Below are 144,179 nucleotides of genomic sequence, written 5' to 3' on the forward strand. Positions count from 1 at the left end.
AATCTATCTACCCCTGCCTCCTTCCCCAATTATTCTCTCTCTCCCTTACCCCTCCCCCCCAACATACACACATACAGATACCTGATGAGTGATGATGCTAGTATTCTAACATGGGTTGTTGGACAGTAGAGTTGGGGCTCTTTGTGCTTATTTGTCAGCTTTGACCTTCAGTCCTTTCTAGGATGTGCTTTTCCATATCCAGCTTTCCTTGTTCCTAAACACTAGATAACTCTTCTAAGATGTTCTTTTGTTTGGGAGCTACCCAAATGCTGACATATTCTGGCTTTCTTTCTCAATATACCTGCTGAAACATCTCTGCATAAATACCAAATATCACCTTTTCAGAAGAACTTTCCAGACTCTGCAAGTGGTAGTAACATCCTTCTTCTGTCGTTTTTTTATCCTCCTTACTGTGTATTATATTTCTTCATAGTAATTATCATCACTTGCCATGTATTTGCTTATTTTATAATTTTCTTTCTTCCTTCCCACCCATAAAATTAAACAAAGATTCTTTTTACTATTGTATTCCAGAACCTAGAGAACATGATGGGTGTTATACTTGGTATTATGTCCTAAGAGTTTATGCAAAAGAGAATATGTCATGGTTTTGCTTGCTTTTTGGAGGTGCATATGTATCATTATAAGAATGATGCTATACAAATGAGTGCTTAAGTGCCATCACTGTGCTTCCTAGTTGATCTACCTCCAAGAGATATAACAACTGCATAAGAGTCACCACGTAATAGGAAGATAAAAGAGCATTGCAGATACTTTTGAGCATGTTAAAGTTGTAATACTTTGAATAAATTTACATTTTAGGAATGAAGGAGCTAGTCCTACAAAAATAAATCTAGTCCCCATTTTGAAGAACAATACATGTTATATGAGGCAGGTAGGGGCTTCATCTCAAGGGAAATTGAGAGCCCTAAAATATTTTGAGCAGCTCTATGTTTGAAAATGATAATGTTAAAGGCACTGAGGAGGTTGGATTGGATGCTCAGAGCTGGCAATGATAGGCCATCACAGAGGAATTTAAAAATTAATTCAGATACTAATCTATTGCCTCCCACTGAGGCCATCTATTCTCTGTGACCTTCCTCTCTCTTCCCTAGATGATATAGTTTAAAGTCCAATTTCTTATAAAAACTGCTTTTCAATTTCTGAAAATTATAGTCAGCAACCCTGTGGTGTGGTCAAACATCTGATCAATCATTTGACACATTTCCTACCCGTCTCATGCATTGTCATTGGAATACATCTAGCTTTGACTCACTTCAGGGAAAATCTCTCAGAATTTGTACCAGAAAGCCAAATTTTACAGTCAATGTCACTTAGGTCCTTGTCTCAGGCATCTATCAAGAGATTCTCAATTTTACCGAGGCTAAAAGTCACTTATAATTGCAATTCTGTTATCTGAATATGTCTTCCTTATCTTTTACTACTCCATGCTTTATTCTTGGCTGGACTATCATGAATACCATTATTTTTTTGGTAAGCTTTGGTCCTGTACCCCTGAGCTCAAAATGATTAACTACTGCTCTTCTCCAATAGATAAAGAACATGACTAGTATTCAGATTTCTCAGATAAAGCTTCTATACTGACACTTATGTCTCCCAGTGTCTCGGGAACAGTTCCTCCAGTGTAGTTCAGAGTGATCAGACTCAGTGTCACAAAATCTAATAAATGATTGCTCTCTTTTCTAGCTAATTAACAGGTCTAGGCAAGCTCATAGAGCTGAAAATAATTTTATCAATTACAAGTACTATTTTTAGGCCATAGAAATAGTAAGAAGATGTATATAGCTATTATACCTCTATTATTCATTTCCTTATTAATGAGCACAGGTTTGAAACTTAGTCCACCTAGAAATTATGGAATGGTCAAGTCTTGTGTGGTTTGAGTCCTAATTTCTCCTGTTAAAATTGAGTATGTATTTCCTTAGGCTGTTCTGAGGATTTGTGAGGTAACATATATAAAACAACTTGTCTACTTTCTAATCCATAATACATGATCAATAAATGACCATTTCTATCTGTTCAGCAAACATGCATTTTGTACTTTTAGATGACAATTGTTGTGATACAAAGGTAAGTAATATATGGGCAACTATTTAAAAGATATTGTAGCTTAACAAGGACTACTAACATGTAAACAGATAAATACAATTCTCTGACATGTACAAAAATACAAATGGAGCACCACATACAGTGAAGATGGGCAGAATTAGTCATTAGCTCTACCTGGAGAAGTTTTTCTAGAGTGTGGGTGGTGGGGAGTCTGGGACTTAATTTTTACTATTAGTGTTCCCATTTTTGTAGATGATAAACATGAGGTAAGATCACTTATTAAATTCTATTAAACATGGGAGATGCCCTTCAAAACCAAATAACTCCTATTTGAAAATAATTAGGCCTCTTGAAGTCACAATTTTAGAATAACATAAACTCAGGAATCATTCTTTTCCATGTCCCTCTTCCACCACAAATATGCAGAGTTGATGTTTAGTTGGACAGTAGGTGCTTAATGTACGAAAGTTGTTATTGTGCTTTGGTTGTTTCCCTTTTGTTTATTTTTATACCTCTTGACTCTGCCTTCCTCTTTGTTGGCTCTTTTTCAAAGGGTTTCCCCTTAAGTTTTCTAGCTAGCTATAACCTACATTTTTCTGAATCCAACTCTAGAAGAAAGGGGTGAATGCTTTTTCTCTGTCACTCAAGGAGAGTCATCAGGATCAATTCTGATTGGTTCATTTGGCTCAAGTCCCATACCTATCCCCAGGGTCAGAGTAATAGATTTGGTCCTATGATCTGCCTCGGATCCTGGAGTAAGAGGCTTCATCTGAATCACATGCTCAGGTGATGGAGAGTCAGATTCTTGGTAGTAAAAGCAACCAATATCTTCTATATTCTGGGTATGAAAGCTTTGAATGAAATGAATCATGATGACTTTCAAGCTTCTGCAGTCTAGAGATAGGTGGAGAAGTATCAAATTTTCTTTCTTTCTATTTGAATACAACCCAAGAAAGTGTGGGGCAAGTGCCAAGTTGCTTCAACATTCTAGTCATCTTTTTTCCTCTTTCATGCCTCCTTGAGATAATCATTCTAAAAACATCTTTTATGGCTTGAAGACAACTTTCCATTCATTTCAAGATCATTCTTTTCAATTTCCAGTGCCGGTGAGAGTATATCAAACTTTAAAATAGAGCTGAAGCTACTCATTTCTTTTTATGGTTAATCAAGCCACTCTTACAAAATAGAATTTATGCAAAGTAAGAAATCTAATTCTGGGTGTAGAATCATTTTCTTCAGTGGACCAAGATCAAATTTCTTTTTTACAACTTGTGATTTTGAAAATAGACCAATAAAGAATTAAACTCTAGTATGTGAGCACAGAATAACCAGGAAATTTAGTGAAATATGAGTTTCAATGGCATTTATTCTGTTTCTGAGGACATTTCATAGAAATGTTATCAATTGCATTATTAAAAAGCAACAGGAAATGTCTAAGCCTAGATTTTTCTAGGACCTTGGAGAGTGGTCAATCTTATTAAATTTACCCATCATAAAAGTCACATTAAGACATTCAAATAATGGACCAGCAAATTTAGAAGGGGCTTAATATTCCTTCTAATATAATATATGGGTATATGTGTTACCCATGATATTGTGTCATATTCATCAGTCATTCTGGGAGAATATGATGTAAACTATGAACTAAATGAGCTAGACATGCACCATTCAGTTTGTAGGCGCTATCTAGTTTATATTGGGATTATGGCGGAAAGATCCAGGGTCAAGAGATTTGTGCTTGACAATCCAACAATTTAGTCCCTTAAAATATTTGTGACTTGGACAAGTTACCCAATTTTCATTATTTTCATCTTCAAAACAGGTTAATGATGATAATTATATTATTGTCACAGAATATATGTGCATGAAGTGCTAGAAACTTAAAGTTGCATTTTGACATTTTTCAGTGTTAAAACAGTTGCTTACTTTATGTTTCAAATTTTAGTGTGATTCTGTAGTTTAGCTGTTCATCCCACAAATATGCTGGGCTATCATCCTGTTCTGATTTATTACATTATTGGTACAGGTCCTACCATCCTCAGTGGTTACATTGTATGTACAGGTGTCCTGTCTTCATTTTCTCATCAGTGGTATACTTTTTCATTCACTTCCATGGTAACAAGGTCATAATTTAGGCCTTGCTTTCACTGGAATTCCTTACTAAAGATATCTCCATTCCATTGACACTTCTACCTTCACCAAACCATAAAATCTTTATTAATTTTTCTCATTAAGTATTGATTACATGTTGTAGTTATCTCAATAACACTTTGAGAATAACCTAAATTTCCTTGTTCTGCTGTATTTTATGGCAAGTCTATGACAGAACATCAACCTTGAGTGAACCGAACAAACCCAAACATTTATTTTCCACAATGCTTACATCTGAGCAGCTAGTGTTTCTACAAAAAATTCCCACTAGAGACATTTATTTCTCTATAAATTAAGTCTTTGCAGTCTTACCAAATGAATACTTGATATTCCAGGGTCATCATGTTATATTTTTTTGTTCCACTCATTCTTCTATTGTCCATAATTGCTGTTTTAAACAGACCTTTCTTGCCTCAATTTTCTGTCTATAATCCTTTTCTCCCTATATTCTTTGCAGATGACCATAGCTGTCATCTATAATAGAAAAGATTCAAATTATCTGATAGGACCTGTCTTATTTGTCAATACTAAGTACAGACCTTCAAATACCTGCAACTATCCCATCCTTCTTCCTTTATTTTTCCATAGAGAAACTCACAGTACTCCTAGTTTAAGCTAATCGTTCTCTCTGTGCTTTGTGTTCTGTCTCTTCTTTATGTCAAAACCTTGTTATAATTTCTTCTTGTATTCCACTTCACTCTCTGAACCAGTTTATTTCCATAACATGGTAACAATAACAAACACTTATGTATTTTTGCTGCATGCATGTCAGACACTGTCTCAGGTCATTTACATGTATTAACTCATTGTATACAAATATTCTATGATGTATATTAAATTATTATTTACATTATACAGATAAAGATTGAGATATAAGGGTTAATTGCTGTGTGAGACCCATGGTCACAAAACTGCTAGATTGTGAATCAGGGATTTGATATCTGGCATTTTGGCTTCAGACTTAATTCTTAGTTATCAGAGTATACTCAACTTCAAATATTCACAAATACATCCTCATTATCATTGATCTTCTAGTTTCTTTCAGTTTTTCCTTCTCTCTCTTCATTTCTTTCCTTCTGCACCTCATTTCTCATCCTTCTCTTTTTCTCCCTTTTCTTCTTTCCTTTATCTTCTTCCTCCTACCTTATATCAGTGGACCCTATTTACTTATCTCATACTACCTCCTTAAAACACTCCAATTTGGTTCTGACTTTATTGTTTTACTGAAATAGCTCTTACTAATCACCAAAATAACCTGAAATTGGTCTTTGCCAATCTTCATCTTAACTTCTCAGAAGGCTCAAAAGCTTGTATAGATATCTGAGTTATGGAATTCAACACCAAGACTGAGTTACCTGGTCAGTCTATTAGGTATGCTTTTGATAACTAAAGTCCTTTTTGATCACACTAGGCTCATCTTAGAGAAGCTTTATGCATTGGCTTCTTTCCCTTTATGGTATGAGCTACTATTAAAATTCCAAAATGTTGCAAAGGAAGTCTTATGAGAAATATAATTCATCCTGTAGCTCCTCCACAAGACTGCAGACTTATTTCATTCACCATTTCCAATTTACCTAGTAGTCTCCATAAATGATATTGATGATACTTGGTGTGGCTGGACAATAAGAAAGGTTCTCTGAGCTCTCCAGGTAGACAATGACTTTTGGAAGAAAGACTAATGAAGAAATGGGTAAGTTTGACAAACTCATTCTAAAACAGACTTTCTCTGCTTACATTAGAGAGACTCGAAGTGTTGCTGTTCTCTTGGCTGGCTGGCTACTTTTAGGTACCTAAAAAAAAAAAATAAAATGTGTTTTTCAATTCTGATGGACAGGTGACTTTCATTTTCATGTATGACTGAAGATGAAGTATTGGTCTTCAATACTCCAAGAAGAGTATTGGTCTCTTCTTGTACTGGCAAGATATTCAGCAGTGGTCTGCTAAGAATTGTTGGAATAGCACCTCCCACTTGGCTGCTAGTGCACATCCAGACAGACAATTGGAATCTCCCAAACTTTGCTATCACAGCCTGACCATTGCCATCTGAGGCTTATATTTTGGTCAATTGTTGTTTATACCATTTTTATTTATATTGGTTTCTCTTACATTCTTTCTTAGTGCTAGATTCATTTTCAGTTGTAAATTGGGTATAAGTAGGCTAACTATGACTTAGACTTTTAGGTAAAATGTTTTGAGAATGGTTGGTTTAAGCTTCATATTTTACCTTTGTATACAAGGCAAAATATGAGGCTATTTCTCCTACTTTTCACATATTCTTCAACATGCTTTTTGGGACTTTTTTTATCTAGTTTTTTTTTTTTTTTTGGTACTGGGGTTTGAACTCAAGGCCTACACCTCGAGCCACTCCACCAGTTATTTTTTGCAATTTTGTTTTTGAGATAGTCTCTCTTGAACCATTTGCCTTGGCTGGCTTTGAATGAGATCCTCCTGATCTCTGCCTCCTGAGTAGCTAGGATTATAGGCATGAGCCGAGTTTTGGAAACTAGGGTGAAGTAATAAAGAAAACTATATGAATTGAACTTTTTAAGGGTTTCTTAGAATACACTGAGTATTCATTTTTCATGCCAGAGGCAGTTCTGTATTCAGTAGTTTATCATATCTTTGTTTGGATTTTCTTATTCTGTCTTCTATCCTAGAACTCACACTGTATGAGGTATGACACATTATGAAAATTCAGCAAAATTTGTTGAAGATGTCTTAAAGACATTTTTGTTTCAAAATGTATTTATTGAATAATAACTATAGTTCCTTCATTTTTACTAACAATCAATATAATAAAGCATGCATTAAAATCACTAAATTACTCCTTAGTCAGATAAAGCTTTTGGTCAGTTTAATAGAATTAGTATCACTGAGAAGAAATGGTATTCCTGGATTAATGCTACAAAGTGCTTCTGTTCTCACGGGTAATTCTGGCATCTAAAGAAACCATTAAGCCAAGTCAGCAGGTGAGAGTGGCTTACTCACAATTAAAACCAAGAAGACCAGACAGTGAGCATCACAATATATTTAGGATCATTGAGGAACAGAGCTACAGAAAGAACATGTCCTATGGGGATCACCAAGACAAGGAAAGCCTGAGCTGTGAAGGCCTTAAAAATAGCGGTGTCCTTTCGATAGATCCTTGGTTTTCTTACTGGAAAGAAAATTTGCATGTATATCACACCATTCTTCAGATCCTAGAGGGCGTTACAGAAGAAATGTCAGATAATAAATCTTGAATTATGGTAGAAATGTGTCAGTTAAGGAAGGACAAATAAAGGGCCAGGAACCAGTTCATACAGTGTATTCAGCCTACAGAGGTGGGAGGAGCATGGGCAAAGGGAGGTGCAAGAGAAGGTGTGCAGAGGTAGAAGTGGCTTAGACCAGTGCAGAAAGTATGGTGATTCTTCAACTAGTGTTGCTCACTGGAACTTCTATTGTATTCTGGACAGCTTTCTAAGACTGACTATATTAGCTCTCTGCCATGAATCTAAAGATTGTGTTTTTGACTTTTGAATAATCAGACTGTCACTTTTGATGAAGTAGATAAGTTTTCTTAAGTTCTAGCTTTAAACAATGTAATAAACTTTACCATAAACAAGTTTATTTTATTAGTATATATTATTAGTATATAGTATATAATACATACTATAAGCATATAGTATATAATATTAATATATTAGTATATATTATTACTTTATGATTGTAGAAATAAAACATTACTTGCATACAATATGGAAAAAGATATAAAAATACTTATCCATAATCCCATCAAATACCAACAGTGAGTCCCTCACTTTTTCCTGATTATGTGATACACATTTGTTGAAAAACTGTCTTCCTTATAGTCTTATTGTATTAGTCACTTTTTCTTGTTGTAACTAAATACCTGAGGAAAAAACATAGGAATGAAATGTTTATTTAGGTTCATGGTTTCAGATGTTTCAGTCCACCATGGTGGAATGGTGTGACAGAACAAAGTTGCATACCTCATGGTGGCTAGGAAGCAGAGAGCAACAATGGACCTGGGATAAGACTGACTCCCTCAAAGGCACATCCCAGTGACCCACTTTTTCCAAGTAGGCCTCACCTCCTAAGAGTCCCTTGAACTACAATTCATCCATGAAGTTTGCTCTCTCATAATCTAACCATTTCTCCCCACCAGGTGGGGACCAAGCCTTCAACACATTACTATTTTTAAAATTTTTTATTATTATACATTAATTATACAAAGGGGTTTTATTATGCATTTCTATATATGCATAGAATGTACTTTGGACATATTTTTTCCTCTATGACTATTTCATGTTCTCCTTTTCTCTCCTCCTTTTCCCTTCCCATTTCACATCCCTAGTAGCCCCTGCTCCCTTTTATTTTCACATCCTTTTTTTTCACCCCTAGACTCTATATATGAGAGAAAAACATGTCATATTTGTATTTGTGGGACTGGCTTATTTCAATTAGCATAACACTCCAGTTCCATTCACTTTCCTGCAAATTACATAATTTCATTTCTTTTTATGGATGAGTGAAACTCCGTTGTGTACATTTACCACATCTTCTTTATCCTTCAGCTGTTGATAGCACTTAGGCTGATTCTGTACTTTGGTTTTTGTGAATAGTGCCTCAATAAACATGGGTTGCTGGTATCTGCACAGTAAGTTAGCTTTGATTCTTTTTGGGTATACATCCAGAAGTGGTATGGTTGGATCATATGGAAGGTCTGTTTTAATTTTTGAGGAAACTCCATACTAATTTCCATAGTGGCCACGAGACTGGCTTGAGTTAGGGAAAGTTCAGGACACAAAGAATTGGGAAGTCTTCTGATCATAGACTGCACTGTTGCCATTAGCATTTGGTGAAGCCCAGTCCCAGGGTCTAGGATTGCCCCGAGGCTACACGTGGGCTTGAGCCCAGGGAGCACATGACCCAAGGGGCAGGGCACCTTAACACCACGATGCACTTCTGTCTTCTCCTTCTCCCATCTTGTGCCAGGCATGCAACGCCTGTGCGCTGGCACCCTCGGTCTCTGGCCCCCACCCCTCAGCACCAGCCCGGGAGCCCGCCCAGCTGAGTGGGCAGTGGAGTTGGCTCAGTGCCTGGCAGGCTTGTGGCACCCAGGCCGGTGGGATCTGCCCTGAGCAGCAGCCTCTGCCTGGTGGCTGGAGGAGGGAGCGATGCAGACAAAGAACATTGCCAACCGAACCTGGTGGGGAGGGCAGTCTAGGCCGCCAGGGCTACAAGCGCATGGAGAAGCTAGGAAAGGGACCACCTCTGGTGGCTGTGGCCCTGGGCCTCAGGCCAGACCTCTCTTTCCTGCAGCTGCCATGTGTCCACATCTTTCTTCCTTTTCCTCCCTTGTCCCACATCATTGCTCATTTTCCTACTTTGCCTCTGCCCTGGAAACCTCATCCTATCACTTATGCTGTCCTTGTTCCCATGGCCTGCAGGGGTCACAGAAATGCTAACCCCAAGGTCACATTCCCCTGTCCCAGGGACACATGTCCTAGCCAACCAATAAGCGGCTGGCACCCTTCACTGATGGAGCTAATGGGATTAGTTACCAGATTCTGAGGATAGTCTCTAGGTCTGATTTCTTCAAGGAAGCTAACAAAGACTGGTAGAGTGACTCAAAGGATAGAACACCTACCTAGCAAGTGTGGAGCTATGAGTTCAAATCCCACCTTAGTTTGCTTTGATTATTTAGTCTCTTCATTAGGATAATAATTGCGTTAACATTTAGAATCAGCATTACATTAAGGAACCCTAATGCAGGGGTGGAAACATGGCCCTTAGGAGAATTGTTGACTGCAAGTCAGGGGCTCTTATACTTGCTCCCTCCAGAGACATCTGGTGGAACCAGGTTGGATGAACCTGTATTGGAGACTTTCTAGATTTAAAGAAGGGACCCTCACAGATCCTTAAAGATCTTTGCTCTGTCCTAAAGGGCAAATTTCCCCTCTTCCTTTCCCTCTTGCTCTTTACCAGCCAGCATAGGGGTAGCCAGCATATTCACCACTTGGCTGCCTCCTTAAACACTGGGAGTGCTTTGATTTTGCCAACACCTTTTTAGTGCCTTAATCCCCACAGTACTAGCTCATGTGGGCAGTAACACCTGTCTCTCAGGGAGAGCTGCCTTTTATTCCTATAATAGATTGCTGTTTTGAGTTTGTATGTTACACGTAACATGTCCTTGTGTTCCATTTGAGAGACCCTTTGGAGAGGCCATGTGGTTTCAGGAAATGCTGTCATCATAATGAAGCCATAACGTATTCAGCACCATCTTGCCATTCCCTAGGGATGGGACACTCGTGGGTGATGCCATCTTGTCATTCTCTAGGAAAATTATATCTATAGTCTTTATACATGAATCTAGCTGACTAACTTACTAAAAATAATGACTAAGAAATGATTTTTTTAAGCGCACACTCTAAACCAATGTGATTATTTTTTGTGTCATTTTGTGCTTTCTGTGTATGTCTCAGTCTGTCTTCTACAAATTGTGGCCACTGAACTTTTACTTTTTTGAGCTCATACGTGCATGCTTAAATTGAATTTTTTTGGCATGCCAAGGTCAAAATGTCTATGTAATGAGTGTAATTTACATTTAACTCTATTATAATTAGGTTTATTAACCCTTGTGATCTTGTAGATTTCTAATGTAAAAAAGGATAGTTTAAATTACTTTTCTTACTAAGTGTTTTAAAGTATAAGGCTGCTAAGAGTTTTAATTACAAACAGTTTTATAAAGGTTGTTTCAAGGTACAAATTAAGGTGTTAACGCTTACAAGTTTGTTTGTTTGTGATTGAGTTGGTTATAGTTTGCCAAAAAAATTTCGAAGGTCAAAATTTATGGTACTAATGTATGTCTAAAAATGGGTTTTTTTTTAGCTCTTTTATCTAAGGTACATTCTTTCTAATAAGATCTTTGACATTTCTGGTGTTTATGATAAATGCTGAAAGTTCTACCATTTAGGCCAGATATTATTTGTTACGTAAACATTGCCTTATCTGACATATGTATATGTATATTGCTTTATCTGACACTTATATATAATGCAATTGAGCATTAAAACAGGGACTGTTTGGGACTATTGACGCTCACTTCCCCTAACTAATGGAATATTAAGTGTTTTTAATTGTCAACATTGTATTGTCAGTACTGACAACCACTAACCTGTTACTTTACTTCATCAAAATTCAAGCTTTAAACTGTGATGTTATTACTGGCTCCTTTATCTGTTAGATGTCTTTATGTTCTTTGTATATAAGCCTTCTAAAATAGAGTTGTAAAACGATACTGTGCCAAGTTGGTGCTTAGTCTCTTTTCCAATCATAATAAGAAATTTACTAATATTATATGCAATTAAAAGTAATTAGATTATGTTAATTGTTAAACTAATTACTAATATTATATGCAATTAAAAGTAATTAGATTGTTATGTTAATTGTTAAACTGTTAACCATGGCTACTCTAAGTTTTCTCATTAAAGATCTGATCCTTCTGAAACATTTATAGGCAAACTCATGGAAAATGACCCTGACAGGCACTTATCTGGCAACCAAGACAGACACTCTTAAGTATTGTGATTGTTTTATATTTTCCTTGTAAAGTTTTATAACTGTTTTCTGTTGATACTTCACAACAATTTAAAGGTGTCAGTACCTCCCCTATGGTATAGACAATTAGACTTAATTAAGCCAAGGGTAAGAGCCATTTTTTATAAATCTCTTCATTGCTTAATTTGGCCAAAAAAGGTCGCATCGGCACTGACTTCTGATCTGTTTGAGGTGTTACTCCCTTTCTTCTATGGGACAAATCTGACTCTCTGGGAGAAGCTACTCCTGGCTCTGAGGGACAAAACTGCCAAATTGACAAAATCTTCAAAGGCAACTGTTCAGAGAAACAGTTTAAGAAGACTACAGTTCAAAAGGACTATACAAATAAGGGGATTTTCTAGCTCTAGATGAAGTCAATTATGCCAGACCTCTAAAAGTAACTTAAGCCAAGAGATTTTAAAAAGGGGCTCTTATGCATATGCTGTAATATTTAAGCCTTCTAGGCTTCTGACAAAAGGCAGAATCATGTCTTTGGCCAAGGCCAAAGCAATATGGCCATTTCTATGAGCTCCAGATCTGACCTTTTATTAATACTTAGAGTTGTTTATACTCTACTTTCAATTGTATTTAACTTCTGTTTAGAGACATTGTGAGTCTTCTGATTAGGACTGACTCATTGATGTTTACCCTCTAACTGTACTGGGACCTGACCCCTAATGTAGACATTGCCCCAAATAATCAGTCCTTAACTGCTCACTATAGTGGTGGTTCAAACAGAGGGCCATATAAGTGTCAGGATAGCTACAGGTATAGACACCTATAGGAAAAATAACCAATAGATTCTGTCTCTTTTCCAAATAAAATGTTAGATTCTTTATCCTTCCTGCTACACCTGGCAGGGCCCCCTTCTGATGCTCTTATCAATGTTCATGTTTGGGTCATGACTTCTAAGCCAAATTTATCTCTTCCAGAATAAAAATCTTTAGGACACAAATCATGAGGCAACAGGGCTATCAGTCTCTGCAGGTGAATGAGATCTCCATGAGGAACCTTGATTGTGCTGGACAATAATTCAGACACCCTGTGTCCAAATGAGCTCTAAGGGAAAAATGTAGGAGAGACAATTTCCTCTTGCAGGTAGTGTCTGCTGCTCCTTGTCAGGTTGAAGCAGATTCAGAAAAAGAGAACTCCAGCACCTTAGCAACCACAAAAAGATTTTTTCAGATCTTGTCTCTCAGTGGTAGTTGAGGCAGGCTTGAGTTAGGGAAAGTTCAGGACACAAAGAATTTGGAAGTTTTCTGATCATAGACTGCACTGTTGCCATTAGCAACTATACTACTTTATGTTCTCACTAACAGTGTGTTTTCATTTTCCCTCTATATCCTTACCAAAAGCATTTTTTTTTTTTGTGGTATTGGAGTTCGAACTGCAGGCCTTATGCTTGTGAGGTAAGTTTCCTTCCACTTGAGTCACACCCCCATCTCTTTTTACTTAGTTTATTTTTTATGTAGGGTCTTATTTTTGCCTAGAGCCAGCCTTGTACCATGATCCTCCTGCCTCCTGTCTCTACTCCCCATGTCACTGCCTGGATTTTTTTTTTTTTTATTGGTTCTTACTTACTTTTTTTGGCCTGGGATTGCAAGTGTGAGCCACCATGCCTTGCCTCAATGTAGTTTTGATTTGCATTTTCTGGATGGCTGAGGCTGTTCAACATTTTTTATGTACTTATTGGCCATTTTTACTTCCTCATTTGATAAGTGTCTATTCAGTGCCACTGTCCATGTATTGATTAGATTATTTGCTATTTTTGTTGCTTATATTTTTTTATTTCTCTATATATTCTAGATATTAATCCTACTGGGTGACTCTCTGGTAAAGATTTCCTTCCATTGTGTAGACTGTCTCTTCATTCTACTAATTGTTCCTTTTGCATGCAGAAGCTTTTTAATCTGATACAATCACATTTGTCAATTCTTTCTCTCATTTCCAGTGCTATTAGAGTCATATTCAGAGTCATTGCCTATGCTTAGATTTTGAAGTACTTTCTTGTAGCTTCAAAGTTTCAGGTCTCATATTAAGGTCTTTGATTCATTTTGAGTTGATTTTTGTGCATGGTGACAGATATGGATCTAATTTTAGTCTTCTATGTATGGATATCTAGTTTTCCCTGCACAGAAAAGAGACTGTCTTTTCTTCAGAGTATATTTTTAGCATGTGTGTCAAGAATTAGATGGTTAAAGCTGCATAGGCTTATTTCTGAATTTTCTATTCTATTACATTGAACTATGTGTTTGTGTTTGTGTCAGTTCATGAGACTTTTTGGTGAACATTCATGTCTAAACCATAACATTTATTCTTGAAAACACATTGCATCGATTCTTTCTGTGAAATCTCTGATCACTTAAGGGATAGTTAACCTGCATATCCACTATAACATACGTATATCATCTATTCATGTAGATCATTTAGTATCATCCAGTATTATAACTCTGTCTTTAACAATAAACTGTGCTTTTCCAAAGCAATTACCTTAATATGTTTATGTTTCCTGCATGTTGATCCAGTGCCACCCAGTATGTTAAGCTCTTAATAAATGCACATGAATGAATGAATGCTTCTTAATTTATAAAGCACATTATTAATCTCATAGAAGTCAGAGAAATGGGTTTGCATAGCTTTTATTCATTCATTCTATAATATATTAGATTACATTGAAATCAGATATAAATATGTTTTATTGTCTGAAATAAATGAAACAATTGAGTTAAGATTTATATTTATAGGAGAATTGATACCTTTGAATTTTTAAAAATGCAAGAAATCAATATTGCTGACTACTTAAAATGCTATGTCTATAGGCCTTGGTTCATGCATTTCTATTTTTAAATTTTACTTAGCATTACCAGTGTTTGAACTCAGAACCTCATGCTTGACAAGCAGGTGCGCTACCTCTTGAGCCATATCCTCCAACCCATTTTACTTTTAGTCATTTTTCTAGTAGGGTCTGGCCTGGCCCACAATCCTCCTATTTGTGCCTTTTGCCTAGCTGGAAAGGCAGGCATGCACCATGATACCCACCTTACTGGTTGAGATGGGTGTCACTAACTTTTGCCTATGCTGGCCTCAAACTTCAGTCCTCCAGGTCTCTGCCTCTTGAGTAGCTGGGATTATAGATGTGAATCACCATGCTGGCCTTAGATATTTCAATTGTTACTTTCACTGTTGTCTGTTTCTTTGTTTTGATTATATTATCAAGGTTATTAATATGGTTGATGTTCAATAAATGTTATAACCCAGATTTTTTAAGAAGTAATTTTTAAGAAAAAATCTTTTAAAGTACTTTTAAGACAAGATTCTTTATCATTTAAATAAATAATTATGGGTCTTTTATTTAGCTCAGCTAAAACTCATGACATTAAATTTTAAGCTTTGTTAGTACATACATTATTGGAGATAGGGAAGGCATAACAACATTTTAGAATAAGTTGCTCACTAAACATGAGGGGGAAAATTCAGAAATACTAAATAACCTTCCTATAAAGTCTTAGTGAATTTTGATGCAAGAGCTAGGTTTAGGACACAAGTGCCAGAGATTTAATTAACTTATGGACATAGTAGTTAGGGGGTCAGCTAAGAGTTGTCAAGTAATAAGGATGCATAAGTAGGCTCACTTATCCATTGGGCCTGTAGCTACTGTGTGTCCATTGATAGCCGTGATGTTCTGCTCTGTCCTCTTCTATCGTATGTAATCCCATCCTTATTTATCATGTGTTATTATTTATCTCCATATTTATCTATCTACTTATAAATACCTATCTATGTATATCTCATTGATTGCAGTGCTATGAAGTGACTAGTATGTTATTTCATTGAAATCTGCTTTAAAATCCTTTGAGAAAGTACTGTTGCTTCTACAGTTGAGAATTTCAAGGTTCAGAGAAGATAATTATCATGTTGATCCTGTCTTGCCCACAAGTGGCAGAGCCACCTGGCAGTAAGGTCATGCTCTCTCTGACTCTTTGATCTAGCAGGTTATTCCAACTTGGGGCAGGTCAAGAGACTAGCAACTATCTTCTTCAGTTTATTTGAGTCCTTGCTCAAGTATTACTTTCAAATTGTGACCTTCCTTAAAGACCCTGTTTGCAAATGAATTGTCTTTGCTCACTGACATTCCTGCTTTAGTTTTTTTTCCTCTTCAGCACCTATCACTTTATATCATCATTCATGTGGTTTGTTATCTGGTATACTTCACATAATATAAGCTCCATGAGATAATTTTCTCGCACTGACTTTTGCTATCCCTTGCATCTAGAATAATGCCAGACACATAAAAGTATTCAATAACTTATTGTTAAATGAGTCAGCGCTCCCCCAGAAGTGATCCCTGAGTAATATAAAGTTCAAATTCTTAGAATCAGAGGTAAATCTTGAGCCCCAACGGTGGTTCAGTGGGAAAAGGATCAGAACAAGAGCACAATAAGTGTGAAGAGAGGGCCCAGATTTATTGCAATGGGAAGAATATTTTGACTTGCCTTCATTGGTTCTTAGAAACATGGTAGATAAATTTCTCTTAAGGGACTGAGACAGTATGGAAGGATGACAAAGTATAGTTGTTTGGCAGAGTGTTGGCTTTGCAGCATCCAAACCTTTCTCATTGAAGGCCCCAAGAGCACCTGTTAGGTCACAGTGATATTCATCTTGGGAGAAGCAATCTGAGTCACAAGGTCCTGAAAAATATTGTCTGTTGAGGGTGAAAGAATCTTAAAGTTGGTGCAATTATTAGAAAGAATTATTTTTGCCCTGTGCATGCTCACTGTTTAGAGCAGCAGAACTACAGAAAGACCATGAAAAAACAGAAACAATCTTGCAGATTCTGGTGGCTGTTCTTCAGCTTATTAGATCAGGGATGGATTTTTTTTAACTGCAGCTGATGTGGAAGCTGTTAGGTCAAATGATGAGGGTCTGAGCACTAGCATTGCAGGTTGTGGCTGATCACACATTTTCTATTCCACTGACATGTTCATTAAAAGCATTATTCCAGCTGACAGAACAGTACTTGTACAGAGCTGCCAGATTTGATGCTGTAAAGGAAACACACCACTTTGGAAATAAATTACACTTTGTATTAACTGAATGACATATTAATCTTTTCTGTCATTGAAGCAGGGGAGAGAATGAGCAGTGAATGTTAACACAGAAGTATATGGCTACCCATTTGCTGCTCATACTTCTTCAACATGCAGGACCTGGAATTCAGAAACTTTTTTGAAAGAAAGTTTAACTTCTTGCATGATTTAAAACAGAATTCCTTTCATGATCTGTTTAGTTACAACAACTTACAAAGTTTTAAAACTCAAGATTCTCTGATTCACTGAAGGTTCAAGATTTCCAATATTTAGGAAGTTCTTCCAATAAAAGTAATCCTTGGATCTGGCTTCTTTCTAAACATTTTGATGTATATAAAATAATTCCAACTGAAGAGCAGTCACAGTTCCTTCTAGAGTGGGGAATTGGGACTAATAGAGGATTTCAGATCAATAAAACTGATCAGTAGTGAGACAAATGGGCAGGTTGTAGAACATCATAAACTTTATTTCTGTTATTTGTAAAATGAGACTGCCACTTCTATTTTGCAGATTTGCTATGAGGAAAAATGATGAAAATACTTACTCATACAAAAGTATTTAATATTGTGCATATAATAAATTGATTTTTAGTACTCCTCTTCCTTCTTTTAGGAGAAGAAAGAGGGAAAGTCTCTAAACTAATCACACTGTTTCTGAATCCTCTTCCCAACAAGGGTTAAAAACATAAAATTATTTTTAAAAGAACAAGGGTGTTCTAATAAAGAAACAAAGTTGATGGAGTCTATCTTTGGTTTCTTTATCCCAGTTAGTGTCAGCCTCTGAGGACTAAGCAATTTGCTGTTATGTTATGACCATTATTAACTTTACTGCAAATGGGGTTTATAAACATCTCTGTAGTGTTGGCATTTTGGTTTGGGACCCGGATGTTAAATTATGGTCTTGTGACCACTCCATTCCAAAGACTTCTCCCAGCCCACACTTCTAATCTTCTAATTTACTTCTTTGTTTTTGAGAGCATGTTTGCATCTTCTACCAGGGTGAAACTCCTTTGTGATAGAACACCTCTATCATATTTCCAATATCTAGCCCAGATCTTGGCAGTTGGTAAGAGGTTAATGTATGACTATTAAATAAAAAATAAGGAGAGAGGAAGCACAGGATGGAGGGGGTAAGAATTCTTCCCCCTCTTCATCATCCAAGTTGGTGGAAATTAAGGGAAAAATGGCATTAATATGCATGTTGCAATACCTCCAGCTGCATTTATTAAGCACCTATTGTTATGTGGAAGACATTATGCTAAAAATTTCACTAATTGTCTAATTTATACCCATAACAGTATTATGAAATAACTACTTTTATTCCCAGTCCATAGGTGAAGAAATGAGGATCAGAGAGGTGTGACACATTTCCCCAAATTTCATGGCTACTAAGTGGCCCCAAATTTCACAGCTAGTAAGTGGCAAAGCCAGGACTCAAAAGGCCTCTTTTAAGACTATTTTAAATGTAGAGTTTAGTAGTGTTAAGTATATTCACATTGTTGTGCAATAAACATCCACACTTTTTTATTTTTCAGAACTGAAACTTTAAACTCATTAAAAAATTCTCATTGCCTTCCTCTCAGCCCCGGGTAACCACCATTCTACTTTCTGTTTCTATGAATTTGATTGCATAGGTAGGTCATATAAGTTTATTAATACAGTGTTTATCTTTTGATGATTGGCTTATTTCACTAACATGATATCTACAAAGTTCATCTGTGTTGTAGAATTGGTAGAATTTCCTATAATATTCCTTTGTATGCATATTACACATTTTCCATCCACTCATCTGTCAGTTGACACATGAGTTGCTTCTAACCCTTATCTATTGTAGTAGCAAGGGCTAAAAACATGGATGTTCAAATATCTCTTTAGTATCTTGCTATCAATACTTTTAGCTATATGCTCAGAAACAGAATTTCTGGATCACATGGTCATACTAGTTTTTCTAAATTATTGGATGATGTTACAATTCAACAACATTGCACAAAAGTTCCAATTTCTCCTCATCCTTAGCACCACCTGTAATTTTTTCTTTTCTGTTCTTTTTGATAGGAGGTGTCCTGATGGTTATGGTTTTGATTTGCATTTTTCAAAGATTAGTGATGGGGCTTAGAGGATTTTAGTAGTTGGAGTTAGTCATGGAGTAGTTTCAGGATATAAGTTGACAAGTATGTTCTGGGCAAATTACAGTTTGTAAATGAGGTGAGTTTCTGGGAGAGTTAGGGGTCTTACCTTTGGAGTACATTAGTATGTGGGGTTTCATTGTCAAACACTATGTGGTCTTATTTTGGAACATAATCTGAATGAGTTGCTATTAAAATAAGTTTGAGTTTAGGAAGCTTGTGTTACACATCATGGGTTGGTTTGCAAATTGTGGTTTCTTCATTCTTTGTCAAGCTCACTTTCTCATGTTTCACCTGGTAACCTGTACTGTAATCAGAAGTGGGTGTCTATCTTTCAAGGCTACTGTAATAATTAATAGAACACAAATATAGTTCTTGATGCAGTTCCTGCCACATCATAAGCATTGACTCAGTGGAAGTAACTGAGTAATAGTGGTAGTAACAGTGTTGTTTTAATAGCACCAAGTGTGTAAAATAATAGGGATGTGATGGTGATTGTAGTAATAGCTATTTTGTCTGAATTCCATACTTACAACTAATCCCATTACCACTACCCTGGTATGGGAATTGATCATCTTTCTTAGGCCTCCTTCTCTACCCTTTCCAACTATAACAGCACTGACAGAATGACCTACCTATGGCTTAAGTCTGCACCAGTCAATCTCTTCATCCTTATCCCCAGTGGCTGTCGGAGAATGTGGGCTCCTTAACAACGTTCTGCATGAAGCCTTTCTAGATTCCTTTCTTAAAAGTCTCTAATAATAAATAGTTCTTGTTCTTCAGAGCTCTCGAATAGGTTAGTGACTTGAATACTACATGCAGTATTATTTACCTTAAAATGTTATTTGAATAAACTAAATAAAAAACTTACTTAGTGAATAAAAGCTATCATACCACTCACACCTTTTACTTTTAGTTCAAACATTTTGCCCTTTCTTGTTCTCCATTTTCTCTTTACCCATTTTATTTCTCTCTACCTCACTTTCATCTACTGCTGTAATAACATCATATTATACCTTAGGAAGTATTCATTAGGACTTTTTTCATTCTCAAATAATTTTATGTAAGCACACATGTATATATTTATATATTTGCATGTCTACTCTTATTTGTACATATTACTGGATAACTTGACTCTCTAATGGAGCTTCTGTGCAACTTAACTCTTAAGCATCTCTTGCCATTGGTCTTTGGGGAGAAATAGAACTAAAACGTAATTGTTTTTCTAAGTCACCTCTTTTTCCTGGCTCAGTACTGCACTGAAGGACCCAGCATCTTTGAGAGCTTGATGTTTTTAATTTGGAAGTCCCATTGTCATTTCTGTCACTTTAGATAGGAGTGTTAAGAAGAGGTCATTGGCAAATTACTGACTCTAGATGAACAATTTGCTCTTAATTAAAAAGGCTGATGAAACTCTCTCTGGGAAATGAACTCATTCAAATGGAAGATAATTTAAGCTCATCCACTCAGGACATTTTCTCTCTATTTTACCTTCACCCAGTGCATAAAATTTTTATTTAGTCTTGTGATATAAATTGAATTTGACAGGAGCAAAAATTTTTTTCATTCAAATCATAAAATTATTACGTTGTATGAGTTAACATTGTGTTTTCCCTTCAGAAAGATAATGACCATTTTCCCTAGAATGATTGTCTGGTTTTAAAGGAAAATGTAGCAAAATGTCTCCTTTCTGGGGATTCAGAAATGGAAAGGAAATGCTACACCTCTGGATACCTAGGGCTCTAAGTCAGAAGACCACAGTTACAGCCCAGTTCTGTCATTTAACAGCTGAGTGACCTTAGAAAATATTTGAAACTTGGTTTCCTCATCTGTGAAAAGAATAAACACTGGCTCTGTTGTTGGCTGTTCTAAGGCTCAAATGACACAATGGTTGTGAAAATGGAATGACTATAAAATACATTGTCAATATGGGCAGTTGCTTTCTGCAGTTCATGCACTGTGAGATATCATTTCTTACCTAAGAGTCTTCCAGACAGAAGATCCACCAACCAATGAAAATGTCACTAGGCAGAATGTCAGTAGCATGGGAAATTAAGATCTACTTCTCCCTTTACATTTCAGGTGAAGTGAACTGACCAGAGTCACAGAGCTATTTAGGTTAATCATAGCGCTAGATAATTCATTCACTATTCTTTTCAAAACAACTCCTTTTCTCATCTTATTAAATAAATAATACCTCTTTGCCTTGGTTTGAGCAGTTAGAAAAAGAGAAGTGGCAGATGAGAAGTTTGTTTCACCGCCCCCTCCCCATTTACCTCAGAGGTTTGCTTTCACCTGCTCTTTGAGGTGATGCAAAGGAAAGCCTTGAGTGAACTGAAATGAAATATCAAGTTATCAGACTCAGTCAAGCTACCTTCACACCCTGCACTGTGCCCTGATCCACACTGGGGATTGAGCCGATAGGTCAGTAATTACACAGCATATTAACAGTGTTTCTCAAACTACTCCATGGAGCATTTGTTCTAGGTAATCTGCTAAAAATAACTTGGCTGCTTGCTGCTTTGATATTTGACATTTGTGAAGAGTCACAATGCATACCATCATTTTAATGCTCCTAAGCACTAAAGAAACTTTAATTTTGTTTAAAAGTTAAGCATACATCTTTTTGTTCAGAAATGTCTTTTCACATTTGAATAGTTCTTCCTCTTCCACTAAAGAAGAAAGAAGTATCACTAGATGACACTGTCTGTCTCCATGAAGGGGCTTTGTATACTGCTGCCCTTGTCACCCCAGCCCCACCTTGTGCAGCTCTGGAAAAAGCAGACATAGACTGCTATGATTTGCTAGGCCTGAGAGAGCTTTCATTCAGGTGAGGGGAAGAGCTCAATGTCATGGTGGACTTTATGACTAATGACCAGATGCAAATGCAGATAACTCTGTAGATGTCAGAGTGAGCAGATAATGACACTGGCAAAGCAGACTAGATGATCACATCTCAATGAGCGTCCATGTGGGCAGAAACTGTTTATTGTCCTGATATATGGAAATGCGGCACTCATTCCTTCCACGACATGGATGCAACACAGAACAAATTGAGTAGGTGAAAGCTCACACTGACACAAATCCTAAATTCACTAGGCAGCAGAAAAATAACAAGAACTGGGCCAAAAGAGACACCTTACCCTCAGTCAGATGGACACAAGATAAAAATGAAGCTCTAGAATAGAAAAAAAAAAAACAACCTTTCACATTCCTGAATTTGTAGCTTATGAAAATATTTTGTCTGCTATACATTTCACATTAGGATCTTTCATTTCCACTATGCCCACTCTCATAGTTCTAGAAAACTGGCCATTTAATTAAATAATACATTTAAACACTGTTGATAATCTGTTTGAACATTATTCTACTTATATAAAAAGAGTAAGGCATAATACTTCTTTCCAAGTTATTTCTGTACCAGTAACACAAATAAATATATTGTAATAGATAATTAATTGGCAAGAGAAATTTAGAAGTTGATTGATCAGTGAGGAAATTCAGAGAATAAATCACTTTTGTAGGAGGATGGAAGGGCATTAAAATTCTAGCAGAATTAAAACTAATTGAATAAGTTCAGAAAAAAAGAGAACAGGATCACAAGACTTAGTAGAAAGCCCGACAAAGCCTAACTAAAACAAAGCTGGCAGGTTATCTTGGATTCTTTCAATTATATGAATGAAGATAACATCAATTAAAATTATGATTCTCATAATTCCTGTAATGATATGCCATTCCTGATTGCCCTGGCCCTTGGCCCTTCAATTTATAATAATAATATTATTATAATGAGACAAATGAGGTACAAATGAAACAGAATCGTGCTCTGGAGCTATTGTGGGTTTGCTTCCAGACCACCAGAATAAAGTGAATCATGCAATTTTTTTGTTCTCCAGTGCACATAAAAGTTGTATTTATATAATACTGTGATCTACTAGGTGTGAAATAGCATAGAGTATAAAAAGGCAATGTACATATCTTAGTTCAAAAACTTTATTGCTAAAATATGCTAACTCTAATTTGAGGCTTCAGCAAGTTGCAATCCTTTGGCTGGCAGGTCTCATGTCAATCTCAATGGCCCCATTTCTCATTTCAACAATATTCATAGCATCTTTGCCAGGAGTAGATCCTAGCTCAAGAAACCACTTTTTCCAGGTGCCTGTAATCCTAGCTACTTGGGAAGGTGAGTTCAGGAGGATCATGGTTCCAGGCCAGCTCAAGCAAAAAAGTTTGTGAGATCCTGTTTCAACAGAAAAGAAAGTACTTGGTGTGGTAGCACATAGCTGTCATCTCAGCAATGACAGAAAGCCTAAAATAAGATCATTGTTCATGTTGGTGTGGGCAAAAAGCAAGGCCCTAATAACCAGAGATAAAAAGGCTCAAGTATGAAGACCTGAATTCAATCCTCAGTACTGCTGAGAGACAGAGAGACAGAGAAGAGGAGGAGGGGGAGGGGAAGGGTGAAGGGAAGGAGGAGGAGGAGGGGGAGAAAGAAAGAAAGAAGAAGAAGAAGAAAGGAAAAAAAAGTTTCTCTGCTTACCTATACAAAGTAATTCCTCACCTGTTAAAATTTTATGAGATTGCAGCAATTTGGTCACATGTGCAGGTTCCACTTCAAATTCTAGTTCTGCTTCAATTTTCACCACAACTGCAGTACTTCCTCCACTGAAGACTAGAACCCCTCAAAATCATTCATGAGGGTGACAAGTAACTTCTTCCAAACTCCTGTGCATGCTGTAATTTTGACCTGTGATTAACAAATCGCAGATGTTGTTAATGGAATGCACAATAGTGAACACTTTCCAGAAGGTTTTAAATCAACTTTGTCCAGATCCATCAGGGGAATCACTGTCTGTGGCAACTATAGCCTTAAGAAATGTTCTTAAATAAGACTTGAAAGTTAAAATCACTTCTTTTTAAAATATTTTTTATTAGGATATATTCATTATACAGGGGGAGATTCTTAGTGACAATTCCAATTAGGTTTATATTATACATTGGACAGATCACCCCCATTGTCTCTCCCCCTCAACCCCTCCCTGCCCACTTAAAGCAATTGCAAGACTTTCCTTTGTTCTATTTCATATAAGTATATGAAATCCATCAACCATTCACTCTCCTCCCTCCTACTATTATGTCCCCCTACACTGTACCTATTTTCCAGTCTTGTTTTTTGTTAATATTTAAGTTGATGTTCAAAGGGGTGTGTCTCAATGTATGCCCACTGTGGGTGTGCTTTACTATAATCCATTCACCCCCTCCCATTACTCTCCCTTACCCTTTTACTTCGGACCCCCTCATTTTCAACAGTTTTCAATACACATCCTTATATGCTCTACCTTCAGATTTTTATGTTATGCTATATTATTGATGCTCTATCCTTCTCTTTTCCTTTCTTCCTTTCCTCAAGTTCCATCGAGTAGTTCCAATATTACAAACACATTCTATATCCAAGTTTGTACTTGGTCACGTTTGCTTTTGTGTATATGTTGATCTTTGGATTGATCTTCTACATGTGAGAGAAAACATGCAGCTTTTGTGTTTCTGAGCCTGGCTTACTTTACTTAGCATGATGTCCTCCAGTTGCATCCATTTACCTCAACCCACATGTCATTATTCCTTATGGCTAAGTAATACTCCACTGTGTACATACCACATTTTCTTGATCCATTTATCAGTTGCAGACTACCTGGGTTATTTCCAAAGCTTTTCTATTGTTAATCAGTGTGTAGGTGCCTCTATTGTATCCTGTCTTATTATGTTCTTTTGAGTAGCTGTTCAGTAGTGGTATCACTGGATCATATGGCAGTTCTAGCTTTAGCTTTTTGAAGATTCTCCATACTACTTTCCATAATGGTTGTACTAATTTACATTCTCACCAACAAAGTATAAGGTTCCTGTTTCACCACATCTTTGCCAGCATTTGTTGTTATTGACCTTTACTATGGCCATTCTAACTGGGGTGAGATGAAATCTAAGTGTTGTTTTGATTTGCATCTCTTTTATAACCAGGAAAGTTGAACACCATGCATTTACTGGCCATTTGTACCTCTTCCTTTGAGAATTCTCTGTTTAATTCATGTGCCCATTTCTTCATTGGGGCATTGATTCATTGGGGATTAAGTTTTCTGAGTTCCCTATAGATTGTGAATATTAGTTCTTTATTGGATGAGTAGCTGGTAAAGATTTTTTTTTCCCATTCTGTGCACTGCCTCTTGAGTCTGGTGACTGTTTCCTTTGCTGTGCAGAAGCTCTTTAGTTTGATGCAGTCCTATTTGTTCATTCTTTCTCTTAGATGCTGAGCCATTTGAGTTCTGCTTAGGAAGTCATTCTCTATACCTCTCTGTTCCAGTATATTTCCTACTGCTTCTTGGAGTTGTTCCAAAGTTTCAGGCCTTATGTTAAAGTCTTTGATCCACTTTGAGTTGATTTTGGTATAGGGTGAAAGACAGGGATCTAGTTTCAGTCTTGTACATGTGGCTATCCAGTTTTCCTAGCAGTATTTATTGAAGAGGCTGTCTTTTCTCCACTGTGTTTTGGGCTCCTTTGTCAAAGATCAGCTGACTACAGATGTATGGCGTTATATCTGGATCTTTTACTCTGATCCATGGTCTTTCTGTCTATTTTTGTGCCAATGCCATGCTGTTTTTATTGTTATGGCTCTGTAGTATAGTGTGAAGTCAGGTATTGTGATGCCTGCAGCATTGGACTTTTTGCTCAGAATTTTTGTTATTCGAGGTCTTTTGTGTTTCCATACATGTTTCAGGATTGATGTTTCTCTTTCTGTGCAGAATGTTATTGATATTTTGATAGGGACTGCATTGAAAATGTAGATTGCTTTTGGTAGTATGGCCATTTTCACAATGTTGATTCTACCAGTCCATGAGCATGGATTGTCTTTCTATATTCTGACGTCTTCTTCAATTTCTCTCTTCATTGGTTTAAAATTTTCATCAAAAAGTTCTTTGGCTTATTTCATTAAATTACTCCAAGGTACTTTATTATTTTTGAGGCTACTGTAAATGAGATTTGCTTCCCTGATTTCAATCTTTTCATTGTTGGTATATAGAAAAGCTACTGATTTCTGTATCCTATTTTGTATCCTGCTACTTTGCTGAAAGAATTTATGATTTCTAATAGTTTTTTGATAGAGTTTTTGGGATCTCTTAAGTATAAGATCATGTCATCTGCAAATAAGGATAGTTTGACTTCTTTCTTCCCCATTTGAATGCCTTTTATTTCTTGCTCTTGTTTTATTGCTCTGGCTAGGAATTCCAAATCTATATTGAACTGGAGTGAAGAAAGTGGACAGCTCAGTCTCATTCCTGACTTTAATGGGAATGATTTCAGTGTTCTCAATTTAGTATGATGTTGGCTCTAGGTTTGTTGAATATAGCCTTTATTGTGTTGAGGAATATTCCTTCTATTCCTAGTTTCTCCAGAGCTTTTATTATGAAAGGGTGTTGGATTTTGTCAAGGCCTTTTCTGCATCTCTTTGGAGGATCCTGTGGTTTTTGTCCTTGGTTCTGCTTATACACAGAAATGTAGTACATTTATGGATTTACATATTTTGTACCATCCTTGCATCCCTGGAATGAAAATGACTTGGTCATGGTGTATGATTTTTTTGATGTGTTGTTGAATTCCATTTTCTAATATTTTGTTAAGATTCTTTGCATCTATATTCATTAAAGACATTGGTCTATAATTCTCTTTTCTGGTTGTGACTTCATTGAGAGACAAGACTCTCCTGCAGGGAGGCACAGTGTGAAGTGGTGGGCCCCTGTGCACCTTGGGGAAGCAGGCCTTCTGGTGCTGCCTACAGAGTAGCAGGTTACAGCTTTCCTCCCCTCAGTGGGGAATATGGCATTCTTGCTCTTTGACAGGGGATTAGCACATCAGGAATCAGGCTTCTTGTACTACACCAAATATCAAATTATCGTTTCCTACCCCTCAATAGGAAATCTGGCATTTTCACTCCTCAATGGAGAAGCTGGGGCTCTCCCCTGATCAGACACATTGGGAAGCACTGTGCCTTTTTGCGCCTTAGGGAAGCAGGTCTCCTGGCACCCACAGAATGGCAAATTACTACTCAGTGGAGGAGCTGGGCTCCTGCTCTTTGACAGTGCATCAGGGGCTCTCCCATGGAGGGCTTGGTGGTGAACACTGGGTCTCCATCCTCTGTAGGGAGGGAAGCCTTCTGGCATCAGCACTGTAGCAAAGCGTAGAGCCTGGGGTTCACTTGCATGTGTGGGTCTTTGACCCATAACACTAAAATGTTTTGCATATCAGCAGTACGGCTCTTTTGCTTTCCTTTTAGTTATGTGTTAGCTGGAGTACCATTTTTAATTTCCTTCCAGAACTTTCTCTTTGTGTTCACAGCTTGGCTAACCATTTGGTCCAAGAAGCTTAGATTTTAGCCACCCGGCTTTGGCTCACTAAGCTAAACATATCTAGTTTTTTTTTAATTTAAAGCAATAAACATATGACTATTCATCTTACTTGGGCACTTAGAGGACATAATAAGGTTATTAACTGCCCTAATTTTAAATCAGAATATACTCAACTTTTATTAAGTTTAGTATCTTTTATGGAGGTGGTTAGTAGTATCACAAAACTGCAATAGTAATATGAAAGATCACTGATCACCATAGCAGTTAGAATAATAATGAAAAAGTAAGAAGTATTGTGAGAATTACCTAAATGTGACATAGAAAAGTGAAATGAGTGCATAGTGTTGAAAGAATTTAAGCAGTAGACATGCTCAGTGAAGAATTGTCACAAGCATTCTGTTTGTTAAAAAATGAAATATCTGAGAAGTACAATAAACTGAAGCACAATAAAGGAGGTATGTCTGTATACAAGAAAGTAGAGACATATGTGTTAAAAGTAGCATTCCCTAGGAGGATATGTGAAGATTTAGCAGACACTTAAATTGTGAATTATTGACAGAAAAATTTGAATTATACATTAAAGGTTATATTTTTGCTTTACTGAATGAAAGTTATATTTTTGTTTTACTGAAAAGGTTTTTGTGAATGGTGCCTCCTTGATAGTCACCTGCTAGTTTGGTTACATGAAGTGTCATACACATATATGGTGTTCCTTACTGTTACCTCCATTGGGGATATGACTTGGAATAAAATTTGTGACACAACAGTCTGATGAGTTCAACTGGGCATTATGACACATCCTCTTAATCACAGTACTCAGGAGGCTAAGAAAGGAGGATCCTGAGTTTGGGGCCAGTTTGGGCTACAAAAGGCTACAGAAAGAGACCCTATCTCAAAAAAAAAAAGGCTGAAAAATTCTTGCATGTTATTCCTCTATAATTTTAGCACCTGTTGTTTATATTACTCACTTTGTCACTTACTTTGATTTTAGAAAGCTGGAACCATCTCTATGAGGTTATTTGACTAGAACCTGGAATACATGATTTGGTCTTTGATGGCAAAGCAGGCCAATCATTGTGCAGAGCCTGTTATCCAAGCTTTACTAACCTGATCTTCATCAGATGCAATGGAAATGAATACAGAATGAACCCCTCTGGAAGTCTGTTTGATTTAACACGCACCCTGTTTAGACATGGGGGTAGCTTTTTATGTTCATAATGAAATCTGCAAGGATTTAGTCCAATGGATAAATTGGGATTATATTTGAGCAGTGGAGAACAAGTCTTTTCTGCATGGATGGGGGCAGTGGGTGGCAGCAAAGTAATATGAAGTATCTTTAAAGTTTGGACAAGATAATAACTGGTATAACTCAAAAACCACTGCAAGACAAGAAAAACAGAGCTGACTTACAAAGATGTAAGTTCAGTAACCACATAGCTAGTTTCAAACAGTTCTTGTGCTGAATCTAAAAGAAAGCTGAGTAGGACCTCCTGAGAAAGGAATATCACAGAGCTGGGAGTATAGCTCAAGTGGAGATCCTGAGTTCAAACCTAGTGTTAGAAAGGAGCATCACATTTGGAAAAAATGGCCACAAGTTTTATGGAGAATATATCAGAAAGAATATTTCCCTGTTAGTATGACTAGACATCTTCTAAAGTGTGCAATTTGTGGTGCAAAATCAAGTAGGACAGTGGTACAGGCAGTGTCTATAAGAACAGTAAGGTATTTTATAAGCCTTGAGACCTACTTTCCAGTCTCAAGACTACAGGTCCTCATGGAAGAGGAGGTTAGAAAGGAGGAAGAGTCTATTAGGGTCAGGGGCAGAGAGAGCCAGCCTCACCACTAAACTCTAAAATGACCCAAAAGATTTTCCCTTCTAACACTTAAGTTTAGGGAAAGAACTTGGGTAATTATTATTCTGAATATATTTTGTTCTTGTCCACTCTAATCTCCAGCAGCTCTATTTCAGCAAAATTGTCATTTGTAATACAAATGTGTGCTTGAAACACAAATATATTGTGAAACTTAATAGAGCTTCATATAAGATAGTATTCTTTTTGTATTTTTTATCACTGCTTTGCTGGGAGTATATTGTGACATTTATAAAAATTCTTACAAAATATCAAATACATTATAGTTGAATTCACCCTCTCCATCATTCTTCTTTATCCCCTCCCCCTATTCCTGGAATAGTCTCGTTTTTCTATTTACATACATGCATACACAGTATTTGCACCATATTCACCTTCCTATACCCTTTTCTCTTATTCTCCCCCCTCCCATTGGTACCAACCCCTCAGACAGGACCCATTCTGCCCTCCTGTTTTTTTCTTTCTTTCCTTCTTTCTTTTTGTGGTACTGGGGCTTGAACTCAAGGCCTACACCTCAAGCCACTCCACCAGCCCTATTTTGTGATTTTTATCGAGATAGGGTCTCATGATCTATTTGCCTGGGCTGGCTTCGAACAGCAATCCTCCTGATCTCTGCCTCCTGAGTACCTAGGATTATAGGCATGAGCCACAGGTGCCTGGCCTATTCTCTGACTTTGTAAAAAAAATGACATTTTAATTTATGATGTATTCTTATTATATTAAGATGATTTAAATTCAATATTTTAAATTCTCATACATGCAATCACCTGTACAGGCTACATTCATACATACATGTCGTATGAAATTCATTTAGATGCTATGTAAGAAGTTATCAGTGAAAATGCTCTATTCTTATTTACGTCAACTCTAAAATCACTAAAAAATTTTAATCCAGCAGGTCCCCAGTTTTGTCCAAATGAAAATTGCAAAACTCCTTGTTGACTTCAAGAAGAAAGACTTGATACAGACACATTTTGAAAACAAAATGTTAACAGCTAAAAGTCTTGACTTCCAACTAGACTTAAAAAAAATTACCTTTTGTGAAGCTGTCCATGAAGTCAGAGCCTTCCTAAATCTACCACTAATTCTAAATTGTTAATGTTTTTCTTAATTTCCTAGTTTTATAATTCCAATTTGACTGACAATGCACTTTCCATAAGGAAAATTATAATTTTGTGACATTGTGAATACAATATTGTGGTTCAGTACCTCTAAATGTTGGGAAGCAATGTTAAAAATGACTATATAAAAGAGTGAAATGATGTAATATGTTAGATAGCATATAACATAATAAAACATATTAAGGTAACATTAAAAGAGATATAGGAGATATTTAAATCAAATCTGAAAATAGAGTGTTTACTGCTATTCCTTATGGAGTGCACAGCGGCATTATTTGTGGTGCTAAATGATCCATATGCTTTTATTTACCTGGTCTTTCCCTAGGAAGAATTGTCCTGGAGTAGGAGTTCTCCCTGTTTTCAGACAGTTTATCCTGAGTGCCATACTTTGCAAGAAGGTGAAAATAAAAGGAAACAGAACTTCTTGTTTTTATTTTCATTAGCATATATTCTTTGTGTGGGGGCGGATTTGTTGTGGTAGTTCTGAATAACCTTACATTGTACATTGGTTAGGTTGCCCTGCCCATCTCCCCTCTACCACCCCTCCCCCATCCCGCTTAAAGCAATTGCAGGGGAGAAACAGAAATTTTGAACCCTGTAATTTTACTTGATGATCCTCTGTGGCTGTGTTGTTCAATGCAGTAACCACTAACCACAGGTGGCTAGTGAAATTTAAACTTAAATTAAGATTACATGAAATTTAAAACTCACTTTGTCATTTGCACCAGCCACATTTCACATGCTCAGTAATTACGTGGAATTAGAGGCTGCTGACTTTGTGACATTATTTTATATTATACAACGTTTCCATCATCACAGAAAGCTTTTTTTGAATAGCACTGTTCCCTAGAACAGAACACCTATGCTAGAGGTAAAGGGGACTTATAAAAGGATACAACAGATTTTACACAGTCATTTTTGAGTCAAGTAAAAAGAAACAGAATTCAGTTTGAAATACCAATATAAAGTTATGAACTTCCACTCCATTTTTAATGAATCTGACTTCTGTAAGAAAGAGGTTTTTTCAGCTGCCAGTAACCATGTGGAATAATGACATATGCAGCTCTGGCCTGGGTTTTGGCCAGAAATACCATTTTCTATTGAAAAGAACGATGTCTCCTTGGAGATGAATTAATTGCATATCTTGAAATAGAATGTATCAAGATGAGTATAAGTCATCTTGTTTTTGAAAAAGAACTCAATCAACCTGAAAAGAGGACTCCTGGTTGCTAAGTAATAATAACTTGAGAATTAAAAACAATGATTACAGTCAGTAGAATTAAATTGAATCTTTTGGGATAGTAAGACAGGATGGGTTAAAGCTGATTATAATACAAAGAAGAATTTCCAATATCATGCATAAAAATTCTATATGTGGATCAACCCAAATCCTATGAGTCCTATACTGAACTTCAGGCCAAGAATCAGGCTAACAACCACAAGTTAGGGGCATAAGAAAAATTAGAGATGTGGTGATCAGATTGTAAAGATATGGAAGATATTGAAGTAGACTTTCTGTTAAATGCAGGTGAAAATATTAGAAAGATGTGTACAAAAGCTAGAAGAATTTTGCATGTAAGAATTTTGCATCAGAGCAGGAATCCAGTGTGGAAATTATTTTCCAGGAAGAAAAGGCAGCTTTCAATGTTACTTAGCAGGAATAAAATGAATTGTTAGTTACCTTTTGGAGAAAGATACCAAACAGGGATATGTACTAGCAAAACAGCAGAATCCATAAGTGAAGCACTGGAACCTTCATATTCATTATTCAGTGCATTTTTCTATAAAAGCATATATGCACATGTACCAGTCTGGCAGGTTACAACCTTTTTAGACTGCATTCTGTGCCTCTTCCTATTGGCTAATAGTATTGAGATAATCTATTGAATGGAGTCAACAATGTATGCAGGGTACACAGGGACTTCAAAATGCCTCATTCAGTTGATGTTATTTCCTATTTGGGCTTTAAAGAATAATCAGGTATTTCCTGATCTACTAATGCGGGGTTGATGACAAGAGAGAGGATATTTTAAGGAGAAAGCAGAATATTTCCAAAGACAAAGAAGCAAGGGATGCAGAGTACATTTATGGAGTTGCAGCAGTTAGGAAACTCCAGGATATAGCATGCCAAACAGAGAAAGATAAGGAATGTTTCAGATGATTGCATCTCTTGAATGCTGGTATAAAGCAGCTGGCACTAACAAAACAAGCAATCCATTCAGGAAAAGGTGAATTAACTCACTTTGAATATTTGTACATGCAAAGCATATTTTAACCTTAAACCATAGATCCCAAATTCACCATCTGGATTTTTCATTACAAAGAGATGAAAGAACAATATTTGTCTCAGGTTTAAAAAACCTGGAAAGTACATAAAGAGATGCCTTTAAATTTAAAGATCAATATGAGCTATTCTATTGATATAGACAATTTATATTAAGATCAAGCTAAGGCAAATGTGATCAATTATGTAACACAGGTTAACTTGACAGAACATCCCTTTCTGTCTTTTAGTGACATGGGACCCATCAGGACTCCCACTCAGTGCTTTATTGCCAGTTAGGACCATTCTTCCTGCCCTGAGAAATCTGCTTGATCACGCAGAGTATGTGATCTCTGAAGGCCCTCATCAACATTGCTTTGCTTTCCTTCTTGAGCTTTTTGTTTTGAACCATATTCCACAATGGCAAGCTATTGGCTTACTGTTGGTGCCATTACAAATTTACAAGCTTGAAACTACACAAAGATATTCTCTTCCAGTTCTGGAATCAGTGTCACTGGATTAAAAGTCAAAGGAAGCAAAGATGTCTTCCTTCTGCCTTCTTCTGGAGGCTCTGAGGGGAGAGTTGTGTCTTTGCTTCTTTTGGCATTGTGTGGCTGCACTTTTTCTTTGGTTTGTGGCTCTCCCTCCATTTTCCAGGCACATCATTTTAACATCTATTATGTCACCACTTCTCTCTTCTTATTTATGTAGTCAAGTCTCCCTCCTTCTGCCTGTTAGAAAGGACATTTATGATTAGGTTTATAGCCCATCCTGATAATCCATGTTGGTCTTTCCATATCAAGATGCTCATTTCTATAAAATCCTTCTTGCCATGCAACTAACATTAACAGATTCTAGGGATTAGGACCTGGATATTCTTGGGGAACATAATTTAACCTAGCATAGGTAGTGACTCAAAATCAACATGTTTTGAATTGGAAGTTGGCTGAAAGATAGTAACTACCACCATGGCGAAAGACCATAATATAGGCCATGAACTCAATGAATATTTCCTTGTTTGCACTGTGTATTTCTGATATTATGACATCAGGAACTCATCCTGATTGCTTTTTATTCTTGAAAACTGTCCTCTCAGTGCAATCTTGATAATAATTGAGCTCTTTCCTTATTCATTTGTATGAATAGAAATAGCACTGTCCAAAACCAAATGAAAACAAACTCAAAATGAACAAAAATACCTGAGGTTTTCTTATTTTAATTTATATAGGGAAATAATGAATGTTGAATATAAACCAACTACTGATTTCTTCTTTAATGCTTACGGAAACCCAATGGGATGCATATTATTTTTACCATTTTGCAAATGAGAAAACCAAAGCAAGGTAATTATGTACCCAAGGCTACACAAGAAGTGACAGGTCTGCCAAACTCAGAAGCACATTGTCTTCACTGTACTGTGCTGTTGAATACTGGAGGAAGACAGTTATTCTAGAATTTCGCATATAGGTAGTTATGACAGTTCTAGAGATATTATTCAGTTCTTGGGGTTCTCATGCTTGAGTTATACTTTCTCAATCTCTTTTCTAGAGTCACCATAGACAATTGCTGTCCTACTGCTTTCTTCTATTCCTGAGGATAGTACCATTGCCTCATTTTAAAAGGGAGGAAATAGAGGTACAAGAGAGGTTTAGTCTAATTTACCCAGGTTCATGAAGAAACTGCCGGAAATTACATTCAGTTTTTAAAATTTGACTATTTTACAAATAGTCAACATCCACAGTTAGGGATCAAGGCATGAATTTTCACTACCATTGTGATCTAAAAATTGAAAGGAATAATATCTTGTTTTGATGAAGACATTTCAACTGGATGCTCCTAATCTATGGGGAAATTTGAAGTCTAGAGGAAGATTTCTCTTTAGGGGATTTAACACTGTGTGTAAAACATGAATCTAGGAGGGAAGAAAAGTATATAAAAAATAATTTAATACAAAATTCATTTCATGCCAACATTAGTAGGCATATATGATGTGCCAACTAGACTCTGTGCTCCATACTTGATGTTAGTTCTAAATCTCAATGTCACCTAAGGAACAAATGCATACTTCTTTTTTTTTCTTTATTCATATGTGCATACAAGGCTTGGGTCATTTCTCCCCCCTGCCCCCACCCCCTCAATTACCACCCACTCTGCCCCCTCCTTCTCCCCCCTACCTCCTCAATACCCAGCAGAAACTATTTTGCCCTTATCTCTAATTTTGTTGTAGAGAGAGTATAAGCCACAATAGGAAGGAACAAGGGTTTTTGCTGGTTGAGATAAGGATAGCTATACAGGGAGTTGACTCACATTAATTTCCTGTTCATGTGTGTTACCTTCTAGGTTAATTCTTTTTTTTTCTTTTATTATTCATATGTGCATACAAGGCTTGGGTCATTTCTCCCCCCTGACCCCACCTCCCTCCCTTACCACCCATTCTGCCCCCTCCCTCTCCCCCCCACCCCCTCAATACCCAGCAGAAACTATTTTGCCCTTATTTCTAATTTTGTTGTAGCGAGAGTATAAGCCATAATAGGAAGGAACAAGGGGTTTTGCTGGTTGAGATAAGGATAGCTATACAGGGCAAGGACTCACATTGATTTCCTGTGCGTGGGTGTTTCCTTCTAGGTTAATTCTTTTTGAACTAACCTTTTCTCTATTCCTGGTCCCCTTTTCCTATTGGCCTCAGTTGCTTTTAAGGTATCTGCTTTAGTTTCTCTGTGTTAAGGGCAACAAATGCTAGCTAATTTTTTAGGCGTCTTACCTATCCTCACCCCTCCCTTGTGTGCTCTCGCTTTTATCATGTGCTCAAAGTCCAATCCCCTTGTTGTGTTTGCCCTTGATCTAATGTCCACATATGAGGGAGAACATATGATTTTTGGTTTTTTGGGCCAGGCTAACCTCACTCAGAATGATGTTCTCCAATTCCATACATTTACCAGCGAATGATAATATTTCGTTCTTCTTCATGGCTGCATAAAATTCCATTGTGTATAGATACCACGTTGTCTTAATCCATTCGTCAGTGGTGGGGCATCTTGGCTGTTTCCATAACTTGACTATCGTGAATAGTGCCGCAATAAACATGGGTGTGCAGGTGCCTCTGGAGTAACCTGTGTCACTGTCTTTTGGGTATATGCCCAAGAGTGGTATTGCTGGATCAAATGGTAGATCAATGGCTAGCTTTTTAAGTAGCCTCCAAATTTTTTTCCAGAGTGGTTGTACTAGTTTACATTCCCACCAACAGTGTAAGAGGGTTCCTTTTTCCCCGCATCCTTGCCAACACCTGTTGTTGGTGGTGTTGCTAATGATGGCTATTCTAACAGGGGTGAGGTGGAATCTTAGAGTGGTTTTAATTTGCATTTCCTTTATTGCTAGAGATGGTGAGCATTTTTTCATGTGTTTTTTGGCCATTTGAATTTCTTCTTTTGAGAAAGTTCTGTTTAGTTCACATGCCCATTTCTTTATTGGTTCATTAGTTTTGGGAGAATTTAGTTTTTTAAGTTCCCTATATATTCTGGTTATCAGTCCTTTGTCTGATGTATAGTTGGCAAATATTTTCTCCCACTCTGTGGATGTTCTCTACAGTTTAGAGACCATTTCTTTTGATGAACAGAAGCTTTTTAGTTTTATGAAGTCCCATTTATCTATGCTATCTCTTAGTTGCTGTGCTGCTGGGGTTTCATTGAGAAAGTTCTTACCTATACCTACCAACTCCAGAGTATTTCCTACTCTTTCCTGTATCAACTTTAGAGTTTGTGGTGTGATATTAAGATCCTTGATCCATTTTGATCCATTTTAATCTTGGTATAGGGTGATATACATGGATCTAGTTTCAGTTTTTTGCAGACTGCTAACCAGTTTTCCCAGCAGTTTTTGTTGAAGACGCTGCTATTTCTCCAGCATATATTTTAGCTCCTTTGTCAAAGACAAGTTGGTTATAGTTTTGTGGCTTCATATCTGGGTCCTCTATTCTGTTCCACTGGTCTTCATGTCTGTTTTTGTGCCAGTACCATGCTGTTTTTATTGCTGCTGCTTTGTAATATAGTTTGAAGTCAGATATTGTGATGCCTCCTGCATTGTTCTTTTGACTGAGTATTGCCTTGGCTGTTCGTGGCTTCCTGTGTTTCCATATAAATATCACGGTAGATTTTTCGATCTCTTTAATGAATGTCATTGGAATTTTGATGGGAATTGCATTAAACATCTAGATTACTTTTGGGAGTATCAACATTTTTACTATATTGATTCTACCAATCCATGAGCATGGGAGATCTCTCCACTTTCTATAGTCTTCCTCAATCTCTTTCTTCAGAAGTGTATAGTTTTCCTTGTAGAGGTCTTTCACATCTTTTGTTAGGTTTACACCTAGGTATTTGATTTTTTTGAGGCTATTGTAGATGGAATTGTTTTCATACATTCTTTTTCCGTTTGCTCATTGTTAGTGTATAGAAATGCTAATGATTTTTCTATGTTGATTTTATATCCTGCTACCTTGCTATAGCTATTGATGATGTCTAGAAGCTTCTGAGTAGAGTTTTTTGGGTCTTTAAGGTATAGGATCATGTCGTCTGCAAATAGGGATATTTTGACAGTTTCTTTACCTATTTGTATTCCTTTTATTCCTTCTTCTTGCCTAATTGCTCTGGCTGGGAATTCCAGTACTATGTTGAATAGGAGTGGGGATAGTGGGCATCCTTGTCTGGTTCCTGATTTTAGAGGGAATGGTTTCAGTTTTTCTCCGTTAAGTATAATGTTGGCTGTAGGTTTGTCAAATATGGCTTTTATAATGTTGAGGAACTTTCCTTCTATTCCTAGTTTTCTTAGAGCTTTTATCATGAAATGGTGTTGGATCTTATCAAAGGCTTTTTCTGCATCTATTGAGATGATCAAGTGGTTTTTGTCTTTGCTTCTGTTAATGTGGTTTATTATGTTTATTGATTTTTGTATGTTGAACCTCCCCTGCATCCCTGGGATGAAGCCTACTTGGTCATGGTGAATAATCTTTTTGATGCGTTGTTGAATTCAGTCTGCCATTATTTTGTTGAGGATTTTTGCATCAATGTTCATTAAGGAGATTGGCCTATAGTTCTCCTTTTTGGAGCTGTCTTTGCCTGGTTTTGGGATAAGTGTAATCCTGGCTTCATAAAATGTGTTTGGCAGTTTTCCTTCCCTTTCTATTTCGTGGAACAGTTTAAGGAGGGTTGGTATCAGTTCTTCTTTAAAGGTCTGATAGAATTCAGCAGAGAATCCATCAGGTCCTGGACTTTTCTTTTTGGGGAGACTCTTGATTGCTGCTTCAATTTCATTTTGTGTTATAGATCTATTCAGGTGATTAATTTCCTCTTGGTTCAGTTTTGGATGGTCATATGTATCTAGAAATCTGTCCATTTATTTAAGATTTTCAAATTTCTTTGAATATAGATTATCAAAATAGTCTCTGATGATTTCCTGGGCTTCCATGGTGTTTGTTGTTATCTCCCCTTTTGCATTCCTGATTCTACTAATTTGGGTTTTTTCTCTCCTCATTTTAGTCAGGTTTGCCAGGGGTCTATCGATCTTGTTTATTTTTTCAAAGAACCAACTTTTTGTTTCATTAATTCTTTGTATGGTTTTTTTGGTTTCTATTTCATTGATTTCAGCTCTTATTTTTATTATTTCTCTCCTTCTGTTTGTTTTGAGATTTGCTTGTTCTTGTTTTTCTAGGAGTTTGAGATGTATCATTAGGTCATTGATTTGGGATCTTTCAATCTTTTTAATATATGCACTCATGGCTATAAACTTTCCTCTCAGGACTGCCTTAGCTGTGTCCCATAGGTTCCGGTAGGTTGTGTTTTCATTTTCATTGACTTCCAGGAACTTTTTAATTTCCTTTTTATTTCATCGATGATCCATTCTTCATTAAGTAATGAGTTATTTAGTTTCCAGCTGTTTGCATGTTTTTTGTCTTTACTTTTGTTGTTGAGTTCTACTTTTACTGCATTGTGATCAGATAGTATGCATGGTATAATTTCTATTTTCTTATGTTTGTTGAGGCTTGCTTTGTGCCCTAGGATATGATCTATTTTGGAGAAGGTTCCATGGGCTGCTGAGAAGAATGTATATTGTGTAGAAGTTGGATGAAATGTTCTGTAGACATCAAGTAGGTCCATTTGATCTATTGCATATTTTAGATGTTGGATTTCTTTATTGATTTTTTGTTTGGATGACCTATCTATTGATGATAATGGGGTGTTAAAGTCTCCCACAACCACTGTGTTGGTGTTTATATATGCTTTTAGGTCTTTCAGGGTATGTTTTATGAAATTGGTGCATTGACATTGGGTGCATACAGGTTGATAATTATGATTTCCTTTTGGTCTATTTCCCCTTTTATTAGTATGGAATGTCCTTCTTTATCTCGTTTGATCAATGTAGGTTGAAGTCTACTTGTCAGAGATAAGTATTGCTACTCCTGCCTGTTTTTGGGGGCCATTGGCTTGGTAAATCTTCTTCCAGCCTTTCATCCTTAGCCTATGCTTATTTCTGTCTGTGAGATGGGTCTCCTGTAAGCAACAAATAGTTGGATCTTCCTTTTTAATCCATTTCATCAAGTGGTGCCTTTTGATGGGTGAATTAAGTCCATTAACATTAAGCATTAGTACTGATAGGTATGTGGTGATTCCTGTCGTTTAGTTGTCTTAGTTGTTTGAAGGTTTGATTGTGTGTACCTAAGTTGAGGTTACTCTCTACTGTCTTGCTTTTTCTTTTCCTGTGGTTTGGTGCTGCCTGTCTTTTCATGGTTAAGTTGGTTTTCACTTTCTGTGTGCAGAATCCCTTGCAGAATCTTTTGTAGTGGTGGCTTGGTGGTCACATATTGTTTCAGTTTCTGCTTATCTGGAAGACTTTTATTGCTCCATCTATTTTGAATGATAGCTTTGCTGGGTAGAGTATCCTGGGGTTGAAGTTATTTTCATTCAGTGCCTGGAAGATCTCACCCCACGCTCTTCTTGCTTTTAATGTTTCTGTTGAGAAGTCTGCTGTGATTTTGATGTGTTTACCTTTGTATGTTACTTGTTTTTTCTCTCTTACAGCCTTCAATATTCTTTCCTTAGTTTCTGAACTTGTTGTTTTAATGATGATATGTCATGGGGTAGTTCTATTTTGATCTGATCTGTTTGGTGTCCTGGAGGCCTCTTGCATCTGTATGGGAATATCTTTCTCTAGATTTGGGAAATTTTCTGTTATTATTTTGTTAAATATATTACGCATTCCCTTTGCTTGCACCTCTTCTCTTTCGATGCCCATGATTCTCAAGTTTGGTCTTTTGATATAGTCAGGAGTTCTTGCATTTTCTTTTCACAGGTCTTGAGTTGTTTAATTAATAGTTCTTTGGTTTTTCCTTTAATTACCATTTCATCTTCAAGTTCTGAGATTCTGTCTTCTGTTTGTTCTATTCTGCTGGATTGGCCTTCCATTTTGTTTTGCAGTTCTGTTTTGTTCTTTTTTCTGAGGTTTTCCATATCCTGGCTGGTTTTCTCTTTAATGTTGTCTATTTTGTCCTGAGTTCATTTATCTGTTTATTCATTGTGTTCTCTCTTTCACTTTTGTGTTTATACAGTGCTTCTATGGTTTCCTTTATTTCTTCTTTTGCTTTTTCAAATTCTCTATTTTTGTTTTCTTGGAATTTCTTGAGTGTCTCCTGTACATTTTGGTTGACCCTGTCCGGTATCATCTCTATAAAATTCTCATTGAGTATCTGTAGTATGTCTTCTTTTAAATTATTCTTGTGGTCTTCATTGGGTCCTTTGGCATAGTTTATCTTCATTTTGTTGGAGTCTGGATCTGAGTTTCTGTTTTCTTCATTCCCCTTTGGTTCCTGTACTAATTTTTTGCTGTGGGGAAACTGGTTTCTCTGTTGTATCTGTCTTCCCATCATTGTCTTTGGTGTTGTTACTGTCCCTGTACTGTGTGCAATTAAGTATTTTCTAGCTTGTAATAATAACAATGGTAATATTTAGAATGGAAGGGTCAGCTGAGGTGGAAAGCAAGTAGTTAAAGAAATGGGAAAAACAAATAAACAGACTGGAAGGAGAAAACAACAAGGTATCAGACAAGAAGGTTTCAAAGGTATAAACTTGGAGCTTTAGTTTACTAATTGACAGTAAGCTGAACAGACATTAGAGAGACAGAGAGAGTATTGAAAATCAAAAAAAAAAGATAAGAATAAAAATAAAAAATAAGTAAATGAAAGAAAAATCTATATATAAAAATGTATTAAAAGAAAGTGAAAAAAATAGAAAATTTAAAAAAACCAAAAAACCCAAAAAACCTCCAAGTTCAAATGCAATGAAGTTTCAGTCTTAATAATTTGGGTGTCTGCCTCAGTCTCCAATCCTGGAGATGGTGTCTCAGATGTTCAAAGGGGACGCATAAAGTAGAACAAAACTACACACATATGCACAAAAAAACCCCCACCAAGTGTCCCAAGTTCAAATGCAATGCAGTTTCAGTAAGTTTTTCAGCTTGCAGGTGTAATTCGGTTGTTCTCTCATCAAAGGTAGGGAGACAAAGAAAAAGAAGGAGTCTGGAGACAGTTCTGAGAATGGTATCTGCAGCTGTGGCTTGCCTGGCCACTGCTGTCAGCCTGCCTTTGCTGGCGGCATTATTTATGCAGATCTCTGGGGTGAGCTTAGCACTCACCTGGCCCTGCAGGCATTGTTTGCTCAGAGTTCTCCTGTGTGGGAACCTCTGCTACAAGCTTTCCCCTTTCCAAGCACACTGGGAAAGGTGACACTGCCCCTGTGTTGTCAGGCCTGTGTGTTTATTTACAGTTCATGTGGGAGGTGGGTCTTCCCCCCTCTCCTATGGAGTTTTCCTCCCACTGCCACTTTCACAAGCTTTCCTGCTCCTGATTACTGTGTGGTGCTGCTGCTTCTGCCAGCTGCCATGTTTGTTTACAGTTCATGTGGGAAGTGAGTCTTTCCCTCCTCTCCTGTGGAGTTTTCCTCCCTCCACCATTCTAACCAGCTTTCCCGCTCCTGGTTGCTGGGTGCGCCCCTGCTCCCGCCAGATCCTCTCCTGCCTGCCTGGCGCCCCACCCTCTTTCCCACGTGTCTTTATTGCTCTTATTGATTATTACTCAGTTTCTTTTTTTTCCCTGGGTGGAGGTTGGTCTGTCCAGGGGGCTATGCTGCTCTGGCTCAGTCTTGTCTGTGGGAGTACTGCGGTACTGTGAAGCTCACCTGGTCCGCGTCTTCCCAAGCCATCTGGGCACTGGTGACTGGCAGCCCGGGGGCCCTCCTGGTTTCTCCATTTAATGTGAAGTGGAGATTCTCTGTGCTGGCTGGAGGTGTGGAAGGGTCAAAGTTATGCCTCTTCTCAGTGATTATGCCTGCAAAGTGTGTCTCCAGCGTCTCTCCAAGATTTCACTATAGGAGGCTCGCTTTCTTTTTCCTCCCTCTAGCCACCATCTTGGAATCTCAAAATGCATACTTCTTCATTGTAGTATTTGACAATAATTTAAAAATATTAGCCTTTTATCTCTTAACCTCACTATAATTGTTTGCTAGTTCCAAGAGGATATGTTGTTTTTTCATTTGATTTTTTTTACATAGACAATCTTATCAACTGTGAGCAAAGAAAGTTTTAGTTCTTCTTGCCAATCAAAATACCTTTCTTTCTTTTCCTTGTTTAATTGCATTAACTAGGCCTTTTCAGTACAATGGTAGAAAACGGTGACAAGGGGTGTCTCTGTCTTCTTCCTGATTTTAGTGGAAAAGATTTGAGACTCTTTCATAATATAGCAATGGGATTTGTGCAGATGTTCTCTATAAGTTTTGAAGTTCCATTTATTTTTAGTTTCCTAAGAGTTTTTTTAGTAATCATTAATGGATGATGGATTTTATCAAATGCTGTTTCTCCATCTTTTGAGAAAATCGTGTGTTTTCTCCTTTATGAATGCTAATGTAATGGATTACATAAATTGAATTTGGAATGTTAATCCTATCCTGCATATGTGGCATAAATCCCCTTTATAATGGTATGTAATTATTTTTATATACTGTTGGATTTTATTTTCTATGACTTTGTTGAGGATTTTTACATGTATGCTTATGAAAGATATTGGTCTGTAGTTTTATTGTAATGCCTTGGTTTTGATATTAGGGTAATGCTAAACCACTCAGGATGAATTCAGAAGTAGTCGCCATTTCTGGTTTTCTGAAAGAGATTATAGAGAGCTGATACAATTTCATCATTAAATGTTTTGGATGATTTACCATTTGGACCTAATGTTTTCTCTATTGGAAGGTTAGTAATTAATTAAGTTTCTTTAATAGATACAAATTCAGATTGCTTGTTTCTTCTTGTGTGAGCTTTGACAGATTGTATCTTTCAAAGAATCAGTCCATCTCATCTAGGTTATCAGATTTATAGCCATAGAGTTGTCTGTAGTATTCATTTATATATCTTTTTAACTTTCACGGGATCTGAAATGATATTTTCTCTTTAATTTATAATCTTAGTAAGCTATGTCCTTTCTTTTTTTACTTAGTTAGCTTGTCTAGAGGGTTATCAATTTTATTGATATCTTGGTTTGAATGTGTGGCTCAAGTGTAGAGCATTTGCCAGGCAGGCCCAAAGCCCTGAGTTCAAAGCTCAGTACTGAAAAAAATTAATATCTTTACAGAATCAGTTTTTGGTTTTGTTGATTTTGTCAATTGCATTCTTGTTACCAAATTCACTGATTTCGGCTTTCATATTTATTATTTACTTTTTTCTGCTTACTTTGGATTTAATTTTCTCTCTTTTTTTTACTTCCTTAAGTGAAAGCTTAGATTATTCATTTTAGATATTTTTCCCAATATAGGCATTCAGTGTTATAAATGTTTCCCCTCTATGCACTGCATTTGTTTTGTCCTACAATTTTGACAAGTTGTGTTTTCATTTGCACATTTTGTTCATGAATTTTTAATTTCTCTTGAGACTTTTTTTCTTTGACTCAGATATTATTTAGAAGTATGTTGCTCAGTCTCAAAGTAATTCAGGATTTTTTTCCAGCTACCTTTCTGGTTCTTAGTTTAATAATGTTGTAATTTGGGAACAGATCTTATATGATATCTGGTCTTTTAAACATGTTGAGTTGAGATATATTTTGTGGTCTAGAATGGAGTCTGTCTTTCTGAATGTTTCATGTGAACTTGAAGAGAGTGCATTTTGACACTTTTATTAAGGACATACATGTCAAAGGTTGTTAGGCCTTCTGGGAGAATTGATCCCTTCATCATTATATAATGACCCTTTCTATCCCTGGAAACTTCCCTTGCTATGAAGTTTTCTGTCTGAATTAATTTAGCCACTTCAGCTTTCCTTTGTTTAGTGTTAATATGGTATACCTTTCTACATCATTTTACTTTACCAAGATGTGTCTTTATATTTAAATTTGAATTCTTATAAGCAACATAAATTAGCTCTTTTTTGATCCATGTGGATAATTTATTTACTTGCTGTAATCAGAACATTGATGTTTAAAGTGATTATTAATCAAGTTGGATTAAGAGCTACCACTGCCGTTTCACCTATGCTTTCTTTATATTGTCTCTAAGAAGAAGTTGGATGAGATCTTTTTCTTTGCTTCTTTATAGTTATGATGTTTTTCTTTTCATAGAATTTTTTCTCTCATTCTATAGGCTGTCTCTTGAGTCTGGTGACTGTTTCCTTTGCTGTACAGAAGCTCTTTAGTTTGATGCAGTCCTGTTTGTTCATTATTTCTCTTAGATGCTGGGTATTCTGAGTTCTATTTAGGAAGTCATTCCCTATACCTATATGTTCCAGTGTATTTCCTACTACTTCTTGGAGTCTTTTCAGTTTCAGGCCTTATATCCTAATATACTCTTTGATCCACTTTGAGTTGATTTTGGTACAGGGTGAAAGACAGAGATCTAGTTTAGTCTTCTACATGTGGATATCCAGTTTTCCCAGCATGTTTATATTCAGGACAAAAGTCTGATGATCACCTCTATAGAGGAAAAGAATTAAACTCCTTTATATGAGAAAAATATTTATACAACATTCCCAGTATAATCTTTAACTTTGTATGATCACTGATTATTACTTTTCATATTGTTGCTTTCACAATATTCATTGGTTTACTGCAAAGACAGACAATAATGAAGAGTAAGGTAAGTCATTGCTTGGACTTAAGGTTTAAAATATCCCTAGTCAGAAAATAGACTGAAATAGGCTGAAGGTTTTGGGATTTTTTTGTTTATTTATTTGTGTGTTTTATTTTCTTTTAAGAATCCAACTTTGTTGATTTGAACAAAAAGTTTCTTCCTCTTTTCCAATTTTCCCATATTGAGATTTATATATGAAAAGCCAAGCTAGGAATTCTGGAGCATAGGTTTCTTTTCTTTTCTTTTTTTTTTTTTTTGAGACAGGGTCTTGGTAGGTAGCCCAAGCTGGCTCAAAAGTTCTAGGATTACAGACCAGAATCACCCCCATCTCGCATCTTTTTTCTTTTTAACAACTCAATTATAGATTTAAAAAGGGAAAGGTTTGTCATAGTGCAAGTTTCTATCCCATAGGAAGGAAAATTTTTTCTGGTGTGTAGAGAAAGGTTGAGCTTGAGACAGAGGGGGATGAAGAAGGCACAATAAAGGGGATTTACACTCAGCCTTAAAACCCTGGCAAAGTGTTGGGCATGATGGGTAAAAATTCTCAAGTGGGTTTGTAGGGAAACTGACCCATAGGTGTTGACATCCCATTTCCTTGAATATATACATGAGAAGACTGAAAGTGTCTTGGGAAAATCTCAAGTTAGGCAAGATCTGGATTCAGGATGGTATAGAAGGCTTGAGTTACAATGTTAGGTAAATGTATTCATGTATGAAACTGAGAAGAACAAAGTCTCACACCCTCCACTGAGAGTGAGACTTCCTCACTTCCCAAGAAGTAGCCCTGAAAAGCTGGGGTGATCTAGAACAGGCCTGAGAGTTGGGTAAGGAAGTTTAGAATATGAGACTCCCAGTTTCCCTGAAGAAAGGGTTTATGTTGAATTATCAACAATGGGGTCAACTTACTTAGACAGGCCCTGGCCATGTGAGGGAGATGAGGGATTTTGCAGCAATGCTGATGTCTAGGAATTCACTGCCTCTGCAGTGAGTTCATTAATGTGTTTGTTCTCTTGCATTTGTTGTAGGTTGTTCTCTTAATATTTCAGCTTTAGTATTTTTCTAAGGTGTTCTTAATTATTTGTATTTTGACCTATTTCCAAGTATTATCTTCAATGTGTCTTACTTATTTTGTCTATAAATGGAAATCATACTTTATGTGTGATCAGCACAAAACACAGTGGAATTGTTACATTTTATATTTGGATACTAGGCTTTGAATGCTATAGTCTGAAATTAGGGAAATTAGGTAGTTCAATGTCACATTATCGGCTCATATTGACCTTACTGTCAGGTTTTGTCTAGGACTTTTGTACATAAATTGCAATTATTTAGCATCTTAATCATCATGTACCTGTGCGTTTGATTTTTAGAGTTTCAGTGAGTTGTTTATATTTATCTCTATTAAATTCCATTATGAAATTTGCCTTGTCTTACAAGACTGCAGAGAAGTTCGATTCTGTTGTCCTTAGTGTCATTCCTCAAATGTGATTTGATAATCTTATCTTCTGATTTTACCCCCAGTGGTTGATTAACTGCGTGCACACACACACATACATACACACACACACTGACTAGCAAAGGGTCAAATAAACATATTCATAACCCACTTAAGAATTAACACATTAAATAAAACACTAAATGTGGTTTATTTATCTATTCATTTTCCCACATTATCATATTAAGCATATAGCTTTAGAGGCAAAGCAGAGATCTGGTAAAATATTGGTTAATGCTACTCCTTGTTTCCTATGCTTCTGGTACTTTCAAATTAAGCATTATTTTAAGTAGCCCTTTTTTCTCGTGAACATAGGAACTGCCATTTAAAAATAATATTTAAAAACTACAAGTAACTACTAACTTCTTTTTCTTCTGTCTTTTTTATGCAAGTTTATCTTTGTGTGCAGAGATGCTCTATGCTGTATTAGTTCTCAGTTCTGTATCTTGGAAAATTAGATCACTTAATCTGTGAATCTCTACCTGTCAAGTAAAAAGCATATACGTGTATATATATAAATTCAATACCATGAAGATGAAGACTTATGGAAGAGAGCAGAAGTATTTCGAGTTTGAATTTACAGCAGTGGATTTTTGGTTGTTCTCATCCATCAGCTCGTTACACTCACACTTACATCCAATTACAAAAAGTGTCCCTTCTACCCTGATAATTTGTCCTTACCCTGACACACCCATTATGTAAATTATTGTCACAATTGTACAAATTGAATCTTTAGTAGCAGTGTCAGTGGATGAATGCATCATGGTTTACATGTGGTTCCTTTCAAGCTTGCTCTCTATATAAACTACCTTACTCTCTCCAATTTACCAATGCAGGAGAATTTGAGAGGGCCAAATGTGGTTTAATATTGTTTTTAGTAAGTTGTTTGTCATTTTTCCAGACAATGTTTCATGAAATAAGACATGTACCTCTTTAATTTTTTATTAGTATTAACTTATTATTAAAATATCATTGTGATATTTTCAAAATGCATATAATATACTTTGATCAAAGACACACCATCTATATTATGCTTTCTTAATCACTCTGTCCTCCTTTTTAACAGTTTTTAGTGAGTTTCATTATCCTATTTTCATACATATATAATACTTTATTATATTCATCCCCTGTTACCCTCTCCTTCATCCTTCTGCTCTTCATGGTTCTCTTCCCAAGCAGTCCTCCTTGTATAATAATTGCATTTTGTTATTATTTTTCCTTAGGTTTAGATTCCAAATATGAGGGAAAACATGAGGCTATATGACTTGGATTCAAATTGCGGCTCTGAATCTACTAGCTGATTGACCATGACCAAATTATTTATCTTTGTTGAGTTTTTACTGATAATAATGCTAATAGGAGAGCTTTGTGATGATAAAGTGAAATAATGTATGTGAAGGGCTACCGAGTTGGAGCACATACCAGGAACCATAGTTAGTTAGCTTTCTTTTTTCTTCCATAGCAATTTCATAACTCTGGACTATCTTTTCTAATTAACACATCAGTGTAAGTTCAATTACAGGTTTACTAATATTAGTTACTCCTCATGATTGCCATTGTGCTTTATAAACAGCAATAATGAAACTCTTATAAATTTGTATCAACAATCACTATCCCAATTTCCCACATAAATCTACCACTATCACTGTCATGGTTTGGTCCCAAATAGTTCACATAGATTGATGTTCATCAGTCAAGTTCAAAAGGAAGGCTGCTGAGTGGGGAAGGGGGGAGAGGGTGGGGGAGGGAAGGCAGGGGGGAGAAATGACCCAAATAATGTATGCACATGTGAATCAAATAATAATAACAATAATAATAAAAACAAAAGGAAGACTGTACTAAAAATGATTACCGTATGATCCTGCTGTACCATCTGTGCTTATGAAGGAATGTAAGTCCATTTACAATATAGATACATGCTCACCCATGTAAGTAGCCAAGCTTTGGAATCAGCCTAGGTGCCCAATGACTGAAGAATGGATAAGGAAAATGTGGTACATATACACAATGGACTATTATCCAGCCATAAATAAGAATGAAATTATGTTGTTTGCAGGAAAATTGGTGGAACTAATAATTACCACATAAGGTAAAATAAGCTAGACTGAGAAAGTCAAATATCATATGTTCTGTCTCATATGTGGAATCAAAACCTTAAAAAGTGACAAGTTGCAAAATGGGGGAACTCTTTGAGGGTAGAAACCAGCAGGAGGAGGGTAAGGAAGGGGGTGGGATTTGATTTAAGTATTTCACATTCATGTATGAAAATAGAAGAATGAAACTATTAAAGTCTTTTTTAAAAGGGAGATAAGAAAGAATGATAAATGGAGTGTAATTTTTAAAAAGTGTAAAGTGGGCAAGTTTATTGAGATAGAAGAGTGTAAAGTGGGAGTGTAGAACTCCCAGAGTCACAGGGGTTTCCAAGAGAGGGTTCCAAGGGGGTGTGTTTGATCAAAGTACATTGCATGCATGTATGGAAATATCCCAAGGAAACCCATTTGTACAATTAACATATGCTAATAAAAAAGACAGGAAAGAAAAGAATACAACAAAAGGAGGCCTATATTTCTTCTCAGTTGCTAGGACTGGGCCCTGAGTTCTTAGTCTATCTTGTAGTTCCTAGGGAGGAGTGAGAATGGTGGATAAAACTTCTTCCCCTTTCTGCCCATCCTCTGGTAAAATTTTTTATTTCATATCCTCCCATATAAACTTTCTCTTTTCTCATTGATTTAATAACATAATTAATTTTAACTCAGTGTTAAGTAGTTATCATTATTACATTTATGTATCCATAAAACTCCCATCATAATTTTCATAATGAATATATAAGTAAGGCACCTAAATTGGTACTCAATATTTGATGAGTTGAAATTCAAATTGTACAAATAGCATAACCCCAAAAGCATGTTTATTAATTGCTTTTTATAGAAAAACACTTATTCCACAATAGAGGATGAAAGTTACAAAGGTAGATTACAAGTGAATCTTGCGGCATCCTGGATGCACCATATTAATGAGCTGGAATTTTATTTTCCAAATAATGGAGTACAATCAAAGCTTTGTGCAAAGTTTTGTGGCATGCATAAAAGTCTTTTGGGAATATTGAATCCTTACTTGAATATAGGTAAAAAAAATCAGGTCAGTTATGCTTGAAAATTTTATTGAAGCGGTAGGAGATTGTTGAATATGAATGTTGTTTCAAAAAGGAATTTCACTTATGCATTTATTTATGCCCCTCTTATAAACCTGACACTGTGATTAATGTTGAAGAATGAATGAATGTTGAGGAAAACATGTCAATGAATACGACATGTTTCTTGCCTTGCTTTGGAATAGAGATAATATGATGTAACTGAATTAATAGTGTTTTTACAAGAGGGTGCTGTTATGGCAACAGATGGAGGGATCAGCTAAACCTTCAGTAGTGCTCACAGTTTGGTCTAAATATTTTTTTTGTCAAAATTTTGTTTGAACTATAAATTTCAGACTATTTTGATTTCCAGAATTATGAGACAATTTGAGTACATACTCTTTTTATATATCAATGCGTTTGTATCGCCAGATTTGAAATGAAAATAGAATCCAGCAGATACCATTTTAAAAGTACATAACCACCTCTCACTATGTGAATATTGTTCTGAATATGTGTGTGGGTGAGGCTTCATTTTATTTCAATATCTCCAGTGTCTAGCAGAATATCTGACATGTAGTAAATGCTCAAGGAAGGCCTACTGAAGTGTAATCATTTGATCCATTCACCAATTGTCTCTTGTCTTCCTTTGCTTTTCTTCTCTCCACGTGGTTAATGGTATGTTTAAAAAGAAACTTTCATGATTTAAACATCTGTGAGCTACTCTACTGCCTTATTTAAGTTTGCCCACCTTGGACAAGGTTCAGGCCTTGAAAAACAAACCAGGACATTTTATATTTTCTCATATTTTTCTGTGTATCTCAGATGGAAAATATTGGTCCCTGGCTAGCATGCATGTGACAGCTTCCCATATGAATGTTAAACAGGCAACGACACTCTATAATTACAGTGCTTGAAATGATTGGAAATAAATTGGCACTCCAATTATAGATGCATGAAAGAGGCGCCCGTATATCACAGTCAGTCCATTAATTTCTAAAGTGGTTCGGGCCGTCTCACTATTTCAGTGACATTCCTTAGTCACAGCTGCAATGAATCACTCTGAATTGTGGTGCCTCAAAATTAACAAGCTGAAGGGCATTTTCTTTTTTACCTAAATATCCCAGGTTATTTTCTCCTAAGGGTGAAAAAGAACAGAGAGGGAGACTTTAAATTAAATTCTGTAATTCTGTGTATAGGGTTTGGAACAACTGTAACAATGAAGTTTTGATATGTTTTCTTTTCATTCTGTTTAAAGAAAGAATGAAAATTTTGCCCTTAATATAATTGAACTTGAATGTTAAAATTCTCCAAATCTGGCAAAGTTAATTTAGGGAAGTAGTATTCTTACGTGTTTAATTTCCACTAAAGAGTAGGGATGAGATAGACTTCAAATACTGTCTTTCACCTGAAAGTATTGTAAAAGCATCCAAAATGTTTCCAAAGTGTCTCTGTAATTGTCATCCATTGACCAATCACACACTTTTAGAAGTTTTTGTAGACATCAGTTGACCTTATACATGGCTTTCACTAAAATTTATTTGATAACTAAATTTATTAATTTATCAAATAACATTTATTTGATAACTAAACCCTATAAATACCATTTTTCAGGTTATATATGTAAGAATCCAGTGTCACACTAAACCTAGCATTAAAATAAGTAATCTATAGGTGACCAATAGACATGAGGTCCTTTCACTGCATGACGCATTCCTTAAGGGTAAGAGCTATTCTTTATTTATGCACTGTGTGTATTCTTATCATGTTGAAAAGATATTTAATGAGTTAATATTAATTTATGTGACACATAAAAACAAATTACATGTTATCGAGAGGTCCCACCTGATATTTGATACATTTGTATATTGTATTTGGTTCATATCAGAGAATTATGTTCAGTTCCTCACATTTATCATTTCTTTATGACAAAATTATTCCAAATCTTTTCTACTAGCTTTTTGAAATATATTGTACACTATCCTTACCTATAGTCACTTTACTGCACAGTAGTACATTGTTAGAACACTCCAATTTAAGTCTAACTTTGTATCTATTGATCTAACTCTACCTATCCCTGCCTCTTTCCTACTCTCCCTTGTGTATATTTGCTTTGGTTTCTTGTGTTTTGTGGGTGTTGTTTAAAAAAATTCTTGCTTGTTCCAATGTCATGAAGCATTTTCTGTATGGTTTCTTCAATTAGATTTATATAGTTCCAGGCCTTATATTCAAGGCTATAATCCATTTAATTTTAATTTGGTGACTGGAGAGATAAGGGTATGGTGTCATTCTTCTGCATGTATATATACAATTTTATCAACACCATTTATTGGAAAGATGGTCTTTTCTTTAATGTGTTACTAACACCACTGTTGAATGGTGCATGGGTGTAGATGCATGGGTTTATCCCAAGGTTCTTTTTTCTCTTCTATGTGTCTTTTTCTTGATACTGTTGGGTTTAGTGTGGCTATTTTCCTGGGATTTACTATGTCTGGTATTCACCTTGGTTTTGTCACCCAGAGCTAGCTTTCTGCTAGCTCTGCAGCACTGCAGCCATCTGCTAGCCTTGCAAAGTTTCTGGAAACTATAACTACATACTAAAAAGGAGGGTAGTAAGGGGGGATAAAGGGAAAACTCTATAAGTATTTAATCAAGCCCCTGACACAGATCAGGGCTCAGGCTTTGAGAAATTGTCTCCACCTAGTCCGCTAGTGTAATAAACTCCTTGCTTCCTGAAAAATGGTCTCGGTGACTTTGTTTCCCTCATTGTTCTCATTACATTTCTGGTGCATTGGCCAGGAATGGGAGAGACCAAAGTTGGCATTTTTGCCTCCCTGGCTGTCAGGCCTGTGACCCAGCTCCCCGGGACATGACCCTGCCAAGGTGTGCCTCTGGACAATTAGTCCAAATGACTAGGGAAGCTTCCCACAGAGTCTGAGACCTCTGGTCCATACATGCCAACAGAACCTGGGTAGAGACCTCAGGAACCAGGAAAATTTGGAGCAGTGTCTGTCTGAAACAGGTAGGACCAATCCAGGGTCCATCAGAATAGGCCCATCCATGAGAGGATGGAAGAAGGGCTTGATCACCCCCTAGGTACTCCTGAATTTCTTTTGTAGTTGTTGTTGTTATTCACGAGGAAGCTGCAATACCATCCAGACTAGGTTTGTTGGGTTGGATGAATTTGTGTTGTGTAACTGACAGCTTGAATAAAGCTAAGAGTTGTCTGAAATATCTCTGTGAGGAGAATGGCTAGGGACAGACAAAGTGAAAGTTGTCTGTCTCCCCTTCTTGTTGGAAAGTGAGGGCCCCCCAACTCATTTGTAAGCTCTCTGATCCTCTTGAGCTTTGTCTCAATATGGGTGGGAACCAGAGTAAACTGACTCCTTTACAAAATACCAGAGTAAACTGACTCCTTTACATTGTATGCTTAACAACTTTAAAAAAAAGATAGGGATATATACTTGTGTTGTGTGCTAAACATCAAAAGTGTTGTTAATTCAATTCCTCTTTTACATGCTACCTTGCCCTATGGTGAGAAGTGCTAATTTAAACTTTATTAAATAGTAGTTTTATGTTTTCTTATAGCCTGAGTATATATTCTTCACAGTTCAGATCTGCATATGGTCTAATTTTTAAAACACATTTATAAAATTATATAAACATAAAAAAGGATATACAGGTGATTATGGGGTGAAGCTCATCCCCAAAGACCTTTAAAAATTCTGTCAGATAAGTTGGGTGTCCTTTAAAGTGGAATGGTCTTCTGAGCAATCTCTAGATCAAGAAATCATTCATAGGGTTTATCAGTTAGTGACAGGATCACCAGTATCAGCTAGTGACAGGATCACCAGATAATCCCGACCAGTTCCCCTACATAGACATATGGCAGTCATTGGCAGCTCTTCCTCTTCCCTGCCTAACAAGTGCTTTGAGAACAACTGTAAGATTCTGATGGATAAAACAATGACAACTAGAACTGTTTAAAGAAAGAAAAAAAGAGGCTCTTAAACTACAGAATCTTAAGACCTTAACAATCTGCTTGGAATACCTCCTTAGTGCCAGTCCAGAAGCCAGGCACCAATGACTACCATCCAGTGCAAGATTCCTGAACAGTCAATCAAGGAAAAGTAACTCTACACCCGGTGGTTCCAAATCTGTACACTTTGTTGGCCCTGATACTGGCAGAAACAACCTGCTTCTCATGTTTAGACTTAAAAGATGCATTCTTCTGCATCTAGTTGGCACCTGTGAGCCAATCCAGCTTTGCTTTCCAATGGGAAGACCTCCAGTCAGGGGGCAACAGCAGTTAACTTAGACCCATCTCCCAAGGGCTTCAAAACTTCCCACCCATCTTTAAAACTGCCCTGGCATCTGATTTGCGAGCATACCTGACAGAGGAAGCTGGCTGCACCCTCTTATAATATGTAGATAACCTCCTTCTTGCAGCAACTACCTGCTGGCACTGTCTTAAAGGGACTTCTACTCCATCTCCTTAGGGAGGCTGAGTACAGAGTATCCCAGAAAAAGGCTCAAATTTGCCAGCACCAAGTTCATTGCTGGCAAAACCTTTGTATAAAGCCCAAAAGAGGGGCAAACGGGAGCCCTTGACTTGGGAGTTCAAACAACAACAGGCTTTCTGTGCCATCAAGGAAGCACTACTCAGTGATTCTGCCCTGGGACTTCCAGATGTGAAGAAGCCTTTCTTTCCTATATGCAAAAGAGAAGTGGCATGACACTTTGAGTACTGACCCAATACCTGGGCTCATGACATTGGCTGATGGCTTATCTTTCCAAGCAATTGGACTCAGTGGCAAAAGGATGACCTCCCTGCCTGAAGTTCTTGCAGCCACAGCCTTGCTTGCATCAGAGACAAAAAAAAAAAATGCTGGGAGGGGAAATAACTGTCTGGGTCCCACGTTCTGTTGTGACATGAATGGAATACAAGGGACAATATTGGCTAATAAATACCAGGGTGGTCAGATAACAGAGTATACTTTGTAAAAGCCACTACTAAAGTTAAAAGCTGTCCAGACTTTAAGACTGGTGACCCTCCTTTCATGGGCTGTGGGGCCCCCAGACCATAATTGTGCTGAGGTGATTAATGAGGTCCTCTCAAGCCTCCCTGACCTCTGTGACCAACCCCTAGCTCAGCCTGACCACAAACATTTCACAGATGGGAACAGTTTCCTCAAGGAGGAAACAAGATACACTGGCTATGCAGTAGTGACTTTGGACTCAGTTTTAGAAGCTTAGGCACTGGCTCTGGAAGAAATTGGCACAAAAGGTAGAGCTCATTGCACTGACATGCACCCTACAACTGGCAACTAAAAGGACTGTTAATATATACACAGACTCTAAATATGCTTTTACCACTCTTCATGTACATGGGGCTACATATATAAAAAAAGGAGATGATTATTTCAGAAGGAAAAGGCAAATACCTTCTTGTGATTATGTGTACCTTTTCTGGGTAGGTAGAGGCTTTACCCACTCAAAGAGAAAAGGCCCAAAAAGTGGACCATGTCTTATTAAAGAAAATGATTCCCACATGTGGGATCTCCATCTCCATTGGATCAGACAGTGGACCAGGTTTTGTGGTGAACTTTGTAAAACAACTGACAAAGGGACTAAAAATAACAAAATCTTCATACAGCATACCAGCATCAGAGTTCAGGTGAGGTTAAAAAGATGAATCGGACATTAAATCGTTCACTCAGATGAGTAAACTCTGTCAGAAGACTCACCTAACTTGGAAACAGATCTTGCTATTAGCTTTACTTAGGATCAGGTGCAGCCCCACCAAACAAACTGGGTTCTTGTCCTATGAGATTCTCTTTGGAAGGCCACCCCCACTAGTAAAAGACATTAAGAGAGATTTAAAAAAATAGATGTGCAGCTTGGGAGAATACTCAATGACCTACACCGCCATGTTTGAGAAAAACTCCCTATCAGCTTAACCACTGATGTGCAATCCTTTAGGCCATGTGACCAGGTTTAGATAAAAGAGTAAAATCTCCAGCCTCTCTAGCCTTAGTGGAGGGGACTCTACTTGGTGATCCTGATTACTCCCATGTTAATCAAAGTGGCAAAAATCACCCTGTGGATCCATCACACCTGAATAAAGAAAGCAGCTCCTGAGTGGAAGAGTCAACTGGTCTCAATCTGCTCAAACTGACCCTGAGGAGGGGCTCTCAGCCTTTCTCCAGTCACAAACTGGAAGCTGACTAGTCAATACACAGTGGAAGCTTAAGGAATCATGTAAACAGACAATTAATAGACTATTGTTTCTCATAGCTAGTGTTCTGTAATGATACTTAAGTTCTGCCATCCCTTGCCTATCTCTGTTCTTGGTATTGTAACCTTGTTTTGGTCAGTAGGCGTAACATTAACTGCCCCAACAGGATAAAGCCAGATCAAAAGGCTTTTCTGGCAGTTTTCTTTTTTTCTAGTACTAACAGGATGTGGTATTGTTTTTGGTTGGTTCTATTCTGGGTTCCTTTTGTAAGCCTGAACCCCTTGTCCTATGAATTGTGCTTATGTACTACTCAGACTAAAAATGTCATTGTATGGGAAAGATACTCATGTTCCAGTGCAGACTTTAAAAGGGTAAAATACTGATGATTTGCTTGGAGGATGGTTCTCTGCAATAGGAGGGTTTAAGACAATGTTTGGGGCTATAGTAATTATGGTGCTGGGCTGTCTTATACTCCCAAGCTTGCTGCTACTGGTCATGTAGTCCATATCGACCCTGATAAAAGCCATAGTGAAACAAAAAATGGCCACACAATTATAACTATTTACAAGGTTACCAAAGAGTAAATCCCATCCCTAAAAAGAAAGAAATGATGCATTTTGGCAAATAAAATGTCAAAGCATCAAAGTGGGTAGGGGGGATGTTGGGGCCAGCTTGGCTATTTTACCAGGATTTGCTGTGTCTGGTATTCACCTTGGTTTCCCCACTCTGAGTCTACAAGCAGGTTTCTGTTAGCTTGGCAATGCTGCAGCCACCTGCTAGCCTTGCAAAGTTTCTGGCAACCATAACCACATACTAAAATGGGGGGTAGTAAGGGGAAATAAAGGGCAAACTCTGTAAGTATTTAACCAAGCCCCCTACACAGATCAGGGCTCAGGGCTTTGAGAAATTATTCCTACTGAGTCCTCTAGAGTAATAAACTCCTGCTTCCTGAAAAACGGTCTCATGGCTTTGTTTCCCTCATCATTTCCTCAACAATACCAGTACCATGCTACTCTGTTTACTACAGCTTTGTAGTACATTTTGAAGTCACATAGTGTAATGCCTCCTGTTCTGCTACTTTTGCCCAAGATAGTTTTGACTTTTTTTATGCTATACAAATTTTAGGATTGCTTTCTCTAAGTCAGTGAAGAATGCCATTGGAATTTTGACAGGGATTGCATTGAATCTGTAGATTATTTTGAATATAGTGAGAACAGTTTAACAATATGGATACTTCCAGTCCTTGAACAAGGGATATCTTTCTATTTGTACCTTTTCAAATGCTTTCATCAATGTAATATAGTTTTAATTGTAGAGGTCTTTTGCCTCTTGGGTTATATTGATTTCTAGACATTTTATTATTATTGTAGCTGTTGTAAATGGGGTTGGTTTCTTGATTTCATGTAATTCACTATTGGCATACAGCATCACTGCTGATTTTTTTATGTTGATTTTGTATCCTGCAACTTTGCTGAATTTGTTTATTATTTCTCATAGGTTTTGTTTCAGTAATGCCTTTTGTGTTTTTACATATAGTATCATCTATGAATGATGACTATCTGACTTTCTCTTCTCCAGTTTGGATGTTTTTCATTTCTTTCTTTTGCTTGATTGCTGTGGGTAGGATCTCCAATAAAAGGGATAGAAGTGGATGTTTTGTGTTGTGCCTTGTTCCAGATGTTAGAAAGTTTTCAGCAGTCCCCCATTCAGTATGAGATTAGCTATTAAATATGACCTTTATCATTTGAGGCATGATCCTTTTTTCAGCGTTTTTTGTCATGAAAGATACTGAATTTTATCAAAGGCCTTTGATGCATCTACTGAGATGATCATATATGCTTTTGTCCTTCATGTGGTATATCATGTTTGTTGATTTATGTATGTTGAGTCATCCTTGCATCCTAGGATGAATCTTAATTATGGTGAATAATCATTTAAATGCTATTTTGATTCAATTTGCTAGTATTTTGTTGAGGATTTTTGCATCTATTTTCATGAAAGGTATAGCCTACAGCTTTCTTTTCCTGTTGTGTGCTTGTCTGGTTTTGGTATCAGTGTAATGCTTGCCTCAGAATGTACTTTGAAAAGTTCTCTTCTTTTTTAATTTTTGGAATAATTTTAAAAGAATTGTTTTTAATTTTTTCTTTGAATATTTGATAGAATCCAGCAGGGAATGTGTCTGTTCTAGACTTTTTCTTGATGGGAGAATTATTGTTGATTAAATCTTATTTCTAATTTTTGGTTTTCTTTTTCTTCATGATTCAAACTTGGCAAGGTATATGTGTCCAGAAATTGTCCATTTCTTCTAGGTTATCAATTTTCATGTCTAGTTATTTGGAATAATTTCTAGTGATCCTTTGTCACTCAGTGGTGCCAGTTGTAATGACTCTTTTATCATCTAGGATTTTATTTGAGTCTTCTTTTTCATTTGCTTAGTTAGTCTCTCAATTATGTTTATCTTTTCAATGGACCAGTTTTTTATTTCATTGATCTTTGTATTTTTTAACTTCTGTTCTGAATTGATCTTTATTTCTTTCTCTTATTTCGGGATTTGGTTTGTTCATGCTTTTCCAGAACTGTGAGGTATAGAAATAGGTTGCTTATTTTAGATCTTTGTGCTTTTTTAAGGTATCATTAATTGCTAGAAAACTTCCATCTTAGTATTACTTTTGCTCTATACTATGGGTATATATGGGTATTGTCATATTTCCATCTTCATTTGTTTCAAGAAATTTTAAAATTTCCTTCCTGATTTCTTATTTGATCTATTCATGTTCCACCAATAATTTGTTTTTTCCATATATTTATATCATTTCCAAATTTTATTTTTTTGTGTTATTGATATCTAGTATTATTACATTGTGATAGGAAAAGATAATTGATATGCTATGTCTTTTACAAATATATGTTTTGTGTGGAACTGGAGATTGAATCTAGAGTCTCCTCCATGCTGGTAAGTCCTTTAACACTTAAGCCATGTCCCCAGCCCTGTTTTATATTTTGTTTTTGAGATAGGGTCTCCCAACTTTGCTGAGGCTGGCCTGGTACTTGTGATTCTTCTGCCTCTACCTCCTGAGTAATTAGAATTATAGGCATGCACAACCACACCAATCTGGTATATTTTCAAAATTCATAAAAATCATTGGAATGTATTTTGTTATTAATCATTTCATCTATTCCTGGAGAATGTTCCATTTGTTATTGAAAACAATGTCAATGATATAGCTGTTTGGGGGAATGTTCTATAGATGACTGTTAGATTCATCTGGTATAAGGTGCAAATTAACTCTGCTCTTTCTTCATTAACTTTCTTTCTGGATGATATGTCCATTGCTGAAAGTGAAGAGCTAAGGTTTCCAACTACTGTTGTATTTGAGTCTATCTCTCCCTTTAGGTCTATTAACATTTGTTTTATATATTTGAGCACTCCAAAACTGAGTGCAAATATATTTAGATTTTTTTCCTGTTGCTGAATTAATCTTTTTATTGTTACTTCCTTTTCTCTTTTTTATTTAAAGTATTTTGTATAATACAAATATGACTACTCTTGCTTTCATGTGGATTCTGTTTTCATGGGATATCTTAATCTGTCCTTTTATTTTCAGTCTGTGTGTGTTCATAGAGATGAAGTGAGTTTCTTGCAGCAGTATGCAGTTGGGTCTTGGTTGTTTATTTTTTAATCCATCCACTCACTGTCTTTTAATTAGACAATTTAATCCATTTATAGTTAAGGTAGTTGTTTATATGTGAAGTCATATTATAGCTCTTTTGTAACTTATTTTCTGTTCTTATTGTTTTTCCTTTCTTTTTCTCTCACTTCTATAGCTTTCCTTTCTGCTTAATTGATTTACTCTAGTTCTCTGTTTTGATTCCTTGCTTTTAATTTTTGTTTTGCCTAGCATAGATTTTTGATTTTTGATTATCAGGATGCTTGCAAAAACTGTATTTCAATTTCTTTTCTTTGAGACAGGGTCTTGCTACATAAGCCCAGCATGCTTTAAATTTTTTGTTGTCATTCCTCAGCCTCCTGATTGCTAGGGTTGTAGGTGTGCACTCCTACGCTAGTCTGAAAAAACATATTTTTATTATAACAAACTATTTTGGAATAATATCAACTTTACTTGATCATAAAGAAAAGAAACAAAAAGAAAGTATACTAATAAAATGATGTATGTATATAAAACTATATATATTCTGTTATTCCTCACATTGTAAATTTTGATGTCCAATTTTATAACTTTCTATGTTAATATAGTTATTGTTATCTCTAAATATTTTGTTTTTCATCTTCAGTCTGAATAAATGAATGATTTATGTACTATGTTTTCTATCAGTAAGTTTCATACCTTCTGGTGCTTTCTTCTTACTAACATCTCTTTCTTAGAGTCTGAAGAATTCACTATACCATTTATTTTAGAATAGATCTGGGAGGGATGTATTCTCTCTGCTTTTGTTTGTCTTAAAATGCCTTTATCTCTCCATTTCTAAGGGACAACTTTGCAAAGTGTAGCACTTTTTGTTGGCCTTTTTTTTTCTTTTAGTACTTTGAAAATGTCATGTCATGACTCCTAGTCTGTAAGGTTTCTGCAGAAATCCTGCTTCAGGTAAATTGGGAAGCACATAGTATTATTTGTTTCTTTTTGCTTGTTCTCTTAAGAATCTTCTTCTTATCTTTACCCTTTGTGATAATGTCTTTGACTATAGTTGTCTTTTTAAAATATATATATAACTAGGTGACCTTTATTCTTCCTATATTTGAGTATTTGTATCCTTTGGATTAGGAGAGTTTTTTGTTATTATCTCTTTGAATAATCTTTTTATCTCTTTAGTATTCTCAAGTCCCTCTTTAGCTTCAATAACCCAAATATTTTCTCTTTTAATGCTAGCCCAAAGTTCCAATATATTTTCTTTTCTCTCTTCATTATTTTCCCCTTCCAAATGCATATTTCCAGTTATCCTGGGTACCTGCTCACAAATTATTTATTCTCTTGGCCTATTCTGCTACTGATACCTTCAGTCACAAATTTTACTGAGTATATTTTTCATTTCAAAGGTTTCTGTTTGATTCTTTGAATTGCTTTCATCTCTCTGCTAAGCTTCTGTGTTCAATTGTTTCACAAACTCTTTTAGTTTCCTTATGATAGCTGTTTAAAAACTTCATTAGCAAGTTCACCTTGGTGACTATATCACGAGTTTCTGACATTTTATTCATTATTTTGTTTTTGAAATATGGCCTCGGTATGTGTAGCCCAAGCTAATACTGAACGTCCTCGTGCCTCAGTCTCCAAAAGGCTAGAATTACAGGAATGTGGCATCACATATGGCTTGGCATTTTATTTTGACTGCCAGGTATGATCGAGTTCTTGATGCTTGTTGCTGTGTGATATTATCTGTGCATAACATTATTTGCTGTTTATCCCAGTCTTCCTAATCTGGCATGGTGACTGTTTTTCCAGAAATTCTAAGCAGATTACTTGTTTTCTCTGAGTATAGCACTTCTGCTATTTCAGTACTAGACAGCACCCTAAGTACAGGTTTGCTAAGTCAACTGTTAATATGTTGTTTTTGTTTTGGCACTAGAGGGCAATCCAAGCTTAGATTTGTCTCAATTCTGCATTTGGTCTATTACTCAGTACAAGTATGAATAGGGCAGCACCTAAATAAGGTTTAGTTCAACCCCATAATCCTCTTTCTGCAGCCAAAGTGGGTCCAGTCACTCTGTCCGTAGTCACCAACCTGTTGTTAGGCACAATGAAGAGACTGGCCTTAGGCGCCTATGCCACAATTTGGTGCTCACCTCCCTTTTCTTCCCCAGTTGTTTCCTCATGTTGAACTTCCTAGGTTTGGGGCAAAATGGGATAGGCACGCTTATGGTCACAAATCCTATATTGTTGTGTCATACACTAAGCCCACATTCTACCAAGGCAATTACTGAATTATAATAGAATCAAGACCCATATTACTATGGACTGCCCACTGCTGAGGTAGATTCAGAGCTCAAAGACTGTTGCAACAAACCACAGGTGATGCTGTCTGGAATAGAAGTCTGATAGAGTAGGGTTGTGTGTCTCTACTTGGTGCCAAGGTTGATCCAGGGCCTGAAGATGAGGTTTGCTAGAATCTGACAAGCATTAGGTTTCACCAGCTTGGCCACTGTGTACCAAGGCCAAGGCCTCTGTGTACTCTGTTTTACCTCTAATGAATGGAGAATGGCTCCACAGGGTAGACAAAGTCAGTCTCCTAGCCATAAAGGCTGATAATAAGTTGAATAAAGCCTAATAGGTGGAAGGAACTGCATAGTCTCAGGGGTGCACCCAAACCTATGCCTTGAGGGTGCAGGTCAATGCCTGGTATGAGAGCATATCTATAGACTCCAAGAAGAGATGATACTGGGTTAAGTTCTGAATGACAGCAGGATATAATGAAATGGGGAGAAAACAGTAGTGACTGAGGAAACAACATTGTGAAGATTCTGAATAATGGCATAGCATAGGAGGGTGAAAACAAATACTTATTAGAGATATTTAGAGTGTGACCAAAAGGGAACATATTCATATTCATTTCTTTGTGATGCAATCTAGCTAGTGTGGCTGGGATGTAAATATTTTTAGCTGAGAAGTACAATATATGAAGAATACATTTCTAGGGGCAATAGAGATTTTAGTGTTCATCCTGTTGAGGCTGAGGTGTCTCTAGGATATCCAAGAGCAGTGATGAGTAGGTGGGGGGGGAAAATGCATGAAGAATGTGGGAAGAGGCATAAGTTGATGGTACAGGTAGGGACTAGGGGCATCATATTTGTGGTAGTTTAAACCACCAAAAATAAATTGGCCTGCCTAGAAGAAAGTTGTACTGTGAAAATGGTAATTATTTTGAGCCTAAGAAATGGTAATCTTGCATTGTTTCAGCAGGTAGTTTATACATTGTGCCAATGTATGTAAACTACTGTAAAGTTCTCCTTATAAGTAGAAGCAGATATCTAGAGAAAATAGAAATAAGGCACCTAAAACTGCTGTGTGTTCAGAAAAGAGTAAGAAAACAGTAAGCTAGCCATCTAAGAAATAAAACATTGGCTCTTTCTTTACCATAGAGAAGAGAACATTGCCAGGGATATAAAAATGACCTTCAAGTATTTGGGGACTGTCCCAAGGAGAAGGGACTTTATTTATTTGTGTTTCTCCTGAGTGCATGATTAGAAATGGAATTAGATTCTTACCTCAATTAAAGGAAACATTTTCAGAACATTTGTGCACTCAGAAACTGGAATGAACTTCCCTCAGGAGGGAGGGAAAGGGTATTTTTTTCTGTTTATTTGAAAATAAGCTACAGTAATACTGCAGAAGGAACTGACACTTTAGGGAAGGGGTGAGGACAAGAGGCTAGACTGTCTAATAAAATTCTGTGACTTTTCTGTTAGGAGATGTTCTTTGCTTAATAAATTTCATATTCTGATATAATACAATGGCTTTTTCACTCTGGGATTTAACTTTTAAAAAGTTTTATTGGAATTTGATTCAATTTGAGACTCCTACTTCAGAATATTTTTCCCTCTCAATAAATATTAGTTATCTTTTCTTACTTTGTTTGAACTTTAACCATAATGATTCTATCAACAATATTTAAAAAGTATTGAGAAGTGACAATTTTATTTGCTAGACGCTGGAAATTCTGATTGACAAAAATGACAGGCAGCATTCATGTAGTCTACAGAGTAGCAGAATATTATTCTAATAGCTCGGTGGAATCTCCATTTCAGAATAAGTTCATCAACAAGTGTATTGAATGAGCTGATATGGCAAGGTACACATACAAAGTGACTGCTATTTGGTACCATTGTCACTGTGGACTTTTTGCCTTCTTCCTCATCCCTGCATAACATTTTATGCAGATCATTTGGTTTTCCACTTATGATTAGACACTATGAAACTCAGAATCATAGAATTCCAATGGCTTATTTAATCACAGCTTCTGTTCTCCCTTTACTTATTCTTGGTCTAGGCCTGTAGTAAATGAAGAATGATATTCTTGCACTGCACCCTGTAGTGAGGGCAGGGAGGCTGTGGTTTCTTTATTTTATCAACCTTCTCTGTTTCTCCTCCTTTCACCTCTCAGAGGACAGATCTGGCTCCTCTAGAGTTAGAGGTGTTAGGAAGGTGAAAGGTAAGGGACAGAAGGTCTCAACTGATTTCTATAACTATAGAGCTGCACATGTGATTATAGCAGTTTGGGTTTAGTTGGGAGACAGGAACTGCACAGTAGGTTAAATGGCAGGAATGATTCAGTCCGCTGGAGAGCAGAGAGGTTCCCTCATTTGGTCAGTATTGGGCTGGTGGAAGTTAATGGCAGGTACTAGGAAACCTTCTAGAGTAATGTGCTGGGTGGCACATTAGCTGCCAGAGGTGTGGACTTTCACAGGAGTCTGGTGTGGACATGGACAAGAGGTCTTCCAAGAATGTGGGAAGCATGGGGTTCTGGTTTCTAGATTAAGAGGACCATGAAAAATTATTCCCAGGTGAGGTGACAAAGTGATAGAAGGACTGCATGCTGGCCCAATGGCTGGGTAGTACTCCATCAGATAACTTCATACTCACACTGATCCTTTGTAGAAACTATAGGACAGACTCATCATCCTCCAGCACCCTATACTGAGAAAGTTTAACATTATGTTCACCTGAAAGAAGAAATGCTTAATCTGTGTTATCAGTGCATATATTGAAGTGTGCATTCAAATGTGAGAAGCAATAAGTTTATAACTGACACAGTGACCATAAAATGTGGAAATTACTCAATATTGATTTTTTTTCTCATAATGTTTTGTGTGTTCTTTGGAGAATTCCACCTGTTATCTTCCTCTCCATGTTGAGTCTGTAACTTTCAATAGTCATCATTCTGCTGTGTCATGTCTCCCCAGTAGCTTCAGTGGGGTAGCTCACACTTGACTCACATCTATCATCTTTGTCTTACCTTCAGAGGAAATGAAGCCTTTCAGTGAAACCTTCTTTTATCCATCATGTTCCGACTTCTCCAGCCTGAGTTAGATACCAATTCTTATTTCTCTCAAATTCTAGGAATAACTATCAAACCTTCTGACAGAAAATCCCCATTATTTGGGAGAAGCATCCTCACTTCCATCCTTATAAGGATGTCCCTGAGCCCCAACACACATGCGCGCGCACACACACACACACACGCACGCACGCGCGCACACACGTGCACACACACTGACAACTTTCCAATCATGTACTTACTGCCTTTCTTTCTCTTCAAGGCTTCCAATAGTGCAGCTTGGATGTGGTTGATGGGTGTACCCGCAGACTGGTTTCATGATGTCAGGGCATGTCCCACATATGGGGTCTACAGTCTCTCTAAATGGTGCATGAAGGTATTTGACATTCATAAATTTTTCCTACCTTTGGGCTCTCAAGCAAGAATGGGATAAAAAAAATCACTTTTTAGCAACTTGATAAAACAAAATTGTGTCTATAAGCTTTCCTCCTAACTGTTCTCACCTTCACATTTCTGTGGTTGAAAGTCTAAATTTTATTTTGTCCTTACACATCTTCAGATGAGGCCCATTCCCTTATCAACTCAAATACTTCCACATCTCTTTTGCATTTCTAGGACCAATCTTTATGATACCCTAAATTCAGTTTTTTCCTTCAACTCTTCCTTTGAAGAAATCAACCACCCCACCACCTATTTGGCTCTTTCAGTGGTTAGTGACTACAAATACATCAGTAAACATGATCAATGACGAGTTAGGGTACATTCTGACAACTGGCTATAGCAACATCCCTGTCTTGCCCAGCCACTATTTGGGAAAATGCCTAAAGTACAGATTACTTTAAAAAATGTCTGAAACAATTTCCTTAGCTTTCCCTCCTGTTTCCTCTATTTTCATGGGGGGCAAGTGAATCTTTCAGAGTGTCCTACACCTTATTTAGGGTGTAGGTTGCGTGGCATTCTTAATTTTCCTGATTTCCAAGTGGTTTAAGCAATTCTCATTTGTTTTCATAGTGATCAAATAATGACTACTGATTTGGAAAATTTTAAGAGCAAAAATTTTTATATTACATTCATGAAGAGCTAGATGACCATATTGCTAAGTGGGCTGCAATACATTTGAATCACAAAGAACACTCCAGTGGTCGTGGAGGCAGTGATTTACATTTTATGTTTAGCACATGGCTGGTCAGTGGACAGTACTGGAGCTGTCATGCCATCTGTGGCTTGAGTCAAGGACCCATTTGGAGGCTTATGTTGCAGATCCTGAACCGCCTACACAGTAGGGCCTTGCTGCAGTTGCCATATTTGTGCCAGGGATTTAATTAAATATGTACATGGGGAACTAGCACATGATGATCATTGCAAGCAGAAAAACAAAAGCTTTATTGAGTGTGTGATTAGAACTCCTTGTATCACTTCCCCATTCAATGCATTACTCGCCTAGAACAACATTTCATTGGCTCTGAGAAAGATATAATGCTTCCTAGTTACCATAGAGGAAAGAGGACAAACTCTTTATATTCTTACATGGGAACTCTGAGTAGCCACAACTAGCATGAATGAAGATCCAAAAATGAGATGAAAATACAGAAACAGAGAAGAAAAGATGATTGAGCCTTACAATTTAGATATGGGTTGATCATAAATGAGAGATACATGTTCAAAATATCTCTTGTCCATAAAAAACATGTTGGAAAGAAAGCTTCTGGACCTCGAGAAGGAATAACGGTACCTTACAGTTCCTGGTGTATAGTAGGTGCTCAAATAACTGAATAATGAAAGGATTTCCACATAATGAAGTCAATTCTGAATACTGAATATTTTGAAAGGAAGTTATAGATGGCTTAATTTCTTTTTCTGTAGCTTTTGTGGTTTCGTTAACTCAACAGTTGGCTCTGACTGCTGTCGAGCTTGTTGAAGCAGGGAGATTTCATAACACGGCTGTGTACACAGAGCACAGATGCTCCTCATTGTTTTTTTTTTAGCCCACTCCCTTCCTTTCAAGGCTATAGACTTTTTCGAAGTTAGAAGAAAGCCAACAAAACAGGAGGCAAGGCATGTATCCACTCCGTAGAAGCTTCCCTGATTCATGTGGTCCACCAAAAATAAATGTTTTGGGTATTTTCTGTTTATCAGGAAATGAGCAAAAAGTCTACCTGAATGGATAATGTGATGGGACTTTGCCGTCAATAAGGAAACAAAGATGGAATGGGGAAAGCTAAGGTAGTGATACTTGCTTATGAGGCGACTTAGGGGGTGAATTTTTAGATTGGTTTAGATACTACTGTGGTTAGATACTACTGTGAGCTGAAGCGTAAGTAAAGCAAGTTGTCATTTCTCTTCCACTGCCTTAATTTGGATCCTTTTCCTCTCTGCCAAGACTTATCCTTCTGTCTCTGCACTCTTGCACACAGGAACAAGGACTATATTGCTACTTGATGAAAACCTCCATTGACTTTTCCCACTGATTACCTTAGCATGGCTTACACTTCTTTGGCTTCATCTCTGTGACTTTCTGCCTTCTATAGTATGTGATGACTTTATCCCTATTTGTTTATAAGACCTTATGTACAGAAATGAAATCTCATTTATGCTCTTCTCTTTAGATTCTAGTGTAATGCTTTGCATATAATAGAAGCTCAGTAAATGCAAACATATTGACTTATTAAGATCGGGGACCATGCCTGATATATTTTTCCTTTAGCTCAGTTTCACACAGATTCTTGACCTACATAAACAGATATTTTTAAAGGTGTGTTGTTTTAAGCCATCAACTTTTGTGGCAATTTGTTATGCATCAATGGTTAACTAATATTCTGTTTGATGTGATTTTCATCTCTTTGCATCTAAGTAGTCATTGAGGAAATGTGTGTCTTCCAGCGAGCTTTGCAGTCTGATGTGCTGGACCACTACAGGTGTAAGAAAGAAGAGCAAAATGAGAGCTAAATCATGTAAATACATCTAAAAGATGATCAAAAGAAATTACTGTAAAGTAATTATAGTCATATTTGATCGATGAAAATAATTGACAAATTTAAAAATAAGGAGAAGTAAAATTAAAGTGTTCTAAGATCCGATGTTGAATTTTATTCCATGACGTATCATTATTTTATATAGTCAATCACATTTTACTTACCAGCTTTTCTTCGATCTCAGATTTTCCAATTGAAATCACATCAATATAATTTCCTTTTTTGAGAGTGACATGGTGCCCAACTTTTAAAACATGCGTTTTTTGGGAAATGTCTTTAATTGTCTGCATTCTTTGAAGGTATTTTTGTTAAGTAGAGAATTTCATCATACTGAAGATCCCATAACATTGACTTCCACTTTCCTATGTGATTGTTGCTAGATCAGCTATCAGTCTAATCAATTCATCTCTGAGGGTCATTTTTCTCCCCACTGCCAAGATGTTGTTAGTATCTTTTTTATCATTCCTGTTTAAATTTCAATATTATCTATATATGAATGGATTTTTTACTTATGTTCTTTGCTACTCTCTTGTATTTCTTGAGGTTCATGAATCTGAGATAATGTCAATATTCCATTTTATCTGTATTTTCATTATGCAATTTGGAATAGATACAGTGGACTTTGACTCCATCTCCATGTTTTAACACATGTCCATATTTTCCATCATTTCTTTAACATTCTTAGTGCCTCCTGGATGATTTCTTTTTAGCTATTCCCTGTTCTATTTTCAGTTCTGTCTAATATGTTATGAAGCCAATACATCGAGGTTTTTTATTTGACACTATTGTACATTTCTATTCTAGAACATAATTCATCATCTTTTCATCCCTGAAGTAATTATAAATCTTTCTCTTATGGTTAACATATGTTTAAAATAATTCATACCTGATAATGGAAAATTGATAATTTTTTCCAGTTTGTATGAATTTTTTTCTGATGCTTAATTTTTATTCAGATTTTGAAAGATTCTCTTTTAGAGTGATTTGTTCCTTTCTGAGCTAATTTTTGAGTGTGAAACATGTAGTGTTCATAAAACATTACTTCTAGGATTCTTTGAGGCTTTAACTGAGTTGTTTTTACCCCTAGAACAGTGTAAAATGTTGTGTTTTGTACTTCAGTGCCTGGGCTGGCCTCGAACTGTGATCCTGTTCCTGATTCCTGAGTAGCTGGGATTACAGGTGTGAGCTTATGTACCTCACCAATTTGTGGAATTTTTAAATATCACACACATTCATCTTCCTTATCAGAGCCAAGGCAGCTTTCCTTCCATTTGCCCAGGATTGGAAGAGTGTTAGGTGGGTTTATACACATCATTTATAAGTAAATTGCCCTTTGAGACATAGACCTTATTGCTCTTGAGCTTTCACGCTCTACCTTAAGCCTCAGGAAACTGGCAAAATATAAGCTTTTGTTAAGTTTGATAAAATCCCTGAGAACTAAAATGTTTCAGTATTCTGCTCATATCCTTGGATTTCTGCCTTTGCTCAGATTTTGGTACAGTGATACTTAAGTCTCTGTCATTTCTACTGTATTTTTGAAAGACACTTAAAATATTTTAAACTGACTTTTACATCATTTATTGCCATAATTTTGATATAAACACCTGGCCTGTCAAATAAATAGAAAGGGGAAATATCATTTATGTCCTTAAACTTTTCTTTTATAGTTTCTTTTTCTTGCTTTTTCTATGGTTCAGCTTGTGTAATTTCCTCTGATCTAGTTCCCTATTCTCTACTTTATGTTGGACACATTCAATCAGGTTTTCAGTCTTATTGTTGATTTTGAGGAGAAGCATATCAGTGCCTTACCATGTAACCCAATGATAATTGTATGGCTTGGTGGATTTTGACAGATGTATACAATTGTGTAATAATCACCCCAATTAACATCCAAAATGTTTAGATTCTCCAGCATATTCTAAATTCTGGTGTATCTCTTTTCTTTCATTTTTCCTCTCATCAGAACACATTGCTGTAATATCTGTATTGCAGGGAGTATATTTTTGCTTTCTGTTTGCTTTCACTTAGCATCATACATTTCAGATTTCTGCAAGGTGCTAGTTTCTCAGTACTTAATTGCTTTGCATTTTGGGTAGCATTCAATTGTTTTAATATGCCATAATGTGTTAATCCATTTACCTGGTACTGGACCCCTGTGCTATTTCTATATCTTGACTATTTTAATGCTTATTGTATAATTTTAGAGCTATATTTAATATCATATGAGTTATTATCTAAGATTAGAATCACTAGAACAATCTAGAAGACTGCTTGGTAATTGTTTAAAAAAATTTGATTTAAAAAACAGTAAGAAACATGATACCAGAAAAATCAGTGCAAAAAACAAAGTAAAAAAAAATCATAATGAAACTATTTAAAAATCAAAAATAAATGATATATTTTAAAAGTAACCAGGAGAAGGGAAGTAGCAAGAGGAAAAACATAAATTTTACATACAAGAGAACAGCATTCTGAATACAAACTAATTTCTCTTAAAAATGAAGGCAAGAAAGCAATAGAATGACATCATTATGACACAGAGAGGTAACAAAACGTCAGGTAAAAATTCTATATCCAGTGAAAATACTTTTGAAAATGAAGGGCAAATATAGATATTTTAAAATATACAGAAGTTGAAAGAATTTGTTAACAGGATACTTGCACTACAATAGATGCTAAAGACACTGGGCTTGCTGCAGCCTCTGCAGTGATACCTGTCCCTTTTTCCTTGCCACCACTGCCACCTGGTTAGTGGCATCAGCCATGGATACACCACTGCCTCTATGTGCTTCTCCTTGCCTGCCTGCTTCTTGGCCTTCTCGGATCGTCTCTTGCTGCACCTCTGTCCTTGAACAAGTTTAGTTATGCCTTCCAGGTTTTTAATATTATTTTAAGATTTATTTCTGTAAATCTTAAATACACACTCTTTACACTGCTAAATTTTATATCTGAGATCTTTGACCATCTAAAGCATATCTACTACTTGTTATTTCTGATAAATCATCTTGTGGTTTGTTTCCTTGTGTGTTTGTTAATGAAGCAATAAAGCTTCATTTTAATCTGTGGACAATCCAAGGGTATAAATTGAAGATGCTTTCCTTCAGAGAGTTTCATTTGCTCTTGTTGGATATTGATGAGTAATGCTATTTTAGTATACCTAGGGTAACTCCATATTCTCTTAAAGCCCACTGGTCTCAGATGTTGTTACAGCTCTTTGTTTTGGCTGTTAGGAATCCTTTCTTCCTTTATCTCCATACTCCCCATATTTCTCTTACTTCCTTATATGTTTGCAATTTGTTTTAAATTATATTGCCATACATCCAATATTAGTTATACTGTCATGGGCAGTTTCTTCTACACTGCTCTAGTGTAAAAAGAAGTCAGGACTTGTCTCTAGGTTAGGAGAGTATGTGCACCTCAGTTAGTCTCAGTTGGTTTTCCCTGAGTGAAAGACAGGCACTAATAAGGCTACCTACCTCAAGATGAGGTTGAAGATTATTGAGGTATGTTGTAAAGTCACTTTGCACCATTGGTTACACAGCAGTTTGCACACAGAAGATGTTCAATTATTCCTTGTCAAATGAAACAGGAGATGAACATAAAGCTGTGCCTCCTATGGACCCAGAGAGAAAAATTGGAGCACGTTCAGCAGTTTTCCTCTCTGAAGCTAAAGAAAGTCTTAGCAATACTTCCCCTACCCTGTGAAGGCATGCTGGGAGCAAACTAGAAATAAGAGGAAAATGTGAAGGGAATGTTGTATGTGTGTGCATGAGATCTACTACTCAAGAAGGGTAGATGGAAGAGGATGTGAGAAATGTGTTGACATGAAAAAAACACAAGCAAGATGGTTAGTGAACTTGGGAACAACTGGGAAAGGAATTAAGTTCAGAACAGTAACAATCATAAAATAGCCAGAAGGAGAAAATTCTGACATAGTTATACATTGTTTTCATCTCAAGCTCCCATTGTCTGAGAAGCTGCTGGATGTGGTGTGCATACTCTATTTGCTTTACTCTTTCCTCATTATTAAATCTCCAACTATTGTATTCTTAGATGCGGTTTGTATAATTTGATTTCACTGATTTTTGGTCTTAAACACCATTACTACTAGTCTCTTTTAAATACATTATTTTAATTAATGCTTAAATCAGCACAGAGAAGTGGACATTTAAAAAAATTCCTCTTTGCCCAGTTAATAAAACTGAAGTGAATTTCTTGTAATTCCAACCTTTGGTTGGCAAGTCAATGCTCAATCTTTCCATTGATATTATCTCCTTAGATTGTCTCTCCTTGGCCTGCAGCTCAGATTTCTCAATAATAGCCATGGATTAAAACAGGTTATGCTTTGTGTGCTTGGATTCTGTGGTGAATTTCTGTATCCTGAATGTATCAAGAGAGATCAGCAGGCCATTAGTAGTTGGAGGTTCTGTTAATTGGCCAGGTTGTATTTATTGACTGTAAGTCTTTTTCTTGATTGATAAATTGTTTTAAGAATAAGTTTTTTACTGTAGTTTTATTATTCCTATTTGCATTAATAAATCAATGCTAATACAAGGGACTTTAATGTATATGAAGAAAATGGAGAAGTATATATGAATGCCATGAATTTCAAAGCTCTGAGTTTTATGGGCATAACCCAGGAGAGGGAAAAATGATCCTTTATGTTATTCAATGTCCATAGGGTAAAAACACATTGTTTGCAAGTATCTCACATATTACTGAAATTTCTCTTGTTATCCTCATAGAAAAGATATTGCATAAGATGGTAAACAACTCACTCAAAACATCTCTCCAGAAAATGCAGTTTGACTTGTTGAGGCTACTTTTTACTGTTCCTTTGGGAGTTTTATGACAAAGCAGAAAAATGCAGAATGATCTACATAAAAGTATAACACAATTCAATGAAAACAATCCTACAAGGGCAAAATTGTGCAGCTCTCACACAATTGATGAACATACATATATATCTGTGTATATGAATTCTTAAATACATGAAATTTTTGGGCATATGTTTTGTTTAAAATAAACTTCATGGAAGTATAATTTACATAAAATTAAAACAACTATTTACATTGTATACACTGATGAGTTTTAACAACTTTATATATCCATATACCTATATATTCACCACCATAAACATTTCTGTCACCTCCAAAATCATGTGCCTCATTCTAGTAAGATTCCCTGACATTCCCTAAGTCACCATTGGTCTGATTTCTATCACAAAAATCTAGATTTATTCTTTTCTACAGCTTTGTGGACTAGATTCACAAATATGTATTATTTTATGTATGACTCCTTTTTCTCTGTGTACTACTTTGATTGTCATTCATGTTGTTGCATGTATCTCCAATTTTTAATTTTTTGCTGAGCACTCTATTGCATAAAAGATCATGTTTTAGGCTGGCCATGGTGGCACTCATCTGTAATACTAGTCACTCAGGAGGCAGAGATCAGAAAGATTTCAGTTCAAGGACAGGCTGGGCCAAAATGTCAGCAAGACCCATCTCAACAAATAAGCTGGGAGTGATGATGAACCCAAGCTATGTGAGAAACATAAATAGGAGGATGACCACCCAATGATACCCCTGGCAAAAAAAAATGCAAGACCCTATTCAAAAGGTAACCAAAGTAAAAAAGGGCTGGGAGCAATGCTCATGTTGTAGAGTGACTAGCAAATGCAAGGCAAACCCCAGTACTGCCAAAACAAACAAAAAAGATCACGTTTTAAAGGATAGAAGTTATTTTGGTTTTTTTCCCCTAGAAAGTCATCGTCCTGATCAGATTTAGTTTAACCTTTTTTGTAGAGTTTAAATAGATTAATCCCCCATAGGCTTTGATTATACACTGCATTCTATGATAAACTAATAGGATGTAAAAATGAGAACTTTCCTGTCATTTGCCAAACCTCAAGAAAACAAATGAAATGGAGAAAATACACTTACATTCCAAAATGTCAGATCTACTTGGATGGCACTTACAAAACAGGCAGTAAGGAACTATGTTTTGAACTTTTACTTTACCTCTGACTTCAGGTATCCAGAGACATTGAGAAGGACAAAAGAGTTGTTGGAAATCAAAAACTGCATTTTTAAAGGAACATTATTAGTTTGTGCTATAGATTGGATGTTTAAAATTCCCAAAGGGTAATGCTACTGGGAGGTGATGGAACCCTTGGGAACTGGCACTTAGGTCATTGAGGGCAGTCCCTCGAAGGGGATTGTTAGACCCCAGACCCCTCCTCTCTCTCTTTTGCTTCCTGACTTGACTTGTGATATAGGTAGGTTTACTCAGCCAAGTGCTCCTGCAATGGTGTGTTGCGTTACCATAGGCCCTCCCAAAATATAACCAATTGATCACAGATTGGAACCTTCAAAGCTGTGAGTTACCATAAACTTTTTCTCTTTACTTGTTTGTTATCTCAATCTCAAGTGTTTCATTATAGTGAAGGAAATCTGACCAATTGTGTGCTATGAATCCTACTGACTCAGAGTAGGGGTGTTTCTAATTTTTCTTCCTCTTCATGGCACATGAGATGGGCTTCCAGTAAGCTACCTGGAGAACTTCACTTTGTACCCCAGAGTCTCTCAATTGGAGAGAGAGAGAGAGAGAGAGAGAGAGAGAGAGAGAGAGAGAGAGAGAGAGAGAGACTTGAGACCATGTTTAAGGCACTTTGTTGAAAGGGGTGTGTGGAGAGATGCTGAGACCTAAACAATAATAGCAGAAAATTTATATTGGAATTTCCACATACAACCAGCTATCGAAAGGGGCATATATTATTCATGTTAGGGCACTGTAGGAAGAGACTGTAGCAATGTATTGAGGGAGAGACTTCTCCAAAGAATCTTTCTATGAGAAAGAACTTAACTATCTCCTAAGCCCAGAGAGCCCACACATGACCTTGTGGTGTGCCAGTGCCTCATTTCTGCCTTTCAGGCTGTTTCTGCCTCCAAAACTCTTCTATTTCTGTGGAGATATCAGAAGCAACATAGATAGGAAAAGGAGAATAAAAGTACAGAAGAAATGATAATAAATCAAACACATACCTCTGGGGATGTCTAATCAAGAGAAGATCAGAAATTTTGAATCTGAATGAAGTCCAGTTTATACTTGTTTTATTCTACTTAGTTGGACATATAGATACTAAGTAATGGTTGTTTTGTAATTTAGGAACAAAATTAAAGAATATTTATGAAATAGATCTGCAGAGCATGTCAATTCAGACATGCAGTAGAGAAGAAAAAGATATTCTTTTTCATGATTGTGTTAATTAAGTCAGTTTGTTCAAAATTGATATCTGTGTATACTTGCATGATTACAATTTATTTTCTGAAACAGATTTTATGGGCCACAACATAAAAGGACTCACAAGTACCATGATATGAATGTTATCAGTGTGAAAGCACTTCAGTGATCTGTTATGAAACACCCCACTGGACTCATATAATAGATATAGACCAACGTGCTATCAGAGATGGATTATTCACAACAGCCCAATGAATCAAACTGTCTTCAGATACCATAAACTATAGGAAATAGTGCCTTAATACTTGAAAGGCTTAATTTCTCAAAAGAAAAAAGACTTCTTTTAGAATGTCTGGTTTAAATTATTCTTACGACTGGTTTCCTAGTTATCCACTCTTGTATCTAGAATCAGACATAGAGTGATTCAAATGGCAACAGGTAGGCTTAGGCAAACAGCTGGGATTCTTAGATCTAAGGTCAGGGAAAAATTGTGGTTTTATGATTCACTTGACTCAAAACAGTTGACTTTATGTTGTGGGAAGAAAAAGGTAACAAGAGACAAAGTAACTATCAGATTTCTAATCAGGATGAATAGCTTGAGTAACAGTCTTGGAGTCAGGAGAAAGCTTTTGGTGGTGGTATCCAAGACAGACATGCAGATGATTTCTGTCCATTACACAAAAGCTGGATGCCAGAAGTAAGGTAATAAAATGAATGAATTGCAGAAGCCACCTGTCATATGTAGGAAATTAACTTTCATCTATACCACTTCACCAAAATTACTTTTGTCACTCATAATCTTTAGGTGGGAAAACCCATCGGCAGACTCTCAGTCCTCATCTTACTTGTCTCTTGGGACACTTTGACACTTTGATCGTTCCTTCCATCTTGAAACTTTGAGTTCACTGCAGACACATACTTCTGGAGTCTTCTCTTTTCTCCCTTGTTACTCTTTCTCCGTCTCCTTTATTCTAGCATTTTTTAAATATTGGAGCGACCTAGATTTCAACTTGTGTAATAATTTTATTCTCTATCTGAATTCTAGGCAATATCAACTCTCCCCTATTTCAAATACTGCTTAGTTTCTGGCAAACACCAGCATCTGTTTCTATCCTGTTCTTTCCATGAATTTCAGTATTATATTCAACTGCCAACATGACACCTGAATGATTTTTGCCTCCAAACTTGCTATTCCCCCTAGTTTTCCTTTTCAGAAAGTGACAATTCCAATCTACTTTAGTGCTTAGGACAGAAAAAAATTAATGTCATTGTGATGTCCTTTCTTCCTCTGACATTCTTCATCTGTTATTGGATGAATAGAGTCCTCTCAAAATTCCTATATTAAATCTCTAGCTCCAGGTTAGAATGTGACTTTAGAAAGGTTATTGAGGTCAAATGAAGTCATGTGGGTGGGCCCTAATTTAATTTTATAAGAATAGATTAGTATGCACAGAAGGATGGCACATGAATACACAGCAATAAGGTAGCCATCTCATCTGTAACCCAAAGAGAGGCCTCAGAAGAAATCAAATGTACAGACACCTTGATTTGGACTTTAATATTCAGAACTGGAAGATGATACATTTCTTTTGTTTAATTTATCTTGTCTGTGATAATTTTGTTATGGTGTCCCTGAGAAACTAAGACAACATCCAATTTCTCAGCAAATTCTCTTTTAAGTTTCAAATCTGACCATTTTCTATTACCTCTTGTGTTTCTTTCATGATCTAAGTTACCTTGAGCTCCTGTAAAGTATTCTCAATTGCAATACATATTTCTATTATTTAATATTTTCAGTCATTTGTATGCATGGCTTGCAGTTCTCTTATGCTCATGAACTTTTCACAGCTCCCCAGAAAACAAACAGCCCAGTTCTTGTTCTGGATTATAAACTTTTACATGATTTGTTTCCTTTCTCTGATTATCTTTTACCATCCTCTCTTTAACTCACTCCTTTCTCTTTCCTATTCTTATGAGTACACCAAGCATCCTCCCATTTCCAGGGCTGTGCATTACTACTCCCTATCTGAGACACACAGAGCTTTCTCGCTGCCTGCAAGTCAATGTCCAAATGTTGTCTCTCTAGAGGGAAGTTCTCGGCTGCCCCATGTAAAATGGCATTCCCATCATCCTAGCTATTCCCAATCCTCTTGCCTGCTTTATTTTTCTTTGTAGCACTTATCAAATTAAATATTTATTATTTATTTATTAAATAAATTAAGTATTTATTATTTATAGTATATAAACTTCAACATCAGCAGGAACTTTGTTATTTTAGCTTTGTTATTTCTTGACAAAGTTGGTTTTATTCCCAGCACCTATCACATTACCTGGGCATTTTCAGTACTCAATAAATACTTATTGATAAATGAATTAGTGTCCACCCATGTACTCACTGTCTTGGCCAAGACTGCTCTAGGAATAGCGAATAGTCTTCATACTGAGTACATTAGTGCTTGTACTTGGGAAGAACTACAAAAACCTGAGAATGGCATTGAAATGCAGGCTCAGATATAAGAGGTTAAATAAGTCTTTGAAACTGAGCAAAGTAGAAAGCAGAATAATCATAGTCTTTTATCAATATCTGTGCTTTTAGTCCTGAGTAGAACACAAACCAATCAAAGCAGTGGCAGTAGTTGATAACCCTGAACAAAAATGATGGCTATGACACTGATGCTAATGATTTCAAAGTTTATTGCTTAGCGAATAAGAGTAAAGTCTTTTGAAATCAGACAGAAGCTATTCCTGGCATGGCCTATGGCATGGCCCTGCCGGTTGCCAGTATTGTGAGAAATTTCAAGTTACTTAATTCCTATAACCTTCGATTCTTTATTTCCGAAGGGAGGATAACAACAGTGCACCTGATAATTTACTCCATAGAGTTGTGCTGAACATTTATTATGAGAAAAAAGGCAAAGCATTGAGCATAGAACCTAATTATAGAAAGTGTTCGATATACTTAGCACAGGCAATACAAATTATAGCAAGAGTGATGACTAAATAAATATAATAATAATTACTGTATGCTTGCCATCATTGTCCTTATAGAGACAGATATGAATGGGGGAGTCTGTAAGTTTATTTTGCAGATGGACCTGCTCACCTGGCCTATGAGAATGTATCAGCCTCAGCAGGCATTTTGTCCTTAATTCAGACCCTAGTTTCATCTGCCATGCAAATTACAGGATAACACCAGGTGAGAAGAGTCCTAGTATAATAAACTGGGAGATCTGCACAGCCTGCTGGGGTGGCTTTCTGTCCTCATTACAGGAGAAGAAAATGTATTCAGCATCATCCAGGTCTTTTTGTGTCTACATTTCCATATTGATTAAACCTCACCATTCTTGTCTGCTTTAAATTGGTCTCTCATGCCTCATCTCCTTGTTGCTGTGCCATCTGTTTAATGTGTCTCTTGTTGGCCTGATGAACTAGGCTTCATTTTTCTTAGCAGGTTTTTTGAAATCAATCAAGTAAAAATAAAGATGATAAATGAGCATCTATTGAGTGCTTACTATATTTCTGATACTTTTCATAATGTGATCTCATTCATGGTAACCCTATCAAATGAATATTATAGCTTTTTTTATTGGGCAAATGAGAAAATATTCCCATAACCATAAAACTACCAAGAGGAGGAGCTAGGACATGAACTCTATATCCACTGCTCTTACCAGTGATTACAGACAATACCAAGTGTAAGATCATGCTGAGAAAGCTGAGCTGAGTAAGGCAAGGCTTCTGCCCACAAAAGCTTGAAATTTAGATGAGGATTGAAAAAGACATAGGCCTATACAATGCTAGTAAGGAATAGAAGCAAAAGCAATTGTCCATTAAAATGTAATTGTGGGTGATTTTAAATAAGAGAAATAAGAGAAATTGGAGAATGCATTTCTCTTTTAATAAGGACAGTTACTTCTCAATTCTTTTTAGCCAAGGGGGATCATTCCCATTATTGTCCTCTAAGATTTTAAGGAAAATTGAAGGCCTAGATTTTTGTGCTTTATGTTCTTTCACAAAGCTATTGGAAACTAATATAAAGTAAAAGAAAACAATCACAATAACAATGTTTGGAACTATAGAAAACTCAGTAGAGGAGGTTCTTTTTGTTTTTCAGAGGCGTCAGAAAGATTACTTTTCTGGCTATGCAGCAGTGAATGCTGAAATGTTCTTGTATTGGGCCTGATACAGGATGGCATGTGTGAAGCAGTTGTATAAGAGCCTGTTGTATAAGAGCTGTTGTATAAAAGCCTATATGTCAAATAGCTCATGCTTATATTATGAATTGTAGAGCATTGCAGTTGATAGATGTTCTCGGCCAAGATGAAGTGGTCCTTGGCACATGTACAGACTTGCTTAAGTGCAGAAAGGTGGATGTCACACTTCCAATGGTCCTGGTCTGATTCTTGCTCATACAGATGTTTTCATCTGTAACTGCAAGTCTTTGTACTTCTATGTTTTAATTTATTTTTGTGGGACTGGGGTTTGATCACAGGGCTTCATGCTTACAAAGCAGATGCTGTGCTGCTTGAGCTATTCCACCAGCCCTGCCTTTGTACTTCTGAACCTTGGAAACCCTGTCTAATTTATCTGCTAGATTTCCTAACTGTGATGATTTTATTTTATATAGTTCAGATTAGTAAATCCTCTTTTGTTTACCTTGGTTATTTTATTCTGTGTCAGGTATTTTCACCAGTTATTGCCTGTTATTAGCATTTATCAATTGCGTGGTTTTGCAGTGTTAAAAAAATACAACTATAGTCTTAGACCTCTGGCCCAGACCCTAACATAATACGTACCCATTAGACTTGGAAGCTCACAATCCAGAGGTGTATACATATATACATCCAAAAAGAAGAGATAAAAACAGCATCAGGTATTTTGCAGGAAGATTGATTACTGTGAACTTAAAAGGAGCAAAACAAGAGGTGGACCTTGAGTTGTGGAAGAATAATGAAGGGTAGAACATAGAGATACATTTCAGCTATAGAGGAAACAATGAGAATGAATGTTGAAAGGTAGAAAATAATTAACAAAATGTGCTCAAGGAAATATAAACAAAAGTACTTTGAAAACATTAAGTTTCCAAGAAGGGATAATTAAGTGATAAGGCCTAGAACTTTACACTATACTCAGTAGGAGAAGGGAGAACATTAATGGCTTTCTAGAAATCTTTATTTCTGTGCGCCTAGAAGTAAGTTTCAAGTTCTAGGTCTATTATAGAAACCCACTTCCTGTTCTCAAGATGTTTGCAGTGTAGTAAATAAGATAGCTATGGACCAAACATTCAAATAAATACATAATTTAAAAACATATTAAATGTGAGATCATGTATTTGTAATCTTGTCTTATTGCATTAGTCAGGACATCCAATACAATGTTGAATAGTAGTGGTGAGAGAGAATATAACCTTGTCTTATTCCCATGCTTTGCGTAAAAGCGTCCAGTTTCTTGTTATTAAAAATAATGTTAGCACATAATTTTGTAATTAAAATGTTTGTTTATTCATTTATTTCATTTTTTATTATTGTGTAGGGAATACATTATGGCATTTACAAAACTCTTATAATATAGCAAATATATCATACTTTCATTCACCCCTTTCATCATTCTCCTATGTCTGCTCCCTCATTGCTGGAATAGTTTCAACAGGTCTCATTATTCTATTTATATATATGTGCACACAGTATTTGCAACATATTCACCCTCCTACACCCTTTTCCTATCTCCTCCCCTCCCCCCCCCACCCCCGCCACTGGTACCAACCCTCCAGACAGGACCTGTTCTGCACTCCTGTTCTCTGATTTTGTAAAAGAAAAATAATGACATTTTTGTTTATTTAAGATAGATATATAGGGAGTTTCCTTGTGACATTTTCATGTATAAGGTAGAAATAAGAAAAATAGTGCACTGCTTTTTTTTTTTACAATAAGTGTTCTTTATTGAGTAAATAAATTCCCTTTTATTACTAGTTTAAGAGATTTTTGGCCTGAAATGTGACTCAAGTGGTACAGCACCTGCCTAGCATGTGTGAATCTCTGAATTCAAATCCAGTGCTGAAAAAATACAGTTTTGTCAACAATAGGTGCTGGATATTGTCAAATAATTTTTTCTGCAGTAACAAATACAATTATATATTTTTTTCTTTAGTCTATTGATGGAGTGGGTTATAGTTGATCAGTATTTGAATACTGAATTGGCCTTGTGTACATGACACAATTACCACTATCCATAATATATAATTGCTTTTATACATTTTCGTAATTTATTTTCTAATATTGTATTGAGGGTTTTTGCATCTATGTTTATGAGAGATTTTTGTTTACAATTTTTCTTTCTTCAATTTGGTTTTGATTTTAGGGAATTCTTTTGGGGGAGTCAGCGTAAGAATACTACTGGCTTCATAGAATGAATTAGAGATTATTTTTTCTGCCTTTAACTTATAGAAGATATTGTGGAAATTGATATCATTACTTCACTAAATGCTTGGTAGAATCCACCAGTGAAACCATTCAGGGCTAGTGCTTTCACTTGAGTTAATTGCTTCAATTTATTATATACAGATAATTCAGATTATTTATTTCTTCCTGTGTGATTCTATTACTATATGTATTTTAAGGAATTGGTACATTTTATCCAAGTTATCAAATCCATTACCATATATTTTTCATAGTGTTCCACAGGAAGATTAGTGATGATTCTTTTCAATTTCTTGCATTGGTAATTAGCATTCTATTTCTTCTTCCCTCGCTGGACTGGTAAGAGGATTTTTAATTTTGTGTGTATCTTTGCAAAGAACTAACCTTTGCTTTGGTTAATTTTCTTTCTTGTTTTCCTATTTTCAAGTACAATTATCAGGGATAAAAGACATTTATAGTGATGAACTGGTCAAAACTCTTAAGAATATACAACAAACTTTAATGTGGATGTGCCACAAATTAGCACCAATATATATGAAATGAAAACTAATTCAATTTTTAAGAGAAATAGATGAATCTGTTATTATATTTAGAGATTTTTTTACCCCCACTGTCAGAAATGGACTAGATTCAGCAGACTGAAAGTCAGTAAGGAACTGATTCTTTAGTAGTACCGTCAATCATCCACATATAATTACTACATCATTCAACAATAGCAAGTTGCACAATATTCTGAAGCTCATGTGGAATATTCACCAAAATAGGTAGATTTTGTGCCATTAAATACACGTTAACAAATTTAAAAGAATAGAAAGCATACATGTGTGTGCTCAGATCATTGTGGAATTAAACAGATAGTCAGTAATAAAAAGAAGGTAGAAAATCCCCAAATACTTGGAGATTGACCAAAAAAGTTCAAAATAAGGCAAAAGTAAAAGAAAAAATTTCATGAGAAATTAAAAAAAACATTGAATAAAAATAAAATTATAATAAAAAACAAGCTTATAAAATTTGTGAAAAGTTACAAATGCAGTGCTTACCAGGAAACCTATAGCATTAAACACTTATGTTAAAAGAAAATAAATATCTTAAAATCAATATTCTTAGCTTCCATTAAAAAAAATCAAAAACATTTGGGTGCAGTGGCTCACACATGTAATCCTGGCTACTTAGGTGGTGGAGATCAGGCCAGAAGTTGGTAAGACTCCCATGTCAGAAAACAAGCTGGGCATAGTGGTACATACCTATAATTGCAGTTATACATTAAAAGCAAAAAAGGGCTGGGGCTATGGCTCAAAGGGTAGAGTGTCTGCCTCACCAACTTGAAGCCCTGAGTTCAAAACATAGTACCAAAAATAGAAAACAGAAAAAAGGAAAGAAAATGAATCCAAAGTTAGCAGAGGAAAATAAACAATAAATATTAAAGTGGAAATCAATGAATAAATTAGAAAACAGAAAATCAATAAAGAAAATTGACAAAACAAAAACCTAATTCTTTAAAAACTAATGATAAATTGATATGCCTCTTGCTAAGCTAGAATGTTACAAAACAAAGGATACTGAAATCTGCAAAAGAAAAGCACAAACTTATATACAAATGTAAACACCTAAGAATCACCTCAGCACAAATCCTAAAATCCAGGAATGCATAGAAAAATGTAATTGAATCTTTGAGATAGAATAACTGTCAACAAAGAATACTCTATCTAGCTATGCTGTCCTTCAGTCTCAGTGGAGAAATAATGACCTTCCAAGTTAAGAGTAAGGTAAAAAATGGTTCATATCCACCAAGCTTGAATTATAGAAGACATACAAGGAAATATTTCACACAGAAGAAGAAGAAAACCAATCACAAATGTGAGGTCAGGAAAGAATAAAACTCAAAATGGGAGGTGATGAACCCATGAGCACTAAGAAATAATCAAACACAATCAACTCAATAGGCCAGCAAATCTGAATAAGAACAGTGCTAGGAGTAAAAATTAGCAGGAGACTCAACCTGGAGTAAAGGCAATAGAAGCATAGGAATCAGTAAATAAGATTCCTCTTTATCATACCTGTAAATGTAAATGGATGTAACTCTCCAAACAAAATATACAAGTTGATTGCATCAAAATGCAAGATTCAACAATCTGTTGTCTACAAGAAACACACCTCACAATCAAAGGCACACAAAAATTAAAAGTGAAATATTAGAAAAAGTTACACCAAGCACAGGAAAATTGAAAGCAAACAGAATTAGCTACTCTCTTATCAGACAAAGCAACTTTTACATGAAAACCAGTCTGAAGAAATAAAGAAGGTCACGATATACTGTATGCTGTTTACTGGGGGAACCTTGGTGACCGAAGCCCTAAAAGATGAAGGGACTACTGAGTCCTGCTCAATAGCCACTTTAATGAAGCATACTACTGATTTTATAAACTCCTTTTACACAGAGAGCATTTGGTCAGAAAAAGCATGTACATGTCAAAGTTACATTAGTACAGACAAGCACAGTTAAAATTAACTCTTTGTTATGTCTTCTTTAAAATGGGAACAGAGAAGCAGGAGAAGCACACTGTCAGTATAGCTTTCTTATTTACATCTGAAGGACATGAAGCCATCTGGGAACCTTGAATACTGTTTTTCTGGACGTCTGGCTTTCTCACAAGGCCAGATACCAACTCACACAGGCAAGGTCTGGTCTGAGACTTTTGCCACAGTTCCTTGGAGCTTTCTCACAAGGCCAGATGCCAACTCACACAGGCAAAGTCCCACTGCTGGCTCTGACATTAGACTACTAAAGAAAATCCAGGAAGAAGATATGACAATTCTAAATATATATGCAGTGAGCTTCAATTCCCTCAAGTTCATTAAACCAATACTTCTGAGCGTAAAGTAACTGATATGTCCAGATACAATAGTAGTGGGAAATTTCAACATCCCAATCTCAATAATAGACAGAACACTCAAAATAAAAATTAACAAAGATACCGTAGAGCTAAATAATACAATGTATGAAATGGACTTAGCAGACATTTATAGAGCATATCATCCTACAGCAGCAGATTACACATTCTTCTCAGTAGCTCATGGAACCCTAACCAAAATAGATTACATCCTAGGTCATAAAGCAAATCTCAACAAACACAAAAAAATCAAAATAATTCTCTGTACCTAACAGGCTACAATGGAATAAAATTAGAAGTCAATGGCAATGGAAACTCCAGAAACCATTCAAACACATGGAGATTGAACAATACATTTTTGAATTATCAATGGGTCATTGAAGAAATTAGAAAAGAAATTAAAACATTCTAGAATCAAATAAAAATGAGGACACAACATACCAGAACCCATTGTACATAACAAAGGAAGTCTTAAGATAGAAATTTATAGACATAAATGCCCACATCAAAAAATTGGTGAGATCCAATAACCAAGTTATGAAAATAGCCAAAATGCCCCACTACTGATGAATGGGTTAAGAAAATGTGGTATTTATACACAATGGAGTTTTACTCAGCCATGGAGAACATCATTCTGAGCAAGATTAGCTGGGCTCAGAAGACCAAAAATCATATGTTCTCCCTCATATGTGGACTTTAGATCTAGGGCAAATACAGCAATGTGGTTCGACTTGGGTCACATGATAAGGAGAGAGCACATATGGGAGGTATGGAGATAGGAAAGAAACCCAAAACATGAAAGTATTTGATGTCCCCACTGTAGAGGAACTAATACAGAAACCTCAAAGTGACAGAGTCCAATATGAGAAGTGTATCAGGAACTAGTGAAAAGATCAGTTAGAGATGAATCAACTTGTGTTGTAACACATTTAATGGGGGCTGAGGGCAGGGGGAAGACATGGTCCAAACAATGTATGCACGTGTGAATAAATGAATAAAAATAAAATAAAATAAAAATTGGTGAGATCTAATCTGATCATGCACCAGATTCTGGAATTAATAATGAAAGACAGGACTGTAAAATAGGTCCAGGGTGTGGAGGGGTACTTGTGGGAGGGGTGATGGTGAATGGAGGGGGAAAAAGGTGAGGGAATATGGTTGATGGGATCATATACATATGTGAAATAGAATGATGAAACCTCTTGCAATTGCTTTAAGTGGGGTGAGTGGGTGTTGCAGGAGGGAGATGGTGGAGGTAATCTAACCAATGAACATTGTAGGCTATTTGAAATTGTCTCAATGAATCCTCCCTCTGCAATGGATATATCTTAATAAAAATGAAAAACAACAACAACAAAAAAAAAGAGAACAACCAATTACTAAAGTAGTAGACATAAAGAAATTATAAAAATTGGGACAAAAATTAACCAATTGAAGACCAAAAGAATGACAAGTTAATCAATAAAACAAATAGCTGCTTCTTTGACAAAATGAACAAGATTGACAAAGTTTTAGCCAAATTAAAAGAAGAAAGGATAAGGCTCAAAATAATAAAATCAGATGTAAAAAGAGAGATTTTACAATAGACACCAATGGAATTCAGATCATATGGGAATATTTTGAAAAACCTATATCTAGCAAATTGACAAATCATGAAGAAATAGACAAATTTTTGATGCATAAGACCCACCAAAATTGAATCAAGGGTACACAAATAACTTAAACAGATCTATAACAAGTACTGAGATTAAGATAGTTATAAAGAACCTCTCAACAAAGAAAATCCCAGGTCTGGAAGGACTCATTGCTGAAATCTACCAGACTTTCAATGAAGAACTAAAACCAGTGGTCCTCAAACTATTCCAAATAATAGAAAGGGAAGGACTCATTCTATAAAACCAGTATTACCCTAATACAAAAACCAGGTAAAGACATACCAATAAAAGAAAGTTGTAGGCCAATATCCCTAATGAACATAGACACAAAAACTCTCAATAAAACACTTCCTAACTGAATCCAACATGTTAAAAAGATCATATACCATGATCAAGTAGGTTTCATATCAGGGATACAAGGATGGTACATTTGCAAATAAATAAACATGATACAGCACATAAACAGAATCAAGGACAAAAAATATATCATATCAATAGATGCAGAAAAAGCCTTCAACAACAAAATTTAACATCTTTTCATAATCATAGCTCTGAAGAATCTATTAATACAAGGAACATGCCTCAACATTGTAAAGTCTATATATGACAAACCTATAGCCAAAATCATGCTACACAGGGAAAATCTGAAACCATTTCCTCTAAAATCAGGAAAGAAACAAGGTTGTCCACTGTTCTTACTTTTATTCAATGTAGTACTAGAATTCCTAGCCAGAGCAATAAGACAAGAGAAAGAAATAAAAGGGATTCAAATAGGAAAGGAAGAAGTCAAATTTTTATCTATTTGCAGATGATATGCTCTTATACCTAAAAGAATATAAAAACTCTATCAAAAAACGTTAGAGTTCATAAGCATGTTTAATGAAGTAGTAGAATACAAAATTAATACACAAAAAAAATGTAGCATTTCTATATACCAACAATGAACTAAGTAAGAAATCATGAAAACAATATCATTCATGACAGTATCAAAAAAATTAAAATACCTAGTAATAAGTTTAATGAAGGAAGCAAAAGACTTATACAAGGAAAACTAGATATCATTGAAGAAATAAATTAAAGAAGACATTAAAAGTTGGAAGACATCCCATGCTCATGGCTCAGCAGAGTCAATATTTGAAAATGGCTATTCTACCAAAAGCAATCTATATTTTCAATGCAATCCCCATCAAAATTCCAAAGACAATCTTCACAGAGATTGAAAAATCAACCCTCCATTTCATGTGGAAACACAAAAGACCTTGAATAGCCATGGCAATACTGAGAAAAAAGAGCAATGCTGGTGGTATCACAATAGCTGATTTCAAATTATACTACAGAGCCATAACAATAAAAACAGCATAGTACTGGCACAAAAACAGAAACGAAGACCAATAGAGTAGAATAAAAGACCCTGACACAAACCTACCCATGTAGGTATAACTATTTGACTTTTGACAAAAGAGACCCAAATACAAGCTGGGGAAAAGATAGCCTCTTCAGCAAATGCTGCTAGGGACATTGCATATTCACCTGTAGAAGATTAAAAACAAGATCCCAGTATCTCAATAGTATTAATATCAATTCCAAGTGAGGAGAGAGCAAGATGGCAGCTAGAGGTAGGAAGCAGAAAGTGACCCTCCTATAGTGAAATCTTGGAGAGACGCTGGAGACACACTTTGCAGGCATAATCACTGAGAAAAGGCATAACTTTGACCCCTCCACATCTCCAGCCGGTGCAGAGAATCTCCACTTCACGTTAAACGGAGAAACAAGGAGGGCCCCTGGGGCCGCCAGTGGCCGGCGCCCATACGGCTTGGGAAGACGCGGACCAGGTGAGCTTTGTGGTACTGCGGTACCCCCTCAGACAAGCCTGGACCAGAGCAGCATAGCCCCCTGGACAGACTGACCTCCACCCGGGAAAAAAAAAAAAAGAGAAACTGAGTACTAAGCAATAAGAACAGTTAAGACAGGCTGGAAAGAGGGTGGGGCGCCCTGAGCGCTGAAGATTGGGGGAAGGGAATCCTTCCCGGGACTGTAAATAAACAAGCCGGGCAGGCCGGAGAGCCTCTGGTGGGAGTGGGGCGCGCACCCAGCAACCAGGAGCGGGAAAGCATGGCAGAGTGGAGGAGGGAGGAAAACTCCACAGGAGAGCAGGGAAGACCCACTTCCCACGTGAACTGTAAACAAACATGGTGGCCGGCAGGAGCAGCAGCACTGCCCAGTAAGCAGGAGCAGGAAAGCTTCTGAAAGTGGCAGTGGGAGGAAAACTTCAGAGGAGAGGGGGGAAGACCCACCTCCCACATGAACCGTAAATAAACACGCAGGCCTGACAACGCGGGGGCAGTGTCACCTTTCCCAGTGCTTGGAAACAAAAAGTTGGTTCTTTGAAAAAATAAACAAGATTGATAGACCCCTGGCAAACCTGACTAAAATGAGGAGAGAAAAAACCCAAATTAGTAGAATCAGGAAGTCATGGAAGTCCAGGAAATCATCAGAGACTACTTTGAGAACCTATATTCAAATAAATTTGAAAACCTAAAAGAAATGGACAGATTTCTAGATACATATGATCATCCAAAACTGAACCAAGAGGACATGAATCACCTGAATAGACCTATAACACAAAATGAAATTGAAGCAGCAATCAAGAGTCTCCCCAAAAAGAAAAGTCCAGGATCTGATGGATTCTCTGCTGAATTCTACCAGACCTTTAAAGAAGAACTGATACCAACCCTCCTTAAACTGTTCCATGAAATAGAAAGGGAAGGAAAACTGCCAAACACATTTTATGAAGCCAGTATTACACTTATCCCAAAACCAGGCAAAGACACCTCCAAAAAGGAGAACTATAGGCCAATCTCCTTAATGAACATTGATGCAAAAATCCTCAACAAAATAATGGCAAATCGAATTCAGCAACACATCAAAAAGATTATTCACCACGACCAGGTCGGCTTCATCCCAGGGATGCAGGGGTGGTTCAACATACGAAAATCAATAAACGTAATAAACCACATTAACAGAAGCAAAGACAAAAACCACTTGATCATCTCAATAGATGCAGAAAAAGCCTTTGATAAGATCCAACACCATTTCATGATAAAAGCTCTAAGAAAACTAGGAATAGAAGGAAAGTACCTCAACATTATAAAAGCTATATATGACAAACCTACAGCCAGCATTATACTTAACGGAGAAAAACTGAAACCATTCCCTCTAAAATCAGGAACCAGACAAGGATGCCCACTATCTCCACTCCTATTCAACATAGTACTGGAATTCCTAGCCAGAGCAATTAGGCAAGAAGAAGGAATAAAAGGAATACAAATAGGTAAAGAAACTGTCAAAATATCCCTATTTGCAGATGACATGATCCTATACCTTAAAGACCCAAAAAACTCTACTCAGAACCTTCTAGACATCATCAATAGCTATAGCAGGGTAGCAGGATATAAAATCAACATAGAAAAATCATTAGCATTTCTATACACTAACAATTAGCAAACTGAAAACGAATGTATGAAAAGAATTCCATTTACAATAGCCTCAAAAAAAATCAAATACCTAGGTGTAAACCTAACAAAAGATGTGAAAGACCTCTACAAGGAAAACTATACACTTCTGAAGAAAGAGATTGAGGAAGACTATAGAAAGTGGAGAGATCTCCCATGCTCATGGATTGGTAGAATCAACATAGTAAAAATGTCGATACTCCCAAAAGTAATCTAGATGTTTAATGCAATTCCCATCAAAATTCCAATGACATTCATTAAAGAGATTGAAAAGTCTACTGTGAAATTTATATGGAAACACAAGAGGCCACGAATAGCCAAGGCAATACTCAGTAAAAAGAACAATGCAGGAGGTATCACGATACCTGACTCCAAACTATATTACAAAGCAATAACAATAAAACAGCATGGTACTGGCACAAAAACAGACATGAAGACCAGTGGAACAGAATAGAGGATCCAGATATGAAGCCACACAACTATAAGCAACTTATCTTTGACAAAGGAGCTAAAAATATACGATGGAGAAATAGCAGCCTCTTCAACAAAAACTGCTGGGAAAACTGGTTAGCAGTCTGCAAAAAACTGAAACTAGATCCATGTATATCACCCTACACCAAGATTAACTCAAAATGGATCAAGGATCTTAATATCAGACCACAAACTCTTAAGTTGATACAGGAATGTGTAGGAAATACTCTGGAGTTAGTAGGTATAGGTAAGAACTTTCTCAATGAAACCCGAGCAGCACAGCAACTAAGAGATAGCATAGATAAATGGGACCTCATAAAGCTAAAAAGCTTCTGTTCATCAAAAAAAATGGTCTCTAAACTGAAGAGAACACCCACAGAGTGGGAGAAAATATTTGGCAACTATACATCAGACAAAGGACTGATAACCAGAATATACAGGGAAGTTAAAAAACTAAATTCTCCCAAAACTAATGAACCAATAAAGAAATGGGCAAGTGAACTAAACAGAACTTTCTCAAAAGAAGAAATTCAAATGGCCAGAAAACACATGAAAAAATGCTCACCATCTCTAGCAATAAAGGAAATGCAAATTAAAACCATGCTAAGATTCCACCTCACCCCTGTTAGAATAGCCATCATCAGCAACACCACCAACAACAGGTGTTGGCGAGGATGCGGGGAAAAAGGAACCCTCTTACACTGTTGGTTGGAATGTGGACTAGTACAACCACTCTGGAAAAAGATTTGGAGGCTACTTAAAAAGCTGGACATCGATCTACCATTTGATCCAGCAATACCACTCTTGGGGACATACCCAAAAGACTGTTACTCCAGAGGCACCTGCACACCCATGTTTATTGTGGCACTATTCACAATAGCCAAGTAATGGAAACACCCAAGATGCCCCAGCACTGACGAATGGATTAAGAAAATGTGGTATCTATACACAATGGAATTTTATGCAGCCATGAAGAAGAACGAAATGTTATCATTCGCTGGTAAATGGATGGAATTGGAGAACATCATTCTGAGTGAGGTTAGCCTGGCCCAAAAGACCAAAAATCGTATGTTCTCCTTTATATGCAGACATTAGATCAAGGGCAAACACAACAAGGGGATTGGACTATGAGCACATGATAAAAGCAAGAGCACACAAGGAAGGGGTGAGGATAGGTAAGACACCTAAAAAATTAGCTAGCATTAGTTGCCCTTAACGCAGAGAAACTAAAGCAGATACCTTAAAGCAACTGAGGCCAATAGGAAAAGGGGAACAGGTACTAGAGAAAAGGTTAGATCAAAAAGAATTAACCTAGAAGGTAACACCCACGCACAGGAAATCAATGTGAGTCAATGCCCTGTATAGCTATCCTTATCTCAACCAGCAAAAACCCTTGTTCCTTCCTATTATTGCTTATACTCTCTCTACAACAAAATTAGAAATAAGGGCAAAATAGTTTCTGCTGGGTATTGAGGGGGGGGAGAGGGAGGGGGAGGAGTGGGTGGTAAGGGAGGGAGTGGGAGCAGGGGGGAGAAATGAACCAAGCCTTGTATGTACATATGAATAATAAAAGAAAAATGAAAAATAAATAAATAAATAAAAATAACGAGATCCTCAAACCAATAAAAAAAAAAAAAGAAAAGAGAAGAAAAAGTAAGAGGAAGCACTGCAAGAGAATAAGTGATGTGCTCCTGCCTGGTGGCATAGAAACATTAATCTCTTTGTTTAAAGACCAGTTTATAAATTGTAAGTTAGGAAAAAATCTGGGCAGTCCTTAGGGAGGGGGTGGGGTGGCTGGCAGGTTTTATTAACACAGCCTTGTCACATAACATGGGGTATTCTGTGCATTTGCTTATGCCAATTTCCAGGCCTTTAGTTGTATGTATGAAATGTGACCAGTATTCATAAGGTCTTAAGTAGAGGACTTTTCCTGAGAGGTCAAATTGGAGGCAGGCCTCCCAAAGGACGCTCAGAAGCATCCTTTTGGACACCGTCTTGCAAAGTTATTTGTCACTGCCAAATGAGTATCTACAAAAAAAAAAAAAAATTCAAAGTGAAACAAAGATATTAAAGTAAGTTCTGAAACTACTAAAATACTAGAGGAAAGAATAAGGAAAACACTGGAACATATACACATAGGCAATAACTTCTTTTTTTTAATTCATTTATTCATATGTGCATATATTGTTTGGGCCATTTCTCCCCCCTATCCTGTGCCCCCTCCCTCTCCGTCCCCGAACTCCCTCACTTCCAGGAAGAAACTTTTCTGCCCTTATCTTTAATTTTGTTGGACAGAAAGCATAAGCAATAATAAGAAAGACAAATCATTTTTTCTAGTTGAGATAAGGATAGCTATACAGAGAGATTCCTAGCATTGCTTCCATGTACAAATATGTTACAACACAAGTTGATTCATCTCTGACCTTTTCACTAGTTCCTGATACACTTCTCCTATTGGACTCTGTCACTTTGAGGTTTCTGTATTAGTTCCTCTGCAGTGGGGACATCAAATACTTTCATGTTTTGGGTTTCTTTCCTATCTCCATACCTCCCATATGTGCTCTCTCCTTATCATGTGACCCAAGTTCAACCACATTGCTATATTTGCCCTAGATCTAAAGTCCACATATGAGGGAGAACATATGAATTTTGGTCTTCTGAGCCTGGCTAACCTCACTCAGAATGACATTCTCCAGTTCCATCCATTTACTTGCAAAAGATAAGATTTCATTCTTCTTCGTGGCTGAGTAAAATTCCATTGTGTATAAATACCACATTTTCTTAATCCATTCATCAGTAGTGGGGTATCTTGGCTGTTTCCATAACTTGGCTATTGTGAATAGCGCTGCAATAAACATGGGTGTGCAAGTGCCTCTGGAGTAACCTGTGGCACATTATTTGAGTATATCCCCAGGAGTGGGATTGCTGGATCATATGGCAGATCTATGTTTAGATTTTTAAGAAGCCTCCAAATTTTTTTCCAGAGTGGTTGCACTAGCTTGCATTCCCCTTTTCCCCCACATCCTCACCAACACTTGTTGTTAGTGGTGCTTTTAATGATGGCTATTCTAACAGGGGAGAGGTGGAATCTTAGTGTGGTTTTGATTTGCATTTCCTTTATGGCCAGAGAGGGTGAGCATTTTTTCATGTGTTTTTTGACCATTTGAATTTCTTCTTTTGAGAAAGTTCTGTTTAGTTCAGTTGTCCATTTCTTTATTGGCTTATTGATTTTGGGAGAGTTCAGTTTTTTGAGTTCCCTGTATATTCTGGTTATCAGTTCTTTGTCTGATGTATAGCTGGCCAATATTTTCTTCCACTCTGTGGGTAGTCTCTTCAGTGCATAGGCTTTTTAGTTTTGTGAAGTCCTATTTGTCCATCCTTTCTCTCAGTTGCTGAGCTGCTGGGGTTCTATTGAGGAAGTCCTTGCCTATACCTGTTACTTCCAGAGTGTTTCCTGCTCTTTCCTGTATCAACTTCAGAATTTGGGGTCTGATATTAGGGTCCTTGATCCATTTTGAGTTGATACTAGTACAGGGTGATAAACATGGATCTAGTTTCAGTATTTTGCAGATGGATAACCACTTTTCCCAGCAACATTTGTTGAAGAGGGTGTCTTTTCTCCATCATATATTTTTAGCACCTTTGTCAAAAATAAGGTGAGTATAGTTGAGTGGGTTCATATCTGGGTCCTCTATTCTGATCCACTGGTCTTCATGTCTGTTTTTGTGCCAGTACCATGCTGTTTTTATTGCTATTGCCTTGTAATATAGTTTGAAGTCAGGTATTGTGATACCTCCAGCATTACTCTTTTTTGCTAAGTATTGCCTTGGCTATTCGCAGTCTCTTGTGTTTCCAAATGAATTTTGGGGTAGATTTTTCAATCTCTGTGATGAATGTCATTGGGATTTTGATGGGAATTGCATTAAACATGCAGATTGCTTTTGTTAGTATAGCCATTTCTATGTAGATTCTACTAATACATGAGCATGGGAGATCTCTCCACCTTCTGTAGTCTTCCTTGATCTCTTTCTTTAGGGGTTTGTAGTTCTCCTTGTAGAGGTCATTCACATCCTTTGTTAAGTTTACTTCTAGGTATTTGATTTTTTTTTAAGGCGACTGTAAATGGAATTGTTTCCATATATTCTTTCTTAGTTTGTTTGTTATTGGTGTATAGAAAAGCTAATGATTTTTGTAAGTTGATTTTGTATCCTTCCACCTTGCTGTAGCTGTTTATGGTGTCTAGGAGTTTTTGAGTAGAGTTTTTTGGGTCTTTAAGGTATTGGATCAAAAATAACTTCTTGAATTGAGCTCTAATAGGTCAGGGACTAAGAGAAAGGAATAACAACTGGGATTTCATGAAATTAAAAAGTCACTGGACTGAAAAGAAAACCTGCAGAATGAGAGAAAATCTTTGCCAGCTGTACATCTAATAAGATGTTACTAACCAGAGCATTTAAGGAGTTCACAAAACTAACTCCACAAATAATCAACAACAAATCGAATAAATGGTCAAATGAACTGAACAGACAATTTTAAAAAGAAGAATTACAATGGCCAATATATTCATGAAGAAATGGCCAACATCTTTGGCCATAAAGGAATTGCAAATCAAAACAACATTGATTCACTCATTCCAGTCTGCATGGCTATCTATCATCAGTAACAAACAACAAAAAATGCTGGCCAATGTACCTGGAAAAAAAGAATCCTAGCCACTGTTTGTTGGAGTATAAATTAGTGCAATTACTATGGAAAGCAGTGTGGAAGTTCCTTAAAATCTAAAAATAAGCTTAACACAAGAAACAGGGATATGACTCCTGGGCATATGCACAGAGAAATATAAGCAAGGATTCCATAGAGCCACTTTCACAGCTGTGCCTCTTGAAGCATTATTCACAATAGCCAAGCACTGGAAACAGTTCATAAGCCCTACAATTGAGGAAAAGATTAAGAAAATGTGCTGCATGTATACAATGGAGTATTACTCAGCCATTAAGATGAGTGAAATTATGTAGTTTGCAGGTAAGTAGATGGAACTAGAGATCATCAGGTTTTAGTGAAATAGTGAAGTAACCTGGGGGTGACAGACGGAGGAAGGAAGAGGGAGAGAGCGAGGGAAGTGGGTCTGTCTGAGGGAACTGCCATATGATCCAGCCATTCTACTCCCAAGGAATGTGAGGCAGGTTACGACAAAGACACTGCATACCCATGTTTATTGCAGCATTATTCATAATAGCTAAGCTATTTGAATACTGCTTACTGATGAATTGATTAAGAAAATGTGGTTTTTGTGTGTAATAGAAGTTTATTCAGCCACAAAGAAGAATGACATTTTGTCATTTTCAGGTAAAGGGATGGAACTGGAGAACATCATCTAAGTGAAGTTACCTAGGTTCAGAAGGTCAAAAGCCATATGTTTTCTGTCATATGTGGAATACAGACCTAATACAAATACAGTCATATTGTAAAAAACAGGTCCCGCTAAGCGGAGGTCACATATGAAAGGAGGAGGGTAAAAGAAGGAAGTTAAGAAGGTGAATATGGTTGATGTACTCTCAATATAAGAATAAATACAGAATTTTTAACCTGTTGAAACCACTGTAAGAAAGGGACTAAGGTAGAAAGAAGAAAAGTAGAGGAGTTGAACCAATTTGGGCTATCTTAAACAAGCAAAAATGTCAATTTTTTCTTTTACAAAATCACAGGACAGGAGGGTGGAACAGGTCCTGCCTGTTGGGGGGTGGAGGTGATTGGTACCTGGGGTGGTTGGTACCAGCGGTAGGGGCAAGGAGGTGGAGAAAGCATGTGGGAGGGTGAATATAGTGCAAATACTGTGTGCACATATATGAAAATGAAAAAACAGATACCTGTTGAAACTATTCAGGAATGATGGTAGTGGAGGACAAAGCAGAATGGTGGAGGGAGTGAATTCAAGTATGATATATTTGATATATTGTAACTTTTGTAAATGCCATAATGTACCCCTCACTCAGCACAGCAATTGAAAAAAGAAAGAAAAAAAGGTATCTTCAAGACTCCCATTTTAGCAGGCCTTGAAATATAAACTACAATTTGATTTTGATTATCTCAGATTTACTGTTCATCTGTAGTATTATGAGCTACTCTTTCTCATCTTTAATTATAATCATAACTTTATAAGCTCTTGGAGACTTTCTCTCTCTCTCTCTCTCAGTATTTGATACATAAACATATATTTGGTAAAGGTCCCTTGGGAGATAATTGGGAAGTAAGTGAGAATTTTCAAAGAGTCTGGGACTCTTTAGGATCATATCCAACATGTTGACACAAGTGTTGACATTACTTTTTTTTATTTCTCTCTGCATTAATAAAGTTCCTTATATATGATGGATTTGCTCCATGGTACTCAGAATTCTCCTTGAAAGGAATTTTATTATTTTTATTTAGCCCATTTATTCCCTTTAACAACATCAACTCTCTGATAAGCTTAAAAACAAATGCACATGTTTGATCATATTCAGTGTTTTCCTATTATTTTGACATGAGAAAGGCCTTCATGTGCTTTTACATCCTAAGCAAAAATGGAAGGCTCCTTCTTCTGTTTTATTTTTTCTCATTTAATTGTAGACCTGAAAATTCATTATAGACAAGTATTTGTCTTTTGCCTGGTGATTAGAAATGACGGTTCTAAAACATTAAGCAAATTTATGGTACTATTATTTTTGTTTATATTTTGCATTTTTAAATTAAGAGACAATAATTTACCCATTACTTTGAAGGATATAAGCAGAAAGATGGAGTCAGTGCATCAACCATGTTGAATAACTTATCCAAGAAATACTGCTGACTATAAATAATTTAAATGAGTTGTCCAGAGGATTGGGTATATTCCAGAATATAGATCGTACTTAAGCATAATCAACTCAGTTCTAACTACCAAAATCCAGAGGAAGCGTTCATTTTCACTCTGTAGTTATAAGAAAGAATTTTAGTATTCATCTAATTCCTTTTATAGACATTAGTTAGGCAAGATTTTAAAGAGGTATGAGAAAGGTCCTGAAACAATACTATTGAAGTTTGAAGAAAGAATATGTCAGGGATATGTTAAAGATAGGGATTTGGTACCTGAACTCTATGCTTCCTGTTTCTTTCCACTTTGGGATTCCTGCCAAAGGAGGCATATGTCAGAAAAACAAGAGCCAAATAGAGAGCAAAGTTTGACTTTATTAATGTCTTGGTAAACATAAGCCCAATTCGGGATACTCTGGAGAATTTTACTAGAGAAGATATCTATGACTGGAAGAATAAGCAAGGCTTCTTCCTCTTGCTTTTTAAAAAAAATTCTGATTTGTGAGGTTGTATGTTAAGAACACACCTGAACTGACTGAGTGACAGACTGAAATTTAAAACAAGAGAACAAATATTGAAGATTCTGGTGAGTTACTACCCATATATGCTTACCCTATGGAGGCAAGAAACAGAAATTGCAGCTTGCATTTTTATTAGCTAATTTTTAAGGTGCACAGTAACCTTAATATGGCCAAGTGATTAGATTCTACTCAGTAATATTATCAATGTTCCTGGAGACTACTGGATGTAAGGATAATATACTTTTGATTAACATTATTATTTTGTCATGATGGTTAGAATATTGAAGTTAATTGTATTCTTAAGAGAAGGACAGATACACACGTCTTTGGAGGACAAAGTCTGAGAGTAGTGTCTAATACATATGTACATGGAAATGTCACAAGGAATCTCCCTGTATTACTATCTTAAGCAAACAAAATATTTATTTACAAAATCAGAGAACAGGAGGGAAGAACAGTTCCTGTCAGAGGGGTGGTGGTACCAGTAGGAGGGGGAAGGAGGTGCGAAAAGGGTGTAGGAGGGTGAATATAGTGTAAATACTGTGTACATGTGTTGTAAATGGAAAAATGAGATCTGTTGAAACTATTCCAGGAATGGGTGAGGGATAAAGGAGAATGATGGAGAGGGTGAATTTGAATATATTTGATATATTGTGAGAACTTTTGTAAATGCCACAATGTACCCCCAGCAAAACAATAAAAGCAATTTTTTAAAAAAAGAGGCGAAAACAACCCCAGTGGCTCCTGGTTCTGTTTTAAGCTGCTGTCACTATGAACAATCACTAAATCAAAGAAAAATGTTGTAAGAGGCTTCACAGGAGTGAGAAAACCTAACAAATTCCATCCTTTTGAAGTTTTTAATAATAAACTTATTAGTTATGAGGTGTGTTTTAGGAATCATTGTGAAGTAGCACATTGTTAATAGGCTTACAGTGTTTTATCCAGTGCTTCCCATTGTAAGATTCTCAATACCATGTTGTGCTTGGTTCCTTGATGCTTACGTTTCTGAGTGTGGCTATGGCAGCTGCATTCTAGGCATGCTGTCTTTTCCTTGATAATCCCAAAGAGGGTTCCCACTTAGTTCCAGTTCTTGAGTTTGAAAGTAACTGGCATCTTCTCTTGCCATCTGATCATCTCAGGTCTGAAAACTCCTTATCAAAAGTGAAGGTGTGGGGGTACAAATAATGAAGACTTACTGAGATTCCTTTAGTTTTGAGATTAATCAATCATCAATGATAGGGATAAATATAATTGCTAATAAATTATGTAATTTATACTTAGGTTATTAGACCTTTTATTTGGCCCTTTCCTGATTCATCTTTTAGGTTTATATTTAACTACCTAGTTTTTCATTTCCTTGGAGTTTGTAGGAGGACCAACTTGATAGTTTGGTAAACATGTTGCTATTAATTATTCCACATATGGTCATTAATGACTAACAGGTAAACTAAGCAGGGGTAATATAATTTTGCTTGGGAAATGTTTTTTTCCAAATAAAAAATTGAAGTGATATATTTTACTTAGCCTCATAGAAAGATATTATTCTGAGTGATTTGGTCCACAAATGAAAAGATCAAGGGTCAGAAAGGGGTACATAACATCTTCATGATGACATGTGATAAGCAAAAAGTCAGGAGAATTGTCTCGAATCTCAATGCACTGATATTTGTACCAAAACAATGGTGCATTGGTCTTCCATATGTGCATCTTGTCAGAAATGCAGAGACAGTTTTTAATAAGTCATATATATATATATATATATATATATATATACACACACATAAACAATAGTGTTACTAAATAGAAGACTTGGTGCCTATGCTCATTAAGGCAAGATCATAAATATATTTTCCAGGTAGGATGTTCACCTCTGCCAAACAGATCTCACTTTCTTTCTCATTCCACTGTTTTTTGCATCCCATGACATGATTTAAAAGCAAATGCTTACATTCACTGTCTAAGCTGAGGAAAAGAGAACAAATGCTCTATTAAACTGAACCAAACATAACGTTGCTAAAACTCCCCCAAAGAAATATTGTCAATATTTACATATCAAACATATTAAGACTTACACACATCTGGGCTGAAATGTGGCTAAGTCTACCAAGCAACTTTGAAAATCCCTGCCACAATAATTAACATGCTAACAAATGTGAGAACACACTGGTTTTATGGAAAGTGATCTGATTAATTGACTGTTTTTAACTGTGATTTATTTCTTCCATCTCTAAATGCCCTATTTACTGTTTGTTTTGTGTTTCTAGTTGGTGGAAACATGACATAGATAGTGAAAGAGAACTGGTGTTAATGTCTTTTATCCACACAGAATCTGCATTATTTGGATATGGTTAGCTATGATAATACTAATAGCAATAATATGATAATAATTGATATTTGGTAACAATCATTTTTATAACTTTGATCAAGTGATTATCAAATTCAAGTCATTTTTGTTACATGATTTAATTTTGATTCTTTATATGATTCTACAAATCAGGAAAGCTCAGTAATTTGCTCAATATCAAAAACTATATGTAAGGGACAGAACTGAGTTTTGAATACAGGTCTCTGTTAATCAAAAATTAATGCTTTTTTAATATCCACTATATTTTAACCTTTCCATAATCTCGAGTTGTAATTGGGACAAGCATTATCATTTTCAAGGTCCTCCAGAGAATGAGAACCAATAGAATGCATATGTCTGTCTGTCTGTCTAACTATGTATGCATGTATGTATATATGTATGTATCTATCAAATATCTATCCAAGAGAGAGAAAGAGGGAAAGGACAAGGGAGGAAGAAAGGTGAGAGAGAGAGGGAGAGAGGGAGGGAGAGAGAGAGAGGACTTATTTTAATGAATTGGCTAATAGAATTGTAGGAGCTATCAAGACTAGAATATACAGTGTAAGTAAGCTGGCCAGCTGGAGAAGCAGGTAAGATGTTAGAATCTTGAGTGCCAAGACTGGAAACTCAGGCAGAATTTCTATGCTGCATTCTGGGGACAGAATTCCTTTTAATCTTTGCTGTTAAGGCCTTCAACTGATGAGACTCACTCACATTATTGAGGGGTTCTTGCTTGACTTAAAGTCAACTGATTACAAATGATTAAAACTGATTAAAAATAACTTAACCCAAACTAATGTGTGAACAAACAACTGGTCAACATAGCTTAGTGAACTTCATACTTAAACTGATCATTTCTGTACGAGAATTTCAAACCTCTGACTAGGAAGTTGTTGTAGCCTGTCTCTAATATAGTCTCAGTAATTCTTGAATTTGTTATTTGTCTCTTGTTTAATCCCCTCCCCTCGAGTGTGGACTGGGCTTAGTAAATCACTTCTAGCCAACAGAATACTATAATGGGATGAGATTCCACTTCAGGCATTTGGTTACAAAAGGACTGTGGCTTCCATGCTGAGTGTTTAATCTTCCCCTCTTGTACATTTGCTCTGAGGGTAGCCAACTGCCATGTTGTGAGCTTCCCAGTTGAAAAGTTTTTATGGCAAGGGAATGATGTCTTTAGCCAATAGTATTGAAGATATGATGCCTGCCAATACTCAGGTGAATGAACTCGGGAGCATGTTCTCCCCTAGTCAGTGGTTGGGATGCCTTCAGCCCTGGAAACAACTTGACTGCAACATTGGGAGAGACCTTAAGGCACTCATCTAAGCCACATTTGGATCCCTGAGCCACAATGAGATAGTGCTTATTTGTTTTTCTTGTGGTGGTGCGGGGAATTGAACCCAGGGCCTTACAATGCTAGCCAAGTGAATAACCTTTTATCTATATTATCTGCTCTTGTTATTATAGATTTCTAATTTGGGTAGGGTAATTTTTCATTTAATATAAGAACCATCATCTTGCCTCTAAATTAGACACATATTCGAGATGGATTTCTCTTTTGTTCCATTGAATTTTTTAAAAATTTATTCTTGTATTATTGTAGTAGTGGGGAACCTAGTGACATTTACAAAAGTTTCTACAATAGTAGTTGAATTTTCCCCTCCATCATTCTCTTTTATCTCCCTCTCCCCATTCCTGGAATAGTTTCAACAAGCCTCATTTTTTCCATTTGTGTACACTAGTACATAATATTTCTACCATATTCATCCTCCTTCACCTTTTCCTTATACTCTCCCTCTTCCCACTGGTACCAACACCCAGACAGGAACTGTTTTGCCTCCTGTCCTCCATTTTTGAAAAAAATGACATTTTTGTTTGTTTTATATAGCTATACAGGGAATTTCATTGTGGCATTTCATGTGTACATATATTATAACCGAAATTGTTTCTTCCCCTCCATTTTTCTCCTTTCTATCTCAGTTCCCTAGTCGCCCCTTTTTATGGTGATTTCAAGAGGTTTAAAAATTCTATAGTCATTCATATATAGAAAGTACATCAACTATATTCTTCTTTTGCTCTTCCTCTCCTGTTAGTGACTGTCCCTTTTTGTGACCTGGTTTTCTTATTATTGCTTGTTGCATATTTGTTGCTGGATGTAGAGATACCACTGAGAGATACAGGACAAAGAATGTCTTACCTCATCTTGTTGGGAGTTATCCAAACATTTGATATGTAATCATGAGCATTGTTTAAACATACTCATACTTAAAAGTTAGAAATAAGAACCAGCCAGAGTTGGTAAGTATCGAGAAGGCTTGTCACCAACTTTTCTAAATATATGTTTACAATTTTTGCTCACTTTGTTCATGTTCCTGCTAAAGCAATTTGAGTGATAAAAATGCAGAGATCAAAATTAATTCCTATTAAAATATAGCTTTCAGCCATATACTAAGAAATTTCTCCCATGGATACTATAATTTAACTGGAGAATATTCCATTAGATCACTTTTTATAATCAAATGATTTGTTCAAGGGTTGATCATGCCAGCTGAGACTCAGGAGTACATTGAGTTCATTTATATGTGTAAAATTAATTTGTAAATTTATATACATTTTTATTGGCCCTGATGTTGGTAATCAGTTGGTATAATTTTTATGCACAAAACTATAGCAGTAGCTTTCAGCAATGGCCCACAGATGGAGCTACTGGATTTGGAAAATCAAATTGGGCTTGATAGAATATGTTTTACTTACATTATTTTCTTATGGAAAGTTTTTAAGTGATCCAACTTCCAGATTATCTCTGCTTTCCTTACACTGGGAAACTAGTTTATGAAGATTCCTAGTATGAAATCTGCAAGGAAGGCAGCATCTAAGCAATATATAGCCTCAACTTTTTTGAGCAAACCCAAAGAGCTCTGTGAAATATCATTCTCTCTGTATCAGGAGAAGGCCTAAAAATGGTTAACGATATCAAGAAAGCTCATGACTCTTGACAGTGTTGTAGACACGAGGTCACCAAAAGGTAGTGTTCTGGTACAAAAGTGTGTTAGTCATTTGTCTCCTGTGTATTAGGACTACATTTGTCCTTTCTCAGAATTACATATTAACTAATCTACACACAACTTACCTGTCTCAAAATAAATTATTTAGTATAATGTTGTATGTTTTCCTATAATGATGGTATATTTTTCTATGCCCATTAGAGATGAAAAGAAATACTTCAGAGTTGAATTTGAGAATTAGATAGACTTCTTGGACTATGAGCTCCCATAGTTGTTCTATCAGTATATAACATGTTTATTATCATATTAATTTACTTATTTGATAGATAATTATTGAGTACCTGGAATAACTTGCATATTATTCTTGGTGCTGGAGATACAACAATGAACAGGGCAAATAAGGTCTTTGATTCTTACAAAGCTTAATTTCTGGTAGAAGGAATCTGACACTGAACAAATGGTAAACAAAACAATTTCAGTTATTTATGTGATTTACTTTCCTGTTGGTGCTGTAATGAATTACCACAAACTTTTGACTCACCAATCTATTCATGGATTTGGTTGATTTGCACTTAACCTTGGGGCTTTGTTCCCTAAATAGTTGAGTAGTTTCCTCAGTCAGTTTCATGGCTGTAAAATTTTGGAAGTTCAACTTTATTTTATTTTAGCCTTTCTTTGTGCTTCACAGTACAAGATGATTGTTCTTTGGGGATATGATGTCTCAAAAACGTGTAAGTCTCCCATGCTGTCTTAGGGATTCCCTCTATTAGATATGAAGCTCCTGGATAATCTTTCCTGGATAATCCTAGGCATATTCCTAGTTTATGATTAGGTGGTTTAGAGGATGCATGAGTGTCATGATTAATCTCTTCTGTGTGATTGAATACCGTCATCTGATCCTTGCAAGGTATTAGCCATAGGTTATCTAGTCATATTCTTAGCTTTTCTCCCAGAGGATGCTTCCTTGACAGTAAGTCAGCAAATTTTAGCTTTTTTTGCAATCTGGATAGACTGAGAATTTCCTATTTCATCAGGTACTGATTCTTCTGTGCACAATATTTCTCCCTTTAATTTATGTTTTCCTTGTCACATTTTACTATAAGGACCAAGAAAAAAACAAGCTGCCATTCCAGGTGGCATCTCCAACGCCTCTTAAAACCCTCCCAACATCTTCCAATTGCTCAATTCAAGTCACTTACAAATTGTTAGATTTTTGCTACAGCAACACTCCATTTCCAGTTGTTCAAGTAACAGTGCTTTTGCTATATAGACCTAGTAACTTAAGTCCACCTACCTTTATTATCTAATAGTTCTGAAATCAGAAGTCCTAAAATCAAAGTGTTAGCAGGGCTCCATTCCTTCTGGAGACTCTTTGGTGAAATTTCATTCTTTGCCTTTTCTAGCTTCTATAGATCCCTTATAATATTTGGCTCATAGACCAATTATCCATCTTCAAAATTAGAAGCATGGCTTCTTCCAATATCTTCCTTTGATTCTTGCCCTCTTGCTTCTGTCTTATAAGGACTCATGTGATTCTACTGGAGATACCCAGATAATCCAGGATAATCTTCCCATCTCAAAATCTTTAACTTACTAATATCTTCATTGTCTTTTTTGCCATTTAAGGTGACATATCCACAGGTTTTGAGAAATAATGTGTTCATATCTTTATGATATCATTATTCAGCCTGCCATAAATATGTTATACAATGGCAGTGAAACCCAGTGTAGAAATATGCAGTTACTTTAGATTCAGTGGTCAGAAGAAAAGTTATTTGAGGAAAGAAGTGTGAATGGTGTGAGGAAGTTGTCCATATAAAAAATGAGTTGGAAAATTCTAGCAAACAGAACATCAAGTGAAATAATGTAACATAAGAGCTCCAAGAATACACTAAATTGTTTGAAACTAAAATTACAATATTTCTGAGTAAATTTTAAGCACTCTTACCATAACACAATAAGTATGTAAGAAAAAAATGCACATTATTTAGCTTTATTTAGTCATTCTAAATGTGTACATATTCTGAAACAAGACAAACATGACACACACAATTTTATCTGTCCATTAGATAATAAATACATTAAAAACAACTAAGCAGATCAATCTGATTAGATAGTTTTAAGCAAGGAAATGACCTAATCTGATGTACATTTCTATAAAGCTCATTCTTCTTATTCAATAGAGATGAATTTCTTTGTGGGAAGAAGTCAGGGAGGTAAAATGAAGTTGTAATAAGGGCAATAGTTTTGGTAAGAGATCATGCTAGCTTAAAACCTAAATAGAAACAGTAGAGACAGGCAGATTTTTTGTATTCATTTTGGAGGTAGAATTAACAGGATTTGCTAATACTGGGTAGAGCAAGTGAGAAAAAGACTTCTGGTTTGTCTTGAGTAACTGTGTGAATTTTGCTGAAAAAGTAATTAATGAAAGAAAACAGAGTTCAGGGTACTGGAAACCAAGTGTGTTATTTCTATTAGATAATCAAGGGCTGATGCCAATTATCAGGTTGGCCATTTGATACAGAAGTAAACGTCAATAAACAGATCAGAGTGAGTCTTCCAAAATGTTACATCAGGACACTCCTTGGTGAGAACTTCAAAAGGCTTTCATGTCACAATTCATAAGACTTCCATTTTTATCATGGTCCACAAAGCTCTCATAATCTAATCACCAATTACCTGCCTGATTTCATTTTATGTCATAATTCTTTTACTTCCTCTGACCAGAGTGCCTTTCCTTATCAAATCATCTAAGTCACTGGTCAAATGTTCCTTTATCTGGAGGCCCAGTCTGCTAAATTTGCTCCCTTCTCCAATTCTCTATTCTTTAACCTTGGTTCATTGCATTTATCTCTTTCTGACGGTATGTGTATATATACATATATATATTGTATCTTCACCTATCTAGATTTTAGAAGGTAAAATCTATTTGAGTGAAATGTGTTTATTTTGTTCTAGAATGTAGACATAAATCCTAGAATAGTGCTTGGATGACCATTAAATTTTTTTGAAATGAATTAGTGTTTAAAGAGGTAGGGTTTGAAGGGATAATTGAACACAAAGATCATGAGTAAGAGTTTGGGCTTACGTGATTTATTAACAGGAACACTGACACGAATACTAGAAGTGAAGATTTAAAGGAAAAGTGATAAATTTCTTCTTATCCATGGGTTTAAGAAACTCTTTAAATATCTAAGGAGGTAAATGAAAGAATGTGGATCTCAAGGTGGAGCAGGGGTATATGGAAGAGATAAAGATCAGCCAGTATGATTTGGGTAATAGTTGCACCCAGGAAAATGGTTGATCCAAGATAGGTTTTTAAAATATGTTAATTGAATTGTTGGTATCTTTTGTTTCAAAATGATTTAAGATAGAGATAAATATCAGCTTTTGCTTCTTATAACTTTTCTTTTGTTATAATAAAGACCACAGGAGAAATTCTGTCTAGAACAACAGCACACAGTAATAACTCATTGCCATGAAGTACCCACATTGTACCAAGTCTTGTGCTTTCATATTTTTCATTTATCCCTTAACACTCAAATAAGCTATTAATTACTGTATCTACTTTACACATAAAGAGAATGAGATGTGTTAAGATATCCTATAAATTACACATTTCAATGAAAAAGTAAGGTTTTTCATGAATTGGACATCTCTGCTTTAACTTGGTCTCTCTGTGGGTCTTGTCTTTTCTGTTATTCCAACTCTCCAAACTAACATTTACTAGAGTTTATTTACATATGATAAGTATTAAGTACTTTTTTATTAAATAAAGTAGAAAATGGTATGGATATTATATAGAGAAAACCTATATGCTCAATAAGTGTGTAGTCTACTGCAATAGATGTAATGACTATTGTTATTAAATAATCATAGTAAATCATGCAACATTTTATAATGGAAATTTGTACATGCGAATACAATACAAAGATAAAATGCCTAATACAGACTGTAGGGCTAGAGAAACTTTGGGAAGATTTCTTAGATGACCTTATTTGAATCTTAAATGATGAATAGATTCAATTAAGTAAAGAAGATACATGAATAAAATAAAACATTTGCAGCATAAATAAAATATTGGAGACATGAAACTAGAGTTATGTCAAAAAGCTCTAAGAAATCCTATTCCTTTATTTTGAGTATTTCAGGCACTCTACATCCTTTTTCTTGCTATGAAGCTGGAGTGTCCCAGGTAAGGGCACTAGAGTAGTTGATCTAGTCAAATATATTGGTGCCATCCAAGAGAGGAAAGAGGGAGTCAAGCCTGCATGTAGCTGGGGAAATTATGCTGAGTACAAGGTAAGCAAATTCAAAGCCTGGAAAAGGAGAATAGGATCAAGTGATTGGTACAATTCTGATCAAGTTGCTTAGAAGTGAGGCAGTGATGTGGTACCTGTCATGATTGCCTGGCACAAGGTTGGTGAAGGGCCAAAAAAGAAACTAGCTTTGTATCTTATCTCAAGTGAAATTTTCTTCCCTGAAATACTAATGTTTTGCATATAAATCTATTTTATAAACTTTAAAAAAATCAGGTAGAGGAAGGGTAATTCTGATTCTGTCCTTGAATTCTTCCAAAGGAAACAAGGAAATGATTTAGAAATCAAAATTAGTCTGACATCAATTAATATATCATATGTTAAGGAATTCTCCTGGTAGATAAACACCAAGATGTTTCAAAGAGTGACTTTGGATAATAAGATACAGGTAATGACAGGAACATACGTCTTCCCAGATGCAAATGATATTAATCAGGGATCAGGAGAGACTAAGCATGCTTGTCTTTGTTTTTCTGTCTTTAGGAACTATCAAGAGGGTATCTTGCTAAATTTCATGCTAAATTTCATATAGTTAAACATCTTGTCTGCTTAGCTGCAAATGCACACTCTTCACACGATACTAAACTATCCATCAGAATTACAGAATTTAATTAAAATAATGTGAGGGAGATGAGAGGATAATACATATTGAGAGTTGGGAAGGTAGGTATAAGAATGTAAAAGTGCCTATAAAGTGTTAAAACTGCATTTTGTCTTGGTTCTGTCGTTGACCCAAGATGTTAGTAACAAATTATTCTGCCTTCTCTAGACCTCAGTTAAAGCAATCGTTTTGGATAAGAAAAGTTTCCAATACTTCTTTTCACTGAGAGAGTTTTGGCTTTGATGGAATTTTCTTAAGTTGGTAAAAATGTTAAAATTTCCTGTAAGAGATATTGTCTTCCATCCTATGAGACTCCTGAGCTGTTCTTCTCTATGCCTATCTTCAGAATCTCTGAACTCACTGTTGTTCCCATTTTTTCAACCCTACTGCCCACTTACTGTAACATGTTGTGTCTTCATCCTTCATTGTAGATTATAATAAAAATTACTTCATTGAGTTTTTGTGATTAAATAAGTTGATGTATATAAAGTACCTATACTAAGTTATGGTGTATACAAACAGTTTAATAAATGTTATATTATGGTTATTATTAGGATTATTACTCTTACCATACCTCCACTCATTCACAACAGTTTCTCATCTTAGATCAAAGCTTGTCCATTTTACACACTTCAGTCTAGGTGGCCCTACTGTTACCAGCTAGTTAGTGTAAAATATTAATCACTAACAATAACAACAGATTGCAATACCACCTTTGGTAGGGAATATTCATATTCTGATTAGATAGTCTAATGCTTGGACACAGAGAGATCAATGGATAGGGTCTCAGCTTAGACAAAGAGATTAGGGCTGACTATGAATTAAGGCTTCAACGATGAAATGAGCATCCTTTGATTCTTGCTTTTACTTCTCAGCACAAAAACGGCTTTTGAATTGGCAGACTAGAAAGGCTACTTCAGTCCAGAAACAGGTCCAGGTTTTCATTTAGAAGCCCTCAAGATTTTTAATAGGTCCTTATCCAACAGAGGCAGGAGCTATTTCTGATGGGCTGTAGAGCAACTTTAATTGCTTTATGTATGCAATCCTTGATTCATTTGAGCAAATAAAATAGTGCTTTGTTTGTTTATTTTTCAACTCTTCTTTGAAGTATAAGATGATAGGTTCATTCTCTGTTCTACAGTCCCAGGCATAATCTATGCATCCCCTGGAGTAAAGCCAGAAGGAGGCCTGGATATTTAAGATAGGAAAGAAGGAGTCTTGAGGGAACTCAAACAGATGTTGCTCCATGTAATCAGGAGAGAAATGACTCTGAGGTTATCTTAGAAAAACACAATATAAAATGGTGATTGCTACCATTTTGGAGCCTATTTAAAAATCAGCATCAGGCTGGGTGGACATGGGGAACTCAGAATCTGTGCAATTACTTCTGTTACTGAGCTGAAGCAAGTGTCATGTGTTTGCAGGAGTAGATCTGTGCTCAGGGTTATAGTGAAGGATGTAGAACATTGAAACCTCCAATTTCTTTTGACAATTTTGTGGAGTTTCTCTCACTTTATTAGGCACCACCAGGCTCTTTAAAAAATAAATGCTTCATTAATAGTCATCAAAAGAATTGTGTAATAAATAGTTTATAAAGTGCTCAGACTGTCTCAGGGTCAAAGGACTATAATATTAATTTTTGTTGGAATTGATTTTGATCATCTGTGCAATCAGAGACAATGAACCTAGTGGAAAGTGGTGTATACAGAGACGAAAGCCAAGAAAGCATGATTCAGAGGAGGATTTCACTTTAACAGGAGACATGTACAATTAACTAAAAAAAGAAAGATAAGGACAGTAGACATAGAAACCGTGTAAATAGTTTACATGATTAAAACAAAATTAAATGAGGAAAAACATTAAAGCAATACCCACAAGGTTGGATTTAGTTCTCAGGCAGGAAATGTGTACAATAAGCCTGGAATTTCTTATACCAGAAGAAAGGAAACTCTCAGAAAATCCCAGGGACCTTTGGAAAAGAACCAGAATTTCCTTGAAGGGGTTCACACTAACTAAATATAGGATAATTGGAATCTGAAAGAGATAGTTACATAATTATAGAGTAAAACAAAAGGTTGTGATCCTAAATAACGTTCTCCACTGCCCCGCTGTGGTGCTTGGAAGACTAATCCAATTAACTCAGTAAGAAATAGGAGTCTGGAATCATCTAACACAGCAGACCACGGGATATTCTCCAAGGTCTAGAAAGAATTCTCCTGGTCCTAATTCAGCTGAATTTGGCCATGGCATGTTCTACACTTTGGTTTTTATTGCTGGAATGTTTTACAATCACCTGGTTACTATGTTATCTCTGAATTTAAAATCTGAGTCTTACGTTGGTACAATGTCTATTGTACAGAACTACTATTTTCTGAGACTGATATCTGTAATACTCTTGGAAGAGTACCAGACACTTTTGGGTACTTAGTGAACAGGGACTGTAGTGTCATTACTACTGTCACCACTCACCTGCTTCCTGACAAGAATGTTGTGGCATTACTATGTAGTTCTTCCCAGTGCTTTCACTTAGCCACAGTTTCTAATTTCTGCTTTTATTTTACACAAAAAGCAGTGGTATAATTTATTCAACAAATAGAACTATCTACATTTTCACCACATATATATACTGAGACTTATATAAAATTTTTAATTATAATACAGAAATACAGTTTACCCTACGGAGGAGGTACTTATCTATATATGAAGAAAAATCAAAAGCATCCTTTTGATTTTTCAAAGGAAAAATCAAAGAGGATGGGAATAAGCACAATTATGTAAGTCACTTGCTCTAAAACATTGGTTGAGCATGGATGTGATTCAAATTCATAACCTGGTAAAATAAAAAATACAAATGGATTATAAGAGTTGTTTCATATCAGCCTTAAAACTGTGATGTTAATTATGAACTATAAGGGCTATGTCATCATTTTTATTTATCCACAGTAAGATATATCTCTATCTCTACCTATGCATCATATATATTTATATGAAAGAAATAAGCAATGTGAATTTAGAATTTTAAATTCTCCAGAATTCTAGAATGGAATTGATTGGTTGTTTTGTTGTTTGGCTGACTTGAAACCTTTTTTTAAATATTTGTGCTTTTGTCCATAAAAATTCAAAATATCTACTGGCATGATATTTTAAGATATTCAGAGGTCATCTTAATAAAATGAACCTTAAAAACTATTTAGCTCAATGATCTCTTACTTCCCAGAAACTCTGTCCTTACAAAATAATTTACATATATTAGAAACTAATAAAAACTCTGTGCTACAAGTAGAATAATGATTAGTTTTATGAATGGAGAAACTGCATATCAAATATGTTGAGTGATTTCTTCAGCTGGGGGCTGGGACTCAAAATGAGATCTCACTTCAGATGACTCAGTCTTTCCATAACACATTTTCGCTATTAAAGGACTCTGTGAATGAAAGAGAAAAATTACTTCTTGAGCAATATGTAGAAAAGCAAATGAGGTATATTGGTTATAAGCCTGCCAGTTTTAAACCTACAAGCAGGGAGTGTGTTGGAAAGAGTACAGGACTTAGAGTCAAGAGAGGTAGATATGAGGGCCAGATCAGCTGTTTGACTTTGAGAAACTTCTATGAGCCTTAGGTGCCTCCCATGTTGAATGGCAATAATAACACTTGCTCTAAGAAACTTACCAAATGAATTTCTTATGTGAAATTGCTTGCAAATGACAATGAATGAGCAAACTGATATTGCTGATCTCATGTTCCTTGCAGTGATATCAGAAAGCCCATAGATTTCTAGTAATGCTCCTTTCAATAGAATAGTGCTTTTTCCTGTGTGATCAGGGACCAAGAGCCACACAGTTTAACTTTGGAAGTGCTGTCTGAAAGGAATACAAAATGAGTTACAGAAAGCCAGTTGGAGTTTAATAATGCATGAAAAATACACTAAGGGGAGGAAAGAACCAATTAGGAAGCAATTAAGGCGATTGCAATTACAATGCATCTTAATAAAGTACAAAAAATATTAGCTTAGAAATAGAAGAAGGAGTACCTACCTGTGGAATAAAGAAGAAGTGAAAAGTCCATTTCCAATGCAGGTACTATAAAAGCAAAGAACAGGAAAAGAAAAATAATCAAATTATATTCCCCATCATTGTCTCTTCATGTCCGATTCCCAAGCATCCTTCATAAACATATACCTATGACAGACAGTCCTCCAAGGAATTCTCCTCTGCACTGTTACCAAATTCTTGGATTTCATGGTATTTTAAAAACTAGCCCTGATAATTCCTCAAATAGGAAGTCCAAATGGTTAGTGAGCTCTTAGAAAATGGTCAAACATCTTAGAATTGACGTAAATGCAAACTAAAACAATTTAATATCTTGCTTTGCTTTGAAAATTAGAAACACTCTGAAGCGTTTACCTGTTTGCCCTCTGTTCACATCTGCATTTGGAGATGCTGCTTATTTTTGAGCAGCTATTTGAGTACCAGTACTTCCTTGGTACCTGTCAGATTATGAAATCACTGAATTGAAAAAAAACCTGTCAGGTAACATAACTCAACCTTCCCCTGATTCAGTATTTTGTCACTTCACACCTCCAGGACCATTTGACCCCTTCCTAAAGCCTATCCACAGTTTTAACAAGATTCTGGAGATAATTCTGGCCTCCAAAGAAAAGGGAACTCTGCACATTTAAAAATCGGGCAATTAAGGATTAAAAACCCTAGTTTTTCATCCACGGAAAACTCTGGATAGCTGCCTTATTATCAAATCAAATTCCCCCTTATCAGATCTTAGTGGACCATTATTTACCACCTTGACAATGTTCCATCACTCCATTATTTCCTCTATAAACTATCACCTTTCTTAAAGAATATCTGTGCATCAAAAACAGTACTAGACTTCACACAGATCCAAATTTGAATCCAATCCACCATTCATTTCCCACTATGTAATCACAGATACTTTTTTTAAACATAAAACTGAGTTAACCAATCTGCAAAATGGGATCAGTTATACTCAACTGAAAGAACTATACTAAAGTTTTGAAACTTAAGTGGGTCTAGAATTATTTAACTGAAAATATTGAATGCTTTTAACTTTTTTCCCATTTCTCTTGCCTATCCAACTTAGAAACCAGAATATTCTCCCAAACTTTATGCCTCATCCTAGCTATGTGCTTGCAGAATTCCACAATGTCAAGTTGCCTCCACTGCTAAAGTACATTTGTATTCTAATATAGACAGTCTCCCATATATAGTGCACTCCTAGAAACTTGTATGAATGTCACAGATGCAAAAGAAAGTAGAATGATAGATTTAAGTATTTTAAGAGTTCATCCTAAGACATCATATAGTTATTCTCCAAATTATGATGTAAATATAATTCTACAATTAAGTATAATAAAATGTACATGTGATTATTTAAAATACAGATCAAATATAGATAAGAAAATTGTTTTTAACATTTTCTTTTTTTACTCATTTTGCTAACTTGTTTGAAAAGACAGTGAAAAAACGCTGATTTTAATATTTCAAGTGAAGTCATGCTTCTCATCATTTTGCAGAAAATATTTTATTAGTAACCTGGACCACTGGCCTTCTCTTGTTCATTAGAAATCTGTTGTACTTTGGGATTTGTAAACTTCTGGTTGCATATGTTGCTGGAGTTCCTTCATAATGCCCACCATGAAATTAAAATTTTAAGTGTCATTGGTAACTTTCTTGGAGAAATCACTTGCACTCCTTTGCTCCATGATACTAATTCCTCTGAACAGAGGTGAGTTAAAGTTAGTTTGCATTGGGGAGGAAATCTGATTGCATCTTTTTCCAGCTCAGTTATCATGATGTTATGCTGGCAGGCCAGTGTGGAAGTATTTGCATCATGGAAACTGGAAACTGCTACATATCATGACTATTTCTGTTATTTCATTCAGTACCCTACCACCAGACCCCTGTCACTTTTGCTTACACAATAGGGCATGGAATCTCAGAGTCAACAAATAATATGTGATATTATTAGTTTTACCAAGAATCCTTTAAGTACTCATATTTGGATAGGTAGGTCCAGGAGTTATTTATTAGCCAAGAAAGAAGAGGGGAACCAGTTTTTTCTTTTTTTTTTGAGTTGCTGAAAAAAATACTTATCATACTTTGGTGTACAGAGCTCGTCACTGAGTCATGGGTAGAAAGCAGATTGTATTTAGTTTTCCAATAGAGATCAAGACTCAGCTATGACTGCCTTTTCTTTATGGGGGCTGGAAACTGCTGGGATTTGAACTCAGGGCTTCATGTCGGCTAGGCAGGCACTATGCTGCCTGAGACACACCTCTAGCTCTTTGCTCTGGTTATTTTGGAGATAGGGACTCACTTTTTGCCCATGCCAGCTTGGACCATGATCCTCCTATTTTAGGCATCACACTGTAGCTGGGATGGCAGAAATGTCCTATCATGCCCAGCTTTGTTCCTGTTGAGATGAGGTCTCACAAACTTTTTGTCTGGGCTGGCATCAAATCATGATCTCCCTGAGCTCAGGTAGGATTACAGGTGTGAGCCATCAGTGCTCAGCTCCCATTTATTTACTTTATTATTGACAGTATTGAGGATAGAATCCAGGTCCTTATGCACACAAGGCACGCGATCTACTACTGAGCTACATCTCTAACCCTTGGTTTCTTGGGGTCTCACTATGAGGCTAAGGCTGGCATTGAACTTATTATGTAGACAAGGTTGCATCAAACTCTTAATCCACTTGCTTCAGTTCCTGTGTGCTAGGATTTCAGTACCCACCCTTGGATGACAAAGGAGGATTGCTTAATGTGGATCAAGTTGTTTGCATTTAGGACCCAGTGAAAGGAACAGCAAATATGAGTGGCATAATGAAATTATGATGAATTAAGAGGAAGTCTGAGCAAGTGAATTGTGTTGTCAAAAGAGTCTGAAGATCTGTTGCATAGGCCTGGTTTTTGCACATCCTGCTGTTGATATTCTTCATAGCTTTCATCCTACGACAATTGGCAAGTGTCAATTGGTTTTGCTTAGGGAACAATTGTAAGAACAGGAAATGTGAGGAAGAGAGTGATTTGGATGCTCATGTGTGGATAGGGACTTGGATTGGCAATGGGTTGCCAGTTTCAGAAGACGGACATGAGTCCTTGAGTACTACACTGTGTGTCACATGAGACAGTGGCTGGAGAGAGTGGACTGTTTTTCTTGTCCACTTGACCTTTAGAATCAAGCCTGCCTTTCTGAGTCCTTGGGCAGTTTGGAAGAACATGTGCTCAGGAATGAGTTGCTACACTTTCTGATACTATGCCATGGAGAATTAGTAACTAATCTTAGAAACTTGAGTTACATTGGTGAACAAAGCAGCCAAAGATCCATCATGGGCCATATTTGCATTGATTGTCTTCTGACGTCATGGAGCAAATCACACTGTACAGTTTCCCCTCCTGCATTGCCCCTTTTATATTAACTCTCCAGAAATTAATTTACCATTGTGGTATGTGCTTTAAATTCTTTTTCTTTCACAATTGCACATGCTCAGTTTACATTCAGAGACCACTCAATTATCACTATGTATTCACATTTTTGACATCTCCTTTCAGTTTTGCATAATTACTACTGGTGTTTATATTTTAAGCTTTCTATTTTCCATTCATTTGGTAAATGGGTAATTGAAATGAATTGATTTGACAATTTTGCTTTTTCCTGTTGTTCTTTCGGGAGGTGCGTAATCATTAACTTAATATAGATATTTGATCAGTAATTATTATTTCCTTGAATTGTTTTAGAGGAAATGTGGGGTAAGAAATAGTAAGTTAATATGGACAATCTCTAAATAAGCCAGTTTTTCTAAAAAAATTTCAAGTTGATTATATTTTCTTAATTTTGAGTCTTAACCAGGAAATAAGGTCTAGATTTCAGCCATTTGAAAATGTTTAACCCAGGGAAAATTCCAAGATGGCGGCTAGAGATAGGAAGCAGAAAGCGAGCCTCCTATAGTGAAATCTTGGAGAGACGCTGGAGACACACTTTGCAGGCATAATTATTGAGAAAAGGCATAACTTTGACTCCTCCACATCTCCAGCCGGTGCAGAGAATCTCCACTTCACGTTAAACAGAGAAACGAGGAGGGCCCCCAGGGCCGCCAGTGGCCGGCACCCATACGGCTTGGGAAGACGCGGACCAGGTGAGCTTGGCGGTACCGCGGTAGCCCCACAGACAAGCCTGGTCAGAGCAGCATAGCCCCCTGGACAGACTGACCTCCACCCGGGAAAAAAAGAGAAACTGAGTACTAAGCAATAAGAACAGTTAAGACACGCTGGAAAGAGGGTGGGGCGCCCTGAGCGCTGAAGATTGGGGGAAGGGAATCCTTCCCGGGACTGTAAATAAACGAGCAGGGCGGGCCAGAGAGCCTCTGGCGGGAATGGGGCGCGCCCAGCAACCAGGAGCGGGGACGCTTATGAGAGGAGGGAAGACCCACTTCCCACGTGAACTGTAAATAAACACGTAGGCCTGAAAACGCGGGGCAGTGTTATCTTTCCCAGTGCTTGGAAAGGGGAAAGCCTGTAGCAGAGGCCCCCTGCACAGGAGAACTCTGAGCAAACAAAGCCTGTGGGACAGATGAGTGCTAGCTCACCCCAGAGATCTGCATAAATAACACCGCCAGCTACAGGCTGAGAGCAGCAGGCAGGCAAGCCACAGTTGCAGATACCACTCTCAGAACTGCCTCCAGATGCTTTTTTTTCTTTTTCTCCCTACCTTTGATGAGAGAACAACCGAATTACACCTGCAAGCCGAAAAACTTACTGAAACTGTATTGCATTTGAACTGGGGACACTTGGTGGGGCTTTTTTTTTTTTTCTTCTGTGTGTGTGTGCGTGTAGTTTTGTTCTACTTTATGCATCCCCTTTGATGAGACAACTACAGAACAACATCTGAGGCACCAACTCCAGGACTGGAGATTGAGACGGACATCCAAATTATTAAGACTGAAATTGCATTGCATATAAACTTGGAAGTTTTTTGGTTTTTTTTTTTTTTTTTAATTTTCTATTTTCCATTTTATTTTAATTCATTTTTATAAATAGATATTACTTTCATATACTTATTTTTTATTTTTTTTATCTTTGATTTTCAATCCTCTCTCTGTCACTCTATTGTCTGTTCAGCTTACTGTCGATTAGTACACTAACACTCCCTGTTTATACCTTTGAAACTCTCGTCTGATACCTTGTTCTGCTTTCTCCCTCTTGTCTGTATATTTGTTTTCCCCTTTTCTTTAACTTCTTGCTTTCCATCTCAGCTCACTCTTCCATTCTCAATATTACCATTGTTATTATTACAAGCTAGAAAATACTTAATTACACACAGTACAGGGACAGTAACAACACCAAGGACAATGACAGGAAGACAGAAAAAACAGGGAAACCAGTTTCCCCACAGCAAAAAATTAGTACAGGAACCAGAGGGGAATGAAGAGAACAGAAACTCAGAGCCAGACTCCAACAAAATGAAGATAAACTATGCCAAAGGACCCAATGAAGCCTACAAGAATAATTTAAAAGAAGACATCCTACAAGTACTCAATGAGAATTTTATAGAGATGATACTGGATAGGGTCAACCAAAATGTACAGGAGACACTCAAGAAATTCCAAGACAATAAAAATAGAGAATTTGAAAAAGCAAAAGAAGAAATAAAGGAAACCATAGAAGCACTGTATAAACACCAAAGTGAAAGAGAGAACACAATGAATAAATGGATAAATGAACTCAGGACAAAAATAGACAACAATAAAGAAGAAAACAGCCAGGATATGGAAAACCTCAGAAAAAAGAACGAAACAGAACTGCAAAACAAAACGGAAGGCCAATCCAGCAGAATAGAACAAACAGAAGACAGAATCTCAGAACTTGAAGATGAAATGGGAATTAAAGGAAAAACTGAAGAACTATTAATTAAACAACTCAAGACCTGTGAAAAGAAAATGCAAGAACTCACTGACTCCATCAAAAGACCAAACTTGAGAATCATGGGCATCGAAGAAGGAGAAGAGGTGCAAGCGAAGGGAATGTGTAATATATTCAACAAAATAATAACGGAAAATTTCCCAAATCTAGAGAAAGATATTCCCATACAAATGCAAGAGGCCTCCAGGACACCAAACAGACCAGATCAAAATAGAACTACTCCATGACATATCATCATTAAAACAACAAGTTCAGAAACTAAGGAAAGAATATTGAAGGCTGTAAGAGAGAAAAAAGAAGTAACATACAAAGGTAAACCCATCAAAATCCCAGCAGACTTCTCAACAGAAACATTAAAAGCAAGAAGAGCGTGGGGTGAGATCTTCCAGGCACTGAATGAAAATAACTTCAACCCCAGGATACTCTACCCAGCAAAGCTATCATTCAAAATAGATGGAGCAATAAAAGTCTTCCATGATAAGCAGAAACTAAAACAATATGTGACCACAAAGCCACCATTACAAAAGATTCTGCAAGGGATCCTGCACACAGAAAGTGACACCCAACTTAACCATGAAAAGGCAGGCAGCAACAAACCACAGGATAAGAAAAAGCAAGACAGTAGAGAGTAACATCAAGTTAGGTACACACAATCAAACCTTCAAACAACTAAGATAACTAAATGGCAGGAATCACCACATACCTATCAGTACTAACACTTAATGTTAATGGACTTAATTCACCCATCAAAAGACACCGTTTGACAAAATGGATTAAAAAAGAAGATCCAACAATTTGTTGCTTACAGGAGACTCATCTCACCGACAGAAATAAGCATATGCTTAGGATGAAAGGCTGGAAGAAGATTTACCAAGCCAATGGCCCCCCAAAACAAGCAGGAGTAGCAATACTTATCTCTGACAAAGTAGACTTCAAACCTACATTGATCAAACGAGATAAAGAAGGACATTCCATACTAATAAAAGGGGAAATAGACCAAAAGGAAATAATAATCATCAATCTGTACGCACCCAATGTCAACGCACCCAATTTCATCAAACATACCCTGAAAGACCTAAAAGCATATATAAACGCCAACACAGTGGTTGTGGGAGACTTTAACACTCCATTATCATCAATAGATAGGTCATCCAAACAAAAACTCAATAAAGAAATCCAAGATCTAAAATATGCAATAGATCAAGTGGACCTAGTAGATGTCTACAGAACATTTCATCCAACCTCTACACAATATACATTCTTCTCAGCAGCCCATGGAACCTTCTCCAAAATAGATCATATCCTAGGGCACAAAGCAAGCCTCAGCAAATATAAGAAAATAGAAATTATACCGTGCATACTATCTGACCACAATGCAGTAAAAGTAGAACTCAACAACAAAAGTAAAGACAAAAAACATGCAAACAGCTGGAAACTAAATAACTCATTACTTAATGAAGAATGGATCATCGATGCAATAAAAGAGGAAATTAAAAAGTTCCTAGAAGTCAATGAAAATGAAAACACAACCTACCGGAACCTATGGGACACAGCTAAGGCAGTCTTGAGAGGAAAGTTTATAGCCATGAGTGCATATATTAAAAAGATTGAAAGATCCCAAATCAATGACCTAATGATACATCTCAAACTCCTACAAAAACAAGAACAAGCAAATCCCAAAACAAATAGAAGGAGAGAAATAATAAAAATAAGAGCTGAAATCAACGAAATAGAAACCAAAAAAACCATACAAAGAATTAATGAAACAAAAAGTTGGTTCTTTGAAAAAATAAACAAGATCGATAGACCCCTGGCAAACCTGACTAAAATGAGGAGAGAAAAAACCCAAATTAGTAGAATCAGGAATGCAAAAGGGGAGATAACAACAAACACCATGGAAGTCCAGGAAATCATCAGAGACTACTTCGAGAACCTATATTCAAATAAATTTGAAAATCTAAAAGAAATGGACAGATTTCTAGATACATATGATCATCCAAAACTGAACCAAGAGGAAATTAATCACCTGAATAGACCTATAACACAAAATGAAATTGAAGCAGCAATCAAGAGTCTCCCCAAAAAGAAAAGTCCAGGACCTGATGGATTCTCTGCTGAATTCTACCAGACCTTTAAAGAAGAACTGATACCAACCCTCCTTAAACTGTTCCACGAAATAGAAAGGGAAGGAAAACTGCCAAACACATTTTATGAAGCCACTATTACACTTATCCCAAAACCAGGCAAAGACACCTCCAAAAAGGAGAACTATAGGCCAATCTCCTTAATGAACATTGATGCAAAAATCCTCAACAAAATAATGGCAAATCGAATTCAGCAACACATCAAAAAGATTATTCACCACGACCAGGTAGGCTTCATCCCAGGGATGCAGGGGTGGTTCAACATACGAAAATCAATAAACGTAATAAACCACATTAACAGAAGCAAAGACAAAAACCACTTGATCATCTCAATAGATGCAGAAAAAGCCTTTGATAAGATCCAACATCATTTCATGATAAAAGCTCTAAGAAAACTAGGAATAGAAGGAAAGTTCCTCAACATTATAAAAGCTATATATGACAAATCTACAGCCAGCATTATACTTAACGGAGAAAAATTAAAACCATTCCCTCTAAAATCAGGAACCAGACAAGGATGCCCACTATCTCCACTCCTATTCAACATAGTACTGGAATTCCTAGCCAGAGCAATTAGGCAAGAAGAAGGAATAAAAGGAATACAAATAGGTAAAGAAACTGTCAAAATATCCCTATTTGCAGACGACATGATCCTATACCTTAAAGACCCAAAAAACTCTACTCAGAACCTTCTAGACATCATCAATAGCTACAGCAAAGTAGCAGGATATAAAATCAACATAGAAAAATCATTAGCATTTCTATACACTAACAATGAGCAAACGGAAAAAGAATGTATGAAAAGAATTCCATTTACAATAGCCTCAAAAAAAATCAAATACCTAGGTGTAAACCTAACAAAAGATGTGAAAGACCTCTACAAGGAAAACTATACACTTCTGAAGAAAGAGATTGAGGAAGACTATAGAAAGTGGAGAGATCTCCCATGCTCATGGATTGGTAGAATCAACATAGTAAAAATGTCTATACTCCCAAAAGTAATCTACATGTTTAATGCAATTCCCATCAAAATTCCAATGACATTCATTAAAGAGATTGAAAAATCTACTGTTAAATTTATATGGAAACACAAGAGGCCACGAATAGCCAAGGCAATACTCAGTCAAAAGAACAATGCAGGAGGTATCACAATACCTGACTTCAAACTATACTACAAAGCAATAATAATAAAAACAGCATGGTACTGGCACAAAAACAGACATGAAGACCAGTGGAACAGAACAGAGGACCCAGATATGAAGCCACAAAACTATAACCAACTTGTCTTTGACAAAGGAGCTAAAAATATACGCTGGAGAAATAGCAGCCTCTTCAACAAAAACTGCTGGGAAAACTGGTTAGCAGTCTGCAAAAAACTGAAACTAGATCCATGTATATCACCCTATACCAAGATTAACTCAAAATGGATCAAGGATCTTAATATCAGACCCCAAACTCTTAAGTTGATACAAGAAAGAGTAGGAAATACTCTGGAGTTAGTAGGTATAGGTAAGAACTTTCTCAATGAAACCCCAGCAGCACAGCAACTAAGAGATAGCATAGATAAATGGGACCTCATAAAACTAAAAAGCTTCTGTTCATCAAAAGAAATGGTCTCTAAACTGCAGAGAACACCCACAGAGTGGGAGAAAATATTTGCCAACTATACATCAGACAAAGGACTGATAACCAGAATATATAGGAAACTTAAAAAACTAAATTCTCCCAAAACTAATGAACCAATAAAGAAATGGGCAAGTGAACTAAACAGAACTTTCTCAAAAGAAGAAATTCAAATGGCCAGAAAACACATGAAAAAATGCTCACCATCTCTAGCAATAAAGGAAATGCAAATTAAAACCACACTAAGATTCCACCTCACCCCTGTTAGAATAGCCATCATCAGCAACACCACCAACAACAGGTGTTGGCAAGGATGCGGGGAAAAAGGAACCCTCTTACACTGTTGGTGGGAATGTAAACTAGTACAACCACTCTGGAAAAAAATTTGGAGGCTACTTAAAAAGCTGGACATCGATCTACCATTTGATTCAGCAATACCACTCTTGGGGATATACCCAAAAGACTGTTACTCCAGAGGCACCTGCACATCCATGTTTATTGCAGCACTATTCACAATAGCCAAGTTATGGAAACAGCCAAGATGCCCCACCATTGACGAATGGATTAAGAAAATGTTGTATGTATACACAATGGAATTTTATGCAGCCATGAAGAAGAACGAAATGTTATCATTCGCTGGTAAATGGATGGAATTGGAGAACATCATTCTGAGTGAGGTTAGCCTGGCTCAAAAGACCAAAAATCGTATGTTCTCCCTCATATGTGGACATTAGATCAAGGGCAAACACAACAAGGGGATTGGACTATGAGCACATGATAAAAGCGAGAGCACACAAGGGAGGGGTGAGGGTAGGTAAGACACCTAAAAAACTAGCTAGCATTTGTTGCCCTTAATGCAGAGAAACTAAAGCAGATACCTTAAAGCAACTGAGGCCAATAGGAAAAGGGGACCAGGAACTAGAGAAAAGATTAGATCAAAAAGAATTAACCTAGAAGGTAACACCCACGCACAGGAAATCAATGTGAGTCAATGCCCTGTATAGCTATCCTTATCTCAACCAGCAAAACCCCTTGTTCCTTCCTTTTATTGCTTATACTCTCTCTACAACAAAATTAGAGATAAGGGCAAAATAGTTTCTGCTGGGTATTGAGGGGCGGGAGCGGGAGGGGGTGGAGTGGGCGGTAAGGGAGGGGGTGGGGGCAGGGGGGAGAAATGAACCAAGCCTTGTATGCACATATGAATAATAAAAGAAAAATGGAAAAAAAAAAAAGAAAATGTTTAACCCATTTCATAATTATTTGCATTGGATTAGAATGCAAAGAGAATTTAGAGATCTTAATGTATATCTAACACTCCCTTTTATTGACCAGATAACCTTATGTGAATAATTACAACTTTTTTAGAATGTATTTGTATTTAATAAATGAAAAACAATACCTACCTCCCTGGTTAACAGAATTTATGAGATAAGGTGCATACAATGATACTAACAGTGAAGCCAGCTGAATAATAGCTATGTGCTAGCATAGTTTTACTAACTATGTACAAGTGGTCTCTTATTTTTCGCTACCACCTTTTGGACACACAGTATTATTCTCATTTTTCAGACAGTTAAATTAAACCACAGAAGTTAAATAACTTTCCAAAAGTCCTCTAGTTAGTAAGCAGTAAACCTGAATTGGGCTCAGGCAGCTGGCTCTAGAATTCACTTTCACTCTTCCACTGCAGGATTTCTCAGGAGCAATGCTATTGGTCTTTTGGGCTGAATCATTCTTTGTTGGAAAGGGCTGTCCTTTGCTTTGTGTGCAGGTTAGCAACATCTCTGACCTTTATCATTCTCATCCACAAATGTGACAACCCAAAATGTCTCACATATTACCACATATGCCCAGAGGGACAAAAATCACCTCCAGTTGAGAACCACTATTCTACTGCGTATCTCCTTATAAGAATGCATAATGTATAACTCCCATGGGCAGAAACTAGCATGAGCAAGAAAATGTTTTGAAGAAATGCTCTGTATCTGCTTTCCTACTTTGGGTTTAAAAAACCAACCCAAAATTCATTTCCATGACCCTGGCATTATAATACTTCACAGGTGAATCATGGAGAGAGTGCTGAAAATTCATAAGGAATTTTTAAGAGTGGCATGTGGTAGAACACATCCAGACACACTTGAGGCTCTGAGTACCATCAAATTCCAGCGCCATACAGACACACATACACACACTCACACACACACACAGAGTTTTTGTGAAGTGGATTGAGGACTTCAGTATAAGACCTAAAACTTTGAAGCTAATGCAGAAAAGAGCAGGGAATAAATACACTGGACACAATAGGCAATGGGAATGACTTCCAAAATGGAATTCAAATTGCTCAGCAACTAAGAGAAAGGATTGACAAATGGGACTACATGAAATTAAAAAGCTTCTGCACAATAAAAAATGATTTCTACATTGAAGAGGCTGCCCAGAGGATAGGAGAAAATCTTTGCCAGCAATACATTACAAAAGGGATTGGTAACCAGAATACACAGGGAGCTCAGGAAACTAAACTTCCCAAAAAATCAGTGACCCAATGAAGAAATGGGCAAATGAGCTGAACAGAGCCTTTTCAAAGGAAGAAGTCTAAATGGCTAAAAAACACATGGAAAAATGTTCGTTCATCCTTGGCCATAAAGGAAATTCAAATCAAAACAATGTTAAGATTCCACCTTACTCCTGTTAGAATGCCTACCATCAAGAACATAAGCAACAACAAATGTTGGTGAGGATGTGGGGGAAAAAGAACCCTCATACACTGTTGGTGGGAATGTAAATTAGTACAACCACTATGGAAAACAGTATGCAGGCTTCTTAAAAAATTAAAAATAGAACTGCCATATGACTGCTAGGGATATACTTCAAGGAATGTGACTCAGATTACAACAAAGGCACCTGCACACCCATATTTATTGCAGTGTTATTCACAATAGCTAAGATATGGAAACAGCCAAGATGCCCCACTACTGATGAATGGATTAAGAAAATGTGGTATTTACATACAATGCAATTCTGTTAAGCCATAAAGAAGAATGAAATTTTGTCATTTGCAGGTAGATGGATGAAACTGGAGAAAATCATCTTAAGTGAAGTTAGCCAAGATCAGAAAGTCAAAAGCTGCATATTTTCTCTCATATGTGGTATATAGAACATACAAATTCAGTAGTATTATGAAAAACAGCCCACACTAAGGAGAGGTCACACATGAGAGGGGTAGGGTAAAAGAAGGAAACTAAGAAGGCAAATATGGTTGAATATAGAATTTTCAAAACCACCATAAGAAAGGGACTGAGTGAATGAAAAAAAAATAGAGGAAATGAACCAATTGGGGTTATAATACATATATACCTGGAAATGTCACAAGGAAACTCCCTGTTTAACTATCTCTATCTTAAACAAGCAAAAAATGTCATCTTTTTCTTTTCTCTTCTAAAAAATTGAGAGCAGGAGAGCAGAATAGGTCCTGGGTGATAACACTAGTTGGGGGAGGGTGGCAGGGAAAGGGGTAGGAGAGTGAATATGGTGCAAATACTGTGTATATATGTATTTAAATGTAAAAATGATACCTGCTGAAACTATTCCAGGAATGGCAGGAGGGTGGAAAAGGAGAGCAGTGGAGGGGGTGAATTCAAGTAAGAATACCTTATAAGAACAGGTATTGTGCCACAGTGTGCCCCACCCAGCACAACAATAAAATAAATAAATAAATAAAATGCTTGAGAGCAGAAAAAAAAATTTTAAGAACTATTGAATGTATGGTAGAAAAATGTTTTATAAACTATATATACTCATGTATATGGAACATGGACAGTTAAACAAAACTGCAATTGTGGTCATAATAAAAATGATAATATTAGTGATGGTGTGGTGATAATAATAGATTTTGCCAGCTTTATAAAAAGTATTATATAACTATTTAATAGAAGATAGGCCTAATTGCTATTCTTACTATCTGGGTTTTAGAGATGATACTCTTGAAGTCCACAAAGCAAGCTCTTTCCTGAGGCTAACCAAGCAGTAAATACAGTGGAGTTGACTGTGCCTTTCTCCTTTCTCTACACCTGATTCTGTTTAGCTCTGAGTTCTCAGTTATAATATTATCCTTGGCTTTAGAGTAATCATAGGGATGCATTTTAAACTTCTTTTGATGATAATAATCACTTCCTGCTTGTATTCTGACTACACTCTACAGGACCATTTTTTGCTTGCCACAAATGTGCATTATTTGGCAGACGTACCTCTGTGCATTATTTAATCTCTTTATGTTCCATGTCATTGACAATGCACTGAATATAGGAAAAGAAGAGAAAGTTGAAGTCTGCAGAAACTCATATTGGCTTCTTCTGAATACTCGTTGCACACATATAATTCCCTAACAACTTTAAACACAAATGAAAAAACAACACCAAAAAACAAAACAGAGCACATTACTTTGTATCTGTCAAGGTTCATATCTACAGATGACAGAGGCCCATAGACCTAATATTAAAGAACATTAAATAGTTTATAAAATCTTAAAATTAACTAGAAAAATAAGAAGCCAGGACCAATGTAATGAAGGACAACATAATTAAGCACAACAAAGTAAGAAAAAGCAACTACATAGTGGGACAGTTCTTAAAAAGAAAGCAGTACTGCTGCCATTGCTTGCTTCTATGCATTTATAATATGAATAGATCCCAGAACTTTAATCCAGTAATTTCAGACATATCAAATGTTTTTCACTAGTGTCTATATGATGACAACCAGTATATAACAATTCTCTCATCATGGTCATTTTTGCATCCAAATCATAATCACATATCATAGGTTGTGTGTGGTGCAACATGTCCATAATCTCAGCTACTCAGGAAGAGGAAATTGGGAAATTTGCAAGTCAAATCCAGTCCAAGCAAAAAAATTAGGGAGACTTCATCTCAACCAATAAACAAGGTGTGGTGGTGTTTGTGTCCCAGAAACACAGGAAGAGCAAATAGGAAGCTCATGGTCCAGGCTGGCCCAAACAAAACCACAATACCCTATTCAAAAAATAACTAAACGAAAAAGTTCTGGGGGAATTGCTCAAGTGGTAAAGTATCTGCCTAGCAAGTGCAAGGCCTTGAGTTTAAACCCCAGTACCACAAAAACAAGAGAGAGAGAGAGAGAGAGAGAGAGAGAGAGAGAAAGAGAGAGACATGCATTCACATGTTTATTGCAGCACTGTTCACACTAGCTAAAATATAGAATTAGTGATGGATGGATGACTTGCTTCATTTAACATGATAATCCCAAATTCCATTCATTTTTCTGCAAATGGTATGATTTCTTATTAATGGCTTAATAATATTCCATTGTTTGTATATGCTACATTCTTTGTCCATCCCATCCATGTGTGGGCACTTAGGCTCATTCATTATTCTGTGATTGTGAATAATGCTGCTATAAACATGTATATGCAGGTATTTCTGCTGTATATTACCTTTGATTCTTTGGGGATATATTCAGGAGGTAAACTGGATAATATGGGCATTTTACTTTTAGCTTTCTGAGGAGATTTCGTCCTGTTTTCCATAGTGGTTGCACTAATTAACATTCCCAAAAACAGTGTCTAAGAGTTCCTTTCTCCTGTATCCTTGCCAATACTGTTGCATTTTGTTTAATTGATGGTAACCATTCTGACTAGAATGAGATGGAATCACAATGTAGTTTTGATTTCCTTTCCTTGTTGGACATTATTTCATGTGTTTACTGGCAATTTGCATTTCCTGTTTTAAAAAGTGTTCAGTTCATTTGCCCATTTATTGATTGGGTTATTTGTTCTTTTGGTATATAATTTTTTGAGCTCTTTATATATTTTGGATATTAATCCTCTACATAGATAACTGGCAAAGATTTTCTCCCCTTCCGCATGCTGTCTCTTCCCTCTGTTAATTTTTCCTTTTATGTGCAGAAGGTTTTTGGTTTGATGCAATTACCATTTGCCAATTTTCATTATTTGATGAGCTGCTGGAGCCCTATTTAGAAAGTCATTGGTATTTCTGTATCTTGAATGTTTCCTCTATGTTTTTATTTTTTAGTAATCTCAAAGTTATGTGTGGATTCAAAGCAATCTCATCAAAGTTCCAACGGCATTCTTCACAAAACTAAGAAAATAATCCTAAGATTCATATGGAAGCATAAAAGACCCCAACAATTCAGAGTAATTTTGAGCAAAAAAGGGAAACTTTTTTTTTAACCTGGACTCAAATTATACTTCAGAGCTATAGTAACAAAACAGCCTGATAACTGGCACAAAAACAGACACGAAGACAAATGGAATAGAATTAAGGACCCAGAAAAAATTCCATGCAGCTACTGTCATCTAATTCTCACCAAAGGAGCCAAAAACATACATTGAAAATAAGACAGTCTCTTTAACAAATGTTGTTGGGAAAACTGGATGTCCACATGTAGAAGCATGAAACTTGATTTCTACTTCTCACCCTATACAAAAACTAACTCAAAATGAACCAAAAGCTTTAAAATGTAAGACCATCTTTTTTAGTGCAAAAAATTTTAATGCATGCTCCATAGCAGTTTCATCCTTACAAACAGAAAAAGAACTGAAAATGTTGCTTGTACATAGTAGTGATCAAATAAATATTTATTGAATTAGGTCACCTGTGCAATGTAATTTTAGGACACTTAAGGGAAAAGGAAGTGTATTTATTGAGTAATTACTATATACTATCAACTTTGTACTCCAATTATAATTATTATCCCCTACAACCCTAGGAGACAGTTTTCCCCTTGTTGTAGATTAGAATAGTGGATTCAAATAATTACACAATTTGTGAACCTAAAGCAAGTAAATGGGAGAATAACCTTAATTCTTCTCTTTAAAAATGCAGGGTTTTTTCATTGAATTGACCTATCTGCTAACTGTGTGTGTTACAGGATTTATTTTTAATGCATTTACACATCTGTGTAAGTCTTTATTGACTTAACCAATTCATTTTGTCTCTTGCTTAACTCTTAGTCCAGTTCACAAATTCTGAGTTTTTGGTTGTGAGCACAGAGATAATGGAATGTGAGGAGGATTATTTTTCCTTTTTATTCTTGAATTTCTGAAAGGAGATTTGCTCCAGAAAGCAACATTCCCAAGGGAAAAGCAAAACAAAACTGTGATTCACTGTTGGAAGTCTCCTAGAGGAACTGATAAAATGATTCCAATGAAATTCTTCCCCAAAAAGTAGGTTTTGGAAATGCTAAAGGAAATGTCATGAATTACTTGGTAATGCCTCAGAAATAGCTGTTATTTACTCAGGTATTTACACAGAGGCTCTTCCTCCTGTTGTGATATCTCCATTCACAGTGTGTTCTCAGAATAAATTTTTTAAATAGCATATTCTCTCAGCGCCTATGTAATATTTACTCCAGGCTTTGAAATGAGGATCACTACGCAGATGACCTTACCAACAACAGGTGGGGCCGACAGGCTCATTATTAGAGAATTTCAAGAATGAAACACATCACAAAACTAAGTCCCTACAGGAAGGTAAGGTTATTTCAATGAGCAATGTGGACAAATTAATGAAAATATAGCCAGAAACAAATGCTGTGTAGATTTAAAAATATATGACTAAAAATCATGTTTTAAATATAGAGCAGAATAGAGATAAGAAGAAGTAAAAAAAATCCAAGATTGTTTCATCTACCTTCCTATGAAAAGTCTCTTCTCCAACAAGAGAGACTTCTCTGTTGGTTGATGCAATTCTTCTCCTGGGTGTCAAAGTTACTCACTTTCTTTAAAGGAGCAGAGTGAATTCTTCCCCTTCATTCCCTTTCTCTTCCTAAATCATTCTCCTTCTACTTTCATGTCATTATTATTTTTTAATTTAGATTCTATGTATGAGAGAAAACATGCAATATTTGTCTTTCTGAGTCCAGCTTATTTTGCTTAACATCATGATCTCCAGTTCCATCCATTTTCCTGCAAATGATCTGATTTCATTCTTCTTTATGGCTGAAATAACCCATTATTATATACCATATCTATTTTATCTATTCATCTGTTATAGGACCTAAGCTGATTGTAACTTGGCTATTGTGAGTACTGTCTTAATAAACATGATTTTGCTAGTATTTCTATTATGTGCTGCCTTTAATTCCTTTGAGTGCATACCCAAGAGTGATATAGCTCGATCATGCTGTAGTTCTATTTTCAGTTTTTTGAGGAACTTCCATACTGATTTCCAAAGTGGATAGATTAATTTACATTCCCACCAACAGTGTGTAAGGGTTCCTCCCCTGTCCACCTTTCATTCTTGCCAAAATTTGTTGTTGTATGTTTTCTTGATGATTGGTATTCTTACTGGGATAAGATAGAATCTGAGTGTAGTTCAAATTTGAATTTCCATGATGGCTAAAAATATTGAACATTCTTTTTTGTATTGATTGGCCATTTGTACTTCTTTTGAAAACTATCGTTAATTACATTTGCCCATTCATTGATTGGATTATTCATTCTTTTGGTGTTTAATTTTTTAACTTCTTTATATATTATGAATATTAATCTCCTGTTGAATGAATAGCTCATGAAAATTTTCTCCCATTCTGTAGGGTATTGCTTCAATCTGGTAATTGTTTCACTTACTATGCAGAAGCTTTTTAGTATTTTTTTCTTTTATTATTCATATGTGCATACAAGGCTTGGTTCATTTCTCTGCCTTGCCCCACCCCCTCCCTTACTACCCACTATGCCCCCTCCCTCTCCCCCCTACCCCCTCAATACCCAGCAGAAACTATTTTGCCCTTATTTCTAATTTTGTTGTAGAGAGAGTATAAGCAATAATAGGAAGAAACAAGGGTTTTTGCTGGTTGAGATAAGGATAGCTATACAGGACGTTGACTTACTTTAATTTCCTGTGCGTGTGTGTTACCTTCTAGGTTAATTCTTTTTGATCTCACCTTTTCTCTAGTTCCTGGTCCCCTTTTCCTATTGGCCTCAGTTGCTTTTAAGGTATCTGCTTTAGTTTCTCTGTGTTAAGGGCAACAAATGCTAGCTAATTTTTTAGGTGTCTTACCTATCCTCACCCCTCCCTTGTGTGCTCTCGCTTTTATCATGTGCTCATAGTCCAATCCCCTTGTTGTGTTTGCCCTTGATCTAATGTCTGCATATAAAGGAGAACATACGATTTTTGGTCTTCTGGGCCAGGCTAACCTCACTCAGAATGATGTTCTCCAATTCCATCCATTTACTAGCGAATGATAACATTTCGTTCTTCTTCATGGCTGCACAAAATTCCATTGGGTATAGATACCACATTTTCCTAATACATTCGTCAGTGGTGGGGCATCTTGGCTGTTTCCATAACTTGGCCATTGTGAATAGTGCCGCAATAAACATGGATGTGCAGGTGCCTCTGGAGTAACCTGTGTCACAGTCTTTTGGGTATATCCCCAAGAGTGGTATTGCTGGATCAAATAGTAGATCGATGACTACCTTTTTAAGTAGCCTCCAAATTTTTTTCCAGAGTGGTTGTACTAGTTTACATTCCCACCAACAGTGTAAGAGGGTTCCTTTTTCCCCGCATCCTTGCCAACACCTGTTGTTAGTGGTATTGTTAATGATGGTTATTCTAACAGGGGTGAGGTGGAATCTTAGTGTGGTTTTAATTTGCATTTCCTTTATTGCTAGAGATGGTGAGCATTTTTTATGTGTTTTTTTGGCCATTTGAATTTCTTCTTTTGAGAAAGTTCTGTTTAGTTCACGTGCCCATTTCTTTATTGGTTCATTAGTTTTGGGAGAATTTAGTTTTTTAAGTTCCCTATATATTCTGGTTATCAGTCCTTTGTCTGATGTATAGTTGGCAAATATTTTCTCCCACTCTGTGGGTGTTCTCTTCAGTTTAGAGACCATTTTTTTTGATGAACAGAAGCTTTTTAGCTTTATGAGGTCCCATTTATCTATGCTATCTCTTAGTTGCTGTGCTGCTGGTGTTTCATTGAGAAAGTTCTTACCTATACCTACTAACTCCAGAGTATTTCCTACACTTTCCTATATCAACTTTAGAGTTTGTTGTCTGATATTAAGATCCTTGATCCATTTTGAGTTAATATTGGTATAGGGTGGTATACATGGATCTAGTTTCAGTTTTTTGCAGACTGCTAACCAGTTTTCCGAGCAGTTTTTGTTGAAGAAGCTGCTATTTCTCCATCGTATATTTTTAGTTCCTTTGTCAAAGACAAGTTGGTTATAGTTTTGTGGCTTCATATCTGGGTCCTCTCTTCTGTTCCACTGGTCTTCATGTCTGTTTTTGTGCCAGTACCATGCTGTTTTTATTGTTATTGCTTTGTAATATAGTTTGAAGTCAGGTATTGTGATACCTCCTGCATTGTTCTTTTGACTGAGTATTGCCTTGGCTATTCATGGCCTCTTGTGTTTCCATATAAATTTAACAGTAGATTTTTCAATCTCTTTAATGAATGTCATTGGAATTTTGATGGGAATTGCATTAAACATGTAGATTACTTTGGGGAGTATCAACATTTTTACTATGTTGATTCTACCAATCCATGAGCATGGGAGATCTCTCCACTTTCTATAGTCTTCCTCAATCTCTTTCTTCAGAAGTGTATAGTTTTCCTTGTAGAGGTCTTTCACATCTTTTGTTAGGTTTACACCTAGGTATTTGATTTTTTTTGAGGCTATTGTAAATGGAAATCTTTTCATACATTCATTTTCAGTTTGCTCATTATTAGTGTATAGAAATGCTAATGATTTTTCTCTCTTGAATTTATATCCTGCTACCTTGCTATAGCTATTGATGATGTCTAGAAGCTTCTGAGTAGAATTTTTTGGGTCTTTAAGGTATAGGATCATGTCAAGCCTTGTATGCACATATGAATAATAATAAAAAAAATAAATAAATAAATAAAGCAGCTTTAGGTTCACAGCAAAATTGACAGCAAAGTAGGGAGGGTTACCACATACTCCCTTCCCTTCCACACACAGCTTTCCCCACCATCAACACCCCCATCTGTTCAGTACATTAGTTAAAACTGATGCACCAGCATTGACACATCGCTTTCAACCAGTCCCTAGTTTGCTTTAGAGTTCACTCTGTATGGTGTATAGTTTATGGATTTTGGAAAATGTATAATGAATGATATATATCCATAAACATGGTGTTATAAAGAATAGTTTTCCTGCCCTAAAGATTACCTGCGCTCCACCTATTCATTCTGTCCCCTAAACTCCTGAACAACCATTGATGTCCCACTGTCTCCACAATTTTGCCTTTTCCAGAATGTCATATGGTTGGAATCATATATATGTAGCCTTTTCAAATTGACTTCCTTCACTTAGCAATATGCACTTAAGATTCTTCCATGCCTTTCTGTGGCTAGATAGCTCATATCTTTTTAGTGCTTAATAATAATCCATTATATGAATATGCCATGTTTTATTTATCCATTCATCTATATTAAAGGATATATTAGTTGAAAAAAAAAAAAAGGTATAGGATCATGTCATCTGCAAATAGGGATACTTTGACAGTTTCTTTACCTATTTGTATTCCTTTTATTCCTTCTTCTTGCCTAATTGCTCTGGCTAGGAATTCCAGTACTATGTTGAATAGGAGTGGAGATAGTGGGCATCCTTGTCTGGTTCCTGATTTTAGAGGGAATGGTTTTAATTTTTCTCCGTTAAGTATAATGCTGGCTGTAGGTTTGTCATATATAGCTTTTATAATGTTGAGGAACTTTCCTTCTATTCCTAGTTTTCTTAGAGCTTTTATCATGAAATGATGTTGGATCTTATCAAAGGCTTTTTCTGCATCTATTGAGATGATCAAGTGGTTTTTGTCTTTGCTTCTGTTAATGTGGTTTATTACGTATATTGATTTTCGTATGTTGAACCACCCCTGCATCCCTGGGATGAAGCCGACCTGGTCGTGGTGAATAATCTTTTTGATGTGTTGCTGAATTCGATTTGCCATTATTTTGTTGAGGATTTTTGCATCAATGTTCATTAAGGAGATTGGCCTATAGTTCTCCTTTTTGGAGGTGTCTTTGCCTGGTTTTGGGATAAGTGTAATACTGGCTTCATAAAATGTGTTTGGCAGTTTTCCTTCCCTTTCTATTTCATGGAACAGTTTAAGGAGGGTTGGTATCAGTTCTTCTTTAAAGGTCTGGTAGAATTCAGCAGAGAATCCATCAGGTCCTGGACTTTTCTTTTTGGGGAGACTCTTGATTGCTGCTTCAATTTCATTTTGTGTTATAGGTCTATTCAGGTGATTAATTTCCTCTTGGTTCAGTTTTGGATGATCATATGTATCTAGAAATCTGTCCATTTCTTTTAGATTTTCAAATTTATTTGAATATAGGTTCTCAAAGTAGTCTCTGATGATTTCCTGGACTTCCATGGTGTTTGTTGTTATCTCCCCTTTTGCATTCCTGATTCTACTAATTTGGGTTTTTTCTCTCCTCATTTTAGTCAGGTTTGCCAGGGGTCTATCGATCTTGTTTATTTTTTCAAAGAACCAACTTTTTGTTTCATTAATTCTTTGTATGGTTTTTTTGGTTTCTATTTCGTTGATTTCAGCTCTTATTTTTATTATTTCTCTCCTTCTATTTGTTTTGGGATTTGCTTGTTCTTGTCCTTCTAGGAGTTTGAGATGTATCATTAGGTCATTGATTTGGGATCTTTCAGTCTTTTTAATATATGCACTCATGGCTATAAACTTTCCTCTCAGGACTGCCTTAGCTGTGTCCCATAGGTTCTGGTAGGTTGTGTTTTCATTTTCATTGACTTCCAGGAACTTTTTATTTTATTGATGATCCATTCTTCATTAAGTAATGAGTTATTTAGTTTCCAGCTGTTTGCATGTTTTTTGTCTTTACTTTTGTTGTTGAGTTCCACTTTTACTGCATTGTGATCAGATAGTATGCACGGTATAATTTCTATTTTCTTATATTTGCTGAGACTTGCTTTGTGCCCTAGGATATGATCTATTTTGCAGAAGGTTCTATGGGCTGCTGAGAAGAAAGTATATTGTGTAGACGTTGGATGAAATGTTCTGTAGACATCAACTAGGTCCATTTGATCTATTGCATATTTTAGATCTTGGATTTCTTTATTGATTTTTTGTTTGGATGACCTATCTATTGATGATAATGGGGTGTTAAAGTCTCTCACAACCACTGTGTTGGCGTTTATATATGCTTTTAGGTCTTTCAGGGTATGTTTGATGAAATTGGGTGCGTTGACATTGGGTGCATACAGGTTGATAATTATTATTTACTTTTGGTCTATTTCCCCTTTTATTAGTATGGAATGTCCTTCTTTATCTCGTTTGATCAATGTAGGTTTGAGGTCTATTTTGTCAGAGATAAGTATAGCTACTCCTGCCTGTTTTCAGTGGCCATTGGCTTGGTAAATCTTCTTCCAGCCTTTCATCCTAAGCCTTTGCTTATTTCTGTCGGTGAGTTGGGTCTCCTGTAAGCAACAAATTGTTGAATCTTCCTTTTTAATCCATTTCTTCAAGCGGTGCCTTTTGATGGATGAATTAAGTCCATTAACATTAAGCATTAGTACTGATAGGTATGTGGTGATTTTTGTCATTTATTTGTCTTAGTTGTTTGAAGGTTTGATTGTGTGTACCTAAGTTGAGGTTACTCTCTACTTTCTTGCTTTTTCTTTTCCTTTGGTTTGGTGCTGCCTGTCTTTTCATGGTTAAGTTGTTTTTCACTTTCTGTGTGCAGAATCCCTTGCAGAATCTTTTGTAGTGGTGGCTTTGTGGTCACATATTGTTTTAGTTTCTGCTTATCATGGAAGGCTTTTATTGCTCCATCTATTTTGAATGATAGTTTTGCTGGGTAGAGTATCCTGGGGTTGAAGTTATTTTCATTCAGTGCCTGGAAGATCTCACCCCATGCTGTTTTTGCTTTTAATATTTCTTTTGAGAAGTCTGTTGTGATTTTGATGGGTTTACCTTTCTATGTTACTTGTTTTTTCTCTCTTACAGCCTTCAATATTCTTTCCTTAGTTTCTGAACTTGTTGTTTTAATGATATGTCGTGGAGTAGTTCTATTTTGATCTGGTCTGTTTGGTGTCCTGGAGGCCTCTTGCATCTGTATGGGAAAATTTTTCTCTAGATTTGGGAAATTTTCCGTTATTATTTTGTTGAATAGGTTACGCATTCCCTTCACTTGCACGTCTTCTCCTTCTTCGATGCCCATGATTCTCAAGTTTTGTCTTTTGATGGAGTCAGTGAGTTCTTGCATTTTCTTTTCACAGGTCTTGAATTGTTTAATTAATAGTTCTTCAGTTTTTCCTTTAATTACCATTTCATCTTCAAGTTCTGAGATTATGTCTTCTGTTTGTTCTATTCTGCTGGATTGGCCTTCTGTTTTGTTTTGCAGTTCTGTTTTGTTTTTTTTTTCTGAGGTTTTCCATATCCTGGCTAGTTTCCTCTTTAATATTGGCTATTTTTGTCCTGAGTTCATTTATCCATTTATTCATCGTGTTCTCTGTTTCACTTTGGTGTTTATACAGTGCTTCTATGGTTTCCTTTATTTCTTCTTTTTCTTTTTCAAAATCTCTATTTTTGTTGTCTTGGAATTTCTTGAGTGTCTCCTGTACATTTTGGTTGACCATATCCAGTATCATCTCTATAAAATTCTCATTGATTACCTGTAGTATGTGTTCTTTTAAATTATTCTTGTGGGCTTCATTGGGTCCTTTGGCATAATTTATCTTCACTTTGTTGGAGTCTGGATCTGAGTTTCTGTTTTCTACATTCCCCTCTGGTTCTTGTACTAATTTTTTGCTGTGGGGAAACTGGTTTCTCTGTTGTATCTGTCTTCCCGTCATTGTCTTTGGTGTCGTTACTGTCCCTGTACTGTGTGCAATTAAGTATTTTCTAGCTTGTAATAATAACAATGGTAATATTTAGAATGGAAGAGTGAGCTGAGATGGAAAGCAAGAAGTTAAAGAAAAGGGGAAGACAAATGCACATACAAGAGGGAGAAAGCAGAACAAGGTGTCAGACAAGAAAATTTCAAAGGTATAAACAGGGAGTGTTAGTGTACTAATTGCCAGTAAGCTGAACAGACATTAGAGAGACAGAGAGAGGATTGAAAATCAAAAATAAAAATATAAAGATAAGAATAAAAATAAAAAATAAGTTAATGAAACAAATATCTATATATAAAAAGAATTAAAATAAAATGGAAAATAGCTTCCCTGCACCTACATGTGGCTATTTGACCAAGTTTTGGCCAAAGGGATGAAAATAGTAGTAATAAGCAGTATTCAGACGGCCTGCAAAGGAAGGCAGTATGTTCTCCCCCAGCCCTGTTCTTCAGGAAGCTAATGTACAGAGGAAAAGATGTCAACTGTATTGTGCTGAGCATGGCAGAGCAATAAGATAGAAAGAGCCTGGGTCTCTTGTCACTGTCAAAACACTAAGTCAGTCCTCAGCAACCTATACAGACTTTTATGTAAGAAAAGAATGAACTTCTCTCTTGTGTAAAATATAGGACTTTGAGGTCTTTCTATTATAGCAGATCAATTAAAGTTCTAATTAATATCAAAAAAAAAAAAAAGAAAATTAAAAAAAAAACCAACAAAACCCAAAAAATCAAAAAACCTCCAAGTTTAAATGCAATGAAGTTTCAGTCTTAATAATTTGGGTGTCTGTCTCAGTCTTCAGTCCTGGAGATGGTGCCTCAGATGTTGTTCTGTAGTTGTCTCATCAAAGGGGACACATAAAGTAGAACAAATCTACAAACGCACACACACACACACATACACACACACACACAAATACCCACCAAGTGTCCCAAGTTCAAATGCAATACAGTTTCGGTAAGTTTTTCAGCATGCAGGTGTAATTTGGTTGTTCTCTCATCAAAGGTAGGGAGAAAGAGAAAAAAAAGGGTCTGGAGACAGTTCTGAGAATTGTATCTGCATCTGTGGCTTGCCTGCCCACTGCTGTCAGCCTGCTGTTGCTGAAGGTGTTATTTATGCAGATCCCTGGGGTGTGCTTAGCACTCACCTGGCCCCGCAGGCTTTGTTTGTTCAGAGTTCTCCTGTGCAGGAGCCTCTGCTACAAGCTTTCCCCTTTCCAAGCACAATGGGAAAGGTGACACTGCACCGGCATTCTCGGGCCTGTGTGTTTATTTACAGTTCATGTGGGAGGTGGGTCTTCCCCCCTCTCCTGTGCTGTTTTCCTCCCACCACCACTTTCACAAGCTTTCCTTCTCCTGATTACTGGGTGGTGCTGGTGCTCCTGCTAGCCACCATGTTTGTTTACAGTTCTCGTGAGAAGTGGATCTTCCCTCCTCTACTGTGGAGTTTTCCTCCCTCCACCACTCTCACAAGTTTTCCTGTTCCTGGTTGCTGGGTGCGCACCCCCGCTCCCGCCAGAGGCTCTCGGACCCGCCTGGATTGTTTATTTACAGTCCTGGGAAGGATTCCCTTCCCCCTATCTTCAGCGCTCAGGGCACCCCACCCTCTTTTCCGCATGTCTTTATTGTTCTTATTCCTTATTTCTCAGTTTCTCTTTTTTCCCTGGGTGGAGGTCAGTCTGTCCAGGGGGCTATGCTGCTCTGGCCCTGGCTTGTTTGTGGGAGTACCGTGGTACCGCAAAGCTCACCTGGTCCGTGTCTTCCCAAGCCATCTGGGTGCCAGTGACTGGCGGCCCACGGGCCTTCCTTGTTTCTCCGTTTAACATGAAGTGGAGATTCTTTGCACTGGCTGGAGGTGTGGAGGGGTCAAAGTTATGCCTCTTCTCAGTGATTATGCCTGCAAAGTGTGTCTCCAGTGTCTCTCCAAGATTTCACTATAGGAGGCTCACTTTCTGCTTCCTCCCTCTAGCTACCATCTTGGAATCTCCACTACACTAATTTTTCCTGAATATGACCCATCTTATGATTCATTTATAAATTTATCTCTCCTAGTTCCTTGCCTAGGCAAGGTAGACTGTGGGGCCTTTATGAAAAGTTGTTTATTTGGTAAAATATTAGCTCTTTAATTCAGGTAACAAGTGATTTAGACATTTGAGTTGAGCAGTGTTTAGAGGAGACAAGAACTCAGATCATGGAGCAATAAATAGGATTCTAATTATGACCCTACAGTCTGTTTTAAAGAATGAAAGAGAGCAGCAGAGGGAGTGAATTCAAGTATGACATATTTGATACATTGTTAAGAACCTTTGTAAATACTACAGCATACCCCCACCCAGAATAACAATAATGATAGAAAAGAATGCTCATTATTATATTTTCTGTGCAGAAATGCAAGACATTCCTTGTTTTGTTTTTATACTCTTATTAATGGCGTGAAGAAAAGCACATTGACAGAAGCTCAGTGAACTCTAACCTCCTGTATTTAAGACGCCATTAAATTTATTGAGTAAACTCACTTATATTTATTGATGACCTGAAATATTTTATGGGAATGGATTTTATACAAATCATATCCAAGAACCATTTTGAACTCAGTTTTATAATAATACTGAACTTGGCACTTTCATACATGTTATATTTTTTAGTTACAAAAATACTTTTAAGTATTTTTATTTTACTCTGGTAAGGAAATTGACTCCATATATGTTATGTGACTTTCAAAAAGCATTAGAAAAGTATCATTCTAATACTAGGACAGCATTGGGAGGGAGCATGGCTGTCAAGCAATAAGGGAAGATACCCAAGCAACATCTTCCAGACTACTAGCCAGCTGACTCTTTATGAAAAGAGAAGTTTTTATTGGGGAGCACTCATGAAACAAAACAGTAGAAAATGTCCTAGTCCTAAGTTTACCATTACAATCCTGGCAGTCACAGCCATCTGGCAGGCATCAGATTGCTGGAGAGGAAACCTGACAGTTGTTTATTGTGCTTTATACTTGCATTGTTAGGAACATCTTTGTCCTTTCCCTAGAGTGAACAGAGGTTAAGATGGAACAGGAGTGAAGAGGAGACACTTTAGTGTCAATTTCATTCTTTTATCTACATGTGCATGTTTTGGGGAAAGAGTGGCTCCTCACTTCACATGGTGAGTGGTGCAATTTTAATTGAGATTTGCTGACCAAAATTGGTTCAATTCAGTATTTGGCCATCGCATTTCCATGGCAATTTCCAGGAGATGTTTTTCTGCTTTAAGAAGCTTGTCTTGTACTGAACAATCTTAGACAAGTTAACTCTTACCTCTCAATTGTTTTCCTTGAAAAAGTTCTGTTCTATCTAAACAATGTTGATGAAAAGTATTATTTATAAGAAAGTATTACTATGTCAAAGAGACATCATCTTGACTTTCAGAAATCTGGGAGCTGAGTGAGGCAAGAAAGCACGAGTATCAAAATATAGCACTGAAAATTTCACTTAATACTCTTGTTTACTGAAATGAAGTCTCAACTTTGTTAGGCTTCTCCCAGTTTGAAGACCTTCTGTTTTAACACTTTCAGAAAACTCCAGATGTTCATTGGGAAAGACTGTTGTCCAACTGTGCAGGAAAAAAAGAAAAGACCTGGGGTCAAACTTTTTTTTAAACATGCTCATATAATTCTGATGAATTTAATAACCATTTTGATCTCCATTTCCAGAGACAATAGAATTGCCAATTATCGAGCTTTCTGGCAGTTCTGAAAGAACATTAAATTTCTCCTTCTCCTCTTCTTTCTTCTTTTCTTATGGAGACAGGGTCTTGCAAAATTGTCCAGGCTGACTTCACACTTGCAATCTTGCTGGCTCAGAGCCTCCCAAGTGCTGGTATTACAGTGTGAGCATGATGCTTGGCAATGTCGCATCTAAGTTTCACTGACATTGAACTCAGGGTCTAGTGTTCCTAGGTTCATTTGATTTTCATATTCTAAAATCTTATTAATCTAAGTCTTCTTCTTAAATCTTCTTTATCCTCATGGATTTATGCCACAATCCCATTTATGGGAATATATTGAAAGATATGAATTCAGTATGTTGAAAGACTTCTGCTCTCCCAAATTACTCACAGTCCTGTAAATGATAGTCAAAATAGAGACTCAACTTAAGTTCTCATCAACAGACAGATGCGAGGATAAAGAAAATATTTTATATCTATTCTATATATTAATATATATGGAATAATTTACATATACATACATTAATATATACATGTATATGTATATACAATATCTTATATATATATTAGTGTGTATTTATACTAATGTATAGACAACATATGTGTCTATAGTATATATACAAACACATAATATATATCCATTTATATATCCATATAATATATAAATATAGTGTTTATCAGTATATATATTAATGGAATATATATATACACACACACACACATATATAATGGAAAACTATTCAGAAATTTAAAAATAATGAAATCTTGGCTATGAATATGGCAGAGTGCTTGCCTTGCAAGTGTGAAGCCCTGAATTCAAACCTGTATAGCAAAAATAAATAAATAAACAAGAATGAAATCTTGTCATTTGTGGCAACATGGATTGGCCTGATGATCATAATATTATACGAAATAAGCCTGGTGCAGAAAGACAAATGCAACATGCTCTCACTCGTATGCAGAGTCTAAAATAATTTGAGTTCATAGAAGGAGCAGGCGAGGGAGGGTAGGAGAGATGGGGAGATGGGGGAGGCTGATTAAGGAATACAAAGATCCATCTAGATAAGAAGAAGAAATTGTGATGATTTTAGTTAAGAATTTGCATTTTACAAGGCTACATAGGTAGAAGAGAGGATTTTGAATGTTTTCATTTCAAAGAAACAAGTTTTTGAGATGAAGGATAATATAAATACCCTAAGTTGATCAATGCACAATGTATATATGTACCAAAATTTCACACCGTATCCCATAAATATCCACAATGATTGTCTGTCAATTAAAAATAAGCAATAAAAATATTTACCTTATTTTTAGCATGGATTTAATTTGAAGCAGAGATAAATACATTTTTCCAACCTGCAATCTTTCTCTAGAAATGAAGCAATACTTGTCATCCTGAAAATCTTCATTCCTCCCTTCATGTTTCCTCTTTAATTTACTTAATAAATTGGCTTGCCCAAGGTAAGAGAACCCTCCTTCTTGAGGAATAGAAATTTTCCCAATCCCTGCAGAAGGACATTTTTTGCTCATCCCTGCAAGGGAAAAAATTCAAAGTATCCTTATGGAAATTATCTAATTAAAATGTATTTTACTTATCAAATTTATGATAGGGAATATGCTTGGAAAATTTTTTCATTTGTTCCTCAACAATAACCCTGTCCATCAATTTATGCTGCAAACTGTAACTGTTGAGAATTTAAGCTAATTCCTCCAAACTATAAAGTTAGTAAGTTTCTAACCTTGGCCTCTAGATTTCAATTTTTACCACTACATTTCTTTTCTCAATATTTTGCTTTATATCTGAGAGCTATGTGGACATGGTAGCTATTTCTGCTGTTTCCTAAAACAACATACTTTCTATCACTTATGCATGTGTACACATGCACCTAAACACATATTCTTGAATTCTGAACAATTGGAGAGCAATTAGAGAGAAATCATTCCCCCTTTATCTCTAAATAATATAGTATCCATTTCCTAACTACAGTAAAAATCATAATACACTTATTCAATTCAGAAAATGTAACAATAGCATGATGCTATCATATAATGAATAACATAAATTTAAATGCCATCAATCTTCTCACTAAAATTGTTTATGATTTGTACTTTCCTCATTCAAATTTGCAATCCTGCAGTGTGTGCTCCACTTTATTGTCCTACTTTCATTGTCTCCTTTATTGTGAAACAGGTCTTTGTCCCTTTTGATCTTGATATTGGTGAGGAGCACACATCAGTAGTTTTATAAAATGTTCTCAATCTGCTGTTTTGTGACATTTTGTTATGCTTAGATTCAGTTTACACATTTTTTGTAGGAATGCCAAAGTCATGATATTGTGTCTTTCCCCTCTCCCTTTCCTACCTTCCTTCTTTTCTTCCTTCCTGAACTTATGTTTTTTACCTTATTTAACTCTTTGAGGCGTTTTCAGCCATAATTTCTTCATGTTGTGTTGAGCAGTATGCTCTTTCTTTTATCTTTCTTGCTGTCCTCCAATAACAAAATATTATGGGTTTTTTTATCATCTAACAAATTCTGAGATTCTGTTCACCAATCTAATCATTGTGGATTAGATTACATAATTTCTATCAATTTATATTAAAGTTTACTGGCTCTTTTTACTGTAACTTATATTTTTCTATTGAGTTCATCCAGTGAGTTTTTTCCCCTTAACTTCAGTTATTGCACTTTTCAGGTCTCAAATTTCCATTTTAATTTTCTTTGTATATTTTATGTGTTTAAATTTTCTATTTGAATATTTGCCTCAAGAATGCCTGCAGTTGCTCATTTGAGTATTTTTATAATAGTTGTTTTAAAATCTTTTGGTGACCATGCCAATATCTGTGTCGTAGTGGCATTAGCATATTGATTGTCTTTTTTGCATAAGAGTTCTAAGTTCTTTAAAAGGTGATTAATTTTAAGTTGGACATTTTTAAGTTTGGACATTTTAAATATTATGTGCTCAGAGTCAGGCCTTGTTTAAATCCAAAGGAAAAAAGATTTTTAAAGCAGGCAATGTTCCAACTTAGTTTCCTATTACAATTCTGAACCTGCTCTGTAGGCTATATTTGCAAGTCAGCTTAGATTTCAGTCTGTGGAGTTCTTTGCATCTGTTTCCAAAGTGCCCTGCCAGTGGACAGTTTTGGACTTAGGAAGTAGTCATTAATTCATTAGTTAGAGTCTCAAAGTTTTGGCATGTTAATTCTTTGGGGCATGGAATGAGACCAGAATTCATACCTCCACTGATGTACTTCCTCTAATGAGGTTCTACCATCTAAAGTCTCTACCACCTTCCAAAACAGTGCCACCAGGGGACCAAGTATTCAGCACATGAGTCTGTAGTAGATAACAGAGGGAAACAGGGGTGAATGTTCTTATTCCATCTTTAATAGATATAACCTCTTTTATCCTTTGTTATATACTACTATAAGGCTTTTAAGGTGGATAGGTTTTAGAATATAAAGAAGTCGAGGAAAGGTCCATAGATGAGTCTAAAAGTCAGCAAGCAGCCTCAGGGGAGGAGCCTTATAAACTATGAGAATGAGTAGGACATCTTAGATACAGCTTTTGGGATCTGGGGAATCCAAGACATTTTTTTAAAATATAAGAAAATTTTTAAAAAACTATTTTCTATTTTAAAAATATTTACATTGTCAAGGTAATGATCTCATACTAAAAATGCAATTAGAAATAACCTCTGATTAAAAGCTTATACAAATGTGTGCAGTGGACCTAATGACTCCATTTGAGTGTTCTTCTGCATTTGGTTCACCTGACATAGTTGGGTGCTTTATCTGGAATTAATGGGACATTATTGGAAAATTTTGGGCAAGGCATTTGCATCACAGAATACTATTTTGATGACACTTGGAGGATGCATTAGAAAGAAGAGTAAAAGTGGACACATAAGTTAAGTGACTGAGTACTTTAGACAGTGAAATCCTACTCCCTGGAATCTGTTGATATTGCCCTTTAGCTGGTGAAAGAAACTTGGCAGAGGTGATTAATTAAGGACCTTGGAATGTGGAGATTAACCCAGATTATTCCAGTGGTGGCTCAATACAATCATAAAGGTCCTTAAAACTAAAGAATATTTCTGAGATATGGTAAGGAAAAGATACAGGAGGACAGTAACTGGATCTGGACATTGCTGGCTTTGAAGACTGAGGAAGGCAACCACAAACTAAGTAATGTGGATCATTTCCAGCAGTTGGAAAAGGCAAAGAATGGAACCTGTAGAAAGGAGTGCAGCCTTGTTGATCTCTTGACTTAAGTTCAGAGAGACCCATGCTATATTTCTGACCTACAGAATTTTGGGAAAATAAATTTTCACTCTTTTCAGCATCGATTTTCTGGCAATTTATTATGGCAACATCAGGAAACTA

This window comes from Castor canadensis, chromosome 1, assembly GCF_047511655.1.
Source record: "Castor canadensis chromosome 1, mCasCan1.hap1v2, whole genome shotgun sequence".
Taxonomy (NCBI): Eukaryota; Metazoa; Chordata; class Mammalia; order Rodentia; family Castoridae; genus Castor; species Castor canadensis.